Source organism: Amblyomma maculatum, chromosome 5, assembly GCF_055883805.1.
Source record: "Amblyomma maculatum isolate TAMU_Amacu chromosome 5, ASM5588380v1, whole genome shotgun sequence".
Taxonomy (NCBI): Eukaryota; Metazoa; Arthropoda; class Arachnida; order Ixodida; family Ixodidae; genus Amblyomma; species Amblyomma maculatum.
In genome coordinates, this window is record NC_139348.1 from 157,204,688 (window position 1) to 157,326,583 (window position 121,896).

Here is a 121,896-nt window from a genome sequence, read left to right on the forward strand (position 1 = left end):
AGGAAAAAGGAGAGAAAGAAAGAAAGAAAGAAAGAAAGAAAGAAAGAAAAGAAAGAAAAGAAAGAAAGAAAGAAAGAAAGAAAGAAAGAAAGAAAGAAAGAAAGAAAGAAAGAAAGAAAGAAAGAAAGAAAGAAAGAAAGAAAGAAAGAAAGAAAGGCACATTGCGGTGCGGAGTTGAGAACTTCCCTTTTAGACTGTACACATTTATGTACAACTTTCTTTCATTCTTTCTTTCTAGCTTTCGCCCTCGCTCTTGATCACGTTCCAAGTGACCCTGGCGGTAACAAAGGACGTTCCACGTCCGCCGCTAAGCTACATCGGCCGCTGTCCCCCCTGCTACTTGCTTGGGTATTTATGTTGTCTGTATACGAACCTTGAGAGTGTTCACCAGCGCCACCCTCAGCCATAGCGGCGGACGTGGAACGTCCGGAAGGGAAAGGCGCGGTAACTGTCTCACTTGTTTTCTGTGGACACCGCAACCGCGCCCTAAGGGAAGGGAGGAAGGTGGGAGTGAAAGTGGAAAGAGGAGTGGAATAGTGGAGGGCTACGGAGTAATTTTGACCACCTGGGGATCTTTAACGTGCGCTGACATCCACAGCACACGGACGCCTCTTCGTTTCGCCTCCATCGAAACGCAGCCGCCGAGGTCGGGTTCGAACCCGGGTACTCCGGCACAGTAGTCGGGCGTCTTACCACTGCACCACCCCGGCGGGGCACTTGCTGCTTCGTAAGGTAACTCTCCATAGAGAGGAAGAGATAGAGGGAGAAAATAGAAAGCGTCCTTCCCTCTATGTGCTCTCTCAGAAAGAGAGAGGGAAGAAAAATAGGGAAAAAAATGGCCAATTTGAATAGTTAATCAAAAATTTGGAGGACGCTTGAGCTTCGCCTTTAAGAATGGAACGCGATAGCGTTATCGCCCCCCGTTCGCACCGTCTACTCATTTGCTTGTCGCGCTTTTGAGTGACAAAGGAAGTATAAACTTTTCGCTACAGTTCGCGCGCACAAGAGACACCGTAGTGCGGCCGGCACTGGTAGACGCAACCGCTTTCATTACATGTCTCTAAAAACATGCACCCTACGTACAACAAGGAGAGGAGACAAAAGAGGGCCGAGACTCTCGCAAAGAAAGCGGGGAAAATGAAGCCGGGGGAGGTCGCCTACGTGGACGCGGCTAGCGGGAAGTCGGGGGCGGCGGTGGCTGTGGTCGTCAACGGCCGCGGCGTGCCCGCCGGCGCCGCGTCCGTTAGAAGCCGAAATGTATAGACACGGCTGAAGAAGTTGCAATAGCGCTCGCTTGCGTTGGAACGGAAGCCAGCATAGTTATTAGTGACAGCAAAACAGCTGTCTGGAACTTTGGAAAAGGGAGGGTCTCGACGGAGGCAGCCAAAATTTTAGAGAAAGGAAAACTTCAAAGATTCGAATTATTTGGACCCCCGCGCACGAGTCCGTCCCCGGCAACGAGGCGGCGCACGAGCTAGCCCGAGCTCTCTACTTCCGGGCAGCCGTAGAGCCGCCTGATTGCGATGGGATGGACGAGAGGCTGCAAACTTACAAGGAAATTTTAGAACACTACAGACATAGGAGAAGGTCCCTGCCACCACCGGACCGAACGCTAACTAACAAGGAGGCCGTTGCTTGGCGGCGCCTGCAAGGTGGGAATTTCTCAAGTCCCGTCTGGCTTTTCCACACACAAGTGGAGGAAACGGCGGACGATAAATGCGAAACCTGCAGAGAAAGGGATACTCTGGATCACATAATCTGGCAATGCTTTGATTCCCCTGGCGCCAAGGAAAACATAAATAGTAGAGAAGCCTGGGAACTGATACTGCGGAGCGAGTCCCCCGCCAACCAACAGCAAGCTGTCCGCCTGGCGGCTGAAGCCGCGAAGAAACACTGTCGCTTCGCCTGTCTTTAGTCGCGGAGGCCCCGGCCTCCGTCCCATAGGCCTGCGTGCCGGGGGCGGGGAGTAGGGGGCCTCCTACATCGGTGGAAAAATAAAGTTCATAACAACAACATACATGTCTCTCAAGAGCGAGCACATGTTCCGACGCTTCATGCCCTAGCGGTGACGTCATCCCTTCCCCTAGAGGCCTCTGCGAGAGAACCTTTAGGCTCCAGTTCGCGCGTACAAGCGTTCCTTCGCTTACAATGCGGCTGAGGCGTGTACCGTAGCCCTCCACTGCGGCTCCTCTTTCTCTCATTTCACTTTCACTCCCACCTTCCTTCCCTTACGGCGCGGTTGAGGTGTCCACAGAAGAAAAACAAATCAGGCAGTTACCGCACCTTTTCCTTCCTATAAATCAATGTCTGAGAAGGAAGGCTCTGTTTCGGATTCCTACATAGAGCAACTTGCTATACTCATTTTTATTTATTAATCCTTCCGAGACGTAGAAGCGCTGCCAGCCACCTTGCCGAAACGCGCCGGCCACAAGTTGCAGTCGTAGTTCGTCGGCAACATCGTTGCCGATCCGAGCCGGCGCGATGAAGTTCTCGGAGGCCATGCCCTGTCTATCTTATTAGGTGCGCCACACGCATGATGGCGCTACGTGCACGCCAAGCAAAGAGGAAGTACAGCGGAAAAGTAGTTTGCCACTCGCTGAACTGCGTGTTCTGTAATTCTGTAATTTACATGCTCGTAATTATTATTATACGCCACAATACACTTCTCTAAGGGACATTTCTGAGACAACACCGCAATTAATAGACGCGCCTTTGTCCATTTCAAACCATCTAGCTGGCGTGGCGGAGTGCACCCCGGAGGCCAGCGTTCGATTCCTTAGGTCGGCGATGTTTCCTACTAGTTTTTATTTATTAATGCTTCTGGGATTTTTCGCTCACGGCCAACGCCGGACGACGCGGGACGGCGGCCGCCGACGACGACACCAACTTTTCTGCGACACGGGGCCCTTAACGCTGTCGCGTTAATACGAAGTAGGTGCGTAGCACCGCTTATCCCCATTATACCTTTCATGCATTGCCACACACATCTTCGATTTAACTCTCTCCAATTTCTTCCCTCAGCTCACGCAAGAGGTGGCCAGCAGTCACAAAGACAAACGGCGCTGACGGTTGCGCTTTTAAAACACAACGCACAAACCCAAGGCCCAAACATTCCGATCGCATGCCCTTGGTCGGTTGCGTGCGGGCAGTGGTTTCAAAGGGACGTATGTCCAGGCGTCTTCCCGAGAAGACACCGACAGCAGCTCTCTCTGCCTCGCATTCCCCCCAGCGCGTGTTTCGCCGCGATTTATGGCCTCCGCGCCCTTTCCCCTCAAACCGAGAGACTACAGTGAAAGTTCACTGTAGAGAGACAGAGCAGTTAGCGCCGAACCCACAACCACTGCGCTTACGTTGTGCTTTTCAACTGCTATGGTTTGCCTCCTTCGCGGCACGGTCGAAGCGCGACTTTCCCGAGATCGGAACGGACTGAACCGATGGCGTCGCCCGTTTCCATGTGTTCAGTAATGTCGAAATTCGGGCTAGTTTGTAGCGATCCATCTAAAACAGCGCACATAAAACACGAATACACAGAGAAGAGCAGGAAGGACAAGAGTTTGCTCTGGTCACACTATGGTTTTAGCTTTTTTTTTTTGCTCTATCTGTGGGGGGTTCTTCCATATTTTTTATCGATATTTATTGCCTCAGGGTATCAGTAGGGTATGAGATGAAGGATGAATAAATGATTACATGAATGGAAAAAGGTTGGCTTATTTTATACAGTCCAGGGTTCTTCCATATGTTCTTACCACAACTACGTCATGTTTCGGATTTGGTTCTATGTTTTAGACACGTGCTGAATTTCCTGGCGCATGCTCACCGAGCGAGAGGTGTTTCTTCGACCACACTTCAGTTGATAGTGCGCTTCTGTCCGATCCTGCTCTTCTCTGTGTTTTCGTGTTTTATGTGCGCTGTTTTAGACCGTCATAAATAAACTCGCGTCAAGCTGCCACTTGACCTTGGCCGCCCCTTCAGAACCTCCCCCGCAACAGTGGATCCGCGGTGAACACTTGTTTCTGGGAGAAGCCCGCAAACTGAACTTCTCCTTGGAATGAGAATTATTCGGAGCCGACGAAGGTGATCAATGCTCGTCCGCTGTCGGCTCGCTGCCAGCCTTGTGCGAACTTGAGCGTCCAAAAGGCCGCGTCTCCGCCGACTGTTGATTTATGGGCCCCCAGCTTTCCAGTTTTGCCTTCGTAACCGTTGTACTTCAGCACGTCGAGCACGGCGAACCTGCGCCGCAGTGCCAGATGGCCCGGCTTCATCCACTGCGACGCGAAGCAAAGGCACAAACACTTGTGCAACGCTGCCCAACGACGGCCGCCATGTCCGCAACTGACACGCCCCTCTGTGTGCATCATGCGGTCGCTCCGCCCCCTCAGTGTTAAGTCGCGTGATGCGGGCGTCGCCACTTTTCCTTCCTCCTCTTCAAGTTCGCGGATAAATAGATGGACAGAAAGAAAACGGCTTCTACTACAGCTCTGCGGCCGCCCCAACTCCTCAATGCTGAGCCGCGAGACGCGCGCGTAGCCACCTTCTCTTTCTCTACTTCAAGTTCACGAATAGAGAAAGAGAGAGTGAACGGCTTCGGACAGACATCGGCGAAATCCGTGATTGCGGTTAGTAGTGCTACGCACTAAAAGGAGCAGAGAGCGGTCCTTTTCTCTATCTAGAGGGGCCCTCTTCTGTTCTCTCTCTAGAGAGCTGTCCCTTTCTCTCTTCAGAGAAAGAGAAGCGAGAAAGAGATCCTTTCTCATCACTGCCATTACCTAACAATGACTGTAACTGTCAGTCACTATATACCAGAACCCCGCAGATATCCTACTAAATCTCGCGGACACATCTCCCGCACTGTTTTTGTGGACGCCTTTCATGAGCTGTTAAATGCTTTCACATTAAGGTCTAAAACCGGAACTGATGTCATCATGACGTAACGACTGATGATGACGTCACCTGGCGATTCACGCATATACGAAGCTGACCCCGCCGGGCGTCTGATCCGGAGGAGGGTGATAGCTCATGGCCTTACGGGGTAGGCCCCCGCAGTTTGGTGCGGGGGCTGGCCTGCCACCGGTGGTTGTACCTGTTGTAGGCCATCATTGCAACCGCCACCACTTGAGTGAAGCTGCAGTAGGTCGGCAGAGCCATACTGGTTACTGTTGCTGCTGACACAGTGCTGCAGCTCAGCAATCCTATCACCTGCGTCACTCATAGTGTCGGCCATTTCTTGGCCAGCGCTTCATGTATTGAGCTGGGCTAAGTTTTGCTGCTTCTGAGACCGGTGCTACTGATCGTGTTCCGTCTTTGTTGGGTTGCTGGCGGAGATAACTTGGATGTTTACTGCGCATTCCGAGCCTGCTGCGTTGTCCATTGTTGGCGCTCGTCTAGAGGAGTGCGCTGTTTCGCTACTGCAGGAATTCAGTTTTGTAGCGTCGTCTATTAGGCTTAAAAAAACAATTTGTACAGTTTTTCACACTTATTGATAGGTGAAGCCACAGACTCGTTTGATTTTGTTTGCGTCAGTTTTTTGCCCCATGTTTGTCTTTGTTCATTTGTGCCTGTTTTGGATGGTGCATGAACAGCAATGAGATGCCTGGTAAGTGATTTTAATTCTTTCTCGCAATAAAATAACGTTCAGAGAAAAAAGAGCGATAGTTCTGATGAGGAATTCTTAGTGCTTGGGAGCGATGAGTGCAGCGAGGAGGACGAGCCTTCGCCACCGCTCTATTCCCACTACAGGCAAGGGCAAAAACATTGCGCGTTGTTGTGAAAGAGTACTACACGTGGATGGGTGGGGTTGATAAATTCGACCAGAAAAGGAATGCCTATAGACCACCGTTCAAAGCGCAGGTGGAGCCGTATTTTTTACTTCATCTTGGACATAGCGGTGGTCAATGCTTTCATTCAAATATCCTCCATAACGCCTGTGGCCTACCTGCAGTTCCGCCTGTTGCTTGGGCGTCAGCGGATTGCCCAGAACACTTTTCGAAAATCAAAACAAACCCTCAAAGCTCACTACAACAAAAAAGACAAGATGAATAGACGCAGAATGAGTGGTGTTCTTGAGATCTTATTTGCCGAAAATGGCCACCACTTCATGCTTACTGAGAAACGACTGTGGTGCCGCTGGTGGTCTACAGAGCAGAAGGAAGTCCGCACCATATACCTCTGCAAAATGTGCAACGTGTCGCTTTGCGTAGCTTGCTTTGGCCCGTGATAACTAGCTGAAATAGAGGGTGGGACATACCCTGTCCTACAAAATGAAGCCACGCTATACGGTTGGTGGGACACACGCTATCCCACTTTTTTTTCTTTGTGAACAGAGCAATTCCACTAATTTTTTTGTTTGCTAATAAAACTGTCCCAGAAAGTTTCTGGTGATAAACAAAGCACCTAAATTACGTTTTCTTCTTGCATGCATCAAAGGGTTAAACCGATTTCACACAATGTCAAAATATGTATGCATTATACCTTTAACGGGTGGAGGATGGGGAAGGGGCAGGCAGTCGCCATTATTGAGCTGCCGCCCGCTGCTTCACTCGTCAACCCTTGCAATACGAGCAGCACTGTTCGATTGCCCAGTGTTTTTATCTACTGTGTATTCCCTCTTACAATATTTTCTTACTCCCGGTTACAATTCTTTGGGCACTAAATATTTACCAGCATTTCATAGTTCAACGGCTTGTGTCGACTTATTGGTGCATTAGCTTTCCTCACTGGGGTTGTGCAGGTTGGAGAGAACACCGAAGAGCCCAACAGAATCTTGAATGCACGGAGGAAGAAATGAAGATTTTTTTTTTCGCCTAAGAGCTTTGTGAATTTGATAGGACACCAATACGAGCATCGCCACCAATGCTAAAGTTAGAAGTGCAATTGCAAGATCATTCGTCAGTGTGTCGTCCGTACGCGCCAGCATAAATGTGCAGCTTCTATCATATGAATACTTTTAATTTTGTAGGTGGCACTGAGATCGTTTCGTTTTATTTTCCACTTTCACAGACGCTATGCAGAGGCCCGGCAGATCTACGCAGTACTCTCCGCCCCCAGCTGGCTGTTCGGGAATGCCCAGACAAGTTGCGAGATTTGCCAATAACTTGTATGGCGGCACTCCATGGTCAACAGGCTCAGCCATCGGCTCATGGTGGCCCTATACAGCAGCCGCACACACCGCCTGTCAGGTTATAAATCATGTTTCCGAATTAAACAAGTTGCTTTGGGATGCGCGGCTGGAGCTGCGTAAATTTCCTGGCGCTCCCGGACAGCTCTCTCTCGTCAGCATTAACGAGCCGCTTCTTCCTCATCCCACATGGGACCAGATACACCAAGGAGCGGCTCTTGCTTTTCATCTACTGAAGGCCCATTCGTGTATCGCTTCTGTACACGTCAGTACCGACAGCTTCAAAGGGTCCGAGGCACTCCTCCGCGAAGCGCTGCGAGACAACGCTGCGATCCAGTGTTTCGCAATCCAAATAAGCGACTTCGTGAGGCGCAAGGAATTTTTCTGGGCTGTTCCGTCTCTTCTGAGCTTACGACAGCTTGAATGCGACACAGATACAGAGTGCCCAGGAACATTTTGCGCAGCGCTCGCAGACGTTCTCCGAAAATGCCCTACATTGAGGGTCCTCATAATTCCCAAGCTACGCATGAAATCCAGCGCTGCTGATTACCTACTAGAAGCGCTGATATCTAACTCATCCATTGAAGAGCTGGCGTTTCATGGTTCCGTGGTTGGCGAAGCTTCTGCACAATACCGCGCCTTGTTCTCAAGGTACGTAGCCACAAGCAGAACATTGAAAAAGCTAACCGCTGGCGCCCGCAACTTGGAGTGCCAAAATGCTTTGAAATGGATCCTGCGAGGCCTCCTTGAAAACGGGACGGTGACGAGCGCGAGCTTTACGGACTTTGTCATTGATCCCGACAGCGCAAGGCTCATGACCAGAATACTGACTCAAAACAGCGTGTTGCGCAAGCTTGACATTTCCGTCCTCACATTCGATGCCTGGACAGGTCGGCAAGGAGACGTCGCGAGTCCGGCCGAATGCAGCCCCTGGCTCCAGGCATTAGGGGGAAATGGAACACTGGATGCCATCACGTTACCGCTTGCCATTTGCGAGCCCGAGTCCTGGCGGTTGCTGTTCGAGACCCTCTCGGCAAGGAACAGCCATCTCAAGCTAACAATCACCGGGCCGTCCAGCCAGTGCTACCTCTGGCAAGCAACCTCCGATGCTGTTACCGGTAGCGGCGTTGAAGACAACGTTGCTTTCGACACCTGGATCGAGGCCCCGAAGAACCATGAATTCCTACAGTGCAAGGCGTTCTCCCAGCTTTACGCCTGGCCATTTTATCACGCACGGAGTGAATATTGTCGGCTGTTCCGTATTTTGCCGCCTCTCGCCCACCTTACGTCTGCCCACCTCGACATCTGGCTGCCTGGAATAGGTGAGGAGATCAGCGATGCCATCGCGACATATATTTCCTCCACAGCCTCGCTCAGGAAGCTGCGCCTCCGAGTGTGGTCTCACGATCAGTTTGGCGACTTCGCTATGAACTTGTGGCATACCGTATGTGAAAGCGTCTTTTTCAATTCGAGCATAAAGGAGCTCGCCGTTTGGGTTAGCTGCATGAGCATCGAGGGGGCCGTAATACTTGCGGAAACCATCAAGTCTAGCCAGAGCATCCGGAGAGTTCACCTGACGGCTGAAGAACCGCACGTGGCCATCGCTTTCGTCCGGCACCTGCGGCTCGGTATAGAAGACAACTACAACCTGCTCAGCTGCACAGTTGATGGCAGCGACCTGATCCCTGTGCAGCTGGCCAATGAGCTGTTCGCCACTCGTGACACGGCGCGGCGGAACTCTGACATCGTTGCCTGGGCATGCGCGTTCTTGAGCGGCTCTGTGCGTGACAGGTAGGTGCACAGTGTTCACGTGGCAATGCATCAGAACAGCCAGTAGGGGCAGTTCTTATTGTTTTGCTCTCATGTCCACGGTGGAGTGAGAATTTAGCAATGCTGCTGTTTTCGCACTAACACCGCCACTCAGAAGAGCATGTCTTGGTGCCCAAGCTCCGGGCGTTGATAGGCATACCCCATCTGTTTCTTTCTCACCTGAAGAGTGCGATGCTGAAGGCAGCTAACACTTCCCACAGGTAGTGCTGTAAAGGAAGCCTTCTAAAGTTGACGTCGACCCTCTAGATAATGTCCAAGAAACGGAAACATATTTAGAGCTATGTCGCGATATATTTAAAACGCACTTGGCCACATTCAATTTAGTATTCATATATTTTACGCACTCCTTAAATGCAGTGACGTCATAATAATACATCTGATGATGTCGAGTGGCGGTTCAAACAGTAAATCGGTTACCTTCTTAGAGATGAGAATATTGGCTACAGCTGATGGCATCACCAGAAATCTTTGTACGAAAGTACGGTATATTTGTACCAGAATTGAACGGCGAGATAGTTGAGTGCGCTGAATTAATTGTAAACGAATCAAGAGACAATTTCCTTCGTTTCAACGGTTTTCATGAAATGGACGCCGCTCGGCGGTCTTTCCGCCAACTGATTAAAAAGGACCGGCCACACGCGGAATCATTTCTTTTTGAGCGCTTTTTCATTTTTTTAGTATGGAAAGATTAATTATCGCGCCATTAACGCTAGAGTGCGATCGGTCCGCGATCACATCGACGGAGAAATCGATATGGTAACTTCCAGCTGTCCAATGAAACGGTGCAAGGAGACGAACACAGGAAAAGAAGAGGAATAGAAAGAGCGCCTACACCAACTGAGTTTATTTTAGAAGACGCCACCTTTTTATACGCCAGTGTACATCAGATAAAACCCATCGTATAAAAATATATCCTAAAATTTAATACTGCGACAAAAAAAAAAAACAGACATGGTGTGTTAAAGCAAATGCAAATCGCAGCCAAAACAAGATGCAAAAAACCGAATCACGATAAAAAAAAAACGCTGTCTACTGACGGTTCTGCGTACCAAGCACTTTCGGGCCTTCCGCCGGCACAGTCGCGGAAAATATAAAGTTCAACAGCGCTTTTAAGGCGACAGCCTTTAATGGCCCTTGCTGTCGTGGACAAAATGTGTCCCGCTTTTGCGGTGGCTCTGATTGGCTGAGGTAGAATGACGTCATAGAGGTCTCGACCAATCACAAAGCAGCACCACAGTATGCGCGAATGCGTGCCTCATTTGGCCATATGTCAATGACCAATTACTAATTAATGCTTAATTGCCTGTTCAGTTATTAATGACTAATTACTACTTAGTACCAGTTGCGTAGCAGAATGTGGCATTCAGGCTTCCTTGTAATTTATTTTTTCTCTTTTACGCCGAGATGGAAAATTGGGGAGATATCAGTCCATTGCTTTCCCTCTACCAGCAGCCGAAGAGGCTGTAGCTATGGGCCTACGAACTGCAGTTTGGCGAGCCATTCACAACGTCGGTGGTTCTGTGTTCCCAGAACCGGCAACGCAAGACATCACCGAAGATTGCCCTATCCTTTGTGCCGTTAGCATCTCCCGGACTGCGCATGCGCGCGCTTCCGCTGAGAGCTGGCTGAGTGGAGCGGGAAAGCGTCTGCTGGCATCGCATGCGTAGGGCGAGAGTGGATTCTGCGTAGAACGCAGGTGAACTTTGATGCGTTCAACGGAACGCTGGTTGTGTTCGATGCAACGCTCAGTCGCCCACAGTGAAAACTTTCGCTCCACAATCGGTTCATCATATTGAACCCCTCTGCGTCATCATTCTGCTTGCATCGCACATCCACGCAGTGGTGGTAGTGGCCCAGTTGTCATTTTCGAGAAAGCCGGAAGTGTAGCCCACATTCCTTCATTATTAAAGGACACCCAGAATAATGTGCAAGTCTTCTAGTATGCGGGCACAGACGCTGCGATGAAAGTGTAATGCCAATTATTTCTCACTGGAACGCTAAATGCATAAAAAAATGGGGCTTGATAGCCGGATGACTGCATTTCCAAGGAGCACGCGCGAAACCCCGGCGCCGATCATCTTCCCTGATAGGGCTGGGACAGGTAGGTCACCGCCGCTTGCAGCGGGGGCTAGCCTGCCACCGAATTTTTATCTGTTGTAGGCCGTCACCGCACCCTCCATCACTTCGGTGGTGGACGACGGCTGTTGTTGCGGCGTTTTCTCTGTTTTCTCTCCTGTCTGCGCGAGGCAGCGGAGGTGGCTCAGCTACAGAGCCAGTAGCAGGCCCGTGCATTTTCTTTTCCTTCTTCCTACAGCCACAACAACAAACCCCGACGCAGGTTCAGCGTACGTGCCCTGGAGCGAGCGGCCCGGAACCCAACGCTCCTGGACGAGCTGGCCGAGCAGCTGTCGGTGAGCGGCACCGAGGCAGCTGCGATGGCGGGCCGAGGATTACGCGCAATTGAAAGCATGAACGACTTCATGCGGATGGCGGGGGTCGTGAGAGAGCGGGTCCAGTGCCACGTCGTTGAAGATGGCCGTGCTCAACTGGACCATCTCAATGAGTACTGCTGGCGTGCTGTGAGGCGCTACCTTTATCTTTATGACATCCAGGAGTGACTTGAGCGCCTCAGCGGAACTGGTGAGTCGGCCTTGCAATCGTCGCGTGAAATAATTTTTTTACAAGATATTCCTTTGAGTCCGACGAAGCGCCGGTACGGATAGGCAAGAGCGGTGAGGGGAAAGCCTTAAAAGCCTCCCTCCACTTTCTCCCCTACTGCCTTTTTGTCTTATCATCACGTTTTCTTAATCTTTAATCCCTCATGCAACATATCCATCGTGTGCTTCGCATAAAAGCTGACGCCAGAAAATACAGAGGGTTATCTTATCGAAATGTCCGGAAACCGTGGGCTTCTTATTTTAAAGCCACAACGCTCCCGCACACTGCGACCAGCAGAAGTTGCCGTCCTAGGGGAAGGAGGGGGGGGGGGGGGGAGGAGAAATTATTAGTTTGCTGTTTAGAGCTGAAACTCTGCTTCTCTTATTCCAAACCTCAGGGTTTCCTGGTCTCCTGGTCTGGACATTTTGCCTTGAACTGAGACAGGATCACTGCGCTGGAAACTGTATTGCGAGAATTCATTAGCGCTGCCACGACGTTTTTGTATTGTTTTAGTTTTTAATGCGTTCATTCTGTTTGAAAAGTAGGTTCTGTCGACTAACTGAGAAAAGAGCTTTGCTTAAATTGTGCAAGACGGTTATGCCTGTAATAGCGGATGAAAAAAAAATAGAAAATTGACTCAAGATGTAGCATTTCATGATTTATTTGCTTCTTCCCTGCAGTCCACTGGAACCTTCTGAAGTCAGCTATAAAGAATTAAGGACAAAAAGGAGGAATGGCAGGGAGGTTACCCGAAAAAAGAAGCCGGTTTGCTACCCTACACTAAATATAGATCAGGGATATAAATGACACAAAAGGAAAAAAAGGATAAAAATGTCACTAAGTGAAACACGTACTGCAAAGTCACAGCCTGTCGCGCAGGCCCGACGCTCTTACGAAACTAAGGACTGCTTGTTGGGTCTTTCCCACAGGTGATCGCAACTGCCACATCCGAAGATGAGAAAGGTACAAACGTCCTTGGTGTATGTACAAACATTTTCACGACAGAACGCTTTGGATTTACGTGCACTCGACGCAAGAAAAACAATTTATGCCAATTATTGACGAAGTTGGAACCATGCAACCAGTTCTTCAAACATTTTAGCCTCTAGCTGCGAGACGAACAAGACAACCTCACCGGGGACGTCCGGCTGGTCTCCTCACCATTGCCGACCAAAGGACATCACTGACAAAGTTCAGCAACCCTTTGCGGTTGCTACCGGTTCCTGGTGTGCTGAACTGAACAACGCATCAGCAGACTACACACCCACAGAACGGATAAAATGCCATGATCATTCGGACGTCATCTCATCCCTATGAAAGGATCGAGGAGCTGGTACCCGGAACATCAAAAAATACTTGCATGTTCGTGACTCCCCCGACCTTCGAGACCCGATTCTGCAGAGACTACACTCGACGTGACAGGCGCTCTGTTCAGTGAGTCAAGCACTATGGGTTCAATCACCCTTTTCAAAAAGAACACGGCTGTCAGCAGCTTCACCGTAGGCCAAAGCGTCTTCATACAGGACAATTTCATCGACTAGCTTGCCGTAGAGGAGTTTTGAGTTGGTGCTTTGTTTGAAGGCACTGGGACCACAGGAGGAGTAGCGACAGCGGTCCTTAGACAGGTCCTCCGAGCACATGCCGCGACAGCAATGCCGCTGAAGAAAACGTTCTTCGTATTTACATTAATAAACAAAAGGGATTTGTTTGAATTGTTGGTGCAGTGCTTATTCCAGGTCTCCAGAAGCTTGAGCTGCCCGGCGGACGTCGCTGCGGGACTCGACGCGCAACGAAGAAGCACAAAAACGAAGCACAAGTACGAAAGGACGAAACGCTGAACAACCTTTATTTCGAAAACAAGGCGACCCAGTATTGAGTCAAGCCACGTAACCACAGAAACGGGAATCTTCAAAAACCAAACTAATCATTACATAAACATCAGTTACGATGAACAGAGGGTAAGTACTCGCGTTTATAAAGTAACCACAGAATCAGAACAAGGCACGAAGTGTTACCTTCGTACGCCCGAATTATTGCTACTCTGGCAAATTTTGACGAAACCTAAAGGCGTACGGCTAGAAGGTAAACCAAAGCACTGAGAACAAACCATCGTATCTGAGGCTTATGTCATGTTTAGTTTGGTTCTTTTACGATTCAAGTTCACGATTTCCGTAGTCAGGTGGCCTAATATAGGGCACATCTTAAGTAGTGGTTCACCTCTTTTTCGAAATTGGAGTTTAGCGCTTCGTTATGTCGTCATTCTTGTTCTTAGTTTTGAGTAACACCATGGTAACGACTATTTATCCCACAAGAGAAAGGGGCAGTGGGGGAGGGAAGGAGGTGCTCTGAATAGGCCTCTGCTACACGCTGAGCCCGATCCAGGATCTGGTCCTGCAGATCAGGCGCTGGGCTGCGCAGGGCAGCCTCCCACTGCTCCTTTGAATACTGAGTGAATTGGGAGGAAGGAGGGGGGGGGGGGGGGGAGAGTAAAGCTCCACTTGATACGCTCAAGGTTGGCGGCCGGGCAGAACTCGCAAGCTGAGGTGGAATAGATACCAGGCTGAGTGGGGTGGCGGAAGGCAGCTGGAGTGGGAAATATGTGATACTGAAGCTGGCGCCAGAGGATCTCGCGATAACGAGACGTTTTGCGGTGTTGCCGAGGGATATACAAGGCGACCGAGGCAGTATGGTGTCATGCCATAATGGAGAGAAAGTAGTCCCGTGCAGTAATCAGAGCTACGTGGATGAAGGTGGACACCATTGCCTGCGGCCAAAGTGAAACCTGGGGCGGAGGCATGAGCCACCTCGCCCCATCCGGTGGTAATGCTGGCAGCCGTTTTAAGGCGGCCATTCGAGTCGACGACTAAAAAGGCATAATGGTGGGAGAATATCGCCGCTTCGACATAAACCTCGTTCTTGGCATTGAAAAGTCGTGCGCCGAGTCTCGAAAACATGGAATGAAACGAACTAGCCCAACAAGTATTGCCTGTGGACCTGCTTGATGAAGGCCCTTTTGGTGCTCCATGTCTGAGCGGTCAGCGGCGCCTCTCATCGCTCAAAGGACGTGTTTATCTCCACGATGTAGAATAGAGCGGGCAGGCCTGGAACCATGGGCATATATCTGTCGGGCGAATACTGAGTGGGTAAGATGTGCTCTATGGACGTTTGGAATGGTTCGCCTATCTACTGTCAGGCGAGGGCAAATCGAATTCCCTACGGCAGGGAGGGGGGGGGGGGGGGTAGTTTTTTGCGGTGAAGACAATTTCTAGACTGTTTTTTTTTGTTTATTTCAAACACAACAAAACCAACACAAGGAACATTGCAACAAGCATCTAGATCCCTAGCTCGCAGGCTAGTTGGGATCCATGCACAAAATGTTCAAAAGAACATTTTTGCATGCGTGGAGGACAGAGGGGTGAAACCGTATGGTTGGTTGCCGCGCTCGGGTGTTGATACCTCGAGCATGGTGTTAGAATAGTTATATCATTCTCTGAACGTTATTGTTTGCGTTCACAGCTTCAACAGAACGTATCCTCGACATCACCAGCAAACTGTCCTGCTTGACAAAATATCTGACCGAGGATGTAGGGAGCACAAAGGATTGATGTTACTTTATTGGTAGCCTGCTCTGTCCTTGGAGTGCCACTGTCGTTCCAAAGCGCATGTAATGTGCTTGTCTGAATGAAGTTGCTTACTGAAAATAGGAAGTTCTTAAAATTTGACTTTTTCGGCATTGAACGAGCATTCTTGGCTCATAATAACGTAATCTACTTGTGGAGGCCACGGCTACGAGTTTTGATCTTTTCGACCCTTTGCATCAGCATGTGCAGTTTATGCTGGTTCTCTACTCAGCGCACTTCAAAAACAATTCATGATGGTCAGAAACTAATTTATCCGGCTCGATGGCTAGCGCCACTTTCAGGGTGAAGACGTCACTGCTTTCTCTGGAGGCATCTATATATGGTCCCGTTGGGCTGCAATTGAGCTGCGCAGCGGCGGGCAATTTTGATGAAACACGGCCGCTGCAGTAGGACGCCACTACCTTGGTGTTCTCTAACAAGTCGGTGCAGTACCAGAAAATATTGCAGAAGTGAATCGGAGTTAGTTACATTAAAGCGTATTATGTTTCGTAGCTCATCTGAACGACTTCCTGTGAACAGTAGTACACCTTCGGGCAACGAAAGCAGGGAATTCTCTCGCGATTCGTTAAACTCGGCCCAATTATGAATACTTTTTCGACACTAACGATGACTTACCCAATAGAAAGTTGTAGCATATAGAAGAGGTACCAGCATAGACACAATGTCACGTGGCGGTAATAATGCCGTAGAAGACAAACTAACAGGCAGGTCTAGGACTGGAATAAACTTTCTATTGGGCTGACTTGCGCCAGCAAAAGAACGAAGCAATCGGCGGCCATCGATCTATGCCCGTCGCACCCGTCAACGCTCAATTTAAAGGCGGCGAAGAAGCATCTAGCTAAATCCACAAAAGGTGACTAGCATAACGTGGAACATTAATGTAGAAATACACGCCAGTGGCTGAAATCTTCGAGATAAATCCCGGCGCACCTTGCGCGATAAAGAAAATGATAAAACTGCGTCTAACGACAACGAGCATGATCAAAGAATACGCACAGCATCGACTCGTGCGCTACGATCACAGTGATAAGGCCGCATGCAGGCGGCTGTGGAAAACAACAAATAATGATTTGAATAGTTCGTAGCATTATTCACCACTTAAAAAGACATCGCTTCGATGCTTACAAAATAAACACGGAGAGGTGAACGAGATACTATAAATTCAAATAACTATGGCCTTTAACGCGCGTGATAAGGCTTCAGGCGCGTAACAAGGACAATAGAGGGTTTACAAAAGTAAGTCTGGCAACCATGAGCGGCACGCTGATCCGGCGCTAGCAGCCATATTTTGTTCGCTCCATCCGTTCGCTTTGGTTCGCTTCGTGTCCGTCCGTCAGCGCCCGCCGTTCTGTCCGCGCTTTTCATGTTGTAACTTAGTGTGCTGTGCTTGGACCTCTCCTGTCCCTGGCGGTGTCTGTTAGCAAAGCCAAGAAGCGTATTTTGACAGCTGAGGCGTAGCGGTTACAAACTGCTCTACGAGTTGTGCATGGGCCCCTCGTCGATGCGCGCAGCATCATCCGTATCCAGATACGGTATCTAGAGTTTTGTAATGTGCAGATTTTTTTTGTCTGTGTGCCTTTGCTATTTACTTTAACGACTATGAGAGACGATCCTAGTTTGCTTGGTTTGCGCATCACCGTCGCTCATCCCACTGCTACCAGTGGGATACTTGTTGGTGAAATGAGCGAGGATGCAATTTGTTTTGAGATGAAAGAATCGTGCGTAATTTGACGTAAGTCGGAATGGCGCTTAGCACTTTCCTGCCTATGCCGTTGACGTAGTTATTGGCACGGGTCTCGGAAATAATCGGGAGCTGCGTAAAGAAAAAAGAAAAATGTGCCATGATAATTTCTGCTTCCAGTGAGTGAAGCTTGATTCGTGTGCAATAGGCGATGACGAAATAAAATATTTGTAATTAATTGACCAATTGATGAAATAAAGTAACAAAAAAAATTAAAAATGGAAATTGAGGGTTTCAAGGCGACAAAATGCTCAGAAGAAAAAACCAGTACTTGGTGATGCTAATGAAGAACATTTAGAATGTGTAATTGATTCATTGAAATAATTGTTCAAAGGTGTCAAATTGCTCAGAATGGAAAGGTGATTGTTGCTGACCCTGAGTATTGGTGTATAAAAATACAAAACATTAAATAAAATAAAGGAACAAATAATCAAAATATAAAATAAATAAAAGCTAAACATTAAAAAAAGGAAGAAAGAAAATGTGTGTGTGTGAGAGAAAGAGAGACACTATCTCGTCATACCCTTAACGGCGGAGCTGAAGTGTCCCCCTATGGTTTTATAACAGTATTATATAATATAAATCTGACTTTATGAACACAGCCAGTTGCACCAAGCACTGACACTTCGCAGTAATGTGAGTTGCCTTTTCAAATTTCTTTTCGTTTCAGCCGAGTTCCTCTTCCTCCGAGTTCCTCGAAGCTTCCCATGACAGCACTTTCGTATGAGGTTAAGGCTTCAAATGTCTGCTATCTGACAGAGGGAGTAACAAGAAATCGGCATATTTACAAAATCAACTGAATTTCAGGTGGCTGTCAATCAGTGAACCATCGGGCGACTCGATAAAACGCACAAAACTGAAAAGCAAACTTCGTTATTTTATCGGCCGCACTGGCAGGTATGAAGGCACAGAATGCAAACCTCAGCTGCGCGCTCTGGACGCGGACCGGACTTCGCATGCATTATCACGTGATAACATCTTTCGAAACGGGCTGGACGTGATCATATTATAACACACTAGTGGGATGTCATCTTCTCCTGCTTTACTAAACGCCGCGGGTTTGGCAGCCGCTTTTGCAGCGTGAAACACACACCTCGGGCGCACTAGACAGCCGTATTGCTCTCTGCACCAAGCAATACAATTTCGTACGACTGTGAAAAGTAGTTTCGGTGATCATGCCCTTGTCCCTAATCAAATACACAATGGTAAATGCAACCTACGTACAAAAGGTTTCAAAAAACGTATTTGAACTATAGCGTTCGGTATACATGCATTGCTCCTTCTCCTATGTCCTCCATCGAAGCATAAGCTTATCCACGGCCGCTCAATGGAGGCGCCTCCCCATTGAGCGGCCGTGGCTTATCCTTCAAGTTAACAAGGCTCCATAGCACGCAAAACAACCTTGCTGTTTTAGGTGATAGCACGTTCTGAGAGCTAGCTCCCAGTCAGAGGGACGTGCAGTAATGCTTTACATGATGCAAGTGACACTTGTAAAACCGATTAGGATTGCAAACGCGCGGTCGCATACACGCGTATATCTTGTTTCCGTGCGCATCTACGACGGTGCGCTTGCTGCAGAAGGATACGCAGCAACATGCTGGCATCATTCCGAATAGAGCTTGGTGCTAGCAGCGACTGCTGTGATGGTAAAAAATGAAACAATCGCTTGTGATCATTCCAATGCACCTTGCGGTGCAAGCACGGGTTCCACGAAGGCTCACGCAATGGGAGGCGCGGCCGGACTGAACAAAACATGGCCGCCGTGCACAGTTTCTGTCTCTTTCACTAGATGGCGCTAACTTTTGTAAAGCCTCTATTTCAAGGCGCAACCGTGGCGCCACTGGGATGTATGTGGTCGCGCCGTCGGGTGACTTCGTAGTCAAGTTGTCCGATGCGTTGAAGGACTTTGTATGGGCCGAAGTATCGCCGCAAGAGCTTTTCACTCAGTTCGCGGCGGGATATCGGCGTCTAAACTCACACTTGATCTCCACTGGAGGTTTGTACGCTGCGTCGCGTCGTTGCAAGTTGTATCGTCGGGCGTCGGTGCTTTTCTGGTCCTTAATGCGCAGCAGGGCCAGTCGTCGGACTTCCTCTTCACGTTGCCGGTAGATGACGACGTCAAGGTTGTCTTCGTTTGTCACGTGCGGCAGCATTACGTCGTGCGTTGTCGTGGGCTCCTTGCCGTACAAAGTTTGAACGGGGATGCTCTGGTTGTCTCTGGACGGCCTTTTTATACGCAAAGATAATGTAAAGCAGGATGGTGTCCCTTATGTTCGGCGTCGACGTGCATGGCGAGCATGTCCGCGATAGGTTTATTCAAATGCTCTGTAAGTTCATTTGTTTGCGAATGATAGGCGGTAGACCTCCGGTGGCTTGTGTGGCTGTAGTTCAAGATGGCTTGAGTGAGCTCCGCTGTGAATGCTGTTCCCCTGTCCGTGATGAGGTGGCATAAAAATCCGCTCGACGAAAAACTTGGCTACTTCTTCTTCGGCACCATTAGGCAGTGCTTTTGCTTCGGCGCAGCGGGTAAGGTAATCGGTGTCCACGGTGACCCACTTGTTACCCGTAGATGAAGTCGGAAAAAGGCCAAAGAGATTCATTCCAATTTGCTGAAACGACTTGGTCGGAGGTGGTAGGGGGTTGAGTAGCTCAGCAAGTCTGATCGGAGGCGTATTGTGTCGCTGATACTCACGGTACGTTTTCCCGTAATGTGCACACTCACGGTACGTTTCCCCGTAATGTGCGACGTCGGGAGGTAATAGCGGCCAATAATACTTCTCTTGGACTCGACACAAAATGCATGCCGTCCCGAGATGTCCTGCTGTCGGTTTGTTGTGGAAAGCCTGCAAAATTTTTTTCGGAGCTCCTTATGCATGACAAGGAGGTGTGTTGGATTCAAAGTTCTTCACGAGACAGTCGTTGTGCAAAGCGGAGAATCACAACTGACGCCTGAACATCGAACGGTCTTGCCTTCTAGGTACTGAGGTGTCTGAACTCAGGGTTCGAGCGATGCAGCTGCGCAAAACTGCTGGTGCTTACCGGTCCCAAGAATGCGTGGTCGTAGCCTCCTTTTGGGGGAGTGTCAATGAAGGCTAAGGATAGGCAGTCTCCATCGGAATGCTTGCGGCAAGACTTGTAGACTACAGAAATGTCAAATTGTTGAAGACGTAAGACGTGAGAGCAACTGGTTGTTTCCTTCGGTGGTTTGGATGTCTGTGTTGCCCACGGAGGAGACGACGCTTGATCGGGGCGGCACGGTCGTCTCGGTCGAGGACATTTAGAGCGAGTCGAGAAATCGATGTCGTCGTAGTAGGCATGGCGTTGTCCGCAGAGAGCATGATGAGCTTTGAGCGGAAGTCGAAGACCAACCGATTTTAACTGAGAAATGCGTACTCAGAATAACATTTCGAGAGCAGTTCTGTAGGACGACGAAGCTCGATAAGAACATCCATTAACTGTCCCTCTTACTGTGCATCGCCCGGACGGCGTAATAATTAAGGTTACCAATAGCGGTGCATTAGCGGGCCATCCCAAGTGGTCGTCACTTTCTTGAGCTGGTCGACGAACGCTCCACTGATGACAGAATAGTCGGCTCCGATGTCCACTAAGCCAGAGTAAGAGGTTCCACTTTATGATCATCGTCGCGACGAGGAAATATTTGAGTGGCCGGTTTTATTTTCTCGATAATTATTTTCGGACGGCTTGGTGGTGGTGGTGAAAAACGTTTAATGACTCAAAAGGAGTGGAGGTATGCATGAGCCGGATCTTTGAAGATCCGGTCCTTACAAATACTAGGTGGGTCCCGTACGTCGGCCGCTGCCCGGACGCGCTCGAACAAGGCCTTTGGGGCCTGCAGGTCATAGCAGCCGAGCAGGGTCGCCTCCCAGTCCTCCCGAGTCGGGTTGAGGTGAGGAGGGATAGCTGGGTTGGATGGGCAAGCCCACACCATGTGGTACCCGAAGACTTCTCCGCACAGTGCGGACAACTGCCCGTGAAGGAAGGATTAAAATGTTTCAGTGCTGCCGGACACAGCAGTGTTAGTATAGAGACGGAGTAGAAGCCGCTCCTCCGTCTTAGATAGACCTTTACTCGGGTGAGGGTAAAGGCTTTGGCAAGATTGATAATAAAGAACAATGTCTTTAAAAGAATACGCGGGTTCGAATTCGAGATCCTGATCTAGGGGGCCGAGATGGGAAGCTCGGAAAGAAAGCGCGGGGTGGCGGCGGCGGCGTCGGCTACCTCATTTCCCTCGAGACCCATATGAGCAGGAGCCCATATTATTTTCCTGTGAGCGGGGTCCCCGGTATAGGTGCAATTTTTAAGTAGTCATTAGGCTAAGTATAGAGCCCAGCCTTGCTCGACGTTCCCACAGGCCGAGTAGGAGATAATTATTTTGGAATCAGTGTGGGTAGCTGTTAACGCAATGACGACATCCTCCGCTTGAGTTACGTCGCGGGCGCGAAATGTAAGCCCGTTAACAGTTTTGGACTGGCGGACCACTGCGGCCGTGTACCATCCCTCATGGTGGGGGCCGGAGGTGTCCACGTAATAAATGCCGGGTTTCGACCCATAATGGCGGCCCAGAGCTTCCGCCCGCACCAGGCGGGCGGAAGCTCTGGGCCGCCGGCCATTGTGGTCTTCACGTGTCATATTTTCAGGAAGAAGGCGTACGTGGAGGGCGCATCTACACTCGAAAGGGAGACGTACACGCTCTTCCATAAGGTGGTATGTTGGATGTTTAGCCGGGCAAGGAGGCGGCGACCCGACAGTGTCTTAGAAAAACGTGTGTATTATTTGGTTAAGTGAGCCTCTCGGATCTCCCAGAAAGTATTCACCATGCCTAGGTCCAGCAGACGCTGGTTGGAGGTGTTCACGGAGAGATCGAGGGCTCTCTTAAAAATTTTGGGCAGGATGACTTCGAGTGCATCCTTGTTTTGATTTCGAAGGTGGAGGTAAGGAGTCGCATACAGGATTTGACTGGTCACGCCATGCGACACACCAGGTCCCTCACCTTACGGAGTTTCGCCAAGGTAGTGTCCGACTGTCTATGTTGGTGAATGAAGAGCCCCAGTACCCGGACTTATGTGCTTCGCGTGTAAGGTCCCTCTGGTTATCTCCGCTTGCAGATGTGCCGTTGTAGGGGCTCTTCACACTGCTTGAAGTTGTCGATGCTACTACCGCATTCAGGCGTCCCGTGTTCTCTCAATGGTGGACGCTTCCGTTTCGAATTCAGCCATAGTTTTCGGCGGATCTCTGACGAGACCAACAAAAAGCGTCTCTTTAATGCCTCGCATCAAAAATTTCACTGTTTTTATTCGGACACGTTAGGGTCGTCATGGCAGAAGAGACGCTTCATTTCCTCAACATAAGCGAGAACCGGTTCACTAAGAAGTTCAACTCTTGATTGCAGGAGCGACTGCGCTTTTTATTGCGAAACCAATACTACTCCCATTTTCAGCCCTTCGCGTAGCCACAGTCGGTAAGCACGTTTAACCTTTAATGACCCCGGATTGCTGTGACGTCATACTAGCTGCGTGAGATGGGCTACCATGTCGAGTCGTCGTGCGGCGGCGGTCGGTAGGCACGGCGCGCTGCAGCTTGAGCCGCGCTGCTACCGAGTGGAGGCGCTGCTGTCCCCTCTTCTCTCGCAGTTGAGAGGAGGAGGACTCGCGCTTACTCAACTGAGGCACTCGCTATGCATCCTGATAAACAGAAAGAAAAGTCACGCTGTCTCGATGAAGCCAGGAAACGACAGCGGGCTACAGAGACAGATGAGGAACGGGAACAGCGTCTCGATTGACGGCGCGCTCAAGATGCAGCTAGACGAGCGCGTCGCGCTTCTTTTGAATCGTCCTCAACCGCGGTGACGACTCCGAATGGAATATAATGGACAGTTTGAACAGTGAAGACTCTTTGTCGACGTGTTCACTCAGCAGTCAAGAACGTAGGAAGGCAACTAGGCGGCAACGACGCGTTCAGGAAATGGAAGAACGGCAACGGAACTATAGCGTAGCCATGTTACGATTGCTTTCGCAACCTACCGGTTTAACCAAAGCTAAGCCCCAGCTAATTTTCCTTTTCTGGAGACACTCCTGTTTGAATGTGTCCCAGCCCTTAAAGATGACTCAGTTCGCAAAGCAAGTTAGCACAGGTCAATTAAAAGCGAAATAAACTTGCCTCAGCTTTGCTGCGTCGTTCCAAGCATTGAATCCTGCGACGCGGTCGAAGAGGTCTATCCAGTCTTCTGCATCATCATTGGGCAGTCCTTGGAAGATCGGGGGTTCCCAGGGCTGCACGAAGAACAGGGGTAGTTTCCATTCTTCAGGCATCTTGGGAGTATTCCACGTTGAAGCGATTCAACACCTCCATCAGATGTCACTTGGCGGTGACATTGCTGTAGACGACAAGCATAGGCAGGTGTAGGACTTGATTTCTTTATCGGGCTGACTAGCACCCTCCAAACAGCGAAGGAATCGGTGGCGGCGATAGCAGCAAGGGTGTTGGCGGTCATCGATCTATGAATGCCCGTTGCACCCGTCAACGCTGAATTTAAAGGCGGCAAAGAAACTTGGATAAAGCCGCAAACGGTGACTGGCACGGCATCTTCGAGATAGACCTAGGCGCATCTTTCGCGACAAAGAAAATGATATAACTTGCCGCGCGACGAGCTTGAAGAAAGAGTACGGAATCTATCGATCCGCGCGCTACAACCACAGTGATAAGGCCGCATGCTGGCAGTTCTCGAAAAAGAACAAATAATGGTACGCGGCAGTATGACACACGCTGCGCACGGGCAGTGGTGAGGCAAGGTGTACGTAAGGGATGTCTGTTTACCCGGTGTACTTCTATGCTAGTACGTCTCCGGATTTCCAGCCTCAGCAGAGCCGGTCAGCCTTCCTCCGGCTTGCAAGGGCACGCGGAAAATGGAGGAAAAGGAGTCTTGACGAGATATACCCACAGCGTCAGTAAAAATCATGTGGAATTGTTCCCCAGAGTTTCCTTTGATAGTCTAGCTTGCGGGTTTGCGATTTTCTCTAAAGAATGGGCGCTCGGGCAAGCAACACGTACGTTATTCGCGGCTCCTGCGTAGTTTTATGTCTTCAGCTCATCCCACACTTCTAGAATTTTACTGATTAAGATGTTTGTTGGGGCAAATTACTGCTATGGTGATTTGATCTGTTCAGACTCAATAGGTGTCTTATGCGGTGGTGTGAATGTATATATTGTTGCAGACGAAAATTCTAATGAAGAAACGCAGTGGCGTGGCAAGGAGCGCTCGCGCTAGGCCCGCTGTCATTCATTAAAGGTCATTCCGTTGCCATCAGTCATGTTCTGTTCTCCTGTTTTCACTGACTTGCCGCCCTGTAACAATGTTAACAAATTATCGGTGCAGCGCATATGACGAGAGGACACTGTGTCTCCTTCCGTCCTCGTCGTATGCGCTGCGCCGATAATGCATTGCCCATGCCCAAGCGTCTACACGCCCACTAGTTTCTGGCTGGGCGACAGCATATCTTATCCATATAGCGCTTGTCCGTGTCATTGCGTCGTCCACGTTTCCTTTCGTGTTTCACCGGTCATGCATTTCAACCAATTTGCCCAACTTTGTGCTCTTCTAAGCATTTCGCAATTGTCCATAAGATATTTCTCTGGGCGTGGTTTTTCCTATGAGCAAGCTCCGCGTTTTGACGAACCTGGCCTAATTGCGCTACATGGGAAAGCAAGTTATATTACAAGGAAAGATATCATGACTTCCCGAAAAAGGAGAGTGGAATGCAGAACCTATAAGTAAAGTAGGGGTACTTAACAGGTTTGGGGGAAATACTTTCAGTTTCACGTCATGGCTGATCTATAATAGGGGAGAACCTGCAAAATGCAGAGTTCATCGAGTATTATCCTCTAGTCTTGCCGCATCATTTCGACTTTTGCAACGATCACCCACTTTGTCGCGATTTTCAGTGCGACCAGCTGCAACTCCTTGCACCATTTGTGGCCATTTTTAACATCCATGCATGACTCTTCGTGCATTTAAGTTAACTAGCGATGCATTTCGATAGGTTAAATGCCTCCTGGGTTCAAGAACCGAATAACTGCGCGAACTTAGCACCTGGCGGTAGCGACAAATGGTAGCTTCTTTACAAACGGCTGCCAAGCCAAGACTGACTGTTCCTTGTGGCCTCTATCATGGTTTGTTTGAAAGAGGGTGATGAATGAGCACAAGTGTGGCAAGCAGCCGCACAAATAATCTTCACACAAAAAAAAAAAAAAAAAAACATTTGTGGAGCTCAGCTATGCGCACCAATCGGCACGAACCACCAAAAGCAGGTCTGGGGTGGTATAAAAGGCTCTGGCACAGCCAACTCATGATTGTCCACATCTAGGCAGGGAACACAGATGGCAGCTTTGCTTTGTGTCCTACTGTCTACTAGCCCACAGCAATGAGCCAAGGTACCCTGCCAAGCTGTAAACACCCACATGGTGTGGCTACCCGAGCGGCTGGCATTACGAGTTTGGCCGATGAATTTGAAGGTCCCAGTGGGGCTGACTGCTACCTCGCTCAAAACCACAATGCAGGTGGCACTTTTCCGTGCTTCAGCTACCACCATGGCTAAGAGGTGCAAGATGCTCGTGGGCGGTGAGGAAGGGGGTTGATAGTACGGCAAGGCACCATACCCTAGGGGGCAGACTCCCATCCTCACATTGTGATGCTCTTCTTCCCTCACTCTGAAATGACTTTATTCATTAACTAATGCCTCACTGTTAGCTTTAGGAAAGACATCAAAACCATTAGGAGATGCAGTGCACGCTGTGAGATGGTGGCTGTTGCGAGTATCTCAGAAGTGTAACAGGAAGATAGGAAGAGGAAATGTGGCCAAAGTAGAAAGGTTTGTTTCAAGCATGTCTGCAATGTGCATGCCACCATAATCGACAACGAAAATTACAAAACAAAGTACACCCACTGTACAAAATTTTCAAATATATATATTTGCTTTCAATCTAACATTTCAAGGTTCTCATCTATTTACAATGTGCATGCCAAACAATAGTTTTGCCAGCATATGTACAGAATGGTGCTTGTGTCCATGTGCACATCACTGCAGCAAAGAGGAAAAAAAATAAAGACAGCCCACAAACTCGGCACTTCCCAAGATCATGTCAATCATTTGCTTTTTCTTCACGCACGCCAAAAGACAGAAGAGACCCTCTTCTGCATGGAAATTCCCTGCCTGTTTCTTTACTTCTGCTCCAACCATGACCAGCCTCAACAATGCACTGGTTTATTGCGAAATATGGCTAGGCACTGTAAAATCACGAAAACGAAAAAGTCTGCTTTCTTCCGAGCTGAACTCTGACCGAAAGCTGAAGCCCAAGCACAAGTCAGAACACAAGACAAAGCAGAAACGAAACGTGAAGCCAGAACTACATCCAAGACGGGTGGCTGAAAGGCCGGCGCAGTTGTGTGCTGCTGGCTTGAACACTTGTTCCCAGTGGCACAAATACACTAGACTGTGCGCACCACACATCTGGAAATGCAGAAAGGTAGAAGAAGACGCACACAGGTTTCAACGCTGTTACTGCAGTGCACAAAGACGCTCCGAGAGCGACAAAGGTAATCATAAGTTGCAGACCCTGCTTTTCTGCACTGGCAAGTTGTGCAAATGCACCTCTTAACGGAACGTGCTCAATGTGGTCTCCAACACCCACAACCTTCGAGACATTGTTACAAGCCAGGGCACTAAGACAGGCTGAGAAGCTGTCTTAGTGCTACAGGGTCGTTGGGAAGGTTTCGTAGCCTTCACCAATAGTTAATGAGGCAAGTAATCTCATAAGCAATGTTGGAGCAAACAACTAAGCTAGCTAAGCGTGCCTTTTCAAAGCAAAGAATCCCAAGTAAAAATGCATGGAAGAGAACCACAAAGAAAAAACATGTTTCAGACCAAATGTGTCCATTGCAAGACAGTATAAACTTTTCCTCAAATAGTAACTGCCATGAACTGGTACGCCATACTTGCAAGGCACCTGCAATATGTTCATCACTTTGAAGCGCTGTTTGGAGTATGCAACTAAGGTGAATTTTCGGAGAGCAGGCAATTCCAATGTCAGAGGTACAGAAAACCCCCACAAAAACAGATAAAATCCAGCAATAAAGCAGCCTTTGTGATTTCTAATCAAAATTTGTATGTACTATCAGCACAAACAGAGGTACTGATCAAACTAAGAGCTGCAAATGTTGTAAGTGGTTAAGAGGAATCTGAACGCTGAGACTACCAATAATGAACTTGGCTCAGCAATTGATCCGCACACAACACTCTCGAAGAACACTGCATGAAACCGGCTCACAATTACAGTTTCATCAGATGCTTTAAATAACAGGGTTTTGTGACACTGACATGTCCCAGAACAAGGCAAGTAACAAACTCCTGAAGCACAATGTGCCCACTAAAAACTTTTCAAGTCAAGTTTTGTACTGTCAGCAGCACTGAAAACACTCTTGGTTCATTTCCAAACCACAGTCCTGCCAGACGTAATTAAGCCTTTGTCATTTGGTTGTCAAAGTAAAAGAATTCATGCTAATACTATACTGCCCCATATTATAATAATAATAATAAACCCATTCACCAAACATCTGCAGGCACCTTTCAGCAATAAAGTGCATCCACTATGTGAGCAAATACGAGGAGTTTCCTAAAAATTTAAGCATTGGCAAAGAACCCTGCTTGAACCAGCCTGAAAGCACAGCCATAGTCCCTGCGTTTTCAAGCTTTATAAGCTTTGCATTTGCACTTGACATACTTTGAATAGGGAGGTAAAGGCAGTCATGCTAATCTTGAGATTGGCATGACTAATCATGCCATCTCCAGATTAGCACAAAATACTCACTGCAACTGTGAATGTGTGCTAAAATGGCCAATTTCCTTTCCTGCATCGTGAAGTTAGATACAGATTTGTTGCTATCATAGTAAGCAATACAGTTTCACAGTAAACAATGCAGCAAGACAGCTCACTGCCCCCCCCCCCCCCCCCCTTTTTTCTTTTTCCTTTTTGAACTACTATTGAGAAGTCCTGCAATAAGTTCAGAAAGACTGAGAGTTCTGTGGAAGCTCGTTTGCATCATCTTCGGCATTGAGGGAACAAGATGAGGCTCTAAAAACCCCAAAAATCCGGCAAAAACAAAAAGGTTTTCATACTGTGCTCACTTGGAGCCGAGACATTGAAAATCAGAACCCAGGAAAATGTCCTCCTTCCTGTTAATAGAGTAGTAAAAGGCTTGAGCACAAAAGGCGTGAGGCACTGGCACGATGCATCCAGATGTTGCCACACTTCCCTTCTAAAATACATTTCCGCACTTTCATTCAAAGACTTCATTAGGAAATGTTTACTTGCACAGAACTCATCCCTCCCGAATATACTGACCGTCTGACCAATAATAGAAGCAGGTAGTATAACTTCCCGAAACAGAGTGTAAATTATGTCTCCGATTTGGTTGAAATCTTGGTTACACTTAGGATGCGATAATTTGAGCTTTAAAACATAATTAAAATGTCTTAGTTCCATTTCGAAATATATCTGTGTGCTCCCAATGCAACAGTATGGAGCAGGTCATAAAACTTCCAAAGCACAGAGGTGACATGGGCATCACCTTACTGCTCAGATGTGCGCTTACATGTGTGTTGGATGGATTATTACAAATGCTAATAAGTGCATTTACAAGTGTTTAAATTAGTCTACCAAGATGTGTGTAAATCCAGTTGTTTTGCTTTTACCCCTAACGTAAAATGTGTGTGCAGACCACGCCCTTTTCTGACAGCCCTTCGAGACAAGAAAAATATTACAACTTTGACCATACTCCCTAGATGGCAGCACATGCTCTAAAAGCAGCTAAAAGGAGAGCTTTTTACAACAATAAATGTATTTTCGTGCCTGGCGCATCAGCTAAATCAAATTTTTTGAACCTGGGTCTCAGGAGGAGATATGCTGCTCTCAACAAATGACTGTCTAGATCATACTTCGCCTTACAAAAAAGCAGCCACCAGTGGAGCGTCTTTTTGGCCAATGACAGTTTTCACTGTGGCGCTTGCCACTTCCTTCAAAGAAGAAAACTGCCATGCCACATTGTATACAGCCAATTCATAGTGCTGCCCATTAATGGGAAGGCGATGCTGTGTCCAAACAAGCTGGAAAATTCAGCACCAGAAGGCCTGAATTAGTTGTTGGCCAAGGGTTCTCCTAAGAGAACCTCAAAGGTGCAACGGGGACCAACGGGTTCCATAAAACCTAGTTTGACAGTCCCTACTGTTAAGTAGATGCAATTGCCATTTCTTTCAAAATGTGCGATTAACACTGAGAAATGCAGCAAACACCACTTGTGTGCGAAATCTGAGTGCTTGCAAATCTACACTGAAGGACCGATGTGACAAAGTTAGTATCGCAAGGGTCACTCACAACAGCAACAAAAAGCAGTGAGAGCATGTCCCAAGTAATTTAATTCTCTATTCAACCATCACGTTGTACAGATGGCAAAGAATTCGCACACTGTTAATGCATCGAGTGCGTTTTCACATCCTCTCTCTCTTATAATCTTGGTAAAGTCAAACTTCAGCTTCGCACCACTTTTGCTATTACCATATGGAACTAGTACCACAGTTAACAATGTTACCAGCATCAACATCACGTTCATCATCACTATTACTGTGTCACAACTCTTTCACAACCCTAGCATGCTCACACAACTTGTTCGGCATTTCACCAACTACCCGTCGGTCAGCAATGGCAAACAGGACTGCACTACTATGTACCAATCTCTCAGAAATTCATCACTGAGTGACCATCCATAGGTACAGACTAGACAAGCATTATTACAAAACTGTGCACTTTGTACAAAATAAAGAAAACTATCCTTTACAAGATATACACGTCTGTATGTATATATAAATACTATATATACTGCATCACCAAGCAACCTCTTTGCTAGTGTAGGAAACTGTCAAAGCTGCAAGGGGTGTTCTGCGAGATGAAAAAAAATTTCTGAGCAAATAAACCTATGCCTCTTGTTCTAGAAAATCTCAATTTCATGCCACTACGCATCTACGTAATGCCCACTGTCTCAAACCTACAGCTGTACTACAGAGCTACCAAAAGCTCTAGCACACCTCTCACAAGATGCCTTTTGTACAAAGTAAGCCGCTATATAAAGTTATTCGACACTAGCTACTCGCAGTGCCCAGCATGACGAGTCCATTAGGAACACACAGCATATTTCTGGCTGCTCGTGAGGAACACACATTGCATATGCAAATAAAAATACCTGAAGCATGCAGGTGACAGTTCAGAAGTGAGCCATTCAGGAAAGAAGAGATTACAAAGCCTTGCCAAAGTAAAGGTCTTGCAAAAGCTGAAACCATCACGAAAACAAGATATAAAAAGGAAAGGACATGGTACGCATCACAAGTATATATGCACCAGCAGAGTGAAGAACGGGGCTGGTAGAAAAATTTCAGGCTTTACAGAAACTAACGTTCACACGAATGCACAGGAAAAACCTAGTGACTCCAGGTTGCTTGTCAGTTAGCACAGTGATAAACAAGTGGCCACATTGCAGTAACCAACATAAGTGAACCTTAGCATTGTACGGCACGATTGAAGACCATGCAGTCACTGGCAGTCCTAATAGCATGTGGTAAGTCCCAAGAACTTTGCACCTAAACGTCGCCCTCAACAAAAAAAAATCATGGCTCTAGAAAGACACTTTTTTCTTCACTTAAAAATAGACATGCTACAACCAACTTCAGTGCCACACCCTGTTCAAAACCTGGCAATAAATGAGCCACATTATAGCTACTAAGAAACAAAAAATGAGCCACTATACAAAACCTTTGCATCACAGATGGCAAAGCTTGGTTGCATTCTCTGACTTTGGATATTTTGCATTTAATTAGCAACTCAGCATAATTTTACACAGATATGAACGTTCAAAAATCTACACCATATTTCAGAACGTGGTTCTGATTTCTCAAACTCTCAAGCCTGGTGCAAAACCACCAACTGCATGACAGACACATGAGTTCTAACAGGCATCAATATTAAACAGTAAAAAAAAAAAAAAAGAACAAAATGCAAAAATGCACCGACTGAAGCTTAAGGAGCAGCAAAGGATGAATTTGACGTGGCTGTCCTTTTAGATAACACAATCTAAATCCAATATTCTGCTACTGCTAGTCATGGGGCCAACTGTCTTAATTCACAGGTTCCCAGCATTTATCCACAACTGGTCATTCTCTAAACATGCTTACACTTTGATTACTAATATAAGAGGTCCCACCTCTCAGATTTTAGCCTTGGGATCTTCTGTTTGCAACACATCCTATGTAAAGAGTGCAGACATTTTTAAAAACTAGCGCTGAAATTGAAACGTTAAAAAACTAAGACACTTCCCAGCAAGAGAAGCCTGACTATAGAAATATTAATGCTGAATGCTAGAGGTTCAACACTATGTTTTCCTTATGTGCAATTGATATCCCTCGGGGGCAGAAAATAAAATTTGCAGCAAAAAGTGCAAATTGAAAGAAACATATGCAATGCTACTATGCCGTATACTGCGCTTAAATATTTCACTAACACGTCTTACTTATAAATCCAGACACAGTGAGACGTATTTCATGCTGCTGCTGACAGTTGTTCCCTGTCCAGGATTCGCTCGAACTCAGTATTTTTCCTTTACACTTTTACATGAATCCATGTCAGTCCAAGTGAAGCCGAGTGCAGCCACATGTGAGGCACAAACAAGCCTCGTGGAAAATGCAGCACTACAATGGATTAGGCAGCAGCTTGCTGTCGGCTCACTGACATGTATCGACAATAAAAGCCTACAGCAAAGTTGGTCGGGGATCACTGACCAAACTGCTGGAAACGCGAGACGACGTTTTTGGGTGGCTGCTGTCACCGCCAGCCCAGAAACGTAGCGTCTCACCCCTCAGTGAGGTACAACGTTGCAGGACGAACGCGCCCGTCAGACCGTGTGCACCACACCTTTGGCCTTGGACGTTGCGGCCAGCGTGAGCGTGGCCTCGAAGTCGTCGTCCACCTCCGTGCCGAGGACAGTTGTGTTCTCAGACAGCGACCGACAAGAGTCCTCTTCCTCCTCCACTAAGTCCCCATTGCAGTGCTCTGCAATGCTGGACCCTTCCGAGAACGACGTCTCACTGACACAGCACGGCTTGTGGCACTCTTCCGCCGGACTTTCGCCAGCTTCACCACCACTGTGCGTGGAGACAAGAGTTACCATTGAAACATGCAGCTTAAGAAGCACTTCCAGCAGCTACGATCACCGAGGATAGGAAATATCATGGAAGTACTGAGTACTGCGAGCCAACTTCCACTGCTAAGTATGCACCCCCTCACAATGTAGTACATGAAAATGTGTACTTTTAGTATATACAGAGAAATCTCTTTGGTATACTTAATGTGTTTTTCAGATAATATGATCTTTTCTTTTTTGTTCCTAGCCAAAAGTTGCCTCAACTGAAGGATGTTCGAAACAGTTCCCCTTTAAGCAATCTCCCCTTTTTTGTGCATTGAATCCTACAGAAAACCGCCTAAACATTCCCACATTGTGCATATCATCAAAGAATTCATCTCAACTGGGTTCACCTAACAGAAGTCTGCGATACCGCAGACATGTGCAGTTTATTGTTACAAAGTCGCACATGCAGGGTTTAAACTACAGTCAAACCCACTTAATAACAATATTGAAGTGCCAATAAAATATCATTGCTGTAATCAGTAATTGTTATAACTGGGTTGTGTTAAGAAAGGAAATAACAAACTTCAGAGAATTTAATGACAGAAAAGTGGCTTACAATGTTTATTTCTTTTCAAGAAAAATCTATCACTTAGCTTTGACTCTTTCTTGGCATATTTAGTTTTTATTTATTTATTTTTAATTATTGTACATGCTTTCAAGGCCGGTAGGCACAACAGAAAGGAGTGGTTGAGTACATTATTTGCAGAACGAGAAAAAAAATAATGAAGGAACTATAAGGCACTTTGAACAGCGAGCTTGAAATTGGTGCTGTCACAAATGATGACTGAGGAGGCGGGAAGGCGGTTCCATTCAGTGGCGGTTCTTGGTAAGAATGAAGAATGGTATAAACTAGTGCGGCAAGATGGCACTTCAACTTTGTGTTGATGATCAATGCGAGATGAGATGTAACTGGGTCTGGTGAAAACATTTTCTTTCAGGAAAGGATTGAGGTAGTATATTTTACGAAAAAGACAAAGGCGAGAGTGCTTGCGACGTAGTGAAAGGTCAGGCAGATCTAATATTTTTTTCATGGATGTTACGCTAGAATGACGTGAAAAATTAGAGAGGATAAAGAGTGCTGCACGGTTCTGAATGCTTTCAAGTGAAATAATAAGATTGGAATGAGCAGGGTCCCATATGGCACACGCATATTCTAATTTTAGACGGACGAGCGTTTTGAACATGGTAAGCTTTAGTGAGGTGGGAGCGGATTCCAAGTTACGTCTTAGATAACTTAATGTTCGGTTAGCATTGTTAGTGATATATTCAAAAAGCATGCTCCGTGAAAGATTGCTAGTAATATGCAGGCCAAGATACTTATAAGGGTTGACAACTGACAAGACAATACCATTAATAGAATAGGGGGGGCAGATCAGAAGGGGTAGAGCGGCAGAAGCCATGCATACATTTGCATTTATTTGTGTTAAGCTGCATTTGCCATTTACTAACCAGATCATCTAGAAGCTTACTGGAATCATTAAGGCTAATTATTTTGTGGTAGATGACGCAGTCATCTGCGAACAGCCTTGTGACTGAGTTAGAGATACAGTCAGGAAGGTCACTAATGTAGATGAGAAAAAGCAGGGGCCCCAGTACCGATCATTGCGGTACACCGGAGGTAACTGAACAAGGTCGAGGTATACTCATTGGCGGTTACATACTGGGTCCTGTTAGAGAGAAAATCCTTAATCCATGCAAATACATTCGGGTCAATATTAAGAAGGAAAAGTTTGAAAATAAGTAAATCATGAGAAACAGAATCAAAAGTTCGCGAGAAGTTCACATCTCCTTCCGCGGTGCATAATTCTGCACGCGACCAAGTGGGGAACATTTAGCAAAAATTGAAGTCCCAGAGGAACTCTTCATTTGTAGTCATTTGCGCAGCCTCCTGATCATCACCCCTATGCATCACCAACGTGCAAAAATTCTTCAAGTCTCGACACGCCACCATTATCATTACACATAGGTGGGAGCTTCGTGAACCTTGCAGGAGTGAAGAAATAGTGATGGCAGAAAGGAAAGCATTTGCATTATGCGTGTAGTTCGGCTAGTGTATTTGCAGCATTTCCGCGCTTTTGTCTCTCTTAAGGTTGACTCCTACTGGCTAGATTTAATTGTTATAACCAATAATTTGCTAGGCAGCATTGTTATAACCAGTTTATTGTATCATAGAAAACATCAAAAAGCTGATAGTGCCCCGTTCGTCCATTGTTATGTCTGATATATTGTTCCAAGGGGTATTTTTATAAGTGGGTTTGACTGCAGTTTTGGCCCACAAGGTTTAGCATGCGTCACAACACAGCATACTGATGGGGGAACCCAATCTGCCGTAGAAAGAAGAAAATCAGCTGGCATTACCCGTCGCGATGAACCGTGCTCTAGATAGAGACTAAAGTAGGCATAACAGCTTGTAAGGAGCACTGCTACTGACAATGCTTTAGATTGCAAGCCCTGCAAGCTCATCAGAGGCCAGCAGCGGTTTCAGAATTAAGAGTCCAACCATCAGTGTGGGGAAGCGCACCTGGAAGCAGGTGATGGAAGCAGGGCTGCAGAACCTTCTTTGGGAGGAAGTAAAAGCGGCACTTCAAACTCTGTTGGCTCTGCCGCTGAAGCCAGCAGCAAGACCGGTGCAGGTGCTATGACAACTTCTGGAAAGGCTACGACAGCCTGGTCCACGACAGTCTCTTCAGAGCGCAGCTTCTTGGAGACACCACCGGAAGAACAACTTTCACTAGAACTGCCTGGGCATGGCCTTATCTGGAAAGTTGACAAAAGAAAAAAGAAAAAGAAACACGACGGTCCCAACAAAACATCATCATCATCATCATCATAATCAGCCGGACTATACCCACTGCAAGGTAAAGGTGTCTCTCACATTTCTCCAATTAACCCGGTCCCTTATCCGCTTGACCCCTGCGAACATTTTAACCTCATCCACCTATCTAACTTTCTGCTACCCCCAGCTACGCTTTCCTTCCCTTGGAATCCAATTTGCTACCCTAAGCGTCTATCGGTCGTCCTCTTTATGGACTACATGTCCTGCCCATGCCAATTTATTCTTCTTCTTAATTTCACTTAAAATGTCAGTAACTTTCTTTCTCTGACCCACTCTGCATGCTTCCTATCTCTTACAAAACAATTGACCTTTCATACGTGTGAATGAAAAAAAAAAGTCATAGCAACATATACTGGAACGTTTGAAAAAGCAGTGCGGCTGCCTTTTCAAGGAAAGGGCAGGGCTCATTTCAAGTGTTAAACACCGGCGACACATCCAACCTTTTGCAGCGAGGTGCGTCTGTAACATGACAAGAAACCTACAGAAAATTTTGTCTGTGGCTGCGTAACCGCTCAGTACTTTGCGCTACCTTTGCCGGTTTTGAGCATGTGCACGCTTGAGCTAGTCAGCCATCCCACTAGTTGTGTACGACTTGCATTAACAATATGGATGGTGGAGCCAGTAACGGGAAATGGCCAGTGCGGCCATGGGCACAGCAAATCAGGCATGTTACTGCCGCACATCAAAGCAAGCAGATAGAGGATTCCGGTTTCGGACAGGAACCTAGCTTGCCGAGCGTCTTGCAATTTTCCTGACCTCCCTGTGCCGCAATCTTGTCCCACCGGTTGCAGCCATGACTGCCATAGCTGCAACGGTCGCTCAAAGTTAAACCAAGGTGGTGTGGCACGGTGCCAAAAAACGGTCACCAACGTCAATCAGTCAGTATTGGTCATGAAGTGAATGAAAGTGGGAGGTTGAGCTGCAGCCCACGCTTTCTAAGTCAGACCGTTGGTTAAAGACACAGCCTGTGGCCACATGTCGTTTGCAAATCAAGTGTGGTGATTCAGAATTCGAGTACAGGTGTTCGAGAAAGCACAGCCAATGACCTCTCCTCTGCGACCATTTGCAACTCAGGTGTTGCCCTCTGCAGCAAAAATACACGCCGAGTCACTCACCTCTGCAGTTCTGAGGAAATCGAATAGGAAGTTTCCTGTCATGTTTGCACCTGGCTATAGTTCGGTAGGATGTGTTGTGTTAGTGATCTGTCGTTATTAAGTTGTGTAAAGAAAATTTTAATTTTGCCCCACGTATGCAATCTTGGATAAAAGGAACCAAAGAGGTTCAACAGCAAAGCTGTTTTTGTTGGGCAGCATAGTTACTGCAATGACAGCGAAAAAATTACCTAAAAAACAGTGCCTGAATGCACCTCTACTGCTACTGCTGATGCCATCAACATATATTAAGGTATCTTCTCCGTCAACCATCCCTTCTACGCAATTTCAATGACTAAACGCCTACAAGCTCACTGCTGACAGGCAAATTAATTTTTTTTTTTTGTCTATAACGCCTTTCTCGCAGCATTTCATACCGTTCCAAACAGAAGAATCACCTGTAATGCCCATGGTTGTCCAGATCCCGGTATCCATTTCCGGATGTATCTGCTCCTCCCATGAATGTCCGGATTGAGCTTTGGATGTGCGGACATTAACTAGTAGGTATCTGTCAGATCACTGATTGCGCGTGTGCTTCCTGTTCAAAGCTTACTGCATTTTCTGCTCACTTTTGCTAATTCTAGTTATCAATTAGTATTCAAACTGCATTGAGATTCTCGTGCACTTTGAATCGACTATGTTTTCCTGTACCAAGGAATAAACATGTGGACCTGATAATGCACTCTGCTTTCTCAGCAATCTATGCATTTTGAATCACCATAGCTATATCCATGAGAGCAATAAACTGAAGTTCGTAAGCCCCACTGCTTTCAGAATAGTCTTACAGACCACCTCTGTATGAACAACCTCCATACTTTGGCAGCATAAAATACAATAAACATTGATAAAACTTTGATTTAAAGCATGGTCGTCGTACCAGCGTTCCCAGCCACAGACCTTGGTACAAAACGAGCAAGCACGCACCTGTACAGGTGAAGGGCCAGTTACGACAGGCAATGCTCTTGTAGAGAGGTCTTCCAAAGGTATCTCCTCTGAATGGTCACGTGACCTATGACCCATGCGAGGGGAAGACTCCCGCGACGTTGACCTGCCACGGGAGACTGGACTGCTCCCTGAACGCCTGGTGGTGACAAAACAAGTTCCCTCAGACAAGGCATAAATCGAAACCGTGGGACCAGCACACTGCAGTTTTTCACAGTGAATTGCAAGCATTTCTAGCGACACTACATTGTATTACCATTTCCAAGAAGAAAATGTACATGGGGAAACACAAAATGCTCACAACAGTAGACGAAAAACCCCTATGACAGCTTGCTCGAGAGAGTCTGTTGAATCCCATCACAAGCACGGTTTTTCTCTTTGCCAGTTTCATCTTCCTTTCCTGCCACTTTTTGAATCCTTTGAATCTGTGCCCCACTGCAGGTGGGGATGCTGAGAGTACCCTATGCATGCTTGGGCATCTGGGAGTGCTCATTAAGCAAGATATCAGCGACCATGAGCAAGCCCCATGACTCCAGCTTGTTCTTCTCTAGTCCCTTTTTTTCACACTGCACCAAAAAACTTCTGCACGAGTATATGATGAATACTTTCACAAAACTGAACCAAACGTCCATGGTAATGCTAAAAACTGAATTGAATGTAAATTGAGTGATGAAAGAAACAAAACGAATGTTTGTATGACTGCTTGCTACCGCAGGAGAATATTCATCAATTCAGCCATAAGATAGAAAACATGGAGCTTCAGTAATAATTAAAGAGTTATGCCATAATTGTGAGTAGTCATAATATTGAACTCCACTAGGAGTATGCAACATTTTCATGTCATGCATAAAGAAAATTTAACTTTTTGCCACTGATAACGACAGAGATAAACTGGTTCCACACCTGGGTATAGGAAATTCCTCCGAGACCAGAAGACCAAATACTATCATGGAACGGTTTGCTACACCCTGGCTACACACAGCTGCATCACCCAGTCCTTAAGGCCACCATATGCACATATTACGAATGTTGTCACACGAATGCACTCTATTGAGGTGCTCATCCTTCTGCATGCAGATGCATGGTAGCAGCACGCTGTGGCAATTTAGTGGGCACAGTTTGTGGAACAGTTTTAGCAGAAAATTGTGGCATATTTTTGTTTTAATACCTAGATTGTGCGAAAACAAATTTTGAACACGAACTGAATTGGAATATGAGAAAAAAAATGTCTTCGAATATAGAATAGCACATCGAATGTCAGATCAGAGAAAAAAAATGATTACTTAGTTAGTTATATGGGGTTTAATGGCGCATAAGCGACTATAGCTGTCATGCACCAAACACAGGGTTAGATGTCTGGATTACTATAGTTGCCTTAAAAAAATGAATTTCTTGAGAAATGTTAAATTAAAAAAAAAAATGAACAAGTGCATATTCTACTAAAATCAGTGTTTGATGAATTGGGAAGCAGAGACTGTAAAACACAGGATTAGATGTCTGGATTTCTGAAGTTGTAAAAAATTGGATTTCTTGAGAAAAGTTAAAACCTGTGAAAACTGAACAAGTGCATATTCTCCTAAAAGCAGTCATGGATGAAATGGGATGTGTTGACTGTAAAACAAGGTGAAATATTTTTTCCCCAGGTCTTCCGAGTTTTCTGCATGCAATTAAAATGTGACTTACAGTGAGGTCATCACCACAAAATTCACATATTGGTTTCTTTTTTTTTGTTAGTAAACTAAAAAAATAGCAAACATTGTTTGCCTTGTTTCAAAATTCACACATATTTGCAAATAAAATGAGACTACAATCTGCACAGAAGCGTACACTCTACTGATAAATCCAGTATAAATATTTACACAATTATATAAACTGGTTTTCTGTACAGGAAGACCACGTGCGAAACTGAATGAAGCTGTCATATCACTGCTGAATACAGTAAACGATCGTTAATTCAGCCTTCAAGGGAGCAGAAAAAAACTTCCATCAAATGGGCCTGCAAAAACTGCCGCAAGCATCTGCATCACAGTAACCGATGAACAGCTGCATGATGGTCGTCAGCATCTGAGGTAATACCGTCGTGACAATGACGTTTTTTTGTCCCAGCTTGTGCACACGGTCAGGATGGTCTTCACAAAACGGTCCCGTCGCATTTTGGGGATGCTTCACTGCACAGTCCACGCGGCCAAGCATTCACTTTTTTATTTATGGCAAGAAGTGGAGGTGCAGCGAGTGCAGTCTTGCAGCACTTGACTGCTAAGAGCATTTATCATTTATTGCCTTTTAAAAGACAAACAGCAAAACGTGACACCATGTTCATGCAAGGCTTTGGTTTTCACATGAAATCAAACTGGTTGCATTCGTAGTCATGTCCTTGCTTAAGAGGTAGTTCCACTAGATGTAAAAAATTTTTGTAACTGGAAATGAGAGAGATGGAAGCTATTTCAGAGTGTTTTTTTCACGAAGCAACAAGACGTGTTCAGTAAGTGGCCATTTAACTACCAGACAGCATCTTCAGGACCATGTCATCACCAACAACTGATATAGTAAAGACCCTGATATAGCAAAGATTTTTGCTGGTCCCAATGACTTTACTATAAAGGGGTTCTACTGTACTCAATTAGAAAAATCTCTCGAATTCATACACCTGTGTTGGCTATCCTTTTCTGCCACCTCTCTCTCTCATGGTATTGTCAAAGTAGTTAGTGACAGTGAGTGAGTAAGTGAGCAAGTATGTGCATAAGCATGTGAGCAAGGAAGCAACACTGAGCTCGAGGTGAATATACAACTCTACGTTGGATTTTGAGTCCAAAAGATAGTTGGACTCCCTCTCCCCTTGCTGCTGAATGCAGCAAGCTATGCAACAGCTGAACTTATGAACAGCATACCTCCTCTGTCGGCCCTCGATGTCCCCAGCACTTCCTCGGTGACCAGAGCGGGCCGTGGCAAAACCCGGCACCTTGGTAGATGACGTGAAGAGTGGCCGGTAAGGTTGGTGCGGAGGAGCGGTGCCCACTGTGCCAGCTCGACCTCGAAGGCCCGTGTCTTGGGACAGACTCCGATGCATCAAGCCTGGGTTGCCAGGGAAGAACAGTTTTGCTCCAGATCATTCATTCTTTTTTAATCTTTGAGAATGCAATGAACCCACACTACAGAGCCTTAGAAAGCCTGTACAAAGCTCAAGCCTGATGTCACCATGTTTCAGTCTGGAGGGCTGAAGCACAGAAATCTGTACTCCTCCTCTGCATACACCAACAATCCTGCAGCCAGCAAACAGGTGTATTTGCATAATGTGACGAGGGCTACTTCTGAGGAAGGGAAAAATAATGTTCGTGCTTATTTTCTTTTTTGCAGCAGCCTTTCTTTTTTTTCTGCAGCAGTGACGGCTGCCTGCCTGCTCTCTGATGTGTGAAGTGTGCTAAGAAATCATCAAGTCGCAGCTATTAAGTAAACAACTTAGACCGTTGGATCATCATTGTTAGCAGTGCGAGACCTACCATATTTACTCGGGTGCAAGTTGACCTGCTTTTGCAGCTTCAAATATCTGAAGTAGCAGAAGCTAGTAGTCAGTTGAAACCAACGCACGGTAGTACCGCCAATGTCTTTTTATTGATTTTTTTTTTCGTCCATCCAATTGGAGGGGGGGGGTCGACTAACAATCGTGTAAATACCACAAATAAGCCTTCACACTGAAGTGGTGTAAATGCATTTATTTACTGCCACATCCTGACATAATGAACAGCCACCATGTCTGTCACCCAAGCATCCTTCATATCGTGTTTCAACATGAATGGCCAAAAATCTATGTGCACAGCTGTCGTCATGTGCCACTAGCTCTACAACAATACCTGAGATGGCCCTAGGGTCAAACAAATGCAATAAGGATTACTTACATCCTATTAGACAGGCATTTTAAAAGGCAGTTCAGCAGAAGACCAATTTATTCTGAACAGCTGTAAGCAGTGTTACACGGTACCACCAACTGCTCTGAGTTCTCAACAGCAGTTCAGTTTGAATGGCAATGGCAGTATACCAATTGAGTGGAACAACTGACAAGATTGTAGTCGATGAATCCACCATGCTAACCGAGCTAGTGGCATTTCCCAGTGCCACAGGTTCTCAAATTGTGAAGAAGCTTGCTCGCCTGGCTACGGCTTACATGCGACTTACCTAATCAACTTTCTCCAATGGAAACATGAAAACATATAACGCAGCATGAGAAAAGCTGCAGCCAAGATGTGAAGCCAATCCAGATTGTCTAGATTGGCTCCACATGCTACTCAGCTGCTATTCGCCGCGAAATCGACCTAGAGGTGGCGCCACCGTCCCTCCCATAGTGTGGATCGGCAGCCGGCGGCGCTCGCAGAAACGCACGCTGCGTAGGTTTGCTTCCGAGTTTACGGCGGGTTTGTTGGCGATGAAAACGTGTCTTCTGCAGTATTTCTGCAATATTGCAGAAAAAAATCCAAGGATTTCGCCAATGCAGCAGAAGAAGAGCGGATTTTAGGAAAAAGAGCACGCAACCACCAGTCTTCTAGATTTACTTTGCACGTTCCTTGCGCTGTACCGCGCTCACGCGCCTAATGTTTGGGCCTGCCTAATGACAGCTTTGTTTTTCTTATCGACTTTCAAACAGTTTGCACGTGTCTCATGCGAGTGAGACCGGCGCATTTAGTGTCAAGCCCACGCAGATACAAGGTTCGTGCTCTGACCTGCAGTAATTTAGATTGAATCGAGGCAGCCTGGTTCACTACATCGCACTTGACTCGAGAATTAAGCAGGTTGAATGTAGCATTGACAGCGCACTGCATGGCGAGTTGCTTTAGACTGAGTGCTCATCAACTCTGGCCCAGACAACCACGCACAAGTATTCCCCAAAAATGAGATCACGCCGACACTATACAGGAAATCTCGCCGCACAGGAAAGCTGATTGTTCACGTGTACAGCGCTGAGTGGATTGAATTTGCCGAGATGCTTTTTGCGGCCACTGTCATAGAATGTGATAGTGTATTAATGCATGCGCCACTAACTGTAAATGATTTCCTGAAACCAAGGAAAGTATTAGGAATTTTTTATGTGTGTGATGTTAATATATAACGGTAAATTAGTAGCGTAATTATTTTGTTTTGCAATGCGAATAAATTTCACCCTGTGAGAGAACTTTTACACACTTGACAGAATTTACAATAATCAGCGATTAATTTTCAGTAACGTTAAAGTGCAAGCTACGAATTACTCGCTGCAAAGACATCGTTATAAACTGCGCATGGGCACTGTCATGTTCTGGGAAGCAATTTTACAGGCTGAAAATTTCTTTATCACTAATTATTTAGCAGTGACTAAGTCTTATGCGAAGTAAAATATTAGGGTTGCTTCCAAAACAGATGCCAGATATAAAACTATTCCGAAAGAAATGGAGGTCATCTTATCATGCGACTATAAAAATGTATTTATTCCCAAACTAAGCACTGATATTTAAGCCCGCATGAAGCTGTTTTACTCTCCTTGTCAGAAATGAGTTTTGTCGGAAGACAGCACTTGGACGAAAAGGGATTATAATGATTATAATAGGCTACCAGTAAAGTACATTGGTCTAGGTGTATTACGTAATATTTAGAGTAACAATTAGGTGCAGGAAATATGTTTCCCAAACATTCGAGCATTTCTCTAAAGCAAAATGTGCTCACTAAAACTTTTACGGACGCACAGAAGCCTTCAACAAAAAAAAAAAAGAAAAGAAATGCATATTGGCTCGGGTTTAACGAATGAAAGCGGCATCGACTATGACGGATGATTGCAGAGGCTGGTTTTGGTGACTTTTTTTTTTTTTTTTTTTCATTGTTAACACCACATTTACCACGTGGGATTGTTTATGTGCAGTCAAATCCCACAGCAGGGGAACGCCTTTCGAAACGGTTGTGATTGAATCCCCCGTTCTCGAAATCAGCAGTCAAGCGCCCTTACCTTTGAGACACCACAATAGAGGTTTAAAAGAATAAAAAAGTACTCACACAACTCTATCGTGCATACAGACGGCATAGCTGGCATAGAGTGGTCTGTTCAAACTGCATTCTGCTATATGAAGCAGTCTGCGGTGGCATATGTTTTTGTAGCTGCGGTATTCCAAACAGAAACGAGTATATGCGATTTCTGAGCGTTTCCATTAACTTTTATTGACGGCAACGACCTGTTTTGCTTTGACACGGCGGTAACGACAATACTACTTCGTTTGAGACATTGCATGTCAAAGAATCTCAAGCGCCGAAGACCGCGATGGATGATGTCCTTATCCAAGCATGACATGCTCGATACGGACAAGCATATATATTTTTTAATGAAGCGTGGGGTTATAGACTGTTTATATTTATTTTGCAAGAGGCATATAGGTAAGCAAAAGCTCACAGGAACTGCGAAACAAACAAAAACGCTCCTGTACACGCCGCATGTGCGCGCGTAAGTCACAGCGGGCTGGAACGCGACGCGGAAACGTATCCACACTGAGTAGGTTTCGCCGCTGAGCCGCAAGGTGGCGACTCTGCTCGATCTCGAGGCCAATATGCATGCAATGCTCAAAAATTGCCTAGAGATTACAATTCCATGATGCAAAGTACAGAATGAATGCTTAAAATTGTGAATTTAAGAAAGAAAAGCATTTTTTTTCTTCATAAAGCTGCTTGCACGTGGTGCAATTACTTGATTGAGATGCTGAACTGAGGTTCTCGAAACCTGCTGTGAAATATCACGAGTAAAGACAGAATTACATGTAAGCGAAAACTTATGCGAACGCAACAGCGGCACGCGTCGCATGAAGGCTTCGCGCAAACAGAAATGCATGTGTCGCTTAGCTCGTCGCTCGGATCTGCCGAAATAGAACATTTCGCTCGTTCGCCTGGAAGTAAGCGTACGTCACTGCCGCTCATTTCGCACGCTTTCTTTATTTTGCTGTGTTGCATTGCGATTGTGCACTACCGCGTAAATTTTTCGCTTTGTACGAACAATGGTGACTAGCCAAGCATTCAAAGAACGTCTAATCGTAACCAAAAAAAAAAAGAAAGGGGGTCACGTGACTTCTCGTAGTGTGCAAGTTAACACACATTTGATACGGTTTGTTGCAAATACATTTTACTTTGCCATGTTGTCGCAAAATAACTTTGATTCTTGCAATCGTTATGAATGTTGCATTTGGCAGTACTTTTGTGGTGTACCAAGCCACTATGCCAGCCACACAATCTACCCAGAGTGTCGTCGCTGTTTCTCTCGGTTCGCACTGTCGCGTGCATGCGTCTTCCCCAGTAGGCGACGGAGCGAACCATGATCGCTTTCGCCGCGCTTCCTTGTCGCGTCGCTCACATTTTCGCTCACATGTGATTCCAGGTTAACATGGATATTTTAGTTCAACGCATTAAGTCTGTAATCATGCTCTGCCAACATTTATCATCATCGCACACACCCCAGAAACAAAGAGAATAATTCCCTCTCGAAGCTTTTTATGTTACTTGCACAATGGGCTAACCTAAAGAAGAAATTATGAGCATTCACGTAAATTCTGATGCCTCCAATATGTTTAACAGAGTAAAATATAAAAATTCCAATTTTATTTTCTGCTCCGATTGGTTAGCAGAATAAAACACCAGCCAGCAGGCCATAGGTGACTGCAGTAAACTGCTGTTTACACTACTACAGAGATGCAGGCCTGGATCAGAACACAGTGAGCCAAGAAGCGCTCACCGGACGACGCGGCCGCCAGTGCTGCCCCTGCCGTGCAGGGCGTCCTGGGCGTGTGCGGGTGGTGTCGCAGCGGGGAGGGCGGCTGCAGGGGCAAGTCCAGCAGTCGCGCAATGCTGTGCATCTTCCGCTGCCGCGCGCGCAGGCGCCCCTTGTTGAGGCGCTGCTTGGCCGCCATGCAGCGGATGTGATCGTCAAAGAGGAACCGGGCGGCCAGCAGAGGACCGCTGCCAGGACCGCTACTTCGACTGGCTGCACCCCGACTGTGCACCGTGATGTGCAGGCAACGGCTGTCCTCCTTGTCACCCGTCACCTCAATGTCCTGGTCGCGACACGCGCATTGATGAAATTGGTAAGCAAAGCCACAAGCAGCAGGGCTGGCCTCACGCCACCATAACCCCCACCGCCACCACTATCATCACTAACACCCTCCCCCCCCTTCCACCAATACCCATGGCCTGAATTATGTGCTGTGCCAGTTGCAAACACAATATCCTTGCCAATTTCCCGATGTGCTCCACCCACTTTGTACTTTGTCACCACCTTACACTCTACCATGCACGTCACCTGTACTAATGATCACTCCAACCTTTGACAAATCACAAATGCCCAAGTTTACTCAGAGAAAAAGAAGTCTTGACTCAAAGAACCCAAAAACATGTCTTTTCTGTGACAACACTCAATCAAAAGAAACACAAAGCTCCACAATCTGAATGCGCTGGAATGTTGATGCACATGCACAATGTGGACTACTTGACACATTTACAGTATTAGGCAACCAGTCTAAAGCTCACAAGCAGTAGACATTAAAAGACTCAAATTTAGAGCGATGTGACCACCCATAGGTACTACCACGGGCAAAAAAGGTCCAAACAATGCATGGTCCAAACGGAACTGCCCCCTCCAGAAAGAACCAAAAATCTGCCCCGGATGGGTTCGGACTTTGAGCTGAATTTCTCAGAAATATGCTTTGCAGCAGAGTAGGCCTAGTATAGAGCCACTCCTAAAAACACCCCCCTTTTACTCTGGGCAAATTTTCTTTGCACACTTTAGAAAGACGAGTCTGACATGCGCCCACCATGCTTTTTCACTGTGACTAATACCTAAGTTAATACCTAAATCGAAACTGGTGCTGGATGGCACACTTGAGAAGGCATGCACGCAGCTCTTCACTAGCCTCTTCTTGAAAGCTCCCAGTGTCAGTACGCAGCCAAAGAAGAAACTGCTGCAACGTTCGGCAGCAAAGAAAAAAAAAATTCGCACCTGAAGGAAGCCAACAAATTTGGCCACTCCCCATCCGAGCCGCTTGGAGTCTGGCTCCACAAGGACCAACTGCGCCACATCGATCACCATGAAGCGGCGGATCTTCTGAGAGTCCTTGCTCACCACCGTGCAGGCAATCAGGTCGCTGTTGTCTGTGTCAAGGCAGCCAGCGAGAAATAGCCCTGAATACCTCCGCAAAACAGAACACCTTACGCCATTGCAGATTACACGAAAATCAACGGCTAAAAACAGCCAGATGTGCAATGCAGCAGGAGTGTTGTAAGAAGAAAAACAATGACAAATTGAAAAAGAAGAAAGACACGCTGCAGCACACGTTTCCTTCACACTTAGCCTTGTACAGACATGTGGCATCAGCACAATTTTTGTTTCACTGAAAAAGATGGTTTTGGTATCGAGCAGTTTGAATATGCTGCGGTGTGATGATCTGTCATGCAGACCACTAGGTTCTGGAATGCACAACAGTATACATTAAAAAGAAAAGAAAAAAACATGTTATCATAGCAAGACTGCAACTGCTGCACTTCCAGTGGTCTGCAATTACCTCAATTCTAGCCTCTCACTACCTGTAGCAGCATTTTGACTGTCCGGGAATGCACTCTATGATACTAACGGACCATTTTTGGTCATTTGTTCCCCATAGGAACAGGAACCTCTCAACTATGAACGCTACTCAGACGTATCTGCTTGTCATGCATCAATGTAAAGTTCCCTTCCTCCTGAAGGGATTTCTGGAGGAGCCCGAACAAACCCTTTCCCCACACCTCAACAAGATTGTCCCACATTAGAACCAGATGAAGTTCCCCAGGGAGACAAAAAAGATGAAATGCTCACTCAAGTCGAGGACGTCATCCACCTTGACGCAGCTCGCCAGGTTTGTGAGGGGCAGCTGTGTTTCCCGCTCGTTGCTCAGAAACAGGGACAGCTCACGGAGCAGGAAGAATACTCGGATGGCCTGCACAAGCGGATCGGGCGGGGCGGAACATGACGTGGCTGCCAGCTGCCAAACACAATAAAAAAGAAAATGGGAATGCCAAAGCAGTGCATAATATGAACATCCAGCTACAGCAAGCACCGAGAAAGAAGGCTCAAACTGCCACAAATAACCTTCATGCTCTTTGCTATAAGTATAAGAGGACATCAAACATGATATACTACTTTAGTTAGTTTAGGAAGAGTCCACCCCAGGTCAAGTAGATCGCAACTGGGAGAGTAACTACGGTACTGATTACCATCTCTCTAAGTGGCACCAAGCAGCCACAAAAGAAAGCTACAAAACTCTCACAAAAGCTCTGCAGTTGAAAAGAAACTCGTCTTGGCCAAGAGCACAAAACCAGCATAATTGCCTGCATGGTGTACTTGCTGTAAAGAATAGCTAACCAGGACATCTAGCAGTTGGTTGGACAAGGACGAACTACGGAACAGTATATATAATTGTGCATATTTATCGAGAAAACTTTAAAACATTTTCCCGCCTCAACCGCTTGCTCCTTTGTGGTGAAACTTGCACATGGAACTTGCACATTCCAGCAACTTTTAACCTGTAGCAAGTGTAATGACAGTACACTTACTTGGTTCATCCAGACATAATGCAAACCCATAACTGTCTGCGCTGAGATCAAGAAATTGAATGCCGTAAAAACTGGGTTGTTGCCAAGAGGTTGCAGTGGTGCCATGTTTGTAACGAGGGGCATTAGGACATTCTGAAGCAAGCATTGCAATCTGTGCGAGGCACCTCCAAGCTACTTATGGGGCCAATAGATGGCCCCAGCATCACCCTCTGGCTGCTCCTTTAGTCCCTCGACCCCAGAAAAGATGATTACAGGTGTACACCACACGCAGCTGAACCAAACAAGTCCCAACTTAAAATTTACTGAGATAAAGTTACCACAACGTGCAAGCTCCTTGTGAAATCCTTCATGATAAATGTGAGCATTACTGTATTAAGTGCAGTTTGCCATCTTTTAGGCTGCCCCCAGTAACAAAGCCTAGTGCTGAATGCCCGAATATGACGCTTTAATTTCAAGTTTTTGCACGATCTTCAGGGGTGTGCAAATCTTCTAAATTTCGAATAAGAGTCAAATATGTTTGTTATTCGATTTGCATTCGTGTTTGGGAAAGCAATATTCGAATTTACCGTTTTTCCACACTGCACGCTTCACCGCAACGCTTGACTGCGTGGGCTGTGCAGTGAAGCATCCTTGCGATGGGACCGTTTTGTAAAGAGGAACCTTCCCTTTTGTGAAGACTGCCTTCCCAACAGTGTGCCCAAAGTGAAGCACTTAACGAGACCAGGAAAAAAAAATAGTCGTTCTTACTTCGGTTACATCTCAAATACAGACATTCATCATACAGGTGATCGCCAGATAAAACTACTCTGATGCAAACAGTTTCTGGCAACTTTCCAAGCCCATTCGATAATTCCAGCTTTCAGTTAATTCCGACATTTTCGCTGGTCCCTTGAAGTCTGAATTAACGAGTTAACTGTATTCAGCAACAAAATGACAGCTCCATCCAGTTTCACGCCGTCCTTCCTATAAAATAAAACGGTATATGAAATCCTGTGTAAAATTTATACTGGACTGTTCAGTGGGGTATACACTTCTGTGCAATTCTAGTTTAGTCTTATCAGCAAATACCATGTGGACTCTAAAGTAAGCAAGATATACTCAATATGTCAGATATTTGAAAATATCAGATATTTGATATTTGACTGAATATTTGAAGGTACTTTTTTTCCCCAAATTCGTATTTTATTTGTATTACAAAATTTAATACTTGCACCCCCCACACACACTATTCTCAAGCTGTACACTTCCTGCCTGTACCCTCTAAATTACAATTCATTCATCTTATGCACAGACTTGTGTGTCTGGTGCTTAGCACAGCAAGAAATTCTATGCACATCAAAGTACATTTGGTTCTCTCTTGTAATGTCACGCTGCCCCCCTCCCCCACTTTAACATTAGAACCATTGGGCTGACGTTGGTTTTAAGTTTCTTAAAAGCTTTTTGAAAAGGCTTGCGACAAATGTTGTCATTTCAATGTTTCATGCATGCCTTAACCTAGACTGGATTTGAGGATTTCTAACCAACTATTGACAGTCTGAGTCTTTTCAGAAATTGATATTATTACGCATTAGACTGAAAAACTCCATTATGGACAGTTTCTTCAACACTGGCAACTTGTGCACTGCCATTTGTGGTAAGCAAATTCAGCACCAATCTTGTTTTAAGGAAGGACACATAATTAAAATTTTGACAATACTTTTCAAAAAGCATATTAAGAGTGTAAAGCAGGAGGAGGGGGAGCAGGAAAAAGAGAACACAAGAGGGCAGACCCTTCGTGCCCTCTCCACCTCTCCGCAGGGCAGGCGCTTGTGGAACTCCACTCCGGACATGGGGGTCCCCATGGGCGGAAGCAGCAGGTTGGCATCCATCATCAGGTACTCCACGTTGAGCGGCTTCTTCTGAGCACAAACCATGAGAAAGACAGAGCTTCAGTTTGGTTCATGATACATGAGCCACTAAATGAGTCTGGAAGGGGGTGAAAAGGTAGTGCAGACACCAACAAAATGTGGCCCTCACTAAAAGCAAAAATGCTTAAAACAGCAATTCACGGCAAGTGGTAACAAAGGGCAAAATGGTGCACATTGCACTAATGCGAGGCAATGGCTAGGAATTTATCGAACAGCTGCACAGAAGCATAAGACATCAGGAAGCAAGATCACGGTCAAAGATGAATAAACAAGAATACCATCATTATAAATAAAACCGGAAGATGCACAAATAAGCTTGCAAACACAAGCAACAGCCAACTAATAGGTGATGACAGAAGGCGTAACTTTCTTTAATCCTACACGACCATACCAGGAAACAATTTCATTACAGTACACTCTTGATAGTTCCCACTTTCGGTTAACTGAAACTTCAAAATTTTGGATGGGGCAAACCATATTAAATGCATTTTACTGACTGTTTTACTGAATACGAATTCGATAAATGTGAACACTAGTACTACAGTTTTTGCATGAGATTTTTATGGGATGCTCCGATTGTTCGATGTAAGTAATAATTCAATAATATCCAGGTTCAGCATGTCGGGGATCAATGTATACTAAAGAGCATGGATTCAAGCAACAATAATGGTAAGAAAGAAGATGTGCATTATGCTGCCATGCATTACCTTCATTTCTTGGTACTCATCTTCAAACATGTCGAGAAAGATCTCCTCACTCTGCCGGCCATCGTTACATGTGAAGGAAAACAAAAGGAAACACAATGTGAATGGGGTGTTAAAGAAGGGTTAGGATAATTACTATAACTTTTTTTTTTTGCAGTGGGGGGGGGGGGGGGGGGAATCCCTACACACTCGACACAAGGTCTTTTCACAGTCTGCAAAAGGCATTCACCCCAGCCCAACACTCGAGTTGTACCTGCATTACCACAAGGGTAAAGTTAGGCTTCTTTTTTTTTTTTTCTTTTTTTTTTTTTTTTTTTTTTTCAATCATTTAGTAGCATACAAAAGCTCAGTCTTGAAGGAAAGCAGCCTCTCTGTCACTCAATTGATATCAATATATCAATACCTCACTCAGTTGATATATCCGTAATATATCGATCAATACATGCAAGCCGATGAGAACCTGTCTTCCGTGCGCATTCTATTGACTAAGAGGATGAGTCTGGTCTTGTCACCTTGTAGAAGTTTCGGAGCAGAAGCGTGCTCTCTTCCTTGGCCTGCTCCAGGCCAGCCAGGTGATGGTCCTGTAGACATGACTGGCCATCAATCGTCGCCAGCTGCCGGAGAAGCAGCAGTGACATCTCTAGCGTTGCCAGCCGCACCTTGCTCCCTGCCGGAAAAAAGGGGGCAGCACATGAGAACAGGGCTTAGGGGCAACCTAGAATGCATTAAATAACTGTGCAAAGAAAGCCAAGGCGAGTCAGACTTCAAAGTTTTCCATTCAAGAATAAAACAAGGCACAAAGTCCACAACCCCGTGTTGGGAACTGCCATGCTTTAGAAGACAGGTTATACCACTCAGAAAGCAAAAGTCAGGTGCTGGAAGCATGTGCAATTTTAAAAATATATAAAATAAGAAACCAGAATTAGAAATCAGCAGGAACTAAGCGAACAGCCAGAGCAACATGATGTTGAGAAGGAAAATGGACAAGTGCTCCAGGACTAAGAATCATGAAAGATGAAACAAGCATGACTAAGAATTTTAGTCCCACACTATAAATTTTACAGATTTAGCTTATGGAGTACTGACTGGAAGTAGAACATTCACACTGCGACAGCAATTTCACTGTACAGGAATTCTTCGCAGAAGGGTATAGCTTATCTCTTAGTTATTAAGTGAGTCACCCAGGCGTACATACAGTCAGAAACGAAACTTGTAGATAATGCCTTCTCACAAAACTAAGCTGGAAGAGCGCAGACATAATACTCACCGTATTTACAGCTCAAGGTGATGATCTGGATCAGCTTGTCCATGAGGGCAACATTGTACCAGTGCTTTGTCTGCAGATTACATGGGCAATGAGCTGAAGGACACGACAACAATGCTGAATTCTGATGCATACCTCAGGATTCAGGGAAGGCATGAGAACTGTGTCCAAAAGCTCCCTGTTGATGCCTGTTCAAACAAAAATCAATTGTTACCTCTCCTCCTATCACATCCCCACTTCTACACTGCTTTTTGCTACTGATGACACCGAGAAAACGCTGCAAAAAGGCAATGTGAAATGACTGAAAAAGATGCCACCAAAATCTTTACCATCCTTTTGGTGTACTTTCCAGCAAGCATTGCAGGCCTAAGAGCTGACCTTCAGATATATACTCTGCAAGGTTATGCTGTGCCCCAGCAACAAGGTAACTACACAAAGAAATAATTAGGAAGAGTTTATTAATACCTAAAAAATCCCAAAACATATGCAATAAGGAAGTGGTTTTCTTTTTTCTTGATGTATCATTAGTGCTCTACACTGCTGTTTAAAAAAAAAATTACACAGTATATGCACCAATACTAACAGCAAAGCTACTAACAAAATATTCCACGGGGGGCACGTGGCTTCTCACTTGCAAAGAATGTGTAAGCATGCTAAATTTTGGTAGTGACCCATCTAAGTTAATTTGGAAGCCACCATTCTGTTGGTCATAGTCAAATCAGGTCGGACACCAATTTTGGCCAAATCCAGGGCGAAGTCAAACTTGAGGGGTCTGATGGGCCAAGCTCTGAAGATGACCCGTCTAAATTTGGAAGTCACCACTGAGTTGGCCACAGTCAAATTAGGTTTGACATAAATTTTGGTCAAATTCTGACGAGGACGAATTTCGGGTGTCCAGAGGGCCAAAAATTTTGGGTGGCCCACCTGAATTTGGTAGTCACCACTGACACTGAGTTGGCCATAGTCAAATTAGGTTTGACATTAATTCTGGTCCAATTTGGATGAGCTCAAATTGCAGGAGTCCAGAGGAGTAAATTTTGGGTAACCCGTCTAAATTTGGAAGCCATCACTCCGTTGGACATAGCTGAATAAGGTTAGGCACCAACTGTGGTGAACATTGGACGAAGTCTTCGAGTGTCCAGGGAGGACAATTTTCGGAGTGTCAGCAGACTTTCTGTACACACTTTCTGCGAATGCTTTTCTGCAGTGTGAGCCTAAAAGCTCACATATTAAAACTAAGTTTAGTACTTCAGCAAAAGGACAAGTCCTCTTCAAGTAACATACAGCTGTATGTTACTTCATGAAGGCTGGTCCGTCAGCTGAAACATCATACTAAATACAATTTATTACTGTTCCAGGTATCCATTTTTTTATCCCACTATCCCTGGTATGCAGTGGAGTGTTGTACATTCAAATGTTACACATTCAAACGTCCTATCCATTCAAACTGATGTTTTAGTCCTATGATGCCCCAACTGTATTCAAAAGGCTCCCTTTGATCCAAAGTCCACACTGTTCAAACAAAGTTGAAATCCCTTTTGAGTTTCAAGCATTTATTGGCCCCCATGTTAGGCATCAAAGCCAGCCTCAATACAAGCAGTGCACAAAGTTTTCCTAAATGTCTTTGCCTTTCACCATTTACAAGCATTTTGTGACTGATGATGGCTACCATACATGTATTCCCAACTATGCACCAAGCCTCAAAGGGAACAGGGACACACACATATTGGCAATGTAACAGTTTAATCAAACATTGAAAGATGTTACATTACCCACCAGCTGCATGAGAGCACAGAGAGAAAGAGAAGCAGAAGAAAGGTATCAGAAGAAAAACACAATTACAGTGCAACACCAACAAAAACCAGAGCTGTACAGAAGACGGGAACATCACAATAGCAACAAAGACATGCAGACCGTAAACAGAGACAGTGAAGACATGAAGACAATGCAAATTTGGCACATTCACTAACTGTCATATGATGCCCAGCAAAAATTTTGCAGACATTTTAGCTCTGCCTTCAAGGTTATGATACAAAAGCATTAATGGCCCCCGTCTGCTGCTCCCCTCGTGGATTCTCGTTAGTGTACATATCCTCGCTTAATTACTAATCCCTCAATTTGTGTGTGACCCCGCCGGGGTGGCGCAGTGGTTACGGCGCTTGACTACTGTTCCCAAGGACGCGGGATCGAATCCCAGCCTCGGCAGCCACTTTTCGATGGAGGCGAAAAGCAAGGTGTCCGTGTGCTGTGCAATGTCAGTGCACGTTAAAGAACCCCAGGTGGTTCGGCAGCCACTTTTCGATGGAGGCGAAAAGCAAGGTGTCCGTGTGCTGTGCGATGTCAGTGCACATTAAAGAACCCCAGGCGGTCGAAATTTCCAGAGTCCTTCACTACGCTGTCTCTCATAGCCCGAGTTGTTTTGGGACGTCAAACCCCACAAACCAAACCAAACCTTAATTTGTGTCTCTAATATTCCACACACACTCATTAGAATGTAGTGGTAAGCTACCACGTTATGTGAACTTTAAAGCTTCGCGTAAATTTATCTGTCAGCAATTCAGACCACTGGCAAACAGTGCAATTCCAATAGGACCCAAATGAATATCGTAACCTACACCACCACCAACAAAGCTAATTCCAACAGAGTCAAAGTCCATTATGCATTCCATTTAGCTCAGAAGCTCTTAGGAGCAATAAAGAGACACCGACTGCAGCAGACTGACCTTGATTGTGGCCCAGTGCATACAATAAACACAGAGCGAACAATGCCGGGTGGTCGTTCTCACTGCAGTCCAGGGCATTCAAGATGGCTGCCAAGAAGGGCCTTCAGAATGAAACAAGAGGAACCAGGAAAGACACCGTGCCATCAGTGCAAATTTGTCTACACCACAGACGCTCACCAAGACAAAGATGGCAGTCTGCAATGTGAAAAATGCAGGCCGTTCAATATTGAACGTGGATGAGCCATTTTGTACAGTGCACTCACATATGAAAACTGTTGCTATGGAAAGCCCAGCATACAATTTCTAATTGGCACCACGGCCATTTTTAGACACCACAAGAAGACAAGTTTAGAAACACTGCCTGCGATGCTAGTTTAGCTACTGCTAACAGACACAATATAGAAATGAACACCCAGAAAAAAAAAGAAAAACCTATCCAAGTTTTCAACTTGACTCGGCTGTTTGTGAAGTTACTTGTCATCTACTGGCTTGCGCAACAATCAATGCCAGACTTGCTAGTGGTCAATTGAGATTTCCCTCCAGTCCGCAGTTCCGGTGCTTCCACCAGTCATACGACTCGAGATGACGACGAAAACAATGCAAGCTCGGAATACGGACCCTGCTCTGCCATCCTCAGCATGCAGCAAGCACACTTGGCAAGCATCTTTTCATCTCTGAGCAAAACTAATTTGCTTTGCTGTAGAGTTTGCACGGTGCTCACCTCTCGCCAAGCAGCCAGCCTTGGCTGAACTGCTCCATGGCAGCCATGTTGAGCCTCTGTGCAACCTGGGCCTTCTGTTCGTCGGTGATGTTGAGGCCACCATCGGGAAGGTAGGCAGGGTTCACCTCACCTGCAGGAAGGTCCACTTACATTTACAGAAAGTCAGGAAGGTTGCCTGGCCAAGTGATAACACAACACTACAGGCACCTCATACGAAAGCAGTGGGCGAACGAGATCTGTCACGCCAGAGTGTGGGAATACCGCAGTGCACAATCTTTACCACAGGTGCAGTTGGTAAACGGCAGCACAGGAGATGACCACACAACACATGACTGGAACAACCAACAATTAGAACAGACAACCGGAATTAGAGAACTGGACAAGAGGAAGTTAGCACATCAGTACCCAAACATTACCCAACAGTACTCCAATATCAAATTTTTTTTTTGTAGCTAGAGCTATATTGGCCACAGTCTCGTCATTTCGCCGTGCTTGTCCGTGTCTGTCCGAAGAAGAAGTCGTGGGAGGCGGTAGCTGGCAGCAGACATGGCCGAGCATTAACTGGACCTAGGGCTTCCTGACATTACGCTTGCCAGGAGCTGCCAACGCCAGCCTTTACTTTCATATGAAAGAGTGGCCAAAACGCTTGCAATCATGTTATCCCTAGGCCGCACAGGCACGTTCATAGGCTTAGTTAAAGCGGGGCTTTATATGAAGGCTGGTAGCTTGCGCTATCGTGTCATCGTGAAGATGGAAGTGAAAACAGAGAAAGAGGTGCCCTAGTGGAGGGCTTCAGATCACCGCGCAATAGAGGCTTTCGCCTCGTCGCACTTTAGAGGTCAAAAATGCCCCCTATGGCATCTAGGGCATAATAAAGCTGAAACCACAGAGTAAACTATTATGTGCAAAAGCCATGTCTTTACTTTCAAGCCGAACCTAAGCGTAGCCATGCACACAGCTCTCGCGTAACTCCAGGTATAGCCACAAGCTAAACAACAGGTGGTGGTGGTGAAAACTTTATTTCTGTAAAGAGAGAGAGAGAGAGAAAAAAAAAGAAAGACATTTGTCAAATGATCAATGGGCTTCTTTCCGTTGGCTTCGTGATGTGACCGTCTTTCGGCGACTTCCAAAGCCCAGCTCACCGCCCGCAGTTGTACCACAGGTTCAGAGCTGGTCACCGCAGCCTCCCATTGTAGTGGGTTAGATAATAGCCATTCGGCTTTGGGTTGGAGCTCAGGGCACATGTGTAAGATATGAGCTAGGTCGGCCTTTTTGGCATCGCAAAGCGTGCATTCGGGGGTGTACAGGCCTGGGTTGACCAGTGATAGTTTGAAAGGGTATCCGATTGGAGCTGCCTCCACGTCACTTGCTGAATTTTACTGAGGGATTTATCCGGGGCTGGGCATTCTAGTCTGCTATTCCTGTAATACATGGTGATTTCTTGGTATGTTATCATGCGTTCCTTCCCCCCTCGCAGGCACGATTGGTCCACTGCCCGGTTGACGAATCCTCGGGCTATATTGTGGGCCGCTTCGTTCCCCGGGTGGGACGAGTGCGCAGGGACCCAGATAATTTTAATCTGGCAGGGAGAGAAATGTGATTTTTTTTAGGATTCTATATGCCGTTTCGTGAATTTTGCCTTTTCCAAAGTTACGCATGGCCGTTTTTGAGTCGCTGAAAATAATTCCACAGGCAGTATTGGTGATTGCAATTGCTATCGCGGATTCCTCCGCTTCTTCCGCGCGTCTGCCGAGGACGGTAGCGGCGGAGAGGTGTTTAAATGTTTGGTCTACGATGGCGACTGCGAAGGCGTCCCGCTCTTCGTGTTCGGTCGCATCTACGTAGACTGCCTCCTCGCAGTTCCCATAATGCTTATGAAGAGATTTGGCTCTGGCCTGTCTTCTCTCCTCGTGGTACTCCGGGTGCATATTTTTTGGGATCTGGTGCGTTATAAAGCAATCGTTTGTATACACACATATCAGAAAAAAATTATGAGGACATTTAAGATCCATGTTTAAAGGTACGCGAAAATGTTAATGACTCTCGTCAGAGGATTGCCTTGCAGATTCTCTTTTGTACATATGCACTATTCTGTTAATCACTAATCCCTTAATTTAGGCCTCTATTAGCTCACATATATACAGTCGTAAGCCGCCCCACCATGTGAAAGGCCACCTGCAGACATAAAGCCTCACTTCACAAAACTGTATGAATGTGTATGTGTGGTATGGGGGCGGCATGTCTGACTCGGAATGCAAGGCTCCTCGAGTGTTCCGATTTCCCTCTCTCACCCGTCCGAAATGAGAAGCCGGAGTTGGCAGCTCCTGCCAAATTGGCCACGTCACGTGGTGTTGTGATGTACAACCCTACAGCCAATCGTGTCTAGTCATGTCAGTTGAAAGCTGCCAACTGCCACAGCTATGCCCGTGATTTTTTGCTCACAACATCGACAATGCCAATGACCGATTTTGTGGAGAATGGGACCTTTAACGCTTTCGCATTAAAACAGGTTCTATGTTATCTTGGTAGAGAAAGCGCTTCAGAGCCCAGCGTCCCTTAGATAAGAGAAGAAGAGAGAGAGGGATTGGCATGCATGATGGAAATGGCGACCCTACACTCACAGTCCGCTGTCGGTGTCTGTGGATGGTCCCCGTCCTCAGTGTGGTGGCATGGCACTGACTGATGCAGGCTTTGCGAGTATGAGTTGGTCGGTGTGGTTGCTGATGAGCTACTGGCCCGAGGGTCACCACTGCAACCCTGCTCCTCCGAACTCAGCATGGCCGCTGCTTCGCTCGCTGCCGCTGCCGATGTCCACGTCTCCAGGCTCTTCTCTAGCGACTCCTCCGGCGCCACAAACTCGGGTTCACTGCCAAGGTCACTCTGGAAGACAAACAACAGCCAAGCTGAGAGTTAAGCAGCTCTCAGAACTTTTACTGCAACAGCAGTATCGGTGCCACTTGGTGAAAATGCCAGTGCCACACGTGTGAAACCTCCGTAAGTGAGGTTTGCAGGAAACTTTTCAAGTGCACGAACCATCGGCTTAAAGTAAAATTTTCAGGAGCACTCAAGCTCCCCTTTAACAGTATGACACGATAATGCTAATGGCTTTTCTCTGCAGTTCTCCGTGCAGGCCTTTGTTCACATATGCATGCACTTGTTACATGATAAAGCCTTAATCTCTTTATTTGTGTTTCTATTATCTCCCACAAACCCATTAGCGTAGTTTTTACCTCCAGAGATAGGTATACAGCACCGCTTTAATCAAGCATAGCCTATAAAGTGGCATGTCTGACATTGGATACAAGGGCCCAGGGTTTGATTCTCATTTCATCTTCCGTCAACTTTCTTTTTAGCGGAATTCATTTACTTTTCAATTCTGCCCCTACACGTCTAATATGCCTTTGCGACCAATCCTAATTTGCCACTGCTTATGCCTCCAATAGAAATGCAACACACCATGGCAGTCCTTTCAAACAGCTTGCATGTGGTATCTAGTCAGACAAACGACATAGGTTCCAGAGCAATCCATTTCAGAGTCAAGTCAAGTCAAATCAAATTGTAAACTGTGCAGTTTAACATTCCAAAAGAACACGAGGGCTATGAGGGACACCATAATGGAGGGCTCTGGAATAATTCACACCACCTGGGTTCCTTCCACATGCGCTCATGTTGCACAGCCCACAAGCATTTTGTATTTTGCATACATTGAAATGTTACTGTAGCAGCAGGAATCGTAAGTGCAACCTTGGGATGAGTTGTGAATTCAAGTTTACTAAACATTATGAATACAATGACACAACTTGGGTCTAGATTTGGTCACATCTCCAAAGGTAGAAATGCAAGCAGGTTTGGTGGAACAGACAAAAACATCCCCAAGGTAGCCATCTGTGATACGATTAGAAAGTTAAGAAAAGAGAAAACTATGTAAGCGTACGGAATCGCTCGCACCTTGTTTGATGCAGAGTCCTCCTTAGGCCGTGAGGAGAACACTTTCATGTCTCGATTCAAGATGATGTTGGCCAGCTGCCGGACTAAGGGCTCATGCGACACTATCAGGAACACCTGCACAAGCGCAAACGCCATCAGCAACATACATGCCTGCACCACAACACTTGCAAAACCAGCAGAGCCTGAGAGATCAATACCACAGCCAATTTCTCCTTACACAAATGTAGGAGACATTACCGCAACATTTTAAAGCTTCCTGCATTTCACGCACACATTGTGTTCGTCAAAACCATAAATCTGCTGAAAACTGAGCTGAGAAAGCCTTCGGTGTCTTCACATGAAATACAGCTGCAGATGTAAGAGAATTTCAGCATAGTTGATTAATGAACTGTTCAATAAAACAACACAGCAGGCAGGCTATGCATGCAAATATTTTTTTCCCATCTAAAATAGCACTGTTATGCGTCATGTTGGGTTTAATGGCACATAAGCAACAAAGGGTATCATACGCCAAACATGGGGTTAAATGCCTGTTTGTTGTGTTTATATGTCGCAATTGTTCTGATCTATGGTTTGCTTAGGACGTTTCCTGCTTTTAGAAACTTGAATGTACAGGACAAGTCGACAATTTTCACCTCACATCAATGCAAGATGAAAAGGAGTGTGATTGTAAAAATTTGCAAAATGTTTCTTCCTTACTGGTTAGAGTTTTCGACACGACTATAAGAGATGGTTTACAGAAAGGTCGTCTCCACATGCATCCCACAGGAGGTCGTTTAGTTTTGTTAGTATGAAGTTACGTGCAAGATGTGTGTGCGAAGGCCGCATAAAATCACTTTTTAAAAAATTCCTGGTGTGTGCATGATTTCCATTCTTCCAACACAGGCTTTACTAAGCAAAGTTTGTTATTTATTGTGCTATTCGAAGTGGATTGCCATTCATCTCACAGTTTACAATGCAACAACTTCATGCAGTCTTTAAAGGGTACATTTACTTTCTCGGTTTGCTTGTCTTGCTCTCTCATTGCCTTTGATACCAACATGGCTTGGGATCAATCATCATTAGATGCTTAGTCCCTGCGCATGGCTGTCTTTATGTCGTGTATAATATCTCCGAGTGGTGGTGCAACTGCATTTCTTGACTGAAGGGCTGTGAGTAAGCTGAGAGAGCCTGTGTATATAATACTGTCTGAAATATTCTCGCTTATTATTTTCTCTGCAGAGACAGAGATGCCATAGCATTCAGCGGTGAAGACTGATGCGCACTGTGCAAGTCTTAATACTTCCTCTTGTTTTCCTATTACAATGGCACTTCGAACATAATCAGCTGTTTCTGAACGATCAGTAAAGAAGTCAGTGAAGCTCCCATATCTTTCCTTGAGTGCAAAGAATTCTTGGACTATATGTTGCGGAGGTGTTTGTGTTTTACGGAATTGTGTGAGCATGAGACTGCAGTTTGCACAAAAATTGCACCACGAAGATAGCGGGTCTCGTTTCTGAGCAATGTCAGGTAATATGTCCCCTATAACAGCATAGTGATGCCCAAGCTAATGGGCGACACACCTCACATTATGTGGAAAGAAGAAATAGTTTGAATAGTGTATCCAGTGTAAGAGTGAAACCAAGAAAACTGGTATATTGTTAGAGAGTCTCATTAAATAATCATACCAAACTGAACCTCCTCACCTGTGACAACAGGAACAAGGAGACTATGCTGCTGACTTTTTTCCGGTCATCCTGCAAGAATTCACGGCACCCACGGTCATCAAACAGACTACCTACAATGAGTAATGAGCGGAGTAGAGAAACAGTCGCATCACAGAAAGAGAAGATGTGCTCATGAACTGACATACTCATACTTATGTAGGCACTTTAGCACTAACCAATTTGTCTACACGTTACGTGCATCTATTCATGGCTACTGCATAGCCAAACTGCTTCAACACTTTGCCAGCTGTGACTGTCTGAGAAGGATAGTGACAACAGCTGCCACCTTAAGGGACGCAATCTGCTTAACACTTACGCTAATATAACGGACGACAAAGTGCCAATGAACACTCCAAACTAACAGGTGCACTGTCAAAGCGCAAAAAATGGTGGTAATAAAAATTATATATAAAAGTGTCATTCTTGCAAAAGAAATGACAGGTCATGCTGTGCAAGAGCAAGGTTTGAGTGTGTTAGCGAACTGTTAAACATGCTAACAAGTGCTTGGCTATTTTTTCAAACCGCTGCAAACACCTTTTGTTGGCCATAGCAAACACTTTCTTTTTAATTACTGTTGAACCATCACTGCCACCAGTGTCATGTTCACTGATAGGACTGCATCTTCTCTCGTCAAGCATGCTTTGCTGTCATGACAACACGCAATTCCTCTATCATCTCCGTATCACTACCTTATCTCCTTATCACTTTCTGTCCCACTTTCTATCCCCATCTGAACACCCAGCCTATCATTTTCTATAACATTCCCATCACATTGTACCACCTTTCTATCCGTCACTAATGCACACAACCAGATTCACTACTATGCTTGCAGTCGCTATGAGGTTGCATATTCGCTTCCCGCATGAAATTCCTGGGTTCAAATCCACTTCAACAACGTTTTTTGCTGGGATTCTTTTTCTGCTTTTTAATGCACAAGACCACAGGCACATTGCTGAAATCATTCGTCACGTGCACCTCATTAAAGAAAGCAGAACTAAGAAGAGTAATTCCACAGTTGTGCGCTGTGGATATTCCTAAGGCTGCATAACACAGTTAAATTGGGAAAATCGTGTGTTTTTTCCCAAACTGTTTTCGACATTAACAGTCATCCTTGTCACATAGGTTGCCCGATATTCTTCATACTTATTCCATAACAATGAAGTTTGGTGCAGATGGCCTCCAGTAGCGCTGCACATTTCAATGAAATCAAGCAAGCGGCTCAAAAGTCCACTTTTAGGTATTGCCCCCCTCAAAGAGCAGCAGCTGGAAACAACAACCAATACCCCCACACTATGCACCACACATGCTGGTCAGCCCATAGATCGAGTGTCATGCGACATCTCCCTTCCAGCACATGGAGCAAGGGCAAGCACAAAATGTCACCGCCTTTCGTTCTAGTGGGGCATCCAGAAAAAACTCCATGAGCCAGATGGGGACAGTGGGTAGAAGGTGAGGCGGCAAGTCAATGGGCAACCTCTGGTCCACGGTCCATCCCCTGAATTCCCCTTAAACTAAACCAACATAAATATTTCACTCCACTGAACAAGTAATAGGCATTGGAATTCTTGAGATTATAATTACATCTTCTGATCAGCTGTACTGTTCAGGCAACAAGGAGAGCACAAACGGCTGATACCTTTTTTTTTGCCATGGAAGAACAGCTGCGTGGTGGTCTTAAGCCTGAGCACAGCTAAGATGCAGACTTTAGTTGCATCCGACTACCAGCAGCATTTTTCTTGTGCAAAGGCTAAGACCAAGCCTGCCTAGTAACTACGTGCAGTTGGATGCCAGAGAATCACGAGAAAAGCAGTCCGCAAACAAGGCTGATGCCTGGCTACTGTTGGAGCACAGACGCAATGAAGTTGCGAGGTGGACACTCACCGCCAGGCAGGGGTGGGGTCCCTGGACAAGCGAGTAGACGTACAGTGGCACCAGCAGCCGGTTGAGCAGGTGGTCGGTGAGCACCGCGTTGAGGGCCTCAATGCGGAGGCACAGGATGTCGTTGACGTAGTGCAGGTGGTCCAAGTGCTCAGCTACCAGGTCCGAGAGGCGCGTGCTGTTGCCGTGTCTATGCAAGCAGAAAAACCACATATATGTGCACTTCTGTAGTGGCAGCGCTAGTTCCATTTTGGGTAAAAGAAAAAAAAGTTGGGGGCAGCCTTATGTGTGGGAATGCTAAAATATTATTTTGTGCAAGTGCAGCTCTCGTTGCACGACATGCTTCATTCTTCCGTTTGCATGCCTCACCAGCACCTGTACTCTTGCGAAGATGGCCGCATGCAACCACAACTAAAGCCCCTATATCCTTCGAAAAGTACCACCATTATTAGATCTTTCCGCCACCTCACTCACCCCGAAGTTTCCTCCTCGCCACCTCCTGCCTCCCCAGCCTCTTCCACTCTACCATTCGCCAGTGCATGTCACGTGTATTCGCACGTTGCGCTTTTGTATATTTTTTTCTTTTCCAGCGCACCCTGGTCGCTATTTTCGCACCAGGGTGACGAAACTGCTGCACGTGCAAGCTTCATCGCGATGCCGTGCTGCTGCTGCGCCTTTGGTTGCCGCAACCGACAAGGCGAAGGCAAAAGGTTTTCTTGTTTCCCATCCGGCCAGTGCAACGCAAGAAGAAAAAAATGTTTGACAGTACAGAACTGGGCCGGCTAACTTCAAGGAAACTGCAAAAAATGCATGGCTTCGTGAAGTTCATTAGTTTTTTTTTTTTAACCTTATTGACTCCTGCCTATTTAAAAAAGCGTTTGCGTGTGTCCATGCTGTGCTCGGATTGTAGCGCACTTGAGTTTACCTTTCTCTCACGAGAACTGTGAGCTGTGACATAAGAGCGACTTTATTCAGGCCATGATTTCAGCTCCGTTATCGACACGATTGCAAGGCTCGGTTTATGAATACACTCGGTTAGCTTCCGCGTACGCTCACGCATATAATTTGGTTTGTAGTCCCGAAGCAACTTAAGCTATGCAAGAGGCTGCAGTGGACGGCACCTGGGGTATTTCATGGGCACTTTGATCGTATATAGTACGTGAACATATTGCATTTCGTTCCGTCCCACTACTTCGTGACGCAACCTTAAATCGGAGAGATGAGCAGCTGCTCGCACGTTTTGTGTGTGGGTTTATCATAACAATGAAATGCTGTTAACTACCAGGCCCCTGGTATGGATTAATAGCTTTGCTGCAATCGAAAACTTCTGCAACTTTTCTTTCACTCATTTTTTCTTTTTTTTACAAACACATTACTTTAGAATGTGCCTGAATAAGCAAATGGGCTTCGTATACGCCATATGCGCTGACGTTGTCATGAGCCATGGGGTGAATTCTCTCACTGTGATAGTTTGCCACAGTAAATTTATTGTTTCTTTATTATGATGTACAGATGGAGTCGCTGTGGTAGCTGTGCGCACAGCAGTCATGTATGTCTTTTTTTCAATGCAGTATTCATTTTTTTTTTGCTTCTGTTTTCATTTCCTGGGTCCTTTGCTGTTCAGGTAGCTATTTTGGCAGTCAAGTTTACTGTTTGGATGGGTAAAACAACCTGCCTCTTATGAAAATTTGAGTGTCTACTCTAATCTTTGCTATTATAAATAATCTTTTATTAACTAGCTTGCTGCGATTTCTCATCCTTCTCATTTGTCATTTTTACAAACAATAAATAATGATACATCTATTAGTTAGCTCTGATTTATTTTTTATCGCAAGCCTATGATCAGTTTTCACCATTCACTACTACTTGTTTCGAGTTGTACATTTCAGATGGCAATGTTTCGAACGCACACTGCCCTTTCAGGTGCCGTGGTGGTTAGCGCGATAAATATTGAGCGCATGATTTTTTCTTTCATCAAAACAATTCTTTGTCTCTATTTCCAAAATGGTGTTTTAATTATGGGTATGCTGCGTCTCGGCAAAGAAAGAATGCAAGTGCACGCGCTGTACAGATATAGAATTAGCACTTCAACAAAATGTTACTCATTTTTCTTTTTTTTTTAACTTCCATCCAGTTTTTTTTTTTCCCCAACATCGTCCTTGATATCAAATTCTAATCTCTTGCAATGTAAATAAATAAGTGATATGTTGTGCTGCGAGAACAGCCTGTGTATTGTTCGCATTATCGATACCGTCCACGAGTGAAAACATTGCTCATGGTCACCAGAACTCGCGCATCTTCACATCCGTAAAAGTCACACAGCAGCAGTGGCCCAGATGCTGTAGGCATTGCTGACCGAGGAAAGTTAACCTTTCACATGCCGGGCGAGCTAAATTCTGCTTGTACAACAGGTACGCAAATAAGCCTTTCCAACCACACTTACATACTTCCATGCAGTCAAAACTTGAACCTCTGGTAATTTTGCAACATTATGCGCGTGTTTGAGCATACCGCGGGCATGCGTCGTGCTTCAACAATGCGCACTCTGAATTTGCGGATGCTTTACGCCTTAAATGATGGTCCTTTTCACAAGTTTTCTTGCGCAATTCTTATAAGGCATCATTAAGGCCAGAGGAATAAAATTCGGCTTCAAAAACATTTGCACAAGGCTTTAACAAAGTTTTCCGCATTTTTCCTCCAGTAGCGTGTCAGCCGTCCTCTCCTTCGGGAGGTCCGTCACAGACAGCACCACCATCGAGGCCGCGCCGCGAGGGAGAGTGGAACAGAAGAGAAGGGAAGTGGTTGGAGCTACTTTCCTTAGAGGGGCTTTAGCCACAGCAGATACAGTAGTGCGGACACTTTGCCTTTCACCTCGGCAAAAGGCGCTCCTCTGTATCTGCTTTGATCACATCCTCTTTGAATCCAGCAATTCTCTCATGCTGTGGCCTCTCATCTATGCAGTGTGCCTGGCACTGAAGGGTCGTGTTCTCCAGATACGACATCATATAATCATACGGTAGCATGCTAGACATTGGCGCAACGCATGTTTCATTCCCGCCCGTATACCTCATGTTAACTAGCTGCCCTGCTGCTGTGTGTGCTGTGCCCGACGATAGCGTGATGCATCATCTTTTGGGGTAAATGGCAGCCTTGATTACAACTCACTAATGAAATTCCCGAAAAACTTGGTACATATGAACATGTCTGGTCCAATACAATAATAGCAGTACACAACAAAGCAAGGCCCTTCTGGGCCCGTATTCCAAGTTGCGTCGTTATCGAAGTGTCGCTATCTCATGTGACCTCGAGTCATCTGATTGGTCGAAAAGCTGGTACCACTACGAAACCGGAAGAGGTGGCAACATCATGTTCCAGCGTTTCCACCAATCAGATGACTCGAGGTCGGGGAGATAGCGACACTTTCGATAACGACGCAAACTTGGAATACGGGCCCTGGCATGCTCCGTCTTACGAACTGAAAAACAATAAAAAAGTAAGGAGTCTGCAGAGAGAAGCTGAGGCAGATTTAGCACCATGTGCTTTTACAAGCGTCCAACCGTGCACAAGCAGATACCAGGCAGCAAACGAAAACGCTTACTCGGCGTGCATGACGCAATTGTCCAGTTCGAGCACGTGCTTGCCAATGAAGTAGACGAGGTTGGAGAAGTAGGGCGCGGCCGTCCGGTCCCGAATGAACTTCAGCATTGCCCTGTCCTCAACTGTGGAAACAGGTCGGGAGTGAGGGTGGAAAAAAAAAAACAGGATGGGCAACAAATTTGTGTCACAGGAGGCGACAAATCTTTTTTTTCAGAGGTCAATGAAAGTGCGGGGTAAGACAACTTTCGAAAGTAAAGGTCAGTGCAAACACGAAACACAAGGAGTGGTGCAGTCTACTGTACCGATAAAACCTGCTACCAGAAGGCTGGCAACCCAGTATGAAAGCACTTCACATGAAGGATGGTGCATGCTATTATTACACTCTAAAAACGCAGCTGTTGCTTCCAAACTGACGACATAACAGAACAGAGGCATGAAAAGCAGCTCACAAAAATGAGTGGACGCACTGCTCCGCTTCCAATAACACATTTTTTGTACTATTTGCCCAGCACGAAAACTTGCCGTTTTAGCCTGTGCATAAACAGAAGGAAGTAAAAAGGAAAGAAGAAAAGACCCCCGAGGAGTGGAGAAAAGAGAAACCTACAAAAATGCAAGCAGCGCCAAATGCAGACAATAAAACTTGCATTGCCCTCTTGCTACTACTGTGCTTTGTTGTTCTTTCCTTCCTTTAAAAAGTATGGCATGCATCAGCACAATGGTTTTATCCCTAGCTGGCACTGCTGTTCCATGCCGCTCAATGCATTACTAGTCCTGTCACTATGCCTTGTTCATGCCCTTCCAAGATCAAAACAAGTGCTAAAAGCAAGTTAACCACAAAGGAGTACAGTGCCACAGATGTGACCATAACAAGACACAACTGCATATTAAACTTTGAGATGTGTCTCCATATCTCAAATGAGCAACCACTATTTCACAGTATTAGCACTCAATGACAAGGATTACTCCTGAAGACACCAGAAGAGAAAATAAGCGCACTTGCAATGATGTTAGACTTGATGAAACTTTTAGCATTGCTACATGGTGTTCAAGCCTCAAATGGTCAGTCGACTCTGAATTTTGATTATCTAGACCAAAACGTACATGAGACTCTGCGACACTGCTTTTACTCGAAGCGCACAGTTCGTTATTCCCAAAGCTATACCTAACACCACATTCACTGCTATGAAATAATGAATGCGACCATACACACCTGTATAATCAGCATGAAAAATTATGAAAGCTTAGATGCAATGCACTACAATATGTGGAATATGTCTCACAATAGAGGCAGGTAGCACTTATTGGGAGAAAGAAAAATGTATTGCTTATTGCACTGCAGATGTGAAGGTGCAGTACAAAAAAAAAAAAAAAAAAGGATATGAAACCTATCAGTGCAGACACAAGGAGCTGTCTGCATACTGAAAACTGATGCATGCAGCTATTTTTGGACACGGTAGCACATGGCAGCAAAATGTTTCACCGTTATCATTATCATTAACCATCGTTATCATCATGAGCCCGGTCGAAGGTGGTGTAACATTTTGCTTCCCACTTAGCATTCATCTTCTAGTCAAGTTGGAGACTACTCTACGACAGGGATCCAAACCAACAGCATATGTACCTTAAGTTGTATTCCGTTAATTGTAAGTGCAGGCGTCCCACCGAGAAGTGAGATTGATACTACACCTTCCTTTCCCCCAAAATACAAAGCAACTATAAAAAAATCGCGATATGAAATGGAAGTGTAAAAGGTGCTATCGCATGTACTCTTAAGGTGAAGCTTAAGCGCCATTCTAACTTTTATAACAAAGCTCTACTACGAGAATATGAGGTAACTGCTTACACAGTGGACTATACCAGTCACTAGAGCGAACAGTACACAAAATTTGGGAGACACTTAACCTCCGCCTTTGAAGGAATGACGATATATGTAGCGTTACTGGCTCCCCTTGTGGATCCTAGTTTGCACACATTCATTCTGCTACTCCTTGAATTTACTAACCCCTCATTTGGTGCTTCTATATCTCATGCGTACTCATCAACATACAGTCGTAAGCTACTACGTTATGTGAAAGATCACCCGACACAGATATAAAGTCCCACTTTGACAAACCCATTTGAACATGCCTCCATGGCCTAGGGTAGCATTTCTGACTTGGGATGCAAGGGTCTCGGGTTTGATTCCATTTTCAAAAGGGCTGCCCAAGTCAGTAGCTCTTGCCAACACAACCATGTTTCGCCCCATCATGTGGCCTGCCAATAAAGTAGTGCTCGGTCATGTCATCTGCCAACTACCATCTATCAAAGGCACACCCATGACTTATTGCTCACAACAGCAATGTCAGATTTTCTGAAAAACGGGACATTTAATGCCATCACGTTAATGACATGTTCTAGAGGGTTTCAATATCAAGCTCCGATATGAGCAGCAAATAATAAAGCAAGGATCCAAATGAGAACAGAGAGTAGTAATAGTAGTTATCGCTTCTGACACGTCACACAAACCGCTTGCTCTGAAGGTTTTAAAAAGGTTGAACTCCATTACCACCAATTCTTATGTATTTAACACCTGAATACGAAAACAACTGCTGTCTGTTTCTAACTGCTGAAAACGGCATTGTAGTAATAGGCCAAGAAAGGTATTACCAGAACCATTGAATGAAATTAACCTGACTTTAGTGGATTACAAGCACTGCAAGGAGCACACAGTTTATAATAACAGTCAGCCTCAGGCAGTCATATAAAATAAAAAATACACCCAAGGTTAAGATGTAAAAGTGCCAGGGGACATGGAAACATGCAGACGATGTCATTCCAGTTCACACAAATGTGCCAGCCAAACAAAACGAAATAAGGAAAGCTGGCTGCGATACCATTGAACACAATAACCGGGCCGACAGGTGCCATGCAGACTGTGTGGTCAACGGCTTACGCTGTGAGACGCCCCACACAAGGTACGACAGTGATTACGGTTATCTGCCCTGCGAGCAGTTATGCTTACCCCGTCCATTTTTTCTCTTATGTTTGGAATGCAGCATGCCTTCGGGCTTGCTGCTGGCATTAGCTTCTGCAAATGGATGAATTCCAAAAAGACACGTCTTGCTAAGCTGCCTGCTTATTGGTGACGGAGACACGAGAATGCGTCAAGAGCACTATTTCATGCGTTAATTATACTAGCTAGTAGTTACCATCACTGATTTATAAGTGAAATGCACCCGTCATTCTGGCCTATACATAAATGGTTCCTGCCATGCCTCAATGCTGATAATTTAAGCAACAAAAGCTCCAGCCGCGATTTACTACGCATCACCTCGCACAACAGGTTCAGTCACGTGCCTCCATCCTGAAATCAGCATGCCAATTAACACTCCACCTCAAAACAACTTATTTGACCGCTCATTCAGGTAAATGACTATATTATTTACTTAAAAGCTGTGCTGGTTAACTACTGTTTATCTTTCTTTAAGATAACCTACACAATAATTTACCAACGGGCAGAAGGAAAACAGCTAACTAGTCATTCTGTGGGTGTTAACTACAAAATGGGCTTAACTAGTATCTTTCATGAAGGGAATTAGGCTAACATTAGGAAAAATGAGCTGTTTTCCACTCAAATGTGCATAATACATTTGTCACCTAACATGACAGCTCAAAGTGCTTTATGCAGCCAATTCAACAGGGTCACAGTAATCCCGAATGAGGGCAAATAACAACATCAATCCCTCTCACAATGCACAGCGTTCAATTCTACATTTTTTCCATGAAGCAAAAGCTGGCATATATATATCTAAAAGGCTTGTAAACTGCCAAACAAGGCTCCAAATTGAGAAGACTGCATTACATTCACAGTTATAAATTATAGTAAGAATGGCAATTTAGGTAAGAAATTTGGAGAGAATAGAAAGTTCAGTTACTTTGGATGAAACTGATAGGCTGAGTAGTAAGTAAGGATTGATCGGTACACTGCCATGCGTACAGGCTAAGAAATGCCAATTTGGACTAGTGTCTTCGTTAAAGGGGCACTGAAAAGGGGTCGCCTGAGGGTAATAAAAGATGATGAACCTGACAGACACTTATCTTCCCACAAAAATGTTCAATCTATCCTATGTAGCACCAGAGATGCGGGCGATTACAAGCGACCTCCATCCTTTCCCTCTCAACTCGTACGCCGGCCCAGGAGAGAAAAACAGAGAATAAAGACTCACATTCCACTTCGCCCACGAAAGCATCTGCAGCCAATGCTGCTCAGATGTTTACTTTTTTGCCAATTGTTTCCCTATCACAGCTAAAGAGTAGAGGAAGGAGTGGAAAGGAAGAAGAACGCGGCACAGTTTCCTGCTGGGCCAGGCGAGTATCTAGTCTTCGCTGTGACAAACCAATAATGGGTTCTTCCCCGCTTGATGTCATTTGCAATAGACGGTGTATTATGGGGGAACTTGAGAGAACGGCCAACACTGTGGGTTGCTGCACGGCGCGAAAGCAGGAATTTTGAAAAAAAAAATGTCTTGTAAATAATCGGTTCGTTTTTAAGGACTTGTATGCGCCATGCAAGCTCAGTGGCATTTCCTCTCTTCCTGGACTCCTTTTCAGTGACCCTTTAATAATGTTTACGTGCACACGAAAGAGCTTCAACCCAAGTCAAATGTGTAGAAAATAGCTTGCGTATACCAATGACTACTTCGCCATGCAAGCAACATGGTGCCTGCGTCTTGTAATGGAAAAAAAAAGAAGAAAGAAAAGGCTTTCACGACAAAGCTAAACTGTCCAGCTCACCTTTGAAGACATTCAGGGTGAGAGTGCGGACAGCAATGCGGACCATGCTCTCGTTGTGGTTGAAGAACTTGATGGCCTCAGTGTACAAGGGAAAGTCGTTTGTGTGCTATGGACAGACGGGCAGACAAGAGACAAAACAAGGCTCCCTTAAGACAGAAATACAAGTCTTCTAAAATATGATTCTGGGCAGCACAGGACGTAAAGACTGTTCCAACATGACAGAGAACTACTACCACATCACACTTTTATTAATCCTTAAACACACATGGGTGTGCCATTTAGTTCACAGGTAACTACAGAATTGATGTTTAGGAAGAAATTACTTATTATATTCAGCACACATTTAATCTACCAACAGAATTCCTTCTTAGCATGCGCTGCATATGTGTCATCACTGCTACTTGGCTCATTAATTATTTCCAAAGTGTGCACACAAATTTAGTGTATTGAGCTACTGTGGGCTGTGTAAAAGTCTTCTCAGCTCATTTTGAAACAATCAGTACTGAATTAGTGATTATTCCCCAGACACAAGTTGCTATATTAAGTTAGTATACAACTAAGCACTATGCCTTCAAATCAAATGTGTTAGTAAGGAACATCAAACATTTATTTGGGACACTACTTCACATGTACTCAAACAAGCCATATCGCTTCTTTAAAGTCAGAACCAGGTGATGATAAAGCAACATTGTATATTTAAAATTAAGTAGAATAGTTAGTGGAATAGAATTAAGTGGAACATTTGGACTTGGGACAAGTCTTTCAATCAGAGACATTGATGAAGACTGAATACCAGTTGAAATGCAACCAGAACTATACTACTGTATTTTTAGTGCATGTCAGTCTTCTTCACAGGCGGACCCACTCTATGGACTTTCGGTAGTTCTTTCAATTTTTTTCTTTTTGAAAATTTTTATATGCGTGCACATACATTCACACACCCAAACACACACACACACAAGCATACACACGCATCCTATGCTACACAGTACACACAGTACACGTCAGGCGCTGCAAGTCCGAGCTTTCCACGGCCTCTTCTGTGGTGTCCCACTTTCCGCAAAAGAAAAAAAATCGGGCAAGGAATAACATAAGGACAAAAGAAACCAAACATCGGTAAAAAGAACAAAGAAAAGCAATCATAAAGCACATGACAAAAGCAGCAGGCTTCAGTCTTCAGCACTGGTTCATGAAATACGAGACTGAAAACAGCTGGAAATGCGTGTTGCACACAAATAAATAAAAAAAGTTTAGCCAACAGTATACACAGCTGTGACAAACTTAATGCCATTAGCTTACAATAGAAACAAGAACTAAATCCCAGAAAGAAAAAAAAAAAATTTTAAAAAGGCTGAATACAGGTGCACTCTAACAGCGCAGGCAGACTGGCTCCTCGCTTTTGTCTGGCTTGAATACTAGGAACTCACAACCTGTGCAAGTGTGCGATCGACCTTTATTGACATAGTACAGGCAGCACTCATCCCTTGAACCCTTTCTCCAATTAAGTTCGAAAATGACCCACAGACTAGGTGTCTCCAGGTTACAAGTATCACAAGAGAGCTAGGTACATTCTAGTTACTGCTTCAATTCATGGACAAAATTAAGCCAAGGATCATTACTATTTACACTTAACATTCGAAGCATTCAGAACTAAACATAACTTCCTTGCATTACAAGAGCCTTTAAAAGAGGCTGAAAGGAATGTGGCGACCATCTGATACTTCATTAGCAGTCTTTGCATTTTCTTTTTATGATCCACTGACGAATAAGTCAAATTTTTCAGATTCCCTTATTACGTGCTTAACATACGCAGCCAACTTTCCGTCCCCTGTCACCCCCTGCTGCAATGCCCTATGGCGTTGTATAAGCAATCGATACATAAATAAATAAACAAAATGAAGTACAAATTCTATTAGGCTGCTGCTTTTTTGGTTGTACCGAGTGTGTGCCTGAATATCTTGTTCCTTTGCAATGCATTAAAGTAATGCCTGCATTTCTCATATTATTTACAAGCACCATTAACACTGCTTGGATATCTCCTGGCTTTGTGTTTACAAGTTTGAGCGTTGTGTCTCCCATCATGTAAATGCTTCATAAAACAAATGCAGGTTCATACTGCTGCATCTGCAACCACAGCACTTCAGCTTATGCAGCATATCCTTGCTCTAATTCAATCTTGGCTGTCGCTCTACTGACACTGTTCTGCTATCTGGGACTCGCCCCCATACAAAGCCTATTACACTTAACATGGCATATACCACTCACTAAACCACAATATCAAAGTAAACAAACAGCACAAACAGAGCGCGATTTTCCTCCAAATCCCCAATGGTGGATTACCCTCCAGAACGACCAGCAAGGCCGCGCTCGCTACACCCGCAACAAAGCCACACTGCTTCACTCACCTCGTTGTAGAAAAAGTGAATGGTGTGATTGTTGAGCTTGAGGGAGAGGGTCTTCAAGAAGGATATGTAGTACGCCATCACCTGCAATGAGACAGAGACAGTAAGCAGGCCTGTCCGCACATACATAGTTACATACATAGTTAAGTGCAAAGGTGTTCACTGCTTTTTGCTTTGCCCCCTGTGCACACTATGCTGGCAAAATCACCAGAATGCATGAGCAGAAAATCTAGGCATATTGAAGGCATCTGCAAATCATTATTGTATATGAATAGCACATACAAAAGCATGCGAATCCAATTTCTCCTACAACAAGCGAGGAAGCAAAGTCATTGCACAATAAGGGAGGTGAATCGGCTTTGGTGACCACCTATCTGTCCTCAAGGGTTCTATATTCAGTATAACACGCAACACAATTCGAAGCATAGATAGCTCATTTTCTTCAACGGAAAGTTCATAACAGCAGTAACGTAAAAAATATTAACTGGCCCCCCCCCCAAAAAATGCAAAAAGCATTTACCATCAAAACTCCACATACTAACCTCTTCATCCGAGAAGTCGAACTTATGTACAATGATGGAGTTGACATGGTTGTTAGACAGCAGATAATCTGAAGAAACGAAAAAAAAGTATGAAGGCAGCTGTACATAACCTATTTTTTCCTCTGTGGAGGTAATCAAAATTCATCTCTTTGCAGTGTCCAACATTGATAACAGCCATCAATTTGCCTTTGAAAATGGCAGATGAATGAGTAATTGCTTTCAATGTACCATATACACTGATTTTTGGAGTCTCTCTCAAGATTAGTTATAGGACAGAAGCAGGGCTAAGGTAATGATTAAAAACTGCTTTTCATCTGTGCAAGTCATTACTAATTTAACTAACGACACAATGGCCTGCCCATGTATGCAAAGAAAAAAAAACAAGACAAGAGGAATATACAGCATCCAATACACAACACATTGTAGGAGATAATAAGAAAACATACAACCTTCAACATAGTAAGTTAAATAGACAGCACAGTATTCATTTCATTACGTTACGGGACCAGTGCAAAAATAGGCAAATCAACGGTAAGATTTGTGACATCACAAATGGTGCCATTCAATAGCCTTGCACAAGCTCCCAATTGATGGTTCCCGTGCTTAACTCAGCCCGTGAGTCTCTCTTCTGCGGCCTTTGCTTTTTCATGTATACCTCGAATTATTAAATGGATTCCACTCACACCAACTTCTTGGAACACCTCCTTTGCTAATTTGCATCCGACAAAAGAGAGAGGGACAAAACGCAGGATGCTTACACAGTGACGTTTCGTTGCGGATGTTCTCAAAGAGGATGTTCAGCGTCTGCAGAAGCTGGACGCACACGTAGCGGCCGCATTTCTGCTTCATGATCTTCAGGAAAAAGGACAGCATGTTCTTCTCCAGGAAGAAGCTGCAAACACAATCAACGCACAGCTCTCAGAAGCATGCCACCCGTGCACAAGAAGCTACAATGCCATTTAGACTTTACAAGCCCTACCAATGATTTTTTGGAATTTCACTACAGCTTACGAGCAACAGGACTTATCTCCCATGGCACTCAAAATTCTAAGACAAAAAGAATTGGATAGGACAATTAATCAGATTTGGATCCCGACGCAAGAATCTGTGGCAACGAGATTGCTCACAACCTGGCTCAAGATCTCTACTGCCAAGCAGGTCAGAATGAGCAAGCTGAGGAAGGCTACAACAGAGAAGGGCACCTGCTGTCGTATTATGATGTGACGCAATGTTACAGAAGAAAGCATATGAAACTACTCCCTCCAGACAAGACTTTAGATGGAAAACAGATGATGGCATGGAGGCGTCTGCAAGCAGATGTTTATCCAAATCCGGTCTTAAACAAATATATATTCCCAGATTTTGAAGATGAGAGCTGCAGGGTTTGTGGGCAGAGGGGTACCCTAAACCACATAGGTAATATCAGAGTGTTCGCATTCCCCAGGCATGGCAAACAACATTGATAGTAGAGAAGCCTGGGAGGCTTTGCCAGAAAGCCCAACCTCAGAACACCAGCTGCTAGTGGTTCGACTGAAGAGGCTGTCGAGAGCCAAGGGATTTTGTCCAACACCTGAAGCGGATTCCCACCTGCCCCAAGGCTCCTCTCCTCTAGAGGGGAGGGCCTGGGATAGGAAAGAGAGCCCTTTCCTGTCGGACAATAAAGTTTGTTCACTCACTCTTATTAATATTGTTGCGAAGCTTTGTAATGTATGTTTGCTTATGCTCAATGTCCCCAGCATGCGACTTCGCCACTTTGTGACTCAAGATATGACTAGAGTTATCACAAATAACTGCAGCTATACATAAATGATTCTATATTCAAGTCCGTCGTGGTATCTTTGAGCACTGCATCTTGAAAGTTCCTTATCAGCTTTAAACAGAGCATGGCTGAGAGCAGGGGTAATGCTGCTGTTCTAGAATTGTCAAGCACGGTAGTTGCTCTTGCCACTGCTAAGTTCTCCTTCATCGCTGCAAGTTAGTCCAATAAGAAGTTTCTTTTAGAAGCCTTTTGCTGTCTTCCCTGCCAAGGTGGCTCAGTGTTAAAGGTGCTCGACTGCTGTGCCCAAGGATGCGGGATCGAAACCTGACCACAGTGCCCGCTTTTTGATGAAGATGAAAAGCAAGGCACCCATGTGCTATGCGATGTCAGTGCACATTAAAAAGCCTCCAGTGCTCAAAATTTCCAAAGCCATCCACTACAGCATCTCGAATAGCCTGAGTTACTTTGGCACATTAAAACCCATAAACCAAACCAAACCCTTTTGCTGTCTTCTCGACTGCAGTCCCTGGCATGATATATTTATTTATTGCTTTCCTTATTATTACCCTCAGGGTAGAAACATTACAAAGTGGAGTGGGTGGTGGTGCTGCATTGTGCAAACTCCACCCTCATGTTACTGCACCAGCCAAGCCACTGTTACAACAGAAAATACAATAACTTTTCCAGCAGACCTCAATATGGCGGTTACAATTGCTAGCCAACACGAAACTTCACATCTGAACTAAATAAACAAACAAAAAAAGACATGATGATGTCCTACAACACAGGGTTGAAAGGCCTTTCTGAAGTTTGGAAAATGGATTATCAGGTAGCCCTTTTGGCTAGCACAAGCTGTTAGTTTGAACGCTTCATAAAAAGTAATACTGCTGTATTTTTTGTGCTTTTGCTTTCAACTTCCAACAGCACACTGTCATCACAACAACCAGGGGGCACAAATTGCACAGACGCATGGATGCAAACAGGTGTGAGGCTGAAAGAACAGGACACAAAAAGAAAGCCCACACCTGCACAAAGCCTGCCAGCCCTATGAGGTTCAAAAGCCGAAAATAGCCAGGTTTATTTCCGTATCGAGATGCATGTTTTCCAGAGCTGAGCTCTCACAAAAAGAATGTAAGTACACCTCTGGAGAGGTAAATTTACCACTACTCTTGGCCACGCCCATTGTGGGATGCTCATGTGAACCAAGCACAAACTTTTGGGTGCAAGCAGTTTTGGTAATATAAACACCAAATATTTGCTTACAAAGAGTACAACACAGGAGTGCTTTCTTTTTTAAATGTCTATGCTCAGTTGACCTGACCAATGATTAGGCAATCGTTGCTATGTACAAACTACATTTTAAGTTTAACATCTAGGTTAATTAGAGACAAAGTCAGAAAACAAATCACAAGTATATTATAATGTGTTGTACAGCAGCCACAGAATGTAATAAAATCCTAATAGGTGTGCAGAGTTATTCACGCAATTAAGCAATTTTGCTGCAATTTAGATGGTCCTTAACTCAAGTTACTCATGTGTTTAGCACATGATTGTCTGAGTTACCACTTATTACACTTATTGCACATGCCTGCTAATTATCTAAACTGTCTATCACATTCCCCCAGTTAAATCGGCAGAAAGACCAGCTACTAGTGATCAACCAATAAAATTGCAACACAATTTTCAACACAAAAACATTAGGTTACAGAAACATTGTGTCTCGCTGCTGTTTTAATCACAGCATCCTAGAACTGCAGAGAAATGATGTGCAATGCAAAATTGCAATACCCTAAGCATTTTTTTATTATGGGATGTTTATTCCCTCGATATTGTCTATAAGGGACGTAATAGTAGAGGGCACCAGATATTTTACCACCTGGGGTTCTTTTAATGTGCACGACATTATACAGCACATGGACACCTTGCATTTCCCCTCCCTGAAAACATAGCTGTAATTGAACCTGCCTCCTTGAGTTCAGCAGTCGAATGCCCAAACAACTGAGCCATCGCATCGAGGAAAATGAAGCATGTAATGATGGATAAATGAATGAACAGCTATAGAAGTGAAAAAAGGTTGGCTCACATATTAAGTCTAAGATTGAGTGCTGATGCGGTCCATGTATATTGCACTCTGTAGTATGCGGTGAAGGAATGCTAAGCAAAACAGCCACCGTGGCCAAAAGTGAACCAAAGCATCATCTGCATGCCATGACTGATCTTTCCGTGCACAATGTGAACACAGAAAAAGATAAGGCAAAAAGGTATCTCGCCTTTATTTGTGGCCACCGAAATGTACTCATATAGTTCTTAATGCAATCCTAATATCCCAAAATTTGCAGAGTACTTATGCAGAGTCTTTACGGGTATGAGGCAACAGTGTTATTTGCTCCCGGCTTAAACTCCCATTGTAGTTGTTCCCGTATGTGCACTTCGCCACTCACTGAATCACTAATCCTTTAATGTATGTCTCTCTTTTCTCACACAAACTTGTAAGTACAAAATATAAAGCACCGGTAATCTAACCATACAAACATGCCAGCATTAAACATTCCTTTTCTGTTCTCTTCTTTTTCAAAGACTGACATGGTAGCTACAAAGGCATGAGCATGTTGACACTGGCCGACACTAGCATTATCTTCGGGAAGAAGGACAGCATGTTCTCCAGGAAGAAGCTACAAACATAATCAACGCACAGCCCTCAGAAGCCCATGGACAAGAAGAAACAAAGTCATACACACTGTACTTGTTTCACTGCTGATGTTTTTGCAATTTTCACAACAGCCTACATGCAACAGGACATAATTGCAGCGAGTCTTTGTTATATCCGTTTGTTTATTCCCAATCCCACCAGCAGGCACTCTACCACTATGTGACTCTAGATGTGACTAGAGTTATTCCGAATGATCACAGCCACGTGCAACTAGTTAGTTCATACTGACATGGGCATGCTGAACTGTGAATACATTTCAGAAAATTGCGCTAACAAGAGAACAGGCACAGTAAGTGCAGCTTTGGCTGCACATGAGTTATGACGCAGCAAGCGTAAACTGTACAGGTTTTATCACAGTATTATTTGGGAACGCAATGCGCTTCCCTCAAGAGCTGCAACTTAAACGAGCCATCGATGAGCACTCGGAAAGATAGTGGGCAGCCTTGCCCTATACTTACTACGTCAAGAGGCATAATTATCACAAGGAGTTTATCATGAGCTGCCAGCCTTTTGATATCCAAAATCCAAATCCTTGTGCCAAATGATATCGTAGCCAAAGAGATAACGTGGCTCTACTGAATGAGGAGTGACCCTTCAAAGCTGCCTCTGCTTGGGCGGTCACATGACAAAAGATATGAAGACAAATAAAATAAACTAGGAGCAATTTACAAGTGACATATTTTCTAATTCAATGCCTTTCCTCCCACAAGCTGATATTAAAGGAGATCTTGGCTGTCCTGCCAACTTCATGCTTACTAGCATTTATACCATTACAAGTGAGCTCCTAAACCTAGCTAAGCGAAAAAGGAAGCTGAATAATTAAAAAACAAAAAAACAAAAACAAATGTGTGATAAAAATATTATCTTAGGAGGATGTGGCTGCCGGCCAGGTAGAAGATAGGCGTGATGAACTGCAGAATGCTCAGTGCAAGGATATAACATGAAGCAGTTGTCTTGCTACGAAAGATTTATCACAGAGCTGAAAAGTCTCCTAGCTGGGCAACGATATAGTGGCATGTGCATCCATAAAAAGCAAATTAACATTTAATTCCCTGACAGCCTTTCGCTGTGTTTTTCCATCTGACATTTCAAACTCATTTTGCATTCTTATAAAGCAGAGACTAAAACAAGATTCAAAGGTTGGTGCCCTGCTCTTCGTGCCTAGCCTGTTTCCTTTCTGCCATTTAAAGGCATCTATCTCCTATCACCAAAGCTTGTTGCAAAAAAAAAGAAAATTAATTACTCTGCAATCTGCCTAATGATCAAGTTATCCCATCCCACTTCATGGGACAAAGAGCCTGTGAATTTCAGCAAGGAATCGAAGAATGAACGGAAACCACATCTAGTTTCTCATTTTACCAGAAATCGCAGCAACTTGCAGCGGCTGGATTTTGCACATGATGCTGGAAGTTTTCTGGAAAACTCCAAATGTGCTTTCCTTGGACAGCATTACGGGTCGTTAAGTGAGTTATAAAAGTGGGTCTAAGAAAAAAGCTGTTAATTACACTTTTGGGCATGGACACAATGCTGCAGGGCATATTTTGTTTTGTTTAAAAGGTTAGTTAAACAGGATCAGGTGTTTACTCCAGGACCACCCTACTTTTTGTGCAGTTTTTAGTGCTTGGAACTTCTTCCGAATACATTTTACCCTGGCTAATGAAGACCAACCTCCAAATATTTTCAGGAATTTTTTTTCTGCTGAAATAAAAGGAGTGTTTGCCATGCAAGTAATTAAGTTTTTTCTTCACTCGCACACTAAACCAGGACCATATTGAGGTTTGTTCGTATAAGAAACTACGAGAAAGAATGTGTACTTCCTCCATCTGCTAATAACTGTCGTTTGTATGTTAATAAGAAACAAGACCTTTCCTTTTCTGCTACTTACAGCTGTATATGAAGTGTGTAGGAAATAAGCAAAACATACAAAACCATGGGGCAAAGATGTTAGCTACTGTATGCTAACATCCACAACAAACAACACTCAAAGCCAGGGCCCGTATTCAGAGTTTGCGTCGTTATCAAAGTGTCGCTATCTCACGTGACCTCGAGCCACTTGATTGGTTGAAACGCCGGAACCAGGTGTTGCCACTACGGAACAGGAAGAGGTGGCAACATCATGTTCCGGCGTTTCCATCAATCAGATGACTCGAGGTCACGTGAGATAGGGACACTTCGATAACGACGCAAACTCGGAATACGGGCCCTGGAAAGTGCAAGCAGAAAAGCACCAATTCCACGCTCACTCGAACACAGTGCTGTCATTCTGGTCTCCCCAGATGAGAATCTCGGCAATGGAACGAAGAGTCTCCACTAGAATGCCCTTGTTTTGCTCGGTGACAGTCTGGTTCTTCGACAGCAAATGGTACAAGTACCTGGGGCAAGAAAAATATGACAGTATGCATTACAAACAGTGCATTCTTACAACTTCAAAATGTGACCACAAAACCTCTAAAAAGATTACGAACCCCCGATTTTTAGGCCCTGAGGAGAAATATCCAAAACCACAGTTTCTGAGTACACACTTAAGTACAACTAGCCCCCAGCACGTATCATTAAGCAGTTAACACAAATGTAACTCACACTGAGTGTTTTGCATGAACATTCTTTATGCAGCTTCATCACTGGATATTTATAACTTCGTCGGGGTTCGAAGACAAGGTTCTAGGCTCCTCAAATGCTTATCACATCTCTTAAGCAGCTCATCAGAAGGAAGGGTATCGGCCAGGAGCGTATGAATAAGAGCTTAGAAAGTGGCTTGCTGGGTATACTTCAAGAGAACAAACGTGCACAACGGCCTTTTCAAAGAAATACCACTTTTGTCGGAAATTTTATTTTTGGCTGTAGCAGGCTAAGTCCACTCACTATAAACTTTAGATAGAGCAAACACAATCTGTGTGACTGTCAGGTCACTGCAACTGATTGCTTCGATAAAGTTTTTCTGTCAAATCTGATGCTTCTCATTTTCATGAGTTGCCTCAGTCTGTCAAGTCTATTTTCACAAATTTAACATGAGCAAGGGTACCTCAAAGATAGAAGGGCGTTTAGGTGGGGGGCAACTGTTTAATGGCAGACCCATCCCTGACAATCTGTCAGGCAATAGGCAAAAACAGCTACACTGACAAAGATAGTGTCACTTACTGAAACCGTAACACTTTCATTTGTCTCAATCCATTCCACGGCTCACACCACACAGCTCCTTACGTTCTGTTTGCATCTCAAATCTGCCTTTGTATGCTTCAACTTGTTATGCATTTTTCATATGTTCCCAGCTTTTAAGTAGCATGCAAAGGAGTCAATAACTAGCAACTTGGTCACAAAAGCCTGCATTGAAGCACGACAGTCCCTGCCACTACAAGAACATGTACCCATAAAAATATTTTTCACATAAGACTTAGTTCAGCCATTTTTATGATTAAATATTTGCAGCAGTGCTGTGTCCATCAGTGTCATGCAGGAACTAAAAACAATTTGCACGTCGGCATACGAAGTTCCTGCTCCTACAGCTGATGTTGTAGGCTGTAGTGAGTTTCAGGCAGTTATCGTAAATGACTACAATATCAATACTGCTACACACTCAAGCAAGACTTGCTCGTGCAACCCTATGGCTTTCCAGTATTCCAGAAACTTACTTGCACATATTCAATTTGACATAATGCATGAAGTGCTGCCACAGTGCACAAACAATCATGGTTTATTTACGTTTATATTTGCTTTGCTACATTTCAACGATCAAAGTGGCATGTATCGCATCCATCAAAACGGAACTGAAACCAATGGGTTAGAACTAGTCCTAAACCACTGGCACACACGCAAACCAAAACAGAACATGCCAATTAAAGTAAACCAAACAAGAAACAATGCTTCGATAGTGTCAGGTAGGAGACAGCAATATAGCGTGCAGAACAATCGCCTTTTGTGAGCATCTCCAAACAACAATGGGGCACGCACGACTGATTGCACACCATATTATCGAATTACAACTACAGTCACTGCACCACTCAGTACATGGTACGAATAGGATACAATGTAAAGCAAACCTTTTAGTCAAAATGCCACAGGCCTATACAAGGCCACCAAAACATAATCATTTCACACATGCATGGAAGCTGCCGTACCTTCCACCGAAGTGATGCCACTGATGCTTATGCACTGTACAGAAACTCTATCCGCACGTCAGACTAAATTTTTTCCATGCACACATATGAGTTACCACTGCACTATAATGAATTCTTATAAGCCATACTGCTGAACGTAATGACAAAATGTGTAGAAGAATTAGTTCAATGTCACTGACTAGTTTTATGAACAGTCGCGGATAAGCGTTTTGTGTAACGGTGCCCTGAGAACGTCCGGTGTTGTCAAATCAGATTGGAGTCGCAGTAGCGCACGCTTTCTTGCGCCGCTCAGAGAGCTCAGCAACATACAAGCATTTTTGACTGTACACAGGGACCAGATACTAGCAACGCCAGGCAGGCAGAGCTCAGTAGACAGCGCAGGAATTCCGCTTCCCGGCCCGAACGATTATCGGGCGCTTTTTCTGTGTGTGCCCGCTAATCGCCATCAGAATAGGAATGCAGATAAGCGCGACCACAAAGGCCTATGCCTTGTCGTAGTACATATACGTACCCTGCGGTTGCGCATGTCAAAGGTCAGTTTCGCCACGCAGCACGCGATTCAAACGAAGAGTGAATCAACACCAAACAAAAACATCATGCTGGTGCGGGGGCAAAGCCCCGGCAGCTTGCCAGGACAGAAGGTGAAACTACCTTGCAGCCCACTTTCCCGAACAGAAAGTATTGCAACACACGCTAATTACATTCGTTGCGGCGTATGTGCATGCTTCGTTGCGCATCCCTCGTTCCGAGACTGCGGCCAGTTGGTGGTGTTCACCCAGATATGAGAACTAGTGCTTAAAAAATCGGACTGTCTGTATGCAAGCAGCAACTGTGGCAGGCAACACCCACTACGTCCTCGAAGATCAAACGCGCCGCGTAGGTCGCGAAGCTTACAATAAAAAATAGTAGAGTACCCACTTACTAGCATCTGAGTTCATGAAACGGGTAATGAAGTAAGCAAAATGAAATAACCTTCGTGAGTGCGAGTATAAATTAAATAACGCAAGCCACCAAACGTGGAAGACACTGCGCTCACGACTGACATACCAGCTTTTCGGCCGAGTTTCCTGCACTTGCGGTGCTTTAGAAGTACAGTGACAGTTTTATATTGATGAAGCCGAGCACTGCTCATGCTCGACTAGCGTGTGCTCCGCCTAGTACAGCCGTAAAAACAACATCATTTGCCTCTTTTTTTCTGCAGCACCGTGCAAGGTGAAACTCACTTGAGGTGCTCCAGCGAGTGCGGGTTTTTCGGTTTCCACAGGCCACCGGAGAACCAGCCTTTGTTGCGAAACATGGTCGCCGTTCGAGTTTTCCTTCCTTCACCAGTGGTTCACCATAACATAGGAATGTTTCGACGTATAGATGCGCCGTCGTGGACTCGGACAAGCGTGCGGTTAGCGAGTAAACGGTGTCGAAAAGGTAGCCATTTCATGGTAGATGCAAATGGGAAAACAGCACAGCGGCCATGTCAGATTGGAGTGGCGGCTGTGATTGGCCAACGGAAAAGCCAAAAACACAAGATGAAATGTTGAGATGATTGGGTGTAAAGAGGGCGCTATATTTCTTGCGAAAATTAGCATTAGTAAGGCAATAGAAACAAAGAATAAACTGAATAACTTCTTTTTGATGGCACTAATTTAGCGTCCAACAAAAAAAGATCTTTAATAAAAGCAAACTTCCTCGATGGGGTTGCTAGGAGGTTGCTATGAACGCTTGCACACTCCTTGCAGCTGTAGCGGTTGGTTGCACCGTTTCAGCCGTTTCTGTAGGAAGGTACGCAACAGAAAAGGTGAATTCGGAGACAACCGCCGTTTCTTCGTTTTATCTGCTTGTGCGGAAGTGCTCTAAACTTGCTGCGACGTGTTCAGGCGCGTGTTTTTTGGACGACACTTGGAGCTGAAACGCGACCTGTATTCGCGCGTAGCGTGATGATCGTCGTTTCCTCAGCTACTCAAGCAAGGAAGCTGTCTGCGCGTGCCAACAGCGAAAGGCGCATCTATTTATGCGGTCTGACGTCAAAACGTTGTGAAAGATGGATGCACTTCGGTAATCGACTAATTTATAATGGACCTGAAATGCACCAGAACACGAGTTATTTGTAGAAAAAAAAAAAAAGAAAAAAAAAAAAAAAACACCATCGACGTATCTCAGCGCAACGTCATGTATTCTAAAGCATAACGGCGATTAAGGTGAGTTGCTTTTCGATTTCCCGCTCGCTGCGCGTATGAACAATGCATGTCAAGCGCTCAGGTTTTCATTGATTGTCATGATCGAGCTTTTTATGTTACAAATTCGGCGGGTGCAACTAATGAATATCGTTTTCGTTATACCAAGAATTTTGTAATTTTAGAAGGCCTTGCCAGGAGTGAGCTCGAACGGTTTATTTTGTTTTCTACTTCTAGCCCCACAATAATTTTGTCTTTACAAAGAAAAGGCTGATTTCGCCTGCCATGTTCTTAGTCGACAATTTTTCCAGGAAAGTAGAACGCAGCATGTACAATTCGTGTTGTATTGGAATATTTGCTTCATCCATTTGGTCTCCCTATCATAACAACATGATCACCGCAATAGAATCCATCCAAAATAGGGCAGCACGATTCATATCTGAAAACTATAACTACCATTCAAGTGTCACTGTGATTAAAAGTAACCTTTCGTTAGAATCCTTAGGTACACGCCGCGACATCGCCCTCCTAACACTATTTCACAAGTATGTATACCCCAATCGATCCTGTCCGCTTCACCTCGATGCTCCATCCCGCACGTCCAAAAGATTGCACAATCACCTCAGTTTTACAAGAATATATGGTGACACATTAGCCTTCAACTCATCAGCACTTCCACGAGCCATCAGATTATGGAATAACCTGCCAGATATTATCGCTTCTCTTACTAATCTAGAAGCGTTCCATCGCCAACTCATCACATTATATCAGTGAGCCTTCATTTTGCCTTATTTGTCTTATATATACATTTTTATTAAATTTGTTGCAGCTGTTAAATGTCTTGATGGGTTTTATTTACTTGTGTTTGCCTATGTACTCTTTCCGGGTTTTTTTTTTTTTTTTTTCCTTACCATTTTTTTTTTTTAAGCGCCATTCGGGGCACTGTGTGCCGCTTGCTGTTTATTGTGCCTAATCTGTGTGTGTACCATTGTGCTTTAATCTGTGTCGCGTATTTCTTTTTCTTAATGATGTAATTATTTCCGCGTCGTACTATTTTGTTTGTTCATATATCAATTACCTTTGTATTTTTTGCCTGTTTCCTTACATTTTATGTATATATTGCACTGTATAGATTTTATGTCCCCCTTACACAATGCCTAATGGGCCTGTAAGGTATTTTCAAATAAATAAATATGACCCATTAATTGACAACACAGCAGCGGGCTACTCTGCGAGGCACGGAGCAGTGTTCTGCGCACAAGGACGACCAAGGCCGAATACAATGAAGGCTGGTTACCAAGTGCTCCAGGTGCGCGGCCGATGGTACCATACAGCACGATGTGATCGAGTTCCCAGAACTGCGCCCCCCCCCCCCCCCCCCTACAGCAGCACATCGGCACCGATGGAGACTCTTTTGACTGCACTCGATCGGTCTGTGGTCGATATGTCACCATCCGAAGAGGCCACCCTAGCTAGGGTAGTAGAGGCGACGAAGCGGCGCCTTGAAGACTGGCTTAACAGAGAAGATTTTTGAAGGACTCCCCAATGTTCTTAGAAAGAGGATTTATTATCTACAACCGTTGGGATTCCCCTCCTTCTTCCTTTTTTTTTTTTTTTTTTTCTGGACTATTTGCAAATACACAGCATTTGGTATACATTTTGCTTTTTTTTTTTTACTCCTTTATCTCTTGAACTGATCCAGAAGAACTCTGTGATCCTCCGTTACAAAGGGGAGCAGCTGCATCAGCATCATCATCAGCAGCAGTAGCAATCGTGCGAGGGTATCATTTAGTTTCCATCATATGCGTTTATCTACGCGATGTTGGGAGAGTATATGAAACGCGATTTCGGAAGAATATGGTTATCAAGTGCGTGCATTATCTAGAGAATACAGGTGAAAATCGTAACTGCATCTTGCTGGTTTATGGAACAATTTCTAGTTGATTCCCCTTGAGAATTTCCATTGGAACCAATGGGAACCAATAGAAACTCAGCTTGAATTCGATGGGAACCAACTGGTACCAGCTGTAAATTGTTCCATAAACCAGTAAGACCAGTTACGATTTTTTTCTTTTTCTCTCAAGCCAATAATTAAAAAATAGCTAATTATAGTATTCACTAATTAATCAACTGTAGTGAACGAAAAAAAAATACTGGAAGTTAGCATAGGCGACTCTGAACATCTTGGCAAACCGTATTTTTTTAAAACTTTGTCCAAGTTAGCGGGGACACCCATATATAAAAAACACGTTTCTAGTGCCATTTGAAGTGTTACTATGAAGAAGTCGCTGGGCAATAGAGCGACACAAGCTCGTATGTAAACCTCTTTCTTATAAATAAAAACACACCCTTCTCATTCCGCATAGCAGCACTGAAAATAGTAGTAGGCCTGAAAAGTTCTCGACAGAAACGCCAGAAGCATTCAGAAAAGCAGCCGCTCCATAACCATCAATCGTTTCGCTAATGCAACTGAGTTGAACAAGAATAGCACAAGAACGGCTGGCCTGGTTATTTTTATAAGATCGATTCGTCATTATCTGATAAAGATCGATGTCAAAAGTTAGGAGAGTTAGGTTGTTTAGCAAATATTTCTCATGCACTTTGTCACGCGCCATTCTCAGAAACGATCACATGTATTAGGCATGCATGCGTTATGTGTTCTCACTGGGGTGGCTGCATGCCACCCTATTCTCACGGTTAAGAATAACATATTCCCGTTTCACCCTTATCGAGGACAGCAGCGTCTCTACGATAGTTTTTTGCCCTTTCTATGGCTTTTGCGGCAAACTGCTTCACTCGCTTTCTGCAAGAGAGGGATTGTTTCTGCACTTTCCAAGGATAATCTCAACCATGCATGCTTCGTTGAAATTATCCTTGGAAAGTGCAGAAGCAAGCTTTGTCCTTAGTTAACAGAACCATGTAGTTATCTCACGTCCCGTGTCGTTATTTCTGGTATGTTCAGACCTGCCCCCTTCCCCCCAAATGCTACGCTTCTCTTCACTGTGCGCAGTCGATATGCATGCCTTTCTTTAGTTCAACTGTCGTTTTTGTACCCCAGCTCAATCTGGTTTCGTGAACAGTTTGATTTGACATTAGAATGCTATACCTCATAGAGCCCCCTCTTTTAGGTGCGACAGTTTTTCAAAATGTCTGGTTGAAGCGTCTTAAATGAGCACAGACCAAGAAACTGAGACCGAAATTTGATTTCGATCAATCATGTCTGTCACATAACCTTTCGTGTGCGCATTGATTGGGTAAACTAGCGAATGTGGGCTACAGCTTTTGGCCACTATTTAGCTGAAATGACCGAGCGCGAGTTCTACATTCTGTCCTTCAGCAAATGCAGAGCGCACGTCGACAGCAGTGCGTCTACCAGTGACGTCACGCACTCAAAATTGCACGTTGAAAACTCTCCGATGGAAGCCACGAAATGGTAAATTTTAAAATTTATTAGCCCTCAAAGGTAAACACAGCCCCACTGCGAAATTGGGCACAGAGAACCATGAAAAGGCTGAAAATGTACCGTAAAAATTTCAGAACTAAGTTGGTAGATGGATTTTTTGTAAGTTTATTCTACCAACTTTATTTGTAAGTTGGTAGAATAAACGCCGGAGTTGCCCTTTAACGCTGTCTGCAGCTGTACGCCGCATGTTAACGCGGAGTACAGCTGCTTGAGAAGGAATGAATGAAGCTCATTGACTTTCGAAACATGCATGAATGTGACAGCAGTTATGGATCGTATACGATGTGAAAGAATGAAGCGCTTGACCGCATGTGGTGAAAACGTGCTACGGCACGCCGAGCGAGGAGCCAGAGTCCGCCAAATCGCTGTCGCGCGTCGCGTCGCTCAGTTTCTATACTAGGTTTACAGGAAATCCGGAAGCAGCTCGTGTAACTACCAATCGTAGGAGACCCAGGGTACGTAACTCCTGATCAGCTATTTTTCGAGTGCGGTTTGTTTTTCTGGCACGGTTTCGGTAAAGGTGCCGACGCATATACGTTATCTGAGCTTTCGTCTGAGCAATGGATGCATCGAAATACTCAGTGAAAGCTTTGTAGAAATAATGAAACAAGGGAAGGTGTGGGAAAGAACCTTGTCACTTTTTTCAGGTCTCAGTATCGCGGAATTCCACAGTGCCCCTTAAAAATGCCGTATTACCGAAACATTTTCGTCGGTTCTTTAATCGTACTTCATGCTCTTTAATCCTAAAAGGGGCTTACTATAAAATTATACAGCTTTTAAAATCAGTGGTTGTTAACTATAATCCGCTGTACGCGATATGTGTATTACTCCGCTGAACAGAATACGAGATCATGCAGTTACCAATGCTTTACAGTGCCACACAAGCGACCCATGCATTAAAAGTCGATGTGTGTGGCTTGATGCTTAGCTTTTTATTCGGGTAATAAACAACAAAAGCTTTATCAGCGGGCTATTTTCGGTCGCGGAGGAATTGTTTGGAGAGTTTAAAGCAGACTTGATTGAACCGGCTGCGCCGCTCTGTCGCCAAGTTTCGTCGCCTTGTGTGGGTGTGTGCATGTATGGGCAGTTTCGTCCCCATCGTATGCGTTAAGTCGCCAAGAGCTTCGCTTCGTGCGGTTACCTTTTGAACTTTTGCTCGGTCGCGGTCGCGGTCTAGAGCGAAGCGCACGCGCGCGTGCTAGAGGCCAGTGGTGACTGTGGCGATCTCTTGAACGAAGTCGAAAATATAAAAGGCAGAGGCCAAAAACAACAACATTTCAGCCATAACAAGCGTTGTGGAGCAGAGCAACATAAAACAGAATGAATAGGGAATAGAAAGTTGGCTTAAATGGCCCCTGAAAGACTACTAGTCTATTAAGGTATATTATAGTGCAAAAAATCCAGTGGTGGTCCTTATGAATATTCGACTCAAATGTGAAAGTTCTGCAGGGAGAGCATGATTTACAAATAATTTTTAAAATATGCTCCTGGCGACCGATCGTGACCTCCCATGTGACGTCACAGCGCTGAGCGCCGGCGTGGGCTAATAATTTAACTTACCTTCGGCTTTAGAACAAATGGCTTTGATGTGGGGTTCCCAGTTAAGGTTATATATGTTAGAACGAGTCCCAGATACTTTACCTGATCGTATTTGTTAACCAGTGTATCACCAATTAAGTGTGTACGTAAAATTTAGAGGCTGCTTCTTGTTAGTGAATGTGATGCTTTTGGTCTAACCGGCATTTAATTGCATTCCCCATGTCGTGCACCAGGCGTGGCTTCTGGATTTGATCTTCTAATCTTTTTACTAGTATGTATACGACACAGTCGTCTGCAAAAAAGCGAAGCTGGATAGGTGAATTAACACATGAATGAATATCATTTTTGTAAATAAGAAAGCCCTGTTGGTAGAGCGCCCGCCCCAGAAAGGCGGTGGTTCCGGGTTCGATCCCTGGACCAGGGCGAATATTTTAACTATGAAGTTTCTGAAAAATATGTATAGCTTTGCTTTGTAGCCGTATGGCTACTCTTGAGTGGATGTAAAGGAGTAATTACTCCGTTATTACTGGCGGGTGTAGCGGCATTGACACTGCGCACTCGACTAGCAAAGCACGGTCAGCTTCTGCGGCTGTATAGTGTTAAAACAATCACGGGTGGGGTTGTGCTCATATAGCGACACTTTAATTTTACGCGATAGCGTATTCGGCTCGTTCGGTCGAAAAGGCGTCGGCATCGTATAGTCGGCACCACTTGTCCGAAATAATCAAGGGCTGCTTAAAAGAAATCGTCTCATGGTAACTTGTGGTTCTCGTGACTGATGATTGACTGGTGTGCGATAGGCGATGACGAGTTTGAAATCGTTGCAATTAATTGATTAACTGGTGAATTGCAAGAATACAAAAAACGCAGTACGAAAAGTCAGGGCTGAAGGTGCTATCGCGTGTACTCCTAACACCAAGCTTGAGCTTCCGCCTTATTTGTAGTAATCATATTTACCATACTCCTACTCTATCTTGTTTCCCAATCTCTCCCTGCTTATGCGCCAAAAATTCCATATAACTAATTAACTAACTAACTAACTAACTAACTCTCTCCTCTTTTATTCTTTTATTTCATCGTGCTATCTGCTCACTGTCTTTCTGTTTCCGCCACCGCAGCTCAGGTGCCTCCGATCGCGATGGCAGATGCGCGGCTGGCACATTTTTTTCCTTCGTTATTTTAATTATTTTCAATAAAATCACTTGATTTCAATGACTTCTGCGGAATCACTACGCGGGGCCCCACTCAACTCGCGCAGATCGTCTTGAGGGCGCCACATGGCGCCAGGTGCCGTCATGCCGCGCGCACGCTTGCCACATGCATCGGGAAATCTATTAGGTGGTGGTATTGGTAGTGTTAAGTGGAGAAATATGGGAGAGGCCTTCGCCCTGCAGTGGGTATAATCAGGCTGATGATGATGATTGGTAGTGTTGGGGTGTTGGTCGCTCGGAGCCATGGAGGAAGGAAAGAACTTAGGAGAGGCCCTGACGTCATTTTTTTTAAGCCAGCGCGGCCGCGCCGCGACCGGACGCTGCATGCAACGTCTCTCCTCCTCCTTTACCCTCCGCATTCACTTTCTCCGCGACGCTCACGTACCTAGGGCCCTTAGCAACGCTGTTGCTAGTGGCCCGAGTTTTCATAGCAACAGCGTCGCCGTTGCTAATGGCCCGACTTGACTAACCCTAAATTTTGACGTCACTTCCGCCACGCTTTCTCCAATGCATTGGGAATGGCAAGGGCCTCTCCTATGTTGTTTCCTTCCTCCATGCTCGGAGCCAATCAGCGCACGCTATCTGGTGGTGCGCGGACGTGGATCACGGTAGTATACCGCTACAGGATATATTTTACGCACACCAAAGTTGCAACTAGCGAACCTTTTTCCAGTGACCTCCAAGGTTGCGAACCGAAGAGCCTCTAATGCGAGTCGCAGATCCACTTCCCTGATAACTATCGCTTCGGTGTTATTCATAGCAGAAGGGGCCCGTAAGGTTGTGAGTTTAATGTGCCAAAGCGACTAAGGCTATAAGAGACGCCGTAATGCACGCCTGCGAAAATTTCGACCACCTGGGGTTCTTTAACGTGCACTGAAACCGCACAGCACACGGGCTGCTTGCTTTTCGACTCCATCAAAAAGCGGCCGCCTAAGCCGGGATTCGATCCCGCATCCTTGGCACAGCCGTCAGCCCTAACCACTGCCCTGCCACAGCGGGGCGGTGCCTACAAGTGATTCACAGGCGGGGTTACGTACGTGTTGGCGTTACAACGGAAAATGGCGTTGACTTGTTTGTTACTGTTGTGGGAAATGTTTGCGCTGACCATACTTTGTACCGGGCGCGCCAGCTGTTCGGCGTTCAGCCGTCAACTTAGCGCCGCTGAACGGGTTCGAATAGAGTGGAAGCCTAGGTGCTGTCCAAAGCGATTGTGTCGAAGAGGAGGAGGATAAACTTTATTTCCGTAGAGAGGAAGTAGTAAACTATTGTGGTTATAGCCCCTTCAAGTGGCCATGAGCTCGTGGCGTTCGGCGACTTCTAGGGTCCTGTCACGACCCGGCCCTGTGGGTCCGAGTCAAAGCTGAGCAACGCGCCATGAGTCTTGATTCGAGAGCTACAAAAATGTTTACTTGTTCATGTTGTCGACTAGCTACAAACAAAATGTATCACTTTTTTCTTCCTTCCTGCTTTTCTACATATACACTGTAACGAACTAAGTTTCCCGTGATTATGAATCTGAATTAGGCGCATTGTTAACGGTGCGTTGAAAATTCTGGTCGCTCCATATTTTCGAAACGAACGCATGCACACTGAATAATATATATAGAGAGAGAGGCGCGCGCATCCGCGGAGCGCTGAGGATTTTACATGGTTGGTGGGGCGGGAAAAGTGGTAGAGTAGAGTAGAATAGGAAGTAGTATAGTATAGTATAGTATAGTATAGTATAGTATAGTATAGTATAGTATAGTATAGTATAGTATAGTATAGTATAGTATAGTATAGTACAGTATAGTATAGTATAGTACAGTATAGTATGTATAGTATATGATTGTATAGTATAGTATAGTATAGTACAGTATAGTACAATATAGTATTGTATAGTATAGTATAGTACAGTATAGTATAGTATAGTATAGTATAGTATAGTATAGTATAGTATAGTATAGTATAGTATAGTATAGTATAGTATAGTATAGTATAGGGAAAGTAGATAGTTCTCACTCACTGCAGATTAGGCGACCCTAAACGCTGCTGGAGGCGTTGGAGGGAGAGGTAATAAAATACTTAAGAAATTAAATTGAGGAGTGACATGAATAAATGGCTGAATGAAAAGGTGCAGTCTGTCTGAAGCACGGCGTGAGGAAAGGAGGAAGCGGTGAGTGAGATGCGGAAGAGAGGTAATGGAGCTTTCGGAATAATTTTTTCCACCAGGAGTTATTTACCGTGCTCTGGCAAGGAGTCACTAGATGCACTCGCGCATATTGCATTTCGCCTCTATCGAAATTTATCCGCGCCATTGCATAGTTCGACCCCGCGACTTCGTTCTCAGACAGCGAGCGAGCTAACCGCTGGGCGGGTGCCAGCAATTTGCGCACGACTGCGATCACTTCCCTCGTCTCGGAAGAGGAGCAACTGAGCTGGCTAGGAACAAGAAGCAGCTGCTTGGCAGCTGACGCAAGCGTGATATGTCCCGCCGGTCGCAGATGCGAAACTGCGAGATAATTCCGCAGTCAAGCTTCAAGGTATACACATACAGCTTTCTATAACATGTAAGGAGAACGCAAGGAACTGGACAGTAGAGGTGTGCACGGGCCGAAATTCTGAGCCCGAGCCCGGCCCGGGCCTGACGCTGCAGACCCGAGCTCGGCCCGGTCTGGCCCGGTGTTCCGATTTAAGACTCGGACCCGGCCGAGTCCCAATCGAAAAAACAAACCACAGAACTTTGTCAGAAATACGACGAAATATCCTGTAGTTCTGTCGTAACCATCAGATTTTTCTGTAGTTCTGTAGTTGTTTTGTAGCATATTTCGGTTGTCTGTAGTTCTGTAGCACTTTTCTGTTGTAAATACAGGAATTTCTGATGTTACAACAGAATGTTCTGTTGTCACAACTGTTTCCCGTCAAAAACCGCACAGAAATTCTGTCGTAACATCAGAAAAGTTTCTGTAGTTTTTTTCCGATTGGGGCGGGTTTAGAAAGGGCTTCTTAAAACAGAATGATAAAGCAACCTGACAGATAAAAAAGTGAGGACCGATATAGTTAATCTAAAACCGGGCTATGAGACAGTTTACAAGATTTTCCTTTTCCTAGTATCCCTTTTTTATTCGTGCTCAGATTTCGTGTACGTAGGAAGCGGAGTGTCAATCTGAAACAAACCTCACAATGTTCTTTTCCTTCGTTCATTTTTGTGTTGTGCTCGTGGACAGCAACAGCCCGTTTGTTCTCCTGCGAACAAATACAGACCAATTCCACATGCAAGGGAAGATGTAACGGAAGTAAGCTTGAATGCATCAGTGACGGCTACCAAAAAAGAAAAAAAAAAAAATCCGGCACATGAGGCCACTTTTACGGTTAGTTAAACTTTCACACAGCGACTTCGCGCGTTTAAGCAGTATTATTGTACGACAAGGTATTCTCCCCCCCCCCCCCCCCCTATTCGGCAAAAAAAAAATTAATAAATAAATAAAAATAAACGGGCCGGGGCTGTTTTGTCGGGGCGATGGGAAAAGAATCAGGCATAGCAGACATTTGTAGAGGCAAGTAAATTTCCAAGCACGCGCGCCAAAGGTGTCAACACTGTGTTGCGCCAATTAATTCCTCCTTTTGCCGTGTGTCTATTAGCGATTTTTATTTCTCCTTCCGCTTGGAAACGAAAGAGGTTTGTCGCTGATAACGAAAGCTGAATCGGGCTTCGGGCGGCGACTGCGCTCTTCATTTTCCCTCTCTTTTTGTTTATCTCTGGGCTGCAAACCACGCAATCACATACGTGCACTTCGCAAAGTGCAGACGTCGAGACAACAGGCACCATAGCAATGAAGCGGGTTCCGTTGTCTCTTTTATCGGGGCCCGACGCATTCAGCGCCGCGCTGAGGGGCGGTGTGGGGTTGCCTTCGCTCACGAAGCTCTCAGGGGCGGAAGCAGCCGTCACAGTGTGCCCGGAGTTATTTGTCGGACGTGGAGAGCATCACACATTACCGCAGAAAACACGAATTAAGTAAGTCGACACTTTCAAAAAGTTATTTTGTTCTGCAAGAATGCATAAGTAAATAAGGGAATGAGACGCGGAAAATACGAGCTCGCGGCCGTTCGAGAGTGTCATGTGCTCGAATCCTGCCTTGAACTTGGATTGTCTAACCAGAAGGATGTACATGCATTGTTCGAGGATGTTCGTAAATGTTTACGCAGGTAACACTGCACCTTATATGAGATGTGCGACAAAAATGAGCAATGCACGTTTATTCTAAATGAGTATTGAATAAATGTGCGCTGATTGAATTCTATATGAACACTGAATGAAACGAAACGCCTTTTATGTGTCTCTTAGGCGAGATTTTAATGCGTAAACGGCAGGCGATCCAGTGCTTATAGCGAAAATTTACATCTAGGAATATCAAGAAGCAGCCACAACTGTATAGAATAAAGTTAGATCGTGCATTAACGTCGTGCAAGCTACATCATACAACGTTATTCAAACAGCATACATGTATCATACGATGTCTTATATTATCATAAACTGTGGAATATATTTTATTACAATGTATGAAATCGTGTATCTCTATGCTATTTGAATGACATTGTTGATATATCATGTATACGAAGTTATAGCGTCATAGAGCTTCATTCAATGATTCCTGATTAACTTCCCACGAAGAAACAAACAAAAAAAAAACTGTGCAGAGCAACGTAAATGTAGCTACGCTGCTTACGAATATGACCAATCGATTTTAGTAAAAGGTGGTAGTATTTAAATTAATTTTATGCTACAGACAAAACACAGCAAGCAGAACATTCCATCAGTACGTAGTCCGTCGCCTTGATGAAGAATCGCTTTTGTCGAAAGTGGCTCAATTGTTTTCTTGAAAATGGCATTGCTTAGTTAGAAGGCAGTTTCACTCAGAACTGCCGCGGTATATGAAAGTGAGCGCTAACTTCTGCTGTTTGTTTTACCTAACACATTGTCTTTCGATCCGGCGTACCACTGCATGCTATGGCTTCGACTGCTGCATGTAGCGGCTGGTTGTGCATAACTGTCGCCCCCGTTGCTATCTATATGCATCGCAGTTCCCTTTTTTTCGCTCTCTCTCCGTTTGATAGCTTAAAGGCTGTGTAGGATGTTAGGGCAAGAAAAAAAGGTATGCCCTTCACATCGTATAGTTGCAGCTTAGTGATTAGCTCCCTAAGCAGTCAAGGCGTATGCATGGGTACCACTGTTTTGCGTGCTAACAGCGTATTGCCCCGTTTCGGAACACCCTTTTGATGGCATTATTTCAGGAGCCCCGTTGTTTTAATTCCTGAATTAAGTTATTTGTTTTATTCATTTCAGGAATAGAGAAATGCACTTGATCATAAATGCAAGTCAGCACCCCTCTTTCGGTAATGCCGGTCTCGGAACTGTCCCATAAAAAAAAAAGATATCTAATTAGCGTTGGCCGACATTTATGTAGAAATTTTAAGCTCGACAACAGTTTTTATTACTTTAGACGCATGTTTATTTTTATATTTAGCTTTCTGTGACCCCTTATATGCAGCTTCATTTGATCATCGCGCCAAAAAATCTGAAATCAATCGTCTATGTGTTACTTTCTTCGGAACTGGATCATTTCTTTATTCGACTTTAAGAGGTGAAGAAGAAAAGAGGCGGAGGTGATATGTCCTTGATCTACGATGGCACCACGTATTAATAGATAAACGTTGTCAGTGAGGCATATTCTGCCCTGCCAAACGCAGTGGCGCCCGCCCTGAACAACAACTTAGAGATGTATATACGTCGATGGTACCTTAGAGTCGGCGCGGCTCTTCCCTGCTCAAAAAGTCGTATGCTTAACCATTATTGTACATTTTCGTATATTCTGTATACTTTTATGATGTATGAAATATACGTACGATATTTGTATGACATTGTATGATAAGCCCTGTTTAAAGTTACAGCAAACAGCTTTTTTCAGACGCAGTGAATGCGAAATTGAATTTTTTTCATGTCTCGGTGCAGACATTTGAACCATTTCGTAGCGCACATACGGCAAAAGTTAACCTGAAGTAACAGCACTTTTCATCGGCGCAATATTGTTAGTTTTGTCAAGGTATCGTTCCAACATATGACCAGTGCATTGCCAACATAGTGCAAATATTAGGCCGCTGGTTTGTGCCGCCGGGTTTAGCTGCGGTCCCGGTGATTCCGGTGGCGTGTATGGCAACTGAACTTGCAGAGACGACAGCCATGGACAACCCTCGCGTGGTGGACCTGCGTTCGGACACTGTGACGAAGCCTACTCCCGAGATGCGTCAAGCCATGCGGGACGCCGAAGTTGGAGACGACGTCTTCAAAGAGGACCCAACTGTAAATGGTAAGCAGGAGGAACTCGCGAGATGAAATCATTGCAGAATAAGATTTTTTTTTTAAATCTGACCTGGATATTAACGCGTTATTTGTCGATGATGTGCGCTATATCATGACTTATCTGAACTTTCTCTCTTCGTTGTAATTTGCGAGTATCTGCGAACTGCTGTTTCTGGATATATCTTTAGGCGTTGTACAAATAGGCTAAGAGTTCTTACTGTGACGCGCTGCAAGCGCCACCGCCTCAGTTTCGGTACTCCTGAGTACCAAAACTGAGGCAATCATACCTTAGATTGCCGCATTGAAATCGTAAAGGTGCTACTTTTACTAAATGTAGAGCTTCTCTAAGTCAGAAAAGGTCTATAAAGGAAATGTAGGTGTCGCCATCAGCGGTCGATTCAGCAGCTCTGAAACAGCCTTTTGGGCGCGGACCCCAGAGGCATCTCTACACCACCAATACTTTAAATCAGCTATTACCGAGTTATTCCCGATTTACGCTTGACCATTTCAGAATCGTGTGGCGGGAGAGTTCTAAATGCAATTTTCTCAGTGACAAATACGCCTTTTGCTTCCAGAAAAATGTGAACATACACAAAACCTTGTAAAGGTTCAACTTGAAGCAAGCTTCATAAGTGTTAGCCATCGGCCGCAGTCGATGCTGTCGTTTCGATCTTGGCTTGCTTCCGCGCTTGGTAATCTATGCAAGGGCCTGGCTTCTCGTTCGAGGGTCTCGGCAGCCTGTCTGACACGACCGCAGTCTCTGTCTTTAACCAGGTGGAGTATCTGTGTGGCCTATCTACCTAGGGTGAAGGAAGGAGTGGCGTAGATGGAACTTCATGAAGAAGACGATGTGCATTGCGCAGCGTGAGATTGTGTTGCAGTTTTACACGAGGCGCGATTGGCTGCGGAGATAGCACAGTGCTCTCGCTCCTGGGTAACGATGAAGACGACCATGTTTGCTGCACAGCGCAAGACAACATGCGGCGCACGAGTACATAGCACTATCTGTAGAACGCAGGAGGTACTAGGTCCAGGAATAATGCGATGAAACTCGCAAATGAACACAGTAGAGCTAACGTTCTAAAAGGAGAGTGGAATCTGTTTTCATTCTGGTCGGACAGAGTTCAAGAATGAAGCGACTAATTACAGCCAATAGTACCGACTGATTTTCTGACGTCGCGGCTAATCCGGCTTATTCGTGGATAATCTCAATGCACATATCTATATATCAGATCCCTGTGGTGTCACACTAGCAGGCGAAAGGTTATTATAACAATCGTTCAATGCCGTTGGCTCGAGGGCCTCCTTTAAAGGGCGTTTGTCGCTCTGTTCTTGAGTTGTACCCTACTGTTAGACCAACAATAGGATAAGTCTCTATTCAGTGTACTTTTAAGCTTCATTGAATGTTCAGTGTCAGTACACGTACAGTCAAATACGTACTGATTCACATTCACGTCGCTTGCTATTTTTTCAATAACGAAAGACGATAGGAAGTGAGCAGTAAACTGAGAAGGCAGGGCAAAGATGTGCAGAGTGTTGTAAAACTACTGTGCATGTCAGTGCCGCGCTGACGAGTTCAACGGGCTGTGTTTTGCAGAGCTGGAGCGCGTGGTGGCTGAACTTCTGGGTAAGGAGGCCGCCCTGTACGTGCCGACGGGGACCATGGGGAACCTAGCAGCAGGTAAGCATGTCTGCCGCTGGACTGTTCATTTATTCTCCCGATTTTTCTCCCTTGAACTCATGTCAAGAGTTAATTGATCGGATAGATGCTGCCGCGTGGTCGACATAAGTCAAAGAGGGCAACGAAGTCGGAGAGGTTGTGTTTGTGTTTGTCGTTGTTTATTTTTCTTTTTGTTCAAATTGTTGTCTAAGACAGAAAACTATCTAAATTCTCATCTCGTTATCCATGTGTGTGTTTTATCTTCAGTGCACTCCGGCCAATCCGCCGCCGTGGGCATGTGCTATTACGACTGAGGACCACCACCACAACCATCATCATCATTATCACCTCCTCTTCTGCGCTTTTGTTTTAAGCGCTGTGCTTCGACCGAGGTTTACGAAGTTCGCTTGACGATTAAGAAAAACCGGCGAGTTTGTAGGGATCGCTACCGCCACGCAACACTAATGCAAGCAGTTTGCTTTGCGAGTGAGCACAAGCTGACGAACCGGAACAGAAGGAAGTTTTGACGTGCTTCGGACCTTGTTGGGAATAGACGGATCCCCCAGCGTACAAAGGCGCGCGTGCGAAGAACTTTGGCCTCCGAAGGGCTTATCCAGCGATTATCTTATCCGTCATGTAATCTACTTCTAGTCCGGCCGTCACCGCATATCGCGCGCTCCCTTTGTTCGCCCTCGGCTGAAAGGCTGACGCGGACGGGCACTTTCACGCCTCCGACGTACACCACTGCATTCGCTTTCTTCCATAACGGCGGCATTCGATGTTGGCTCATTAGCTGCTGGTTCATCTCTCTTTCGCGTGGTTCTGATGCAGAACAGAAGATATATTCGCCTTCCGAACAACGGGGGCCTCAAGTGCGCTTTGTAGCAATTGCTTGTTCTATTTGCGTCACCTGTATGACGCCCCCGAGATAGCAGAGCGCCTTGTCAGGGGATGCTTGTACCGAAGGCCTGAATGTTCCCTGGTGCTTTCCCCATAGGTCGGATAATGTTGTTACGAAGCGGCAAGCCGATGAAGACAGGAGACAGAACATGACCGATGACGATGGTAGATGACGTTTAATGAATGTTCGCGGGCCTAGCGCGAGCGCTCCTACCCGCGCCACTGCCCGCTTCTTCTTCCTTGTCGTCCGTAACATGACCCGGGGCCACCGAGCGATCGTCCCGATCGTGGACGAGGAAGTTTAGCGATGTTAATGATTTTATGGCATGATGATGGGCGTGTCTGGATGCTTGAAGAAGAAGAGGAAGAAGGAAGAATAGAACGGCTTGCCGGTACGATGTCTGATACGTGGGTGATCCGCCTCCCCTGGAGCTGTCAACCATCCGTCACCAGAGTCCATGGGACCGATGGCTCGAGGTCACGTCGGGCAGCTTGGGCGGGGGTTGCGTGTTCGTGTCCATCGGTTCCTTCGGGTCATTCGGGTCTTTCGGGTCCTTCATCTCGGTTCTGATTGGTCTGCTCTCCTTGTCTTCAGGTACGGGCTGGGGGCTGGGCGGTGGTAGTTGTTCAGGTCTGGGCTTGAAGGGCTGGGGCGAAGCTGTTCGACGATGTCCCTGGGCCCTCGGTGATGGTCCCGGCTTGAAGATGGCCTCGGTGCTCCAAGGCGAGGATGGGGATGTCGTACGCCGCACCTCCAACCAAATGTTACGAAGCGGCAAGCCGATGAAGACAGGAGACAGAACATGACCGATGACGATGGTAGACGACGTTTAATGAATGTTCGCGGGCCTAGCGCGAGCGCTTCTACCCGCGCCACTGCCCGCTTCTTCTTCCTTGTCGTCCGTAACAATATGCCAGCGGGTCTTTAGTGGGGTGAAATAGATCGTCGCAGTTCGTCTTACTGCTCCAGAGTGATATTAGCACTAATTGTCTTGTGTATGGAATGAATTACCTATCCAGCCTGCAATCCTTGGCATAGCCGACTTCCTGCATGGCCGCGTGCGTGATGTCGGTGTGCCCTTCAGAAAGACGACAGGCTTCAAATTCCTGCGCGACTCGGACCCTGCACCTATAGGGACATTCCCTTGTCCCTAATCATGAAATATTGAATAGAAGCCAGGGAACATCCCTAGGTGCCGGGTCCCCTAATCATTAATTAATAATTAGGGACCAGGATATTCTTCCAGGCTATCTGAAGAGTACTGAGACCATGATGTATGCACTTAAAGATATTTTATTGAAAGCATCATTTCCATCTTATCCTCTTTTAAGACACTATGTACGCGTGTACTGAAAAACTTTCATATAATACGTAGCTTATAAAAAGCTGCAATTGCGAGTTCCGTATGTCGTGCATGTTGGTAATGGCACAGTGGTGTTTTGTGTACTTAGTCTTTATTTAATGGTTGGTTGCGATCTTTGAGCGTTAATACGTTGCTGTGAACACTTGTTTCTTCAAGCTATGATAATTTATTTGCTCTCACTGTGCTCTCACCTGCAGCTATCTTGTCAGCAGCTGAAGAAGTGCCTTTCTTTAGCAGTGGCCGCGGTGTGCGTTTTAAGCTGAATTTAGTCAGCTTTACCCCACGCATTCTCTTTTTCTCTCTAATACTTTGTACCAGTCGAAAGCAGAAATAAAAGCAATTTTCAAAAGAGCTGCCATTTTCGCTCCTTGAACAGTGGAAAATTTTCAAGTTTCAAGAGACAGAGCTGTCTTTCTTTTCGTAGAAACAAAGCACTTGTAAGAAAGAAGACACTCTTTAGCTAAAATTAACTTAATGTGAAAGAAAAAGAAAATATGAGGGCTTAATTTACGTGCACATGTATTAAAATCCATTCAACGCTATAGAACAATGTTTAGTCCCGCAGCTTACCGGTACAATGTGCTAAAAAGCTCCGAAGCGACAGGTAATGGCAACTAGCAAGTCTTTCACTTGCGTGTAGTAGCTGTTTCTGATTCGAAACTACGAGGAAGTTACGCACCTGGCAACATTGCACAACACAAACACAACAGAAAATAAGGCAAAGATAAAACATTTCAACGTCACCTAGTTGTGTACTGCTTACTTCCACCGCTCTAGCAGGCTTGTCACGGCATGTTTTTCATGTGCTGCCGCTATGAAGCCCGATTCTTCAGAGGGCGGTATATAGTTGGCCCTTCGAGCGCACTGATCTGTTTAGCCTCATGGCTTACTCGCCGAGAGCATGCATCAATTACAGCAACGTGAACGCAGCTGGACAGATGTAATGCCGAAAGCTGGCGAGCAAGTTCGGTTGGCAAAAACACCGTACCCTAAAAAACTAATCCGCTATCGCAGCACAATCATGCGACATTAAATCAATCATTGGAAGGTAAGGGAAGCTTATGCTTCATGAGTAGGAAGAAGCTAGTCGTCTGGAGTGAAGGAAACGAATATGGTTTCAGTCACATTTTTCCGGTATTCAGTTTCTGCTATCGATAGTGTACTCAGGGGCATTTCGTCTTATTTGCGCGGGAAACGTTAAAATGACAGTTTGTGGGAGCTTTCAGTTATAGCATACGCACAAAATGTAACGGAGCAAAGCTGTTTCTACTAGAATGTCTATATCGGCGTTCTCTTTTCCATATTTGAGCGCCACCTTTAGTATCCTTGTTTTGACATAATCTGTCCATCTGTTGCGTGATGTCGCCGCCACACATCAGGAGGCTGTGCTACCAAAGTACCTCCACACCCCAGAATCCTTCTCATATACCACCGAACTGCCTACCTTCACCTCCAGGAGCCAATTGTCTACCACATCTACCCTCCAGGACTCCACCCCCATTTTCCCTCCACGCACCTTCACCGTTCAGAAACCGCATCCAATCACCAAATTTTCCACCTTAACTCTTCTGAGTGATTCACCGCTAACCGCCACTATCTACCCACCTCATCTTCCAGAAGGTCTTACCCGCGATCTATACATTTACTTCTATGTATGCCTTTCGTATGCCTCCACCCACGCGAAGCTAACGTATCTGTGAAGCGAAAAAGCCAAGGCTTCATACATTTCAAAGAGAGCGCGATCACTGCAGAAGCGAAAATGCCCAACCAGTACCGCCGACGGAGATATGTCGCATCGTATGATAGCCTCCGCATCCTTCGTCCTTACGCTGTGGCACGTCGAATGGAGAGATACAGTTTTTACAACGCATACTTATAGCGGGTTTTACTATGCTGGACCTGATTCGGGGGCTTCTCGCGTTGGGTGGCAAGGAATGATTTGGAGTTAAGGAACTAATTACCCGATGACTTTATCGAATAAATATTTAAAGTGGTACCACTTCTGTGCGCGATTTACTCAAGCATACGCGCTTAACAAAAAGTAGTCGCAACGATTGTTTACTCGTGGATTGCGAAGCCATTCACAACGTACGCTGCAGATTCGCTTGTACGGCGTTCGCAGTGATGGCTCACTGCGACCGGCGGGGACAGGAGATTCTGGTGGGAGACGCCTCGCACCTCTTCCTCAACGAGCAAGGAGGCGTGGCGCAGGTAAGTACGCGTATTGAGCGCACTGGGCCAATTGCGTGCAGATGGGGCCCGCGGCACAACTGCGCATGCGCAAAAGTATTCGAGTCTGCTATCAAGCAGTGTAGGCTGCGTGTTTGCGAAAACCCGGCTCTGTTTCAGATCGTGAGCTCTATTCTTCGCACTGCGTATTTGAGATTGAGCGAGTCGAGGGACGCCGTAGTGGAGGTCTGCAGAAATTTCGACCACCTAGGCGGGGTAAGGTGTTCAACTACAGCTTCGCTTAGTTGCTTGCTCAGTGCGTCAACGCTTTGACGCAGGATGATGTGTAACCATGCTTAACAGGGTTTACGCCCAGATAACTAAGTTTAACCGGGGCAGTATTCTCATTTTTATTTATTATGACAACGGCGTCAGTCGTTTGGCGCGAAGCTCAAAGGCAGTGGTTTTATTAGCGGTCGATGATGTCCTCATTTTTTGGGTGGAGTCCGATGAGGTGTACGTGTGTATTTGCTAGCGACATATTTGGTATTTTTAATTTATTTAGCCCCTATCTGCTGCATTAACATCAACTGTCGGATCAGACATCACGGTAGTCGACGCAAAAACATACCTGTAATGCCGCAGCTTGTATAAATGCGTATACGTCGATCTTGCTCCCGTGTCATACTATAGATACATTTAGCATACTGCGTACCTACTCAGTTGTTAGGGCGCTCGACCCACGACCTACTGTATAATGGCTCGACCAATGATCCCAACGATGCGTGCTCGATACTAAGCGCTTGTCGATGTGGCCAAAAACCAACGTGCCGTGTACAGTGAGTTGCCATATTGCACTCTTTTAAATAATCTGAGGCGGTTTGAATTTCCAGAGCCCTCCACTATGGCATTCCTCGCAGCTTGAGTCGCTTTGGGACGTTAAACCTTTAAAACAAGCTACACAGCATGTCATGCTATCATCACTGGTGTGCAGGAAGCCTCTGCACCGTCAATGTGCATGCGCAGATCGCCTTGAGGGCGCAGCTGTCGGCGGCTTCGTGCACGCTTGCCGGTAACGGTGGCACGGTACGCGGTATACATGCCAAATCTGTCAATGAATGACGCAGGTGAATGACGGAGCATGACGACACGTTTGACTTGTTACTGGAGACCGTTATCGGCACAAATTTGTTCTCGGCAAATAAAGTGAGCGTCGCTTGTGGTTCAGCATGCTCAATGTTGCTTAGCTAGTGTGGATGCCGTGGCAGAATAGGATGAGTGGCAGCGGCACCGTGACCAGACCAGTCGTATCTATGATTGGCCGTTTGCTTCGCCACCTGCTTTCGTCACGATTGACGTCATGGCCAAATAAAATTAAATGGGCTGTTAGAAAATGCAGTCCCAAAATACTCTGTTCGAACTTGAGGTCTGAATTCTTTTTCGAGTGCATCTACTTAGGAGTACTGGGACGGATCTCCTTTAGTGCAGTCGCAAGAATGTGGCCCCCTACCTGCGCTAATCGTGTATCGGCAGGCAGAAAACGTTTGCTAGTACAAAAGCAACTTAGTAGCTAAATGCTTTTTAATTCAAAAATTAGGATTTAGGGAAAGTAATTAAGAAGTGTAAAGGAAGAGATGTCGAAGTAGGCAGTGTGACCAGTGCTCCAGAGCCGACCAACTGCTAACACATTTTACAAGCGCCTACCCAATTGAGTTATATGTTCCCAGTATACTGTTCTCCCATGACGCCAAATTGCAGCATACATTTCAGATTGATTCGAGTCGCTTTATATTGGAGTGCCCCCTTGCTGTCCACAGGTGGCGGGCGTGCAGAGCTGGGCGGTGCCCACCCAGAAGGACGGCCGTCTCCTGGTGGAGGACCTGGAGTTTCGTGTAAGGCACCGGGACTTCCATTGTCCGACGACTTCACTGCTTTGTCTAGAGAACACGCACAACGTCTGCGGGGGCACCGTCCTGCCTGTGGACTACATGGAACAGGTATGGCCACCATGTGAAGCTAATCATCGTGCACTCCTGCGGAATTCTTTTATTGTGGCCCGCAAAATCTTATATAGTCTTGGCGATCACTTCAGGCAGCCCGTTCCAAGCGTCTTGCCTCTTGCGTTACCCGTAGTTGCAGCTCAAGCCACTGAAAAGCTAGTTATTCTCTTCCTTCTAGCATGCAGGCCGAAGTACCATTCGCTAGCGTCGACGTGGTTTGTGCGTGTTCCTTCTTATATGCGTGCGGCCTTGTTGCATTCATTAAAAATTTTGCCATTCGCGAGCACAACTATAAATAGCTGTCCCCGTACGCGCGTCGAAAAACTAGTACTGTGAAACCCCCTAGGCCGCCTAAGCAAGATGCCTAGTACTAGGGCCTTGGTCTCGAAAGCGCTGCGGGCAGAAGCTGAGAGGTGGGGCATCAAATAGCGATGATCTGAAACATTGAGTGAGCCATCGTGGTTCGCACTGCACGAGTAGTAAAAACTGTCTGTCGCAACCTTCAGCCTGAGCGGTTTTTGTCTCGACGCATACGGACCGTCCAGAGCTGTTTCATCTAGTTCCGTCGTCTCCTCTCTACATCTCTCGTGTTGAGGCTTTGCAGGTCAGCTATGTTAGAGTAACTCACTAGATCCAGCGACTCTAATCTGTATTGCTCAATCCCCCACCCTATCGTCTCTCAGGCTGCGCAGTTTGCGAAGGCCAACAAGATCCCCTTGCACATGGACGGAGCGCGAATCATGAACGCGGCCACCTACTTGGGTCTCCCTGTCAAGGACATCCTCAGGGGATGCGACACCGTCCAGATGTGCATATCAAAGGTACCGCACATTAGCCTTTCTGCGGATAATGTGGTATCCATTTTGGGGTTTAAAAAGTTGTCACTTATCGAGTTTGACATCTGGAAGCAGCGCATGGGCTGTGAAGTGCGCCGTAGTGGAGGACCCCTCATTAAAACAGGCCACTTTGGGTTGTTTAAAGTGCACCGACTTCTCACAGAACATGAGTACCTTTTGCGTTTCACTTCAACCGAAACGCGGCTGAGGTAACCGAGGGCTCTAACTACTGAGCCGCTTTGAGCCGTTGAACCCAATGAGCCAAACCAAATCAAGCAGAACGGTGAGGTCGGTAACCGCATTTCTTTTTCCACACATGGCGCTACCATGGCAGGACACGCACAATCTACGAGGCACCGTTTCTGCAATTGCTTCTTCAAATATCGCGCTCGGCTAGGCGCTGGAATTATTTGAATAGCAAAGCATCCAGATGATCATGGGATGTCATGGTGTGATAATTCAACCTTGATTGTAGCTACGGGGTTGCTGCCGTTGGCCAGAAGTCAATAGAGTGTTGCTGTGACATTGCGAAGTGTTTATTTACTGGTAATGATGACGAGGCCGCCGTAAGCCGTGTAAAGATGCCTTTAACGTAGATATATCGCTGAAAAGTAAGCTTTCAGCAGTGCGTTGCTTTAGAGCCCTGCTATGCTCTTTCTCTCTACAGGGCCTTGCCTGCCCGATCGGATCATTGGTGGCCGGACCTAAGGACTTCATCTATAAGTGAGCCGCGCTTAGTCTTTCTTGTGCAAAAATTAGACCCAATGTATGGCACCGCGGTGCGTTAAACGCGCTGCCAGTATTGTGTGATGTGGGACATAATAGCTTCGTCAAGCATTTCAGTATAATGGGCCCAACTTCAGCTGCACCAGCGGTCTACGGCCAAATAATATTTGTGGTAAGAAAATAATGGCCAAAATATTTCATTTTGGCCACATGTAATTATGTCTATTATACGATGAAAGCCAAAGGGCGTCAGAATACACGAATTTCATTCTCCATTTAGGCGAATGTCGCGGTGACAAACCACCGCCATCGCGGCACACTCAGCGCCTTTTGTTGTCGCCAGTGGGTACCATGACGACTAACGTTTCTGCTTTGTAAGAGCCGATACTGTCGTTTAGCCGTAAGTTTAACAAAGTCTGATATGGCTGATATTTTGTTGGAGATTAGTGCCCGTTGTGTTTTCTCTTGCAATGCACATCGCGCTAGCTGCATCGGCATCCCTAAGTGCATCGGGGCACTGGTGGTCTCTGGTTAAATAATAGCTTCAAGGACCTTTCCCGCCGTGCGCGCCCAAACTCGTGTTTTAGTGACAGCTTTTGCTGAGTTCGCAGATTTTCTTTTCTCTGCCAAACTAAAATGTTCCGGAAGAAAACGACGCCACCTCTTTGAAATGTCCAATGAAGGTCCAGCCTTTGCAGTGCCATTTATATCTACGCGGCAAGATAAAAGTTATTGGACTGCAGAAAATGGACTGCGTAAGAGACCAGCTCCAAGAAAAGTCTGTGTATATGCTGCCAACACATGAACTCACCTTAGTCTTCTTTTTTGCGACCTTTGTCCCGATTCAGGCATTTTCTCTTCTTCCACTCGCTTTTTGGGGCTTGATGATGTCCTGACTGGTAGCTAAGCAATCAGCGCCACTCGCCTGCTCGCATATCGGTGGCGGAGTTTAGCCCTGGGAAAGAACAACAGAATTAATTGTCAAGGAATTACTGCAAGGTACAGCGAATGTATAATATTTGCTTTCTGCAGGGTATGTACAGTACAGTTCACTGTTAATGGGAACATGAAATCATGTGGCCTAAACACTTTGGAAAGCGCTGTCGCCGACCACTGGCAAGAATGGACGGCATCAAGTGTAGTCAGGAAGAGCAGCCGATCGTGCTTACTGCGCATGCATGCACTAGCTGGTACGATCGTTTGTCACTGGCTTTCTCGGGAGTGCTTTGTAAAGCGCAGCACAGCAGCAACGTGGCCTCATGTTCCCTTTAACAATGAACCGTACTGTACATTCGGCTATCAGGACAGGGCTGTTTGGTTTGATTGACTGATTGATTGATTGTTTAATTGATTGATTGGTAGTGTTTATTGGCGCAAGTGTGTCTGAGGCCAGAGGACGCCAGAGACTGACATTGGATGGTTATGTCGAATGGCAAAAAGTCGTGAAATGTGTGAATGTAAAAAAAAGTAAAATGTCCACTGTAAATGACTGGAAATATAATCGAAAAATCTGTTGGAAATCTGTGCTGTCTAGTTGGGCCCGACGACTACAAAGAAAAAGTACTAAGTTTCAAAATGGCGAAATAGACGGTTTGATTCTTGCCCCGACAATAGCGCGATGCATGATCCGCTTCATTATCCGATGACTTACGACTGGCGGTATTTACAGGGGAGAGCGAGACGATTCCACATGAAGGCTTATGCCTTATATAGATGCTGCCTGAGTGATATTCCATTCCAGATTGTGGCTGCCGTGTCTTCTTGGTTTATGCCCACTGTCTGACGCGTTTTTAATGGAGTGGCGTTAGGCCAAGCGGAACCTAGCAGAGTATCGCACTGTAACGAAGTTTACTTCCGGAGGCTGAACCAAATATACCATTAGTCGAAAGCAAAGGTCTCAGTGTGCTTCGTATTCAGCTACGCTGTATGACTCGCTATTATTCACCGCCTGCATATTTAGTCTCGCGGGTGAGGCTCTCGCTCCTTGGAAACTTATGACTTCCACGGATGCGACAACAGCTCCACCGCATAGCTTAGGATGCAAAAAAGAAAAAAAAAACACGAGGGAAACAAACTTTTGGCGAAGGCTGTATATGAGATAAGCTTGCAGCTCGGTTTCCTGGCCCTGCGCTGCCACTTTTTTAACCCTAAATTACCACTACGTACCAGGAATAATTTATCGGTCTTGCTCAGTCAAAATTAAAGCAGAGCGGCCTTCAATTTTTACTTGTCCACAAGTGCCGCGCCACGGTTCCTGGATCGGCTTCATCATCGTCGGTGGTTTTCGTGCCTCCTTCGATGGCTGCCGAACGCAGGGTGGCCCGTGTACGAAAGTGCCTTGGCGGAGCCATGCGGCAGGTAGGGATTGTGGCGGCGGCCGGTCTCGTCTCGCTCAGGACCATCGTACCCCGGCTTCACGAGGACCACGAGAACACGCAAAGACTGGCCAGGGGTATGCGCAGACGTCCCGGTTTGCTCACTGCGTCGCATGTCACTCGTATATGGCCCTTCGGCCGCCATTTGCCTTGTTGCCATCGTGCGTGCCCCCTTGTCCGGCTTTATGGCCGATTTTCTATCTCCTAGTCGTTTTGTCCATCTTCGATCCTACAGTGCTCTTGTGCGTTTCTGCGTGTGCATTTTGTGCAGCTTCTTCCAGCCATGGGTTCCCTAAACAGTGGCTACACCGCTCTCAAATTTGAGGTAAAAAGAAAAGAGAGGATGCTGTAATGACAGGAGAGGTACGCAGCTGAGGTAAAGCAGTGAGGTCACAATGCAATAACTTGGTCGCAAATGTTGAATGGGAACATCGGAGCACTTTGGTGCAACTCCTTAGGGATCCATAGGCACCACTTTAACAGTACATGTATGCTATTCCTTAGAGATTGGATGCGGACACATTGAAGGTTTCGCTTGATTAAATCTAGTGTCTAAGCGAAAGCTTTACTCTTGGTTGCACGTGGTAAAGCTCTTTATATTTACACATTGGTTGGTTCTTTGGCTACTGCTCATCTGAAAAGCTAGCTAGCTGAAAAGCACATGCCGCAGATTTTCTTCGTTGCGGAAAGAGCACGGCGCATGCGCAGTGAGGTACGCAGCTGGCAGTGACGTCACGCGCGGCGACGCGGGATGAGTGGCGGAGACGGCGGCGGCGCGGGGCACGCGCCTGTAGTAGGGCGCCTCTATACAAACGATGTTTGCATCGAGGCTCCCTAACCTGTGGCTCAGTTCAACCGGTTGCCATGGCGACCCTCAGTCGTGGCCTCCGCCTGCTTCTGTGACTGCTTTACATGACGTAGTGAAGCTCTCGCTTCAAAATTCTCCCGCCCTTCCACGTCTCGTCATTGCTGCTGACATCTTCGTTTCTGTGCATGCTCACCCTGTGTGTTCTCTTGCACGTTTTGCTTAGCTCTATTTCGTGTGACGCAACCCAGACACCTCCTCTTTGTTTATGGCCGACGCCTTCTCCTCATTGGCCATGGAATTGCAGTTAGTGTGGGAAATTAAATAAAAAATAAATACAACGTTCGCACCACGTACCACCTAAAACACAAAGGGCTTAAACCAATATAAAATAAAATATTCGCAAAAAAGTAACTATCGCACTGCAGGAAGAGAAAAACAAGAGAAAAGAAAGAAAAAAGGGGCTTATGTCACAGCTCGTCACAGATGAAGTAAGGGGGCTGCTGAGCGACATTATTTTTGGAACTACAGTATAGTTAATCAGCTAACAATTTTTTATTGCGAAAGCAATACTACTCGTACTTTCAAGCCTTCGCGTGATCCGGCCGCAGTTACGTCTTACCCACGTGACGCTGTGACGTCACACCCCACGTGACACACGGGCTGGCAGGAGCTGTCAACTTGGGTCTCTCGTTTCACATAGGACGGTTATGTCAGAATCAGCGTGCTAGGACCCTGGCATTCACGTTACCCCTATAGGCTACAAAGGCACGTTCATACGGGTTGGTTAAAGCGGGGCTTTATATGTGGGCTGAGGAAGAAGAAAAAGAGAAGAAGAACGCTCGGCCTCCCGCAGCTAATGCTTTCGCTCAATATTTGGTTCAGCAGCGTTGAACCCTTGTAATTTTTGTGTGAACGAGGGGGAGTTGGCAAAGCTCAAAGGAGCAGAGAGAGCTTCTCCGTCAGAATTCGGGGCAACGAAAATGGGCAGAACATAAGCGGAGCCCCAACGGAGAACATATGATTTAGAGCTCTTCCTAATCCAGATTGTTTGTTGTTTCTTGAATAAACTAAGATACGTTGCACGACAACAATCTGCTGTTATCCAAAAATTTACTGCTAAGCGAGAACTAAATCAGTTACAAGATTTGCAAGACGCTGCGGTACGGGTTGCATTCGCATTCACTGCCAAAATAAGCAAGTGCATATCAGGTGTCTCGCGCTCGTTGTACACATGCGTTGATGAGCTATCACGCACCGCGGCTTTTTGTAAAGAAAAATTGTCTCCAGTCACTGTTCTCAGCCTAGCTAAACTATGCGGCAAGCGAAAACGTAACACGCGCTTGCGTCTTTCGCGCAGGCGTCAGTCTGAAGGACAACCCTTACATTAGCATGGACCTGGACACAGTTCAGACCAACATGGCGGTCTACGACTTCGTCGACACGAGTCGCCTGTCGCCGCTCACTTTCTGCGAGAGGCTCAACAAGGTTGTATACTGGGTTATGTTACCTTTCTCGTTTCTCGTTTAGTAGGAGTAAAAAAAATACGGAAAATCCCCCCCCCCCCCTCAAACAAACAAAAAACAAATGTCCTATGATTGTATCGCCAGATTTTATATTGCTATTTAGTATTTTTCCGGTAGTTCTGTTGCTGCGAGAGGGAACTGAACAATAGTGCTAGAAATTGTGCTGTTACTGGTGTCATTTAAACTCTGCTGTTGCAGGCGCAGCGCTTAGGCATCTTGGATTTTGCAAAAAAAGAAAAGGAATTCGTGCTGTGTGTGTATAAGGGGAATATTGAGCTTCGAAGTTGTTTTCGCCGAGGAAAAATGTTAATTCCCCGGGTACTTGTCAAAATTTTAGGTTTTCTGCTGAACTAGGCAACAGCAAAAAAAGAAAATAGAGAGAATTGAAGTACTTGGCATACAGCTGCAGTTTATCGCTTTCATACTCCACACACGTTGCAAGCAAATTTAATTTTGTGGCTCTATCTGTATTTATTTTAAATCTGGAAATTGCTGGGACGTTGTGACATCCTTTCTTTTTTTGTTCAAGTATTTGAAAAATTTCGCAGCCCTTGTGAAGGAGGAAAATTATTTTTGACAATGTTGAGAAAGCGCCATTGTTTCGAAAGTTTAGGTGCAATTGGCGCGCGTTGGCTCTCCAGGCTAACATAGGAGTTATGATTCACTTGATAGCCCGCTTATTGCCTTTAAAGCCGTGCAGTTTCATGAGAACAACTTTCTTTTCTTTTTTAAGGCCGACAGCAATTCTTGAAATTAAGCATCGGCTGCGCAGTTTTATGGAACAACTTTTAAGACAGCAAGCAATCTGTTTTTTGAAGTTCATTGTCGGCTGCATAATGTATGCGTCTCGGCATGCGTGTTTTTAGCGCATAGCAACTCGGATCGATGGTGCTTTGTTCCAGGTCAGCATACTGTGTTCCGTCGGGGAGACCGCCTCGCGTGATATGCCGGTGAAACGTTCCCTGTCACTATAACCCTGCCCCTGCACTGATTAAAAAGGCTTTAGGAATCTAAAAAAAAAAAAGGAAGTAAAAACACCTGACTGTACCGGACGCGCGCGTTGCCCAACCCGTCAAGATGAGCCACTTGCATTACCGCTTTATCAGAGTTGTAATCTGGGCTTCATGTTCGTTTGCGCGCCGAAAAGACCGAAGCAATATGCAAGACATGCGACACTTAATATCACTCAGGTGACAAAAGGTCGGGTGGAACGTTTCACTGCCATGTCACGTCAGGCGAGCGTGCCCGCGTATGGGTGTCATGAATCTGACTCGAGATGCAAAGGTCCTTGGTTTGATTCCCCTCACCATCTGAATTCATAAATGTGCCATATTACATAGTTGCCTGAGGTCGCACAATCCTACGCCCGATCAGCGCTCGACCATGCCAGCTACCGCCTGCCAGGGACAAGCGCGGTGACTTCTCGCTCACAGCGCCCTCGCCGGATTTCCTGGAGAATGCATGCAGCTTTTAACACTATTGCGTTTTTGAAGGAACAAGTTAAAACGTTACTGATATATAATTAGTAAAGGGCATGTACTTCAAAAGTATGCGGCCCGAGGAGTTCACTTCTGAGCCTTGAGGCGCGCTTTGTCTTGTATCCTCGGCGACCATAATCTGTCAGAAGTGGAGTATAGCCTCGTTTTCTAAATCGTCACAAGCCTCGGACCGCCACATGTGCTCATTTTCCTCGTTAAACAGCGCAGAAGCAAAATCCTGGGTCTTTAACGCTTTTCACGGGGGCTGTGCACGAGTGTCTGCAAGGGCAGCCCGTAGACAGGATTCATTGACGCTGTTGCATCATACCATTACAGGCGGAGCTCATGCACCTTTACTCAGAATGTGAACTCTAACGCTGTCGCATTTATATTGTGTCGATGCATACCGACCGAACTGTTTCGTCAAAAGAGAAGCGTTGTGTGAGCATCCACCTCGCCAGATGCTTTCCAGAAACAACTCGGCTCTTAAACGTCACTCGCGGTGCAGAACTCGCGTCTCGAATTCTTTGCTTTTCTTTTTAGTACTAAAGCTCAATCGTCTCCCTATTTGGCAATGTTTGAAGCAGTGAATGCTAAGCTGGCAGGAGTTGCCAACATGTTCAGCGCTTGTGAAATGGAAGTAGAATCCACCAAACATTTGGATCTCGAGTGACACACGCTGCCTCTAGGCCTTCAAGTATACGTTTGCGCGGCTTAATTTAAGCGCGGTTCTATATCTCTCTCGGATGGTCTTTCACATATCGTGATAGATTATGGCTATCTGCTAATATGAAGGTGTGCGACCTAATTTTCACACGCAACCTTTAACCACGCTAAATCGCCGTCGTTATTCTTCAGTTTGGCTTTGTTACGTGTCTCAGGCAAAGCAGAAACAGAGGATAGTTCCTCAAATAAGCGGAACACACTGCTGAAAGCATACCGCGGAGTAAAGGATAAGCCACAATGCGCACGCTGTTTCTCTGTTTCTCCGCTTGTGCTGACTATCAGGCTATGCATCTCTTGGGGTCTTCACCGGACTGGGCAAGGAGTGGGCAAGGGTGTTTTCTTATCTGGTAATTAGACGAATTTATTTACCGAGTGCATTACCACGCCTTGTTTTCCTTTTCTTTGGTCAGGTGACTGAGCGCGAGTACGAAGACCTGCAGCAGGCGATCACCGTGAAGATGATCCCGATCAGCATGTCCAAAGCGCGGGCGGTTCTTCACAACGACGTGAACGCGGACGACGTGGACGCGGCCATCGTCAAGATTCGTTACGTGATCGATGAACTGTGCCGCTCAGTCGGCGCCTAGATGACACTCCGTGTGGGGTAGAATGTAGGATTTGCATACGCAACCGCAATTGGATATATGGACTCGTGTACAATCGTGGCAGTAAATGTGGTTGGGGAGGGAAATAAGTTACAGCTTTGTCTGTGTTGCTTTAAGATTTTCTTGGGCACCGGCACTGGTCTCAGATGTCACCGTGCACGCCATAAGACCTAACAACGTAATGAAAATGAAAGAAATAAAACGTTGAGCCCCCGGCAAAACAATGAAGATTGGACCTTATCGAGTCATGGAGTTTCCCAAGAAAGGTCTGGGAGCATAGCACGCTTCAGCAGCGCTCCTTCCCCTCTCCCCCAGCACACCACTTTTTCCGCTCTTGTCTCATCGCGCAGGGGGCGGCAGAAAGTTAGGTGGGCGGATGAGATTAAGAAGTTCGCAGGGGTCAAGTGGATGCAGCTTGCACAGAACCGGGTTAAGTGGAGAAATGTGGGAGAGGCCTTCGCCCTGCAGTGGGTATAGTCAGGCTGATGATGATGATGATGATGATCTCATCGCCTCTACGTGCCGCACTCCGCGAATGACAGTTCGCGCATGCGCAGTTGTACTCCCCACGCCCGCGCCAAGACGAGAGCAAAAAAAAAAAAAAAAAAAAGAGTGCGCGCAGTTTGAAAGTCTGAAAGAAACCGTAGTTCTAAGCCACGTATTTTTAGACCAACCTGAACCCACAAAAAGCTTGACTTTATCAAAGAACGGCGTCGCATTGAGTTTTCCAGCAGAGCCATCGCCCTCATCGCCAGAAAGACGCCGAGTGCTTGGGAAAGTTGCATTTTATTCGACTTGATCACCCCACTCGGCACTGCACATCAGGGCCAGAGTCCGGAGCAGCTGAGCCTCTCTAAACGGTACGCTGAAGAATATCGGGTGGCATTTAAGCGCAGTGTTTCTGGAACTAGGAAAGTAAAGACGTTGTTCGCAAGTGCGTCGTCCCTTACAGCAGAGAGGTGATGTTAACAGGGCGTGCACCTTGTGCATTCTCCATCGAAGGGTCGCCGCCTGATTCAGCCTACTAAAGGTAGGTCTTCGTTCGTGCCTTTAGCCTCCTGGAATCAATGTAGGCCCTGTATTCCATCTCGCCTCTTTCCTCTCGATGGACGAGAGGCTATGATCCACCGCATCACACGGAATAATTCCTAACATACTTAAACACTCGAACACTATACCACAACCTTGTTATATTTCAACACTATGACAAAGGGGCGAGGTGATGATACATTTTTAGGTCAAATTGTGCCAAAGACGGAGAGTGGAAGTTCATTTTTGCCAACTTCATTCATTTTACTTAATTTCTACTTCGGGCTATGTGACTTGTCATCACGTCATTACACATTTTGCAGGGCTCATTCTATGTTTCCTTTGCTGTCGATCCGTTTACGTCTTTTAGGCTGTTTGCCCTTAAATATCGTCATATTTCTCCACCTTCTCAAACATATGACACGCGAGGACGGAAGCGAAGCATCGTCGGCGCTGAGGCAACTCGCAACACAAGACTACGAATATTAAATTTGTGTTCTACACGGAAGGCCAACTTGCATACAATACCAATTAACCGCATATTGCGAGATAGCACACCCTTTGGAAATGACCGCAAGTCCTAGCTAGAAAACGAAACATCCTAAGCGCAGACAAAACAGGCTAAGTGAACTACCTTTCTTCGCAGCGAATTCAGCACTATGGCGATTGCTAATTAATGCTACCAGTAAACGCATTTTATACTAGTCAGTTGGTGGCACCAGTTGTCGGTGCGAAGGCTGCGGGACGATTAAGTTCACTTAAGGGTATGTGAATATGTTGTATAGATCGTCTCTGCAGAGGGTCTCTGCAAGCCCTCGGGATATCCCTTGGCACACCCTTTCGCAGACATCAACATGCTTATTAGGTAAAAGTGTTAAAGGTCCCGTTCGGCTTAGTGTGTGATGTACGTAGTGTCGAGAAAATTCTGATTGGTTGAGAGGAGCGCGATGTCAGATCCAAGCAAAGCTGTTTTATCAGGTTTAACCTCCCAAAGTGACTCGGACTGTGAGGGACGGCGTAGTCTGCGGCTCCAGAAATTTCCACCACCCGAGGCTCCTTAATTTCTTGCTTTTCGTCTCCATGGAAACGTGGCCGCCGCGGCAGGGATTCCGTCCAGCGTCCTTGGATTCAGCAGTCAAGCGCCTTAATCATTCCGCCACCGCTTCGGGGTCCAAGGAAAACAGGCCGAAAGGAAATCTTTTGGTCAGGTGCTGGGTTCGAGCCCCGTCATCAAAAAAAGTCACACTAGAATCCTAGCCACACTTTTTTCGTGCACCCAAATTCCGGGAGAGATGGACATGCATCGATCGAGTGAAGGCGGCCAGGCAAGAGGTCGATCCTGCGCAGCGTATACTATACAGAAACAGAAACTTCAATTACCGTGTCGACACTGCGTACGTGCCGATCTATCAATTGGCTCTAAACACTCATGAGCATCGAAGGATCTCATGGAAGTCTACAACCTTTCATTGCCATTGTATACGCAAGAAACCTTATAGTACAGGGCGTAATCTCCGTATCGTCTTTGGCTGTCCGTTGAAGAATTTTCTTCAAGAAACGCGGTATGATGACAAAACAGAAAACAATGGTCAATAGTTTCGAGTTGTTACGACTACAGCACACCACTCGGGAAGGCAATGAAGGTCTTCCTAAAGAAACACTTTATCGGGCTGACCTGTGACCACAAAAAAACAACAACGGGAAACTCTTCGGCAGCGATAGAAGCAAGTATGCTCGGTGGTCGTCGAACTACAGAATGGCCGCTACTGCCAGCAGCGTTGAGTTTAAAGTCGAGAAAGAAGCATCCAATAAATCTGCTAAAGGCATTAGAACGATTCGAGCGATGCAGCCGCGCGAGGCTGCAGACATTCGAGATGAGTCTCAGCGCATCTCGCGCAACAAAAAGTGATGAAATCACTTCCAAGTGACAGCAAGCGGGAGCAAAGAGCACACAATATTCTCGGCGTTACCTGGATCAATACGCGCGTTACAGGCAAACTGACGATGCCGCATGCCGGCAGCTGCTGGCAGCGACAAATAAGGATTCTGGCTGCTGACACAGGCGGCAGTTCACTGACCGCGGCAAAATGTATGATAACTGAGTAACTAAATGATATCTATGATCTAAACGGAATTTGTACTATAAATCGCAGTTTTTTTATGTCTTATCTTTCAAAGACCGCATAGTTTCTGTGTAACATATAATTTCTGTGATATATCAGGTGGTAAAAAAATATTCGCCCCGCCGCAGTGGCGCAGTGATTAGAGCGCTCGTTTAGATCAATGGTTAGGGAAGTGGATAAGGTGCAGTGGTTTAGAGGTAACATAGGATGCGTGAACGAATCGGCAGTAGAGGTAAGCAAGAGACGTTTTGAAGATTGGGGGATAAATAGGAGGAAGTGGACACATGAAAGCTAAATCGAAATTAAACACGGGTATTTAAAGATAACCCGGGACTAAAAGGAAAGTCGTTAAATTGGACGAATTATCTAAGTAAAAAAAAAATAAAAAGAAAGGTTGAGCATGGTGATAACTATCACCCCGCTGTTTCAAAGGGGACGCTACTAACATCCATCCACCTGGACTGCTGTGCCCAATACTGTTGGATCGAATCCCGGCTTCGGCGGCCGCTTTTCGATGGTGAAAAGCAAGACGCCCTTGTACTGTGCGATGCCAATGCAAACCCCGAAATTTCCGGAGCCCTCCACTACGGCGTCTCTCATTGCTTTGGCACGTTAAACCCCATAAACTAAGCCAAGTCAAAACCGTATACCGTCCGTCGAATTCAGATATCATGAAACTGTTTATGATATCACATAGATCGGTGAAAGCGCGCATCACCGAATAGCGCGAGTCATCTAATTTAGAATCATTCGACGAGTGCGACATCACCAACATCATTGAAAATCGTTTTCTGTGCCTTTTTGATATATTCCAGTCTGGTGAGTCGCAGAGCTTGTTTGTGACTTTGTGAGCAAGGTGTCCCAGTACTGAAAGTTTACAACGGTTGCGAAACCTAACACAGATGACTAATTGTCAATAACTTAAAGGGTCGCTGCGAAGCTTTGAGTGACATCATTTCTTGGTAAAAGTAAACAGAAAAGGGTAAAATTAGGAATGACAGGATACAATACTCTGATCGATATATGATATTAAAGGCATGCCGCAGCGTCATCGGGAAATGTCCGCCGTATGAAGTCAGATTAAAGACAGAAAAATGATTGATAGTGATAGTTAATGAATAATAAAGAATATAATAGAGATTGGTTGAAGATAATAATGATTACTAATGACTTGCAATGAAACATATGTCTAACGATGACTTGTAACGACTACAATTGATTATAAATGACAAAAAATACTTAGTAATGATAGTAATGACTAAAATGACTACTACTGCATTGCTACAGGCTGCATGCCTTATGGCGCTGAGGCTCAGTGAGAACCAAGACGAAGATGAGCCATCTTTACAGGCTGCAAAGTTGTTCTAAACTAGGTTGGCCCCCCAGGGGCACAGCGGGGTTTACGGAGTTTCTCCCAAGCGCACATTCCTAGAAAAGCCGAGTGTCAAGCCAGGGGACGCTAGCTTGTACCCGTTTTTGGGTGTCCGGCGGTGGGTTTCGAGCTAACCACCTCCCGCAGCCAAGACGAGTGCTCCAACTTAGGCTTTTGACGTTCACCTCTTAAGGGATATCTTAATAGACCCCGCAAATTTTCTTTCTTGAGAGCTTTTGGCTTCGTCTATTCCTTTTGCTCCCTGTTTCCAGCTAAGCTTGTTTACAGTTGATTCAATAGTTCAAGTTGCCCTGCATTGAATTAAATACTTGCTTGTTAATGCCGGTAACTTTCTTTCACTTTAATCAGCGCACTGGCATACTTGCCTCCTGTATGGTCTGACCAGCCTTGAATACATAAATCTTGGCTATAGTAGGATACAACTCAAAGAACAGCAGTCGCTAACTATGGACAGTGGTACATGGCGCGTGTATTATTCCGCTGAACCACAAACAAATTCTGTTTTTAAAATTTAATTCATATATTGTAGGGCATCGGAATTCTTTAACTTGTAGCCTGGTCGGGTGCCAGGCTTTTTACTGAGACAGAGAAGCTTTACTTTCACGGAAGAATTGTGTATTAAGATTAGAGACGACTTGAATCGTATCCTATAGCGCTCGCTTTTAAAAAGAAAATTTATACGTAAAAGCGGCTTCTGCGCCCCAGGACGCCGCCATCTGAACAGCTTGTGAAATTCGATTTCCAGAACAGAACGAAGCGGAACATGTGTGAATGATTATTTACTGCAGCTAACACTCGAGCAGTTGCGCACTCGTAACCGTCCGGTGATATTGGCCCACGGTTTTTGCTTCCTGCTGCGCCAGCATGCTTGAAACACGATTATACGCGTCCCTCATAGTCTGAGTCGCTTTGGGACGTTAAATTGCATAATTTAACCGATTAGTAAAAAAGGGTGCATTGCAAGACTTTGTAACTAGACAGTGCGCCTCTGCTAACGCTAAAACAAGAATAAAATGAACAAGATTAACGATAAATGAAGGGCAGATAGTACGCATACCATATGAAACCCAGAACAAACAGAAAAGGGAGAACTGAACTTTGTTTTTTATTGTGTCAAGCGAATTGTACAACAAAATATCGCAGGAGTGCTATCCGAGTTAGTAATACGAAGATTGCAGCGTTATCTGTGATGTGACAGCACAGAATATTTCACAGATATGATCTCATTTTTCGCAAAGCCAGACAGCCCTAGATGGATCCCCAAACGCCCAGGACTCCAGCATTACTATGAAGTGTATACGTGCTTCAGACGATACGTAGCTCACAGCTGTGACTGTTAGCCTGCTCTTCTGTGTAGAAACGCTGATTAGACGCATCTTCCACATTCCTCCACTTTGCTGTTACATCCCTTATCTACGTATACATTATTCCCGGCGAAGCCGTTCTCAAGTTGCGCATTACTCCACTCTCGTCCTTACCTCCCCCTTCCACGGCATCTACATCTCATTAAAGTGGGGAGTTTTCTTCCTCTCACCCTGTCACCTGCAAACAGAGAGGGTGCTCGCTGTTTGTGACGTCACGCTAGGAGGATAAATGGGGCTGTGGCTCGGCTCCTCGCCCTGATGGGGCTAGGACAGGTAGGGGCGCCGTCGCGCGAAACTGAAAAACGAACCAATAGGCTCTATATATAGAGGAAATGTTTACCGTCGACTTAACCTAACAAAGTATATCCTTTGTCTGTCCACTGTGCATTTATCGGGAAACATGTGTGTTCAAATTGATTATATTGTTTATAGCATTTTTTGTTGTTATTTTTCCCGGCTGAGAAAAAAAAAAAAAGAACTCTGAAAGCAAGACCACAGAATAGGTTTTCCTCATGCGCAGACCCTGCACCTCGTCTTAGCGCTGTGCGTGGAGTGTTAGTTGCAGCATAGACATTGCTCAGCAGCAGCAATACTTCACCCTGTTGCAAATGAGCTTGAAGGCGGTAGCCTTAAAGGCCCCGTTCGTGTTGCGAGCGAAAAATCACGAGCATTGCGCTGACCGGCAGTAGCTGGCAGCTGAAATGGCCGAGACGGTGGATTGCCTAACGTTACGTTTTATAGGAGCTACCAACTTGGGTCTGCCTTTCATGTGGGAGAGTGATACCAGAATAAGCCTACCAGGACCCTTGCATTCACGTTATCCCTAGGCCACACAGGCACGTTCATAAGGATCGATTAAAGCGAAGCTTTATATGTGGGCTGGCCGCCTACGCTATTGCGTCATTCCCTTAGAGTTGGAGCTTAAGAGTCCCCCATAATTGTTTGTGGAGCGGAATGCGCTGATCATGCCTCAGTTAGCTACACTGTGTTCGCTAACCATGCGAACAACGAAACAACTGCCACTACTTGTTCAGACCTGCGGCGTCTTTACCGCGCATAATTATGCTTGTGCGTGCGTGTGTGTGTTTTCCTGATCAGATGGAGACACTACTGACAAAAAGAGCCATCATTTTTGGCGCTTTTGTAACATTTCCTCGCTACACCGTTAAAACAGGGTGATGTCGCTTTCGACACATTTCCTAAAGCGTTTTTATTTTAGAGAGGCTGCACATCTTTGCGCAGCTATTACCACTCGCTGGCGCGCGAGGAGAACGAATTAGAAGCGGCTGTTGCGGAATGTGCTGCTCAAGACGCTGGTATTTGACACGCACTTGTGAGCACGGTGGCCGGTAACCTTGATAGTAACAAAGTCGGGCAGGTCGACCGAACAGATGTGGTCACGCAGGACTTAAGCCGTACCCCTTGTTTCCTGGGAAAGTACAGAAGGGATCACGAAGAGTCCTGCGTACTCTGTCACACACTTAGCATTCCTTTCCATGCTTATGTTTGTTTCTCGTCTCTGTCAACTGTAACTGCTTCGGTTAACTGCATGCGCCAT

The 121,896-nt window shown here is 45.5% G+C and overlaps 2 protein-coding genes across 10 annotated transcripts; one reads left to right on the plus strand and one right to left on the minus strand.

Moving 5' to 3' along the window:
- Positions 1-25,950: 25,950 nt before the first annotated feature.
- Positions 25,951-84,049, minus strand: ema (C-type lectin domain containing ema). 7 transcript variants are annotated; one of them, XM_084604813.1, is made up of 28 exons: positions 83,765-84,049; positions 80,670-80,798; positions 74,716-74,849; positions 73,958-74,025; positions 73,419-73,499; positions 72,010-72,066; positions 71,014-71,119; positions 69,242-69,307; positions 66,242-66,362; positions 62,647-62,833; positions 60,745-60,795; positions 59,060-59,173; positions 57,733-57,991; positions 55,112-55,241; positions 54,391-54,491; positions 51,803-51,855; positions 51,671-51,740; positions 50,916-51,070; positions 50,407-50,457; positions 49,562-49,690; positions 47,056-47,176; positions 46,204-46,355; positions 44,944-45,262; positions 40,103-40,286; positions 37,197-37,353; positions 34,807-35,042; positions 32,012-32,241; positions 25,951-26,508 (listed from the first exon to the last, which is right to left on the minus strand). In XM_084604813.1, exons 1-28 carry the CDS (start codon positions 83,836-83,838, stop codon positions 26,405-26,407), a joined length of 3,639 nt encoding a protein of 1,212 aa, XP_084460939.1. In that variant the 5' UTR covers positions 83,839-84,049; the 3' UTR covers positions 25,951-26,404. The 7 variants fall into 7 exon arrangements, with proteins under 7 accessions (XP_084460939.1, XP_084460938.1, XP_084460937.1 ...); XM_084604812.1 differs by having other exon boundaries at positions 49,562-49,687; positions 57,727-57,991; XM_084604811.1 differs by having other exon boundaries at positions 57,727-57,991.
- A 248-nt stretch (positions 84,050-84,297) lies between these two features.
- Positions 84,298-114,518, plus strand: LOC146190080 (uncharacterized). 3 transcript variants are annotated; one of them, XM_084604820.1, is made up of 10 exons: positions 84,298-84,733; positions 97,129-97,266; positions 98,857-98,940; positions 103,306-103,394; positions 105,170-105,349; positions 106,036-106,173; positions 106,856-106,911; positions 109,230-109,366; positions 111,455-111,582; positions 114,235-114,518. In XM_084604820.1, exons 2-10 carry the CDS (start codon positions 97,140-97,142, stop codon positions 114,409-114,411), a joined length of 1,116 nt encoding a protein of 371 aa, XP_084460946.1. In that variant the 5' UTR covers positions 84,298-84,733; positions 97,129-97,139; the 3' UTR covers positions 114,412-114,518. The 3 variants fall into 3 exon arrangements, with proteins under 3 accessions (XP_084460946.1, XP_084460944.1, XP_084460945.1); XM_084604818.1 differs by lacking the exon at positions 84,298-84,733 and adding an exon at positions 88,468-88,627; XM_084604819.1 differs by lacking the exon at positions 84,298-84,733 and adding an exon at positions 94,776-94,916.
- Positions 114,519-121,896: the final 7,378 nt, after the last annotated feature.

Coding starts and splice junctions, on each gene's coding strand:
- ema (XM_084604811.1), bottom strand. CDS start 83,838: ATGTTTCGCAACAAAGGCTGGTTCTCCGGTGGCCTGTGGAAACCGAAA. Junction 74,026..74,715: donor CCGCAACGAAACGTCACTGT/GTAAGCATCCTG, acceptor TCGTTTCTTCAG/ATTATCTGCTGTCTAACAAC. Junction 46,356..47,055: donor GGATGACGTCCTCGACTTGA/GTGAGCATTTCA, acceptor GCCTTGACACAG/ACAACAGCGACCTGATTGCC.
- LOC146190080 (XM_084604820.1), top strand. CDS start 97,140: ATGGACAACCCTCGCGTGGTGGACCTGCGTTCGGACACTGTGACGAAG. Junction 106,912..109,229: donor CCTAAGGACTTCATCTATAA/GTGAGCCGCGCT, acceptor TGCCGAACGCAG/GGTGGCCCGTGTACGAAAGT. Junction 109,367..111,454: donor CACGCAAAGACTGGCCAGGG/GTATGCGCAGAC, acceptor TCTTTCGCGCAG/GCGTCAGTCTGAAGGACAAC.